This window comes from Gouania willdenowi, chromosome 15 (genome assembly GCF_900634775.1).
Source record: "Gouania willdenowi chromosome 15, fGouWil2.1, whole genome shotgun sequence".
Lineage (NCBI taxonomy): Eukaryota > Metazoa > Chordata > Actinopteri > Blenniiformes > Gobiesocidae > Gouania > Gouania willdenowi.
The window spans coordinates 11651324-11795502 of record NC_041058.1 but is presented as its reverse complement, the minus strand read 5'-3'; the positions used below and the strand labels follow the sequence as shown (position 1 = coordinate 11795502).

At 37.5% G+C, this 144179-nt stretch overlaps 1 protein-coding gene across 3 annotated transcripts; it reads left to right on the top strand.

The window, feature by feature from the left end:
• The first annotated feature begins 29179 nt into the window (after window positions 1–29179).
• Window positions 29180–142438, top strand: sorcs3b (sortilin related VPS10 domain containing receptor 3b). Of its 3 annotated transcripts, none has more exons than XM_028468419.1 (27): window positions 29180–29247; window positions 99438–99505; window positions 104006–104105; window positions 104275–104433; window positions 105954–106027; window positions 106883–106947; window positions 108536–108654; window positions 111044–111133; window positions 111307–111486; window positions 113425–113571; window positions 115658–115760; window positions 116267–116343; window positions 118031–118122; window positions 120065–120172; window positions 120368–120485; window positions 120585–120718; window positions 121909–122022; window positions 122715–122886; window positions 124437–124623; window positions 125500–125633; window positions 126017–126140; window positions 126441–126553; window positions 126819–126953; window positions 128380–128488; window positions 130327–130432; window positions 131715–131875; window positions 141580–142438. In XM_028468419.1, the coding sequence occupies exons 4-27, from the start codon at window positions 104278–104280 to the stop codon at window positions 141642–141644; spliced, it is 2883 nt and encodes a 960-aa protein (XP_028324220.1). In that variant the 5' UTR covers window positions 29180–29247; window positions 99438–99505; window positions 104006–104105; window positions 104275–104277; the 3' UTR covers window positions 141645–142438. The 3 variants fall into 3 exon arrangements, with proteins under 3 accessions (XP_028324220.1, XP_028324219.1, XP_028324218.1); XM_028468418.1 differs by lacking the exon at window positions 29180–29247 and adding an exon at window positions 68012–68801 and having other exon boundaries at window positions 128389–128488; XM_028468417.1 differs by lacking the exon at window positions 29180–29247 and adding an exon at window positions 68012–68801.
• The last annotated feature ends 1741 nt before the right edge of the window (window positions 142439–144179 follow it).

The window sequence follows — 144179 nt, the reverse complement described above, 5'->3', positions numbered from 1 at the left end:
AGAAACCTCTTTTCCTAAGAGAACATTAGCCATAACAAGTTTGGATGAATTATGGCCAGGCCCGCGGAATGTCTCCACGCCGAATAGCACGTACCACATTTCAGAACATTCAGTCAAATGACTCGGTTCCACTAAGTAAAAAGCCCCTTGGTGCCCCCGTGGCACATACAGAGTTGGTGATTCGGTACCACCAACTGTTGCATTATTTGACTCACAAATAAATGAGAAAACGACTTCAATGGAAACTGCCGAAAAATAGGGGGAGGGTCCCCGGGCCCCCAATCAAATTGTGCAATGCATAATCCACGTTGAATTACCTTTGAAACGATATATCACACAACTATGTTCCCATAACTTTGGAAATTACCGGAAATAGGGGGTGGGCCCCCGGACTCCATTTTTTTTTTTTAAAAAAAAAAAAAAGGACTCCGAGCGTCACATCATATTAATTCATAGCTAACGGAGGAGAAGTCATTTGAAAAATGGGGCCCATGATGCCCCCCCTGGCGCCCCTGTGACATGTACGGGGTAATGGTCCCCATTCATATATTGGTATGTGTCAATGATTCGGTACCACCAACCATCAAAATATTATTGAAAAATCAACCGTTTTTTTCCTCTTCATTTTTTGGGGCCCCCATGGGCCCCAAATCAAAAATTGGGCTGCGAGCGTTGATGCGTACACATCCATAGATCATACCTCCCAAATTACAGCCCGATCCGTTCACAAATAACAGAAGTAGCGATTTTATCTAGTGTACACAACAACAAGAACAAAGTGGGTGGCGTTTGGAGTCCAGTAGCACGGCCTAAAAAAGCCTGAACTAGTTACAGGAGAAAAAAAAGCGAGTGAAATGTACATTATTTGTCTTTCAAATGCACTGTACATTTTTATTTATTTATTGTACATTACATTTACTTCTATACATTTACTGTCCACTATTTTATAACTACAAGTCAATGGATGTTATTAGTGAATGCCTATAGAATTGAATTCTTATTTTATCTAATAATTTTGTTGCATAAATATGTACTGTACATATACCATATACGTTACCACGTAAGACTGATAATACCTGTTGCACCTATTCACACATTTCTAAGACGTGAAGAAATGTTCTCACAATAAAAACTGCAGCGGCTGTAATAATTCATGATTTAAACAGCCACTTCTGGAGTAAAATATTGCTGAAAGTTGAGCTATAGAATAGTGTGTGTGTGTGTGTGTGTGTTCACAGCAGTGTCACATCTGTGAAAGAAGCTGACACACAATAATAATGTGTCTATGATGGCCAGTCATAATGGACTGGAGTTTTTGCGATAAATCTGTTGGTTGAAATATACATTCAGGATTTGAGTATTGTCAAAAATTTCACATACTGGAATTTAAAAGTAGATTTTACCGTGCGTTAGTGGAAAAATGTATTTTGTTCCCAATGGAAGGCAATTAGATTGTGTGTGTTCCTGTATTCTGTTCAATATTCAGCCTGTCCTTTTTATCAACACACAACTATCTTCCAGCAAATGAGTTTCTGCCTTTTCAAATGCATGCAAATTAAAGTTGCTGCAAATTAACTGGCATCCCAGCTTATCCTGGTCACTGAAGTGTATAGACCCACTGTCCTATGTCTTTTATTTTTTCATTAATTTACCCTCCCTGTTGATGGGGAATTCAGTCTCAGTGGTAATATGATGAAAGGGGGATTAAACCTGACATAGTTTGTGATATCAGATTCAACTGACACTTGTGTAGGTGTTTATCTGCTTTGTGTGACCACAAAAAGAAATTGCATGAGGGAGTGAGGTGCAGAAAATAAAAGTGTAGATCACCAGTGTCAAACTTAAGACTTGGGGGCCAAATACGGCCCTTTAGTGTTTGTAATTTGGCCCGCAGAAAAAAGTAAAAATTACAATTTTTCTTTTTAATTTATTGTCTAAATTACAAAATATTTCAGTTGTAGATATATCAGCCCCTCCAAATACACATTTACAAATTTCCCATGCTTATATCACATGATGGAAGTCATTTTTTTAACCTCATATTGATGAAAAATCTCACATTTTTCAAAATCCTGCAAATTATTCTACTAAATTAAATAACAATTGTTCACAATATCAAGGAAATGTTAGTGAATTTAAGTTGAAGGTCACATAATGCTTGGATAATTTTGGTATCATATACTTTATATGAAATATACAAACTCGGGCACATAGATGTTGAAATTGATCTTTTTCCAGCCTAAAATCCGTGGCCCACTTGAGATCATACTGGTCTGTATTTGGCCCCTGAGCTGTTGTGAGTTTGACACCCCTGGTGTAGATAGTTTGCTTTAGATTCAAGAAGAAATGAGACAATAAAAGAGCCCATTCTTAATGTATCTTGCTCCCAATGATCTAGCCCCCTCTAGTGTGTAAAGCAATGATGACGTAGGCGCCTCCTGGCTTAATGTCCCTCTTTATACACACTCCTCATTCATCATACATGTCACACACTTACAGGGTTCCAGGGTTTTATCCAAAAATGTCAGCATGTGCATCATGTTTTAAAAAGGACAGAGGATGAAATGGAATAATATATATATATATAAAAAAAAAAAAACCCTCCATTGGATAATAGGTTTTGACTGCTTCCTAATTAGATTCTGGCTACAGCAGCTATTAGCCTCAGTTGGGCTTCCTTTGCTGGTAAATATATTTGAACGTGTGATCAAACACACACTGTTTGAACCACTAGGGGGCAGTCTGAAACAACCCAGCCATTAGCAAATTAGCAGGGGACTCGTAATGACTTGTTATTTCTGTTTATGGCTGTTTTAGTGAAGATGGAATCTAAAACAAACAGGTTTGTTTCATCATTCTGGCAGTTATTCTGTCACTTTCTTTCTTTCTTTTTTCATTCATTCTTTTCTTTCTAATATGTAAATGTGCCATGCATTGGTAACCCCCCTCCTGGGCAAGGATCACTTATTAAAAGCAGAGTTAGGAGTTTTTTTTTTTTTTTTTTTTTTAATGCAAATCAGAGCAAGAGCTTCCCTGATTGGTTAACGTATGGATTGTGAATTTCCACCCACTAATAAATTACATTAAGATAATCTATGAGTTTTCATCTTAGTTTTTTTTTGTTCTCGCTCCATCTTCATTGATTTTTTAATGCAAAGGCATTGCTGCAGACTGGTGTCTGCACAAAAAAAGGGAGAAGTTTCATTTCCCATTGAGTGGATTGACAGATTTGTTAGAAGCAAAAGATGGATAATATCCGCTGTGGCCAATGGCTGCTCTGAAGGAGTCCGACACAAGACACTGATTAAGCCTCTTGAGATCCAAAGGGATTGTGGGTCTTAGTTGTGAACAAAATGGGGGGAAAGAAGCAAGAATGGATAAAGCGAGCTCAAGAACATACTGCAAATTGGATGAGATGCCCATACTGTGTTTTTTTTTTTTTTTTTTTGCAGGTTGGTCCAACAATCAGTCTTGCTTCCTTAACTCTAGACTATTAAGTCAAAGAGTGGAGGGATAAGCAGATCTGAGATCAACAAGGGGAACCAGCATTAGGGATAATGTGCTGCTTTGTTCTCTGTAAGCATTAATGTCTGATATTTGAATAATGCTCAGGGAAAAGTCACACTCGCTAAATCTGCTGGGACCAGTTTTGCATAGAGCCCCATGCAGTAATAAAAAGCCTAATTGGACCTCTTGGCATGCACGTAGCATTGCCAAGCTAATGTTTATAACTCGGCAATGCAAACAGATCTGACTTTTCAAATAACCCCTGACCTTCAGTTTCCCAGATTACCGCGCTCATTTAGAGAGTAAAGGTGAGTCCACTATGTTCCATATTTATCATTTGTCAGTAAATTAGGAAAAAGGAGCAGAGGTCGACGCCAGCCCTCAGGGTAAATATGCACCCTCTGCGCTCTATTGGCTACCAACTATATCAGCAGGTGTCTCCATTACAGCTTAACATGCACACTGGAAATTTATTTCAGGATTAGATAAACACAACATTTATAAATTGTGTCGTTAATCACTGAACTGTTCACTGTAGTAACATTGGTTAATCAATGGAACTTCAGACTTTCAGAGGCATTCATGCACAATCTGTCTTTGCTTTACTTAGTTGAAGGCAAATGTTAGAGAGCGAGTCTGGGAGTCTATGTTCACTGTTATCTTCAATATATCATATTTGATGAGAGCAATTGTGGAAAGCACATGTGGCCTAAAACCAACAACCGTAAATTGTTCCTGAGTTGTATTCTCAAATACTGATTTACCGTGGGAATGAGCCCCAAATCGATAGTTCAAGAAACACAACATTTTAAAACTTTTAACCCTTTTGCAAAGTAAAACTAAAGTCGTTTTTTAATATTTTGTTTTTGAATTGGTGAAGGTCATTATTAATGGCGTTAGAGAGTGATCATCTTGGTCCTCCACTAATAAATACTCAGACACCGTGTAGACGAGAAATAACATTTGATTCAAAAGACTGATTCGAAGATGTGCTTTTCAGATTAAAATGAGGTATTATGTGGGACCCACAGTAATATTAAGACTGTTATGGACATATTTTCTTATTGTTTTCTTTGATTGTTTTTCTTTAGATTGATTTATTAGACAATGATTATGGCCAAAAAAAGAAGACCCGAGCCAGACAAAATACAACCCAAACCCGTCGACCAGAATGAAGCCGATTTCAACGTTTCAACTGACCGTATTCGCATCTGTGCGCGCATGTAGAATGATCCATTGTGAATTATGAACACGACGAGCCTCTACACACTACGTCCAGTTGAAGCACACTGTTTATATTGGACGGTAATTATGGTTACCAAGTGGATGATACACACGGGCAACATTAGGGGCAGCTAAGTGGCTGTAGGGGTCCTCAGTTGAAGCAATTCGAGTAAATCGCCTGTATTAAATAGATGGTGCGGTTGATATACAGTATGTGTTTCTGAGTTATACAGATTAAAAAGAGTTTAAACAACACTATCACTTCTGGAAGTCTCTTTTATGTCCAAGTGTGCAACAATTATTACGGTACCAATTAAAAAAGGGGGAAAAAAAACAGAAAAGCCCCCTATATTGATTGAATGGTAAATGGACTTGATTTTATATAGCACTTTATCCCCACACTGAAGCAGTCTCAGCTTTACATATCAGCGCATTCACCCAATCGCTCTCACATTCACACACCAGTGGGACAGAACTGCCATGCAAGGCGCTAGTCGACCACTGGGAGCAACTTAGGGTTCAGTGTCTTGCCCAAGGACACTTCGACACATAGTCAGGTACTGGGATCGAACCCCCAACCTCTCGATCAGAAGACTACCCACTACCACCTGAGCCACGGTCGCCCTGAAAACACAGCGTAGGGGGCGACATCATAGCGTAGGTAGGGCAATGGTTCCCAAACTTTCCACAGTCCCTGAACCCATTTACTCCCTACTCTGCACACTTAAAAACATGATAATGTAATGTCATATATAGCGTAGCCCTACAGCACAAATCCAGCCCTTTAGACCCTCAAATTCAGCCTGCAGGAGAAAGTTAAAAAGACTGAAAAAATATAAATTATTGTCCAGATTACCAAATAATTCAGTTGTCGATAAATCTGCTCAAATATCTAGATACTCAAATTCAATGTATATTGCACAACATTTGGAAAATCACAATTTTTCCATGACTGCGGTCATTTTAAATTTAAAATTGTTCAAAGAAGTCAATTTTCCTGCAATTATTTAACATAATTTCCACAAATTCAATAAAAATTGGTCTCAAAAATAATGAAATTTGAAAGAGAAAATCCTGCAGGGACATATGTCACTTATTGCTTGGATATTGTTGGAGCTCTATACTTTATCTATGATTTACACGTTGTGTAAAGTACAAACTTGAATACATTTATCATTGTTTTTTTCATTTCTATTCATGTCCTCTCTGTGACAATTTGTGTACCCCTGGGGGTACCCGTACCCCACTTTGGGAACCTAGTGGGGTACGGGTATCAAATCAGTGTCGAGGAGGCCGCCATGCTCAACAGCGCTGGCAAAAACCCTGTATATAGTCAGAATATCTAATATCAAAACAAAATTTTAAAAAAATCTCTTAAGTCTTCTGTCGCAGTACAAATAATATTTACTGCATTTTTAAGCATTAGAATTTGTGTTTTTTTATTTTTAAGGTCAGTTTTCTAATAGTAGGACAACGAGGTGAAGCATGAGAGCCAATTTCATCGTTTCAAACGAGCATAAATCCTGTCAGCGTTGCACAGGCAGTTGCAGATGATTCTCTAATCCAACCAGCCACGGGTAGAGAGAGAGACTCATAAAGACAGAAAGGCTTCCAACAGCATCCTCCCTACAGCTCACCAGCAGGGAGGAATTCCCTAATGTGAGTGCTGACTGCAAAGTCTAATTGCAATATTAATCAATTATAGAGAATAAAAAGCTCATTTTTATGCCCACTATGGGAGCCTTACATGCTGACTTCTTGTGTTCTTCATTCAGAGACATGTAAGAGGTTTCCGGCCCCATTATACAGACATTAAATTCACACCACTTTGATATTTGCATAACTCACTCGAAGAAAGCTTGCTTATACCATAGTCGCCTTGGTGTATGGTAAAAGCATGATGAATGTTTGCCAGACTCCTGTTGATATAGTTGCACAGAGTCAGCCCTGCATTAACGGTGAGCGCAGTTCAATAATGTCTCAGTCTGGATGAAAGCTGCCCCCCATAAAAACCATCAGAGGGCAATCGATGTGCTTTCATCCCCAGGACGGAAATTGCACTCATATGGCTCAGACTCTATGAAGGTCCCCCATCCAAAGCCAAATCATTAACATCAAACTTGCAGGGAAGAAATCAAAATGTCAGTCTGCTCTGCAATCTCCAGGCAGATGAGTATTGCCTCCATTACTGATACAATATCTCCCCCCACCCCTCTACTCCTTGTGCAGCCTACTGTAGGCCTATTTCCTTCAGCAAGATTTGAATGTGTTGAATATTAAAGAGTTGGAGAACTTTTTCTGAAGAATTATTGAACACACGCCACCACAAATAAAACACCGCACCTCCAGACAGATTTCATGAATAACGGGGTCGCTATTACCTCAGTAACATGGGTAATTTACAATAAATGAGCTGCTCCAGCCCAATTCCCCATCCTTATTTGTCACAATCTTTACCTATACAAAACCTGTAATGTTTTAAATACACTTTCCTGTATCGATAAACATTATTTTTGCCACATAGAATGAAAGACAGCATGAGAAGAAAAAGCATTTCAGACAAAAACACAGTGTTTGAGTGCACAGTGATTTTTTCTGATACCCTTTGGCTGCTTCATATTAAAATGTGCATTTTTTAAAATACATTTACAAGGTGCATTAAGTTACACACTGAATGAAGTTGTAACCTGTAATCTTGCCATCATGTTGATCTGATGATCGGTCATTTCCTACAAAAGTTTTTTTTTTGAAGCGATACACTTCAAAGTGTCATTTTAGGTAAAGTAGTCCTCAGTGTTAAATATACAAAATGTGTGGGCAGTGAGAATATCTTAGTGGAGTGATTTTTTTTTTTTTTTTGGACAAGATGAATGTAAAGTAATTTCTTGTGAAATGGGTGTTGACTTTAAAAACGTGTCTTTTCTCAAAAACATCTATGAATATAGCTGTCAAAGCTCTGCTACAAATATGACATTTTACACCGTAGAGATAGAGATTATCTCTGATTGACAAACTGACATTATTTCATTTTTCCAGCTCTCCTTATCTGATGTGCCGATACAAATTTATCTCCACACAAAAATATCTAGAAATTGTTTCTCTGGGTTATGTGTGAAATGACTTTTAATTATTTACATCAGGGGTGTCAAACTCATTTTAGTTCAGGTGCCAAATATGGGCAAGTTTAATGTGAAGTGCATGTGTGAGTAATAAGTACATAAGGCACCGACGATATCCGATCAATAGGTGAATATATATATATATATATATATTGTTTCAATTTGGGGAAATTTTGTCAAATAATTTAAGGATTGAGCATAGTTTTTGGGAAAAACTAGGTTTCTTCCAACAATTCAAGAGTAAACATGACTGTGAAGAGAGACTTTCAAGCTCATTGAAATTATTGAGAGTTCCTGATTCTGATTGCTAAGTGGGGAATCTGTGTTCCTTTAATAAACAAATCCGATTGGGGAATATTTCAGTTCTCCTCCTTGTTTTGTTTGGGGCCCGTTTATTCAATCTGTTAGATATTTCAATTTCTTCCTACTCCTTCCTGCGTTGCATTTGAGTTCTTCTGTATACCTGTGATAATGGGAAAACTAGAAACCCCTGCAAATATTGAGTTTCATTGAATTTGTGACAAATTTAATGAATAATTGTAAAGTTTTACTTCCAAATAAATCTGTTGAAATGTTATATATATTTATTAAAGTGTATCATTTTGCATGGATGCCAATATTTACATTTGGATATAATACTGTAAAATTACTCCCAATTTTTGGTTAATTTCAATAATTAATTACAATGAAAAGTTTCAATTTTTTTTTAATATTGTCAAAATTCCAGAACTTAAAAGTTCCCATGGAAATTTGCAATCCTACTGAGACATCCACAACTATAATATTTAGTAATATACAAAATGATTCATGTTTTCTCAGTCATTTTTACTTTATCCTGCGGGCCGGATTGGACGTTTAAAAAGACAGAATTTGGCCCCCTGGCCTTGAATTTGACCCATAGTTTACATATTCTGATAATCTTGCAAAAAAAAAGTAAGAAAAAAGTTGATTCGTCCTTAAAGTTTCTCTTTGGACTCATAAAAAATGTTTCCGGGAAAGTAATTTACCAGATAACATTTTCAGTGTTGACTCTCATCTTTAACATGGAGGTCACACTGGAGGTTTTTCTCACACCCGGGTCATTATTTGTGCCAGGTCTAGTTTGTAACAAACTATTCATCGCACCACAATATATTTTTCAGGTCAACGTCTGCTGATTTGAGCAGCACGAAAAGAAATATGCTAATTTCCTGGAAATGCTGTGAATGTTGAATTGGTGCGATGATCTAGAAATCTTATCAAGTTCGATGAGTGCCAAGAACTTTATTCACCCCTACAAACACAAACATGTTCTCCTATTTTGTATTTTATCCTTTTGTCTGCATAATTTGCAAAGGCACTGAAACTGAGCCTTTGCAACCAATGCTTCACGTAGGTTTCAAAGACAATTACGTGAATTATAATTTTTTTAAAAATCAATTATTAGACATTTCAAGAGACCCTAATTTAAATTCCAGGCGACACACAAAACTCTGTTTTATGGGGTTATTATTAAAAGCTCAGTAATTGTAATTATTTGTAATGGAACTTTAGTAATTGAGAACGAAATTGTCTTTCAGGGGGATAATAATACATTTAATTTCAATTGTAATTGGATAAAAATGCCAGTCACTGTCATGGAGTTATAATTGAAAAATGTAATTGAACCCAACCCTGGTTACTAGTAGTACTAGTAAAAACTCAAAGTTTTAGTAGTTTAACGATGGTTAATATGACTAATGTCAGTGCGGTGCTGCCCCCTGCAGGACAATTTAAAACTACACAAATTACTTCAAAACAGACACATGAAGTTTATTATTCATCTTGGTAAATTACAATAATTTAAAAAGACACTCTACTGCTCATAAACGTGGGATAGAGTGAGTAGGGGTACTAAAAATCAGATGTCCCATCATGCACCAATGAATGTTTCCGTCGTTACTCCAGGAAGGAGTCCAGAGTCAAGGCTGTGGCGACCATGGGTGGAGGCCTGATCATCTTTTCCGTTTTCCTTTGATGAGCGGGCCAATCTCTGCTAACAGAGACTGGAGGGGGAGGGGCTTAGTTAAGGAACGACTCGTGGTTTGTGATTGAAAGATGTTTTTGTGTTTGTTGGAATCAGTTAAAGATGATGTACAGACACTGAAAAACATTTGCTGGTGTATACGGATTATTATGATAGTGATAACCGCTGCAGTAGGTCGGGTTAGAACCTAATGTCGTCCGTGTGAAAAATAAGCAGGCCAATATGTTGCTTTGAATGTTTAAATGTGTGTAGTTTTTTTTTCTAATGCACGCACAAAACATTGATTTCCTGGCTTTTTTGATGGAGAATTTGAACATGTCCCGTTTTCCTTAGCAAAGTGGGGGCCTAAAAGCTTTAGTTGGCCAAAAACGTGCCTAATTCAAAATGAAATAATATTAATAAAGCTGGCCACTAGGGTGTGCCAAAACAGCATAAACGGAAGCAACCTGGCCTTTTTACCAGCTGCCCCTGAATCTGAGCAGCAGATTTGTGTCCATTTTAGGCCAGCTGGGAGCCGTCTTCTTGAGGGAAGGCAGGTAACCTAATGAGGCGAGATACAGGTCTGACGAAGGTTTTGCCCTTTACTTGAACTTCTGTGGCCTGGACCTTGTCATCACTTCCGTGCAGGATTGCCTTGACTGTTCCGACAGGCCAGAAGGCTCTGGGAGATTGGCCAGCATGACCACAGTTTCAACCTTGAGATTGTCCTTATCTGTCCATTTGTTACGAGTTTGCAGAGCAGGTAAGTAGTTCTGTGTGAAGCATCTCCAAAACTGGTCACTGAGAATTTGACTGTCTCCACCGTTCTCTGCTCAAAAGGTCAGATTCAGGGTACACAACCTGCAGTAAAGCAGAATCATGCCGCCCCATCAAGAGAGTTTTTGGTGTAATGGGATCTGGGTCAGCGATATCTGATGATGCATAACCCAGAGGTTTGGAATTTAGTATTCCTTCGATCTCTACTAGCACCGATCTCAGCACTTCTTCAGGGACAACTTGCATTCCCAAGGTGGTTCTGAGGGTAGATTTCACGAATCTTATCTCTCTCTTTGGTGGGTTGAAGTGAAATTCAATTTGTTGTGAAGCCAACTGGGTTTTGAGAAAGGGGGCTAGTTCATTAAAGGCCTGCTCTAACTCTGCATTACCTCTCTTGAAATATGTGCCTTGGTCAAAGTAAACTTCATGGGGTTTACTTCTCCTGGCAATTAATCTGCACAAGGACATCAGGGAGGCATCACTGTCAAGGCTGCAAAGGAGATCGACGTACACAGCTCTGGTTGTTAAACATTTATACAGTATGCCCCAGAGCTTCTCAACTCTTCTTCCTACTTTGACCTCTCGGGGGCCAAAACAATCCATCCCCGTGAAGTAGAATGCTGGATGGTAGAGTCTGAGGCGGGCTGGAGGCAAATCGGTTAAAGATTTCTTAGTTCAGCCTGGCGGAAATCTTCTGCTGAAGGGCTATAATCTTTGATGGCCACCCCGTTCAAAGCTACTTTGACGGGTGCTGCCTCGGGAACTCCGGACCTTGGCTCCAGTGGTTCTTCTCTTTGAGGTAGGCAAGAGTCTTTCAATGCATGATGTAATTTGCGGGATTGTTTTGTGAGTCCACATAACGCCATGACTGTGGCTTGCTTAACTCTTGTATTTCAGCTACCTGGTCTCGACAAACACTTTGTACTTACAGGACTCTGACTGCAGCCAAGTAAGGACTGTTGTGGAGTCGGCCCAGTAGATGTAGTTGTGTATTTCCAGAGTGAGCTCCCTTTTCAACACTGCCACAAGTTGAGTTCCACCTTAGAGCAGCACAAAGTTCTAGTCTGGGCATTGAAAGCTGTTTTTTGGGTGCCACGTGTGATGTAACCTCTAGAAATGATAATTGTATGCCTCCTTCTTCAGAACTGGTGCAGAGGTAGCTCACTGACCCATATGCTTGCTCGGATGCATCACTGAAAATGTTAATTGTCCTGTTGCAGGTGGAAGGGTTGGGGTGGTCAGCGTAGCACCTTGGTAAGGAGATCCCAGTGAGCTGGGAAAGTTCATCTTCCCAGAATGTCTATGCTTTGAGCAAGTCCTCGGGCAAGTCGGGGTCATCCCATTCTCGGCTTTTCATCCAAAGTTTCTGTACTAGGATCTTGGCTCTTGTGATATACAGAGTGATGTATCCCAATGAATCAAATTGACTGGCGAGAACTTTGTAGATGACTCTCATGGTGGGCTGCTCTTTGACTGAAGGGGCTGGCTTGTAGCTCAAAGTATCTGAACAGCAATGCCACATGAGTCCTAGAGCAAACTCTTGTGGGTCAAGACTGTTTTGGGTGAGCCAGAGTTTTGTGCTCTCTGATGTGCACTCGGCCAGTAAGTGATCACTTCTGAGTGGCTAGGGTTAGTGACAGAGTTCAAATCCACCATCTGCGAGTAGACTCTGTAGCTTGTTGGCTATTGACTTGGCCTGTTTGACTGAAGGTAGACTTTGCAGCCAGTTGTCTACATAAAAGGGCCAGGGAGCAAATGCTTGTTCAATGACAGTCCTTTGTACTTGAATGAACAGTTAAATACAATTCGGTTCTTGGCATTGTGATTTACCATGTGGTGGGGAATGTACCACCCTGGATTGGAGTCAGTTTCAGCAGTGTGATTTTCTTGACATATCCTGAAGTGAGAAGTTTATTGATTTCATCTTTGTAGGCTACAATCTTGCTTGTGTTTTTTCTAGCCTTTTCTCTGTACTGCGTAGATGGGGAAATACAGCTTCTTTGGGGGCTTCAAGCTGAGGTTGGTTATTTCTCCACAGCATAGGTGTAGCATATCTTTGGACACCATCTACTTCAACCCTGACAGTTCTCTCCGCTAATGTCGTAAGTGCTTCTGAGTCCTCCCTTGACCTTGTAACAACTTTTTCACTTCGATGCAATAAAATGTCCAGCTGCCGTAAGCGTTTGACGTGAGTGAAGAGGTCAGCCTCAGGCAAGAGAGTGGTAGTGAATAAGCATTGTGCAGAGGGGGAAGAATGCTTTAAATACCTTGAGGGGCCTTGTAGAGTCCATCACATAGCAGTTTTGACTGCAGCCGGATCATCTGGAGGCCCGCATCGGACTGGCTCTGTTGGAAGGATGAGGTGAGGATGATCGGACCCTATTAGCAGGAGAGGCTGTGCATGATCAAAGACAGGGATTGGCAAATTCTTGAGGTGATGATATTTTCTCTTGAGGGCGGCTACTGGGTAGGAGCGGCTTCCCAGTGATAGCTCTTTAGCTGTAAAGGCCTGCTGTATTTTTCCTTTGGACTGGTAGCAGAGGACACTGTGAATGACACGGAGGCACCATGGACGGTACAGACGTCTTGTCACACAGTGGGCAGGTGTAAATACTCTGGACTCCCGCAGAGGCCTAAAGCCTGATCTCCTTCATGAAGTAGAATAGTACGCTCCGATCCGTTGTCAAGCACAGCGTGAGTATCAACTGATGAATCTCCATTTCTCAGGATAACTCGAATGACTTTGAGCAGCACTTTGTTGTTGGTAGTTGGTCTGTCCACATACAACATTTCAACTGTAGAGCTCACTGCAGGGATGCTGCATGTGGCAACTGGACTGCTGGATGTGGAGGTGGTATTCTGACTCGCGTTAACCTCATGCAGCACCTCCAAGTGTTTTCCTTTGCATTTCTTGCATCTTGCCTTTAGAGTGCATTGTGATGAGCAGTGTTTGTGTCCACATCTCCAGCCTCTCTTATTTGAACAAATCCAGTTGTCTATCTGCTCCCTTGTGAGGATTTTGAATTTTGTGCATTGTTTCAAGAAATGCTGAGTTGTGTTGCAGGAAGGGCAGAATTTAATTGGTTCCCTTACATTTTCCTTGGGTTCACGGTTAACCAGTTTTCCTTTCTGTCTGTTTCTGCTCACTGCCATGGAGCACAAAGGTACTTCTCGGCCGGGCATCTCGTGCTTGCTCTTTTCTAGAAGTAGGGCGATCTCTGCTGGCGCTATTGTTTAACTGAGGGCTATCCTCCTGCACCCTGACTTCATACTCCAGCCAATCTAACAAGTGCACTAGAGTGGGAATGGGGGTTCTGAGAGGATTAATGTGTCTCTTGAAATCTGCTCTGAGGTGGGTTAGGTGAAATGTGACCCGCATTTTAACTCTGTCTGACTAATCTCACCCAATTGATCCAGCATTCCCACCAGGGCACGTACCTTTAAACCAAATTTCCGAAATGACTTTGTATCCCCACTCTTGATGTTTGGTTCGTCAATGAGCTGGGCAATACGCTTCAGTGCCAATTGGTGGGGCTGACCGTATTGTTCATGAAGTGCATCCACAGTGTTACTATAGTGGTAAAGGCTGCTGCTGTATGAATTGGCTATCAGTAGGGCCTCCTCCAGCTGGAGATGATCTAGTAGAATCTGGTATATAAACTGTTGTGTAGCATCACATGACAGAAGATTATTGAGTGCAACCTTGAGACGAGTGAACTCTCGTGGATCTTCATTCATGAAATTGGGAATGGTCGGAGTTCGCCCTCGATAAATCTGTTCACAACGGGATGGTGAATACATACGGTGATGTGAGCTGTATCTGGGGGATTCATATCTGCTGGCAGGCCTATCAAATTGTTAATAGTAACTTGAATGTCTGTTATTAGGGTAAGCAGACATGCATCTCCTATGGTCCCCTGACTGGTAGTCATTGTAGTCAGGAGAATAGTTACGTCTGTTATTATGCGGTCAATCACACAGACGTCACTTCCTCTTCCTTCCGACACACACAGATAACCCGTTTAGCCCGCTTAGTTGATCGTTTTCTCTCACCATCGCGACACTCAATAGTCCACTAAGTTCCACACATGCTCTGGTCGAGTGTGCGCTGCTGTGGAGCTGATGGGAACTTCAGCATCAACTCTCGTAGCGCCATTTTCTGTCTCGTAGACTCCTTACTTCTCCCTCTGAGCTCTGCCCATCACGGGTGATCTCTCATCCAAAGGTGCGCTGCTACCACCTACATGTCATCTATTATTTTGCTATATGGCTCACACAGATGTAACTTCCTCTTCCTCCTGACATGCAAGAGGACCCGTTTGGCCCGGTGAGTTGATGGTTTTATCTCATGATTGCAGCATTATCAATAATCCACTCAGGTCCACACATGTTCTGTGTTAGTATGTGGTGCTGTTGGATATTTACAAAAGCAGTCACTTCTAATCACTTCTAATTAGTCACACATTTTCAATGTAGTGCAAAGTGGAAATAATGCATGGCAACTGGTGTGTAATTGGTATAATTACATTTCAGTGATGTGGACAAGTTTAATCACATTGCTTTTTTCTTTCAATCTTTTCACATCCAGATTGACACATCACATTATTCCGAACTAAACGTAATCCTAGCCAAGTTTATTGTAAAGCTTGTTGAAGAGAAATTTCACCAATGTTTCATAAGCTGTGTAAGCCTTGGAGAGATGTAACTGTTTTATTTTATTTTATTCTCAGAGAGAGAAAAGTGAGTCCTATGGGTGAATGAGTGATTTTGGGCCCGTTTTTGACACTAGATCCCGCAAATGTCAAAGCAGAAAAATCCAGATGATACTTTATCTCCAAAAGCGCACCTACCCAGCTTTGCTCTCCTGACAATCACATGGAACTGTTCCATTGGCACAGGCCATGTTTTTTCCTGATTTGTTTTAGGTAAATTTGGTGATAAATCAGGAAAAAAAAAAGATTAAAAAAACTTATCTTCGTAAAGCATTGAAGACGGTATGTAAAGTAGTTTATTACAAAATATAAATTCTATTAGTTGTATATTGTTAAATCATATTATCTGATGTATGAGCACCATATTTGAAAAATTTACTGAAGTATGGATTCTAATCTGGTTACGTAGGCAGAAATGTTATTAAATAATTGCATTCTTTAATTCCTATTTTTTTATTTTGAAGTTCTCTAGACTTAATAATAATAATAGCTTGGATTTACATAGCACTTTTTTTCGAGGAGGCTCAAAGCACGAACAGAAACCATTGATCATTCACACCAGTCACTCACACAGTCATGCCAGTGGTGGTGAGCTACAATGTGGCCATTGTATGCCCTGGGGTATACTGACAGAGGCGTGGCTGCCATTTCGCACCTACGGCCCTTCTGACCACCACCAACATTCATGCACAATTCATACCCATTTATACATGGCAACGTGGGTAGAGTGCCTTGCCCAAGGACACAACAACAATGACTTGGATAGGGATTCGAACCCCCAACCTTTCTGGACGACCCACTCTACCACTGATCCCCTGTATTTTTATTGTGAAAAGCCACTGTTATCAATAAAGGAGTTATGGCAACGGAATAACATGGTTATTTTCTTGTTTAAATAAATAAATAAATAAATAAATAAACTTAAAGTTGTTTTGGAATCAAGTAAATGATGTATATGAAGTAGAATACTTATTTAGAATACATCAGATAGCCACTACAGTGAGTGGAAAACCAATGCCAAGCTTTAAGGGGTAAGTTAGAAGTAACATTAGAAGTCAGTGTTAAGGATTTTTTTAGGCTTCAGGCAAGAGTCAGTGTACCATGCATTGTGCAACCCCAGAATCACTGCACTTATAACATGCTCTTAAATCATCTTCTGTCAGGTCCAAAGCATGCTTGTCATTATTTCACTTTTTCAAAATGTGCATACCCATACTCCCTTAAAATCACCTTAAAAATACCAAACATGAGTAATTTTATCAGCATTAGCACTTTAGCCCCCACACCAGAACCTGGCAAGTTTCTTAGTTTGATGAGCTGTGCTCATTTCGAAATTTGTGAAAGTAAACTTGTAAATGACACTTCTGGTAAAGCGATACACAACCCATCACATGAATGCACTTTAGTTTTGTTATTAATTTGTGTCAGAATTTTTATTTGCATCAACTTTTAGCCTTTAAATACATATAATATCTCTTTGAAGCCTTATCAGACGTTTTAGCACCAGTTTCGTGTCATCCAGTCCATTGGAAAGTTATGACGTTATTCCCAAAACCCAAATTTCTTACCATTAGCACCAATCTTACTACAACAAGGAAGTCACTTTATGTCAAGTTATGGCTGCGTCTGAATAGTCCCCCCTATCTCCTTTCCTGTCCACTGTTCTTTAACCCCCGGAAGTGTTTAAGTGGTGGCCATGATATAAGAGCGTTCAAATGTTTTGACGTGATCACCTTTTCCTAACTCCTCTCCTAACACCTTTCCTAACCCCCATGGCGTAAATAGGAAAGAACATAAGAGGGACTATTCGGACACAGCCTATGTTTACAAGTAACCGCACTTCCTAGTGGTGAGGGACAGAGCTGCAGCTAAAGTTGGGTTCTTTGTTATTGGTTGGTGAAATCACATGGTTGTGTTGGTTTGCTCAAGAGGCTCAGGGGCCATTTTGGTGTAAGAATTCAATGGGTGAGGACTGAGCATGCTGAGCTCTTTCCTTTCCAACCACCTGTGTTCAGCTGCTGAGAAGCTTTTTTCGTAAGTTTCATTTCTTTCATATATCTGTTCATGTTTATGAATATGCTATGTTTTGTTTAGATATTTACTTATCTTTCTCTGTGCACTCATGTTTAGTTTCAAGGAGCTTCTGGGTCACATTGTCAGAAAACTGAAAGACAAAGATAAGCAGTCAAAAGTTAAAACTTCAACGTCTGAGTCTTTAGTCAACTATTTCAAGTACCTGGAAATCTGTTTAGCTATCTGTCACAAAGTTCATCTTTATGGATGGAGGGGACAGAATAATGAGGTTAAAGGCATCTGATCTGATTTTTCCAGTTTGTCTTACATGAATAGCGTTCTTCCTTGGGTAATCACAGATCAAAGGTGCAATTTTAAATAATTTCTATTGCATATGCAGCTTCTAAATCTCCTCTCATTCATACTCAAAATGTTTACATTTAATATTTTTTTCAGTTGAGCTCTCTTTGTCATTTGGGTCTTTGTCTTTAAACATTACCACTCACTTAATGGCCTGGAGGGCACATTAGAAAAAAAGGTAAAGGCTTTTGTGAAACTAAATTTAATGTTTCATGTATTAATCATTGATTGAATGATTTGGGCACTGTGCAAGGTGCAACTTTTATTAAGTGGCCCAAAGCTGCAGATAGGAGAGAGTGGTAAACACTCATGGGACGTAAGCTCAGGCTTGATCACCCTGTAGCTGGCCACCTTTGATGAGGGTGTCCAGTGTTAAAAGGCTGAAACACCCCCTGATTATACTGTTAAGGGTCCCAAGATGAGGAATTCTAACTAACACACAATTGATACAAAGTATCCTGAAATACATGATTTTGATCTGTCGGAGAAAAGAGAATCTAGAAACATTTAGAGATGTTATGATGTTATTTTGGCTTCAAATTCCGGGTCGATCATCAAGGCTGTTGGTCCTCCGACTTGTCAATCAATCTGGTGATATATTTACGTAAGGCCGTTGTATGTGCTCGTCCCTAGCTAGTTTTTGCTTGCTGCGCATGTGCACTTTTCACTTACCGGTGGCGAGTCTGACATAGTGGGAAAAGTGCAAATCTTCTTTTGGAAAGTAAGCTTGTATGATCGATGCCCACTTGTAAACAAAGCTGTGATGGAGGAAAACTGAGCTAGTGCATGCTGTCTCGCACACGTTTAATAGGCGTTCCCTCTTAGAGTGTTGCACATGTGCGTTTCTTTTCTGAACATCAGGAAAATCCTTTTAAGTAGTGTACACACAGATCTGAAAAGTGTCATTTCCCTTAATTTTGATAAAGAAAGTTTCCCTAAACAGAAGACTATCAAAGTCATGTTTAACTGTATTCAAACACGTCTCACTCAATCACCAAGCAATTTGTCCGCTGTGTAAGTTATTTCCCGAGTGCTTTCATCATGAGGTGATTCGTGTAATTTGTATTTTTCCCCATTAAACAGCAGGACAAATTAAACTGGTAATAAAAAACAACTGATATTTTCTGTCTAAATCTTTCCCTAAACTGTGACTGCAGATGCAGATTACAAACAGCTACTAACAGATCTATCTGTAGAAATGACCCGAGTGTCCAAAAGTAGAACCTAGGTTTTTGATAGCAATTGTAATTATTTTTTAGTCTTTAAACTAAAAGCACAAGAGGACATCTATTCATCCTCCATTTAGTGTTGGAGTTAAAATGGATGTTAAAAGTAGCTGTTACTTTTTCTTAATAAGAAAAAACAAAGCCATAATAATGTAACTAAACGACATTGATAAAGCCTATAAAATAATAACATAAAACAATGACACCAAACCCCTCGTGTCCCACTCTGATTGGACTGTACCTGCTGTCTGGGGCGATGAGGGAGTTTTGTTATGTTAATACTGATTTCCATATAATCTGAGTTTGAGAAGTGCCTTATTCATTTTGTATTTATAATTCATTTTATGTAACTTGTTTACAGTTTGTGGATGTAGTTCAGACTATTTTGTAGCTATTCTATTCATATATTTAAGTAATGTTAGGGTCATTATATTTTATTTATTTTCACGTGCATTTTTAGGTAAGTATTTTGACTTGGTGCTTGTTCTGTAAAAATTAGAGTAATGGTCAAAGACATAGATATTCAGGTTCTTGTGTGAGGATATTGAATTTGGCAGTGGAAGTTATTCTGAAGCAAAGGGTTGCCACCTAGAATCTTGCCCAGGGCACCAAATTGCTTTGGGCTGGCACTGCTTGTTAATGTTATAGGAATCACACTTTCTTGAGAAATTTTTGACAACTAATTGAAACTGGCAGAAATTACATTTATTTGTTGTCCCTAAACAGAAATTATGGCAACATGGAGGCTGCTGAGTTGTGGATTAAAATGTTCAGACCATCTTTTAGGTCCAACAACTGACACAAAATGGACCCCCACACACATACACACACGGATGCACACACACTGGGCTATTTTGACATGAATCAGAGTTGACGTGTTCCTATTTCCAGAGCCGAAGCTTTCGCCCAAACTCTAAGATGAAGTGAATGGAAACGGCACGGCATCGGCGGGTGTGGGCAACACACCTGCCTCGGTCAATAGGCCGAGTTCAGCTCAGCCTCAGACGGCAGAACCGGTGGAGCCGAATCAAACAGCTTGGTTGTAAAGGCCTTGACTGGTGACACAAATTGACTCAGCTGAGCTCTTACCTAGTCAGATAACTTCCACAGTTCACAGACACAGAAATGTACTGCTACACATTTTTGGAAGTGTGCCACGGCCATTAAACTGGGGCCATGGTTTTGTATCCTGCTCACGCATCTGTTGAAGATCCGTCATTTGTGCTTCTGATAACAAAGGCGGTAGAATCACCTTTGGCCCTGATTCTCTCGTGTGTTACTGATGGAGGGACTTATGCTACTTGACACCTCAGGGAAAGATTTCACTCTTGTAACAGTGCTGATAGAGCGCCCCAATACCATGTGCTACAAGGAGAGTGGTCTGCTGCCAGCGGCACTTCTTGTACTCATACATTATGTGCACTCATGGAGATATACGTACTTTACATGACATTTAAACAGTATCAATGTAAGACACTTGCTACAAGCCCATACAGCAGACATAGGCAACTGGCAGCCCGGGGACCACATGTGGCACTCCATCTAATTTTAGGCGGCCCCCAAAGTAAACCTACAAAATGACAGAAAAATACACAAAACAAAAGCAAGAATACATTAAAAAAATACAAAGAATAGAGAAAAGCACTGAAAATACTCCCAAAACACACAAAACTACTCCAAAAATGACAAAACGACAACAGTAATACACAAAATGACGAAAAATATACAAAATTACAGAAAATGACAACAAAATTACAGAAAACAAGTTTTGAGACTGTAAATCAAAGTGAATGCGGAACTGTGCATGGAATCAAGGCCGCGCGTCACAACAGCAAACAGGTAAATATGATTTTGGCTCTTAGCTGACCCATAGACCTATATCAATGTGACCAGATGCAACCCTGTAATGTTCCACGATGCGTGTGCAGAAAAGTAGAGGCGTGGCTTCTGGTAGTTTTGCAGAGGCAGTGGGAAGAAGTGGAGCTGTTTAGGGCGGTACATCGAGATGTTTCTCAGAAACTCCAGATAGCAGCTTTAAGTACAGTAACAAAGTATTTGTACTTCGTTACTTGTCACCTCTGACAGTCTTTTACCATCTTTCTTTTCTATAGACATCACATCATCCTTTAATCATTAAGTTGGATTTTAAGGAGATGGAATCCAGAGTTATTGGAAGCACAAACAAAGGTTGTTTACACATGCTTCCAATTGGCAATCATGTGATTTTAAATGAAAATTGGCCCCATTTACTGATCTGGCAGCTTGAGTGTTTGTAATTTATTTTAGAGGGACTAAATAAAGAGCTAAATGTGATCGTTGCAAATATCTATATAACACTTGTCAAGAGAACATAATCCTCTTCTTGTGATTCATTCTATATTGTGACACCTCTCTTTGTTTGTTTTGCACTTAAAGCACTCAAACCAAACGACTTCCTTTCTGGAAACCTTAAAAGTCTAAAGCAGTTACGCACTGTGCATTTAGATGAGCTTTAGGGCTAGAATAGGTTTATTTACAACATAGTTATTGAATGGTTAAGTCCATCATAGAAAAGCAGATGCTGTGACCTTTGACATCGTTGTGCTTCAAAATAACCTTTGCCTATGGTATAAAACAAAAACAGCTCAAACTAAGAAAGAAAAATCAAAGGTTTAGTCATCCATGAGGCACTATATATATATATATATATATATATATATATATATATATATATATATATATATATATATATATTTGTAATTGTATATTTTATTTTACAAAGGAACATTTTTACTTTTAAGTACTTAAAACCAACCAAAGCATTTAGAATAGAGTAAAAATGGTAAATGGACTAGATTTATATAGCGCCTTATCACCACACTGATGCAGTCCCAAAGCGCTTTACATATCAGCTCATTCACCCATTCATTCTCACATTCACACACCAATGGGACAGGACTGCCATGCAAGGCGCTAGTCGACCATTGGGAGCAACTTAGGGTTCAGTGTCTTGCCCAAGGACACATCAACACATAGTCAGGTACTGGGATCGAACCCCCAACCTCTCGATCAGAAGACTACCCTCCACCACCTGAGCCACCGTCGCCCGTAAAAAAAAATAAATGAAAAAAATGATTTTCAGTCAGCAAAGAAAAGCCTTGAAATACACTCAGGGGCGGATTCACTAATATTTGAAATAAAGGGCGGTAAACCAGTTGCTTCCCTAAATCCTTTGGGGATGCAGTTTCCTCATCTGAAAAACCTAGCAATAAAATTAACCCAACATTAGCTCTAACCTGACGTTAGTATTAGCCTAGTGTGAGCATTAGCTTAGTGTTAGCATTAGCCTAGCATTAACACTAACCTAGCATTAGCATCAACCTAACGTTAGCCTAACAATAGCATTAACCAAGCATTAGGACAAACCTGGCGTTAGCTTTATGTTAGCATTAACCTGGAATTAGCTTAACATTAGCATTAGCATAGCTTTGGCATTAACCTATCATTAGCATTAACCTAGCATTGGCTGAAAATTAGCAATAAGGTTGAAAAAGGTTGACATGGTTGAAGGCACTAGCTCAACATGTTGGGGGGGGGGGGTATTGTGTAAAAATCACTTTTTCAAGCTTTATACCATGTTAGTGTGTCGTTCCCACATACCTCCAGTGTTGCTCAGTGATTCACGTATTTTTGAGAAATCTCCTGCAAGCAACCATTTTCATAATGTTTTGCTCGAGGGGACGAGGCTCCGCCTGGGAACGAGGCCCCTCCCATCATCTCTTCTTCAGTTCAGCCCACAGCACCCGCCTGTGCAGATTTAGCTTTTAATTTACTTATTTGAAATACTTTTGTAAGAAACACATGGCTTATATTGTCTGTACTCATTTTTGTGCGCATTAAAAAATAAATAAAAATAAAAAAACTCGCTCCCCGCCCCCCTCTTCCAGGACGCACCTCCATCAAAACAGCTGCAGTCGCAATTAGCAAACTCATCTCTGCTCATCGAGGTTGATACCTGCCTTTACTTTTTAAAAATGTCTTCAGCGAGAAAATGCATTTTTCGATGCGAAGAAAACAGCCGTCTTTTAAAACTCCCAAGGATGAAACAATTTGTCAACAATGGTTGGAGTTCATCTTTGGAAGCGGCCCTCATCCCAAAAACATCTGCTATAATTGTTCTAGGCACTTTTCAGATGACTGCTTTCAAAACAAGAGCTTATTAAAAGTGGATTAATTAGTACAATGACACTGAAAAATGAGGCGATCCCTACTCTAAAGAGGACTACTACTTCAGAGCCAGCAGCACGGGTAAGCGATACTGTAACTCAACGTTGTTGTGATGGTAATATTGTTAGTTACTATTTCAATGGAGCTTGGTTGTCACAGTGAAAAGTCTGAAAACTTGTGCAGACTGGAGACAGAGACGATGCAAACAGTGTAATGATGGACAACACATAAATTCCTGATTGTTTGCTTTTTGTAAGGTTGAACGACAGTATTTTGGCGAGCCATAGTGATACATTTACCGTAAACATTAGCGCATGCTACCGGCGAGGGGCGTGTATAGACACACCCACTCATGAATATGCATAAGTAGGCCCCTAAACAGCCCAGTTTTACAACTGCTCAGAAAGTCACTTTTTAGAGGGCTAAAACTCTGGAAAATAGGCGAGTTTGGGAAAATAAACCTCAAATACTATGTTTTTGGTTTTCTTAGAACAAATGGAGATGGGTGAAAAATACCATAATATGGGACCTTTAAAGGTTGAATGGTCAGTCGGTTGAAGAATAGCTGGGGATGAAGGACTAGAAATTTCCAAAAGAAATGAAAGGGAAAGAAAAATGCAATAAGTCAAAAACTTTATAAGTTACAAATTATGAAAATACAAGCATAAATCTCGGTAACTTTCTGAATTTGTTTTGATAGCTTATTCCGTCAAAATCTGACAAATGGTGTCGGAGTACACGCAGACGAAATAAAAAATAACAATAGTGAGGATGCCTCATGCATCCTCACGAAATATCAAACTATTCTAACACAAAAGAGATGATCAAATTAAAAGATATTACTTTAGTTTGGAGAAATTAACTTCTTCTTATTCCTGGACTATTCTAAATGGCTGCAGTTACAATATTTATTCTGCCTGCAGTCCTGCAGCTCCTCCTGAGGGAAATAAGCATCTCTTCAGCCACTAACAGCTTTACCATTGAGAGCTAAACTATGTCAGTCATCTGTGCAGAGGTAGTACACACTGTGTTTATCAGAGCTTTAACTGAAAGATGTTTGGCAGCTTCAGCAAACAGGAAACAACGGATGGAGAAAGTAATGAGACAAAGCTGTGAGTCACAAACCAGCAAACAGATGCCTCCAAAAAGCACATGAGTAGGTATTTCATATTGTGAACAGATTTGATCAATAAACAACTAATTTAATCGACAACTTTGAGAAGCCTTTTAACCAAGCAGTGAAGAAGAGCAACAATTTTACCAAGGACAGCAATGACATATGTATATAATGGTATCAAATATATTAATACTTATATATAGCCACACTAAAGTGAATTGATGAAATTTGTGTCATAGATATGAAATAGTATCATATTAATATTATGTACATGTCATGTACATTCATGCATATACAGTATATGTTTGTGCATGTATAAACTGTATTTATAAAACTTGTGCAGAATATATATTGAATGTATATTGTAAAAATAGTAAAACAATTGTGATGGAGTAGGTACTGTATGTATAAGCTTTGCTTCAACCTACACCCTTTTGGCTGAAGAATTAGATAATTGAGTGGTGTTTGTTCTGTTTTAGTTTTTCTGAAGACTGCCGAAAAAATAAATAAAAAAATTCAAAATGTACACAATTGCTCTTTATCTGTAGTGGTACCTCCAGTGTTGGTTGTTCTTGTTAATACGTTTTAATTGATGTGTATCATACTCTTTTGTAGCTTTGCACACATTGGTACATTACGACAGGTATGGTTGTTGATGAACCACCGTTTACCATCTTCACCTATTCCAAATTCTATTTTTGTGTAATTATTATTTTTTGTAATTATATAATTTTAATTTTGTCTACTTATTTTTATTTTAAGTATGTTTATGTTGTGTGTTTAATTTTTATTCTATGTATTTTATTTTTAATTTATATACGTACATATACAGTGTCTATGGGTATGTGCGTGTGTTTAAATACATGTTTATGCGTTCATTCTAATATTGTGTGACCCCTTTTTTTCTCTTTTTAATTTGAATGAATATCCAATATCTATTGCTTTGCATGACTATTTGGTTAACACTATTATTGCTATTATTCCTACTTTTACTATAATTGCTGCTGTTATTTTTGACGTTTTTGTTTAATCCTTGATCCTGTTGTTTTTTGCTTGTTTCATGCACATCATCACTATACCTAATGTGGAAATCTTTGTTAATTGAGTGTTAAAATTGAGGAATACAAAGAGTTTTGAAAAAAAAACATTTATACAACTGCATGCATATTTATCGTTTTCTGGGGTGTTCCATGTGTCCAAAGTACCTGCAGAGTCTATAGAGCACAGTGGCTGTCAAGTGTTTTCTGAGAAGACTTTGTTGTGTCTGAAGCTCTGTCTTATAAGAAACGGGAGGCATGACTGACAGCTCCCCACTTTACTGTAAGAGCCTTTATTCGAACCAAAGTCACACACTATACATAAATAGTCTTGCTTCAATCTTCAAGACATCTTTTTTAGTAGAATTGTTTCAAATGCATGTAAATAAATTGATATTAGTTTAAAAAAAAAAAAGCCTTCCTTATGTGAAAAATCATATTGTAGAGAAGAAAATATGCAGATATCATTGATTAATGCGTTATTTAGAGATTAGTAAAAGTTTCATCACACACATCGGAAACTAGAACACCCCAATTTGTCTTCTGTACCAGTGATCCCAACCAGAGGGACTTGCACCCTTGTTGTACATAAGCACATTGCATTTGCAGTATTTGGATGCATTTATCATTTTATTTCCAAAATAACAAAACCCAATTCCCCCTGTTGATTTATAAGCCTATTTCGAATACATGCACAGAACAATTGTACCTCCCTGCTTTTATTGAATTTTAGCACAACGCTCAGAAAACACAAAAATAAACACATAGATGTCCTAATCTCTTTGTTGGTGGTGTTGTGTTGGATTTGCAAGATTTGCAATATTCTTATCTATTATAGAATTTCGACATTTTTCAATGACAGTGAGTCCTTGCGTCAATTGATTGGATTAAGTTTGAAATCTGTAAACTTTGACATGCACATTTTTGCAGACGCAAGCAGTTATTACAATATTAACCTTTAGGGTGACATACGGAGAGCTAAAAACAGCAGAGCATGCCAACGTCTGCTATCTGCCTGTTCTTTTATTTAATTTTCTTGTTTTTGAATAAGGTTGAAACAGATGATTTTCATGGAATAAAATGAAATGTTTGTGTGTTTTTGAGACACTAAAGCAGTTTGTGGGAACATATCTAATAACTTAAAGATAGCCGAGCGGTTTTTATCTTATGAGCGGTCAAATAAACCCACTGCTTTCATATCCTGTAGAGATGTTCGAGGTTAACTTATAGTCTCTTAGGTTATTGTTGACCTCAGCAGTTATTAGCAGTACATTAGCAAATTTAAAAACCAATCGCACCTCATCCTCCTCCCTATACAAGATCATTTTTAAAAAATGGTCAAATGTCGAGCCAACCTGTGTAGCAAATCTGGCTTTTACTGTGATATGAAAAGAATCTCCTTCACAATTTTGAAAAGCAGCCATGTTTATTATTTTGGATGAGAAAATATAATTATAATCATTTCCAATGGCTGCATCGGTGACAAAAAAGCAGACGACTAAAAAATGAAGTCAAAGAGCATACAACATTTAATAACCTTTTTTTTTTCACACATTTTCACATTTTTAGTCAAATAAAAGACAATTTGCCTGAATTGAACCTTTGATAATTCAAATGTAGACTTTCATTACATTTAAGAATGGTTTTAAACACTATTTCTGGTTTCTACTTAGTATTTCGAAGTTTTTCACCAATAAAATGATATTTTCCATTGATGCACACGGATAGAATCTCTATCAGTGTCCAACAGCTCATAAAAACAAGCTTTCATGCTGAAGCAGTGATTAGGATTACCTGAAATTCCTAGAAATGATTGTTTGACTATATAAATTAAAGGACTGGGTGTGGAAAAAAAAAGAAAAATAACAATTTTTTGCTAAAGCTATTATAAAACGCGAGTGTATCTGCGTGCTGAAATTCTACCATTGTCTTCACTGCTGGTTTTAGCATTGAGGTTTTAATTGGTGATTTTCAGCGCTCATTCTCCACCGAAAATAAATAAATAAATAAATCACTGACGGCAGAGAAAGTTTCTAGGACATTTCAGAATAAATGTTGGCTTCTAAGCCGGCCACACATGCCTACAGACATAACACACAGTCGCACACTCATAGCGGAGTCATTGAAAATGAGTAGTCTGCCTGCGTGTTGAGTGGGCTCAGTGACAGTGTTGATTAAACATTAAGGAAGAGATATAATGCCATTTTACTATTGTGCATTATACAACCCCTTTGTACTATCACTTCATCTTTGCCCTTGAACTCAAACACATTGCCGACTGACAGGAAGAAAGAATAATGATTATGAATTATGCATAAATGAGAACTTGAATTTATCTTACTCAACTTCCAACTTTGCAAAGTTGGTGCATTTGAGGACCCGTGAGCATTATTTGTCATGTGGCTGACAGGAAAAGCTGTGCTTGTAAAAAAGAATCAGTGTTTGCCAGAATGAAAGGCCACGATCAGCGTTGTGGTACGGTGACCAGTGACCACTGACAAATGACCAGTGACCTATCTTTGGTGGAGCACTGGAAGGTGTAAGATTTTTGGATTAGTCAGTTTGTGTTTTTCTTTCTTTTTTCTGGTCGAGTTACAGTATTTTCTATACTAGTGTTGAAATGGCCTCCTTTCCTCACATTTAGGATTTTCTTTTCTTTTATTTGAGACATAAGTTCATGTAAAACATGTTCTACATCATTGTTAAAAATGTGTACACGAAAAATAAATCTAAATGTTAAATGTATATCTAAATGGTAAATCTAAATCTTAATGTTAAAATGGTCAAGCTAAATGTTGAGAAATGTAGCAAAGTGGCCAGGTCAGTTCCTGTCAATCAAAAGGATCCCGCCCACACCACAAGACCCTGAGCAGCTGACTTTGTGTAATTTCTAAACTTTTCACTTTGGCGACTGATTTAACAATTAGATTTAGAGTTAACGTTTGCATTTAGATTTAACATTTACATTTAGATTTAATTTTCATGTGTACACGTTTTTAACAATAACATAACATGCTGTTTTACATTAATTTGTCTCAAACTAAATAAAATTGAGCTAAATGTGAGGAAAGTGAGCTAAATGTTCAAAATATATGTCGGCTATGAAACATCGACCGCGTTTTTACATTCAGTACCACATATCCCTGATGGCTATTGTTTTTCAGCTTCACTTACTTTAAAAAATATGTTAAAGCATCCTTTTCTTTTCTTTTTAACCCGCTAAATGCCTCCACTGTAATACTCATGTCTGCGGCAGAGATTGAATATCCTTTTCCTGCAAACCAATAAAGTGAAAACGGTGCATGTGGTTCCAGATGAAGTGTCGACGGAGATACCCAGGAGCTGTAGAAATGTTCAGAGTGGATAGGTTTTCCACCCACTGCAGCATTTTACTGATTGTTTTTTGTTTTAAGCTTGTCTGATTCATCACAGTGCAGTTGCAGTGGGTAAATAGAGGTCGTGGATGTCTTTTTCTATACATATCAATATCGCCGAGAGCGTGAGCGTCGGATCTGCTCGGACAATCAGATAAATATCAACCTAATACGTTGATATATTCATAGCTTTGGTCCCACCTTGGTTACATACTTATCACCTTCATTTTGGCCAATATATTGCTGTTGGGATATGTGTAATTTTCTCAGCAGGCCTTCACATTTCCTGGATATCTCAACATCAGCTGTGCCCTTATAATAGTGAACTTTTCAACCTGATATGAAAGGTGCTTTTGGTTTAGGTGCACTGTGTAATTTCAGCAGCTTGCGCTATGTATGTTGCTCTAAATTACTTCTGAAAAACATTGCAGGATGAAGCACGTACAGTATGCAAGGCTGAGATGAAGAGGTGTGATTCAGAGGTTGAACTTGTTATTACATGTGCTGCCCACCACAGTGTAACAGATTACCTTAGGCATCAGTGGGCTGACCTGCTAAACCTTCACACTAAAAAAAGCTGTAGAAAATAAGGTAAGTAGGTACATTTTTCAGCTGTACACTCAGCTTTGAAATCGATCCATTATCTGTTGCTTTCTCAACTTTAAATGCACTATTTTATTTTTTTGGGGTAGATACTGTGCACTCGGCTTCTTTGAACACACTAGTAAGCCACGTCGTAGTGAGTCATTCTAAAAAACAGCTCAAAGCCATCAATGTTGTGATAAAAGCTTTTTGTTTAAAAAAAAAAAAAAAAAAAAAAAAAAAAGTTATAACTTTATAAAATGACCTGAATCTCTGGTATTCACTCCTGTTTTCTCATATATGATGTATAAATGAACAAACATACTGTACATGTGCCTTGCAAGAAATCCTCAAGTTAAATGCGGATGGTATTTAAAGGCTTTCTCACACATCATTAGATCAATTTATGTTTCCTTGGATGGATGGTGGTTGTCTGACAGAGGGGCATGTTCGTTAATTTATAGATATGAAGATTATGTTTGATGGGCTCTGGTAGCATTTATAAATAAATCTAATATGTCTTGTTTCCATCCACAATAATTGGCAATACTGTTTATATACAAGTTAGATTGTTCAAATTCTATGGTGATTGAAAATAAATTCAAAAGATACAGTATGTATGCCAGAAAGACGAATTGCACACAAAACCTGCCAAAATATTTAAAATGTTTAACGTTGGTGCAATAAAATCAAAATTAGCTTACAAAAAAATCACAGAAAAGTTTAAAATTTACTGCGTAAATAAAATATATAGTGATTGACTATAATAGATGAATACTATTGCACCTGTCGATCGTATCAATTTTGATGAGGGGCATTTGTCTGCATACATTTCATTTGTGTCCAGAATAAAAGGGGACAAATGGCTTCAGTATAGATCTATACTATAATTCAAGGGAGGTGTGTGCGTGTGTGGGTGGGTGTGTGTGGAGCAAATACCTCCCCGACGCGGGGCCAGTTGGACCTGAAACTCGCTCGACGGGTTCCAAATACCCCGAGTGTGTGCATCTGTTATTTTGGAGTAATTTGGTTATTTCAAAATGTTTATTTTAATTTTATTTCACTTCTGGACGGCCCCGAAATGAAACCTATTCAACTTTTGACCTCAGGGTGTGAGGAGGCGCTAGCCCGGAAGTTGTATAACGGACCACCATTTAGTCCGGTTACAGTCTGTGTCACGACACACGTCCGTAGCGTGGTAGTGAGCTCCCGTGGACTTCTCTTTTGAGGAAACATACTTTTTACTGTTCCTTATTTGGTGATAATGTTTCAAAAACGTTTATTTTCATGTTAGTTTGACCTTTCGCTATTTAGACCGGACAGAGCTCACCCGGAAGTTATTGACGGCAATGGCTGCTGTGTTGTAAGCTGCACATTTTTTCGCGGTGCGTGTATGTGAGAACCAACGGAGGAGATTAGAGTCTCTCACACACACGTCGATCAGGTGGGCTTCACTATCGATCACCGTCTACGTGACATGCGTGCAGGTATGTGAGTGTTGAGTGAATAACGGACCACCATTTAGTCCGGTTACAGTCCATAGGGTGGTATTGATTGTAGTGTTACGCTACAGTCAGATCTAAGTGTTTACATGTTGTTACATAGTGAAGGTCACCTGATTACTGCAGCGTCTCTCACGACACACCTGCCACTATATCTAACTACTGACAATAGAGAAGTTTAGTGAAAGTTAGGCAGGTACACGTGGATGGACTGGTGCGCATGAATTTAGAATGGATTCCCACGCCCCCCCCCCCCCAAAACACACGCCAAACAACAAAAATATGAAAATGACTCAAAATACACAAAACTAAATATTTAAACAAAAAATAAAAATACACAAAACACAACAGAAATGCAAAAAACTACACTAAAAAAAAGATACAAAATGACTCCAGAATCACACTACATATGCAACAAAAAACAATAATTATACAAAAAAATGCACAAATGACGTAAAACAAAAAACTAAACAATATTTATACAGGAAGTACACAAAACGACAACAGAAATGCACAAAAATATACAAAAGGCTCCAAAAATACACAAAATGACTCCAAAAACCATATTACAGAAAAATCCACCAAACAACAACAAAAATATGAAAATGACTCAATATACACAAAACTAAATATTTATACTAAAAATACACTAAAATGACAACAGAAATGCACAAAACTACATATAAAAAAAATACACAAAATGACTCCAGAATAACACTACAATGGCAACAACAAACAATAATTAAAACAAAAAATGTAAAAATGAGTAAAAAAAACCAACACATTCATCATGCGCATGTCTCATAGAATGAAACCAGGGAAATTGCACGTTATTTTACTTTGCACCTGCAAATATACCCCTAAATAATGCTACAGAATATATTATTATGCCCGTAATTGACAACTCTCCTTAAGCGCCCACTATATGAATGCATACTTTCGACGGGCACTGTACTAGTTGACATAAATGACAAACGCCCAAGTCAGAATGTATATAATTCAATATGAAAGCACTCCATATTGCAGCAGTGACAACTATACTAGTAATCGTTATCCTGTTTTTCAATCATGTTAATAAAAATAATAAGGACAATAATGTAAAGTTTTCAACCTTTTTCCCTGATCTTTTAATTGAAAAGCTCTGAGAAAAGATGACAAGAGTCATTCTATGTCAGTGTAGTTTATTTTAAGTTTGTTAGGCGAGGGTGTCCAGAGAATTGGGAGTCAACATTTTATCTTCTTGGGCTGGGCGTACCCCGTATAAGTTGGATATCAGTCACACCACAGGCCAACCCTGGCAACTTTGATTTCTGGGCTTTTAAGTGGTGTCAACGAAATGTGGGTGCGTTGGTGTTGAGTCATTGTGATGTGCTAAAATGCAACAGGTCTTCAGAGATAAGAACTGCTAGTTATAGAAAAGCTACATATATAATATATTTAGATAAATATCAAGATTTTTCTCCATATAGTGTCATTCCTTTCCAATGGTGGTAGACCAACATTTATTGCACCTTTCATTAATTCCACTCACAGAATTATACCAATAAGGAAAGGATGAATAGGTCACATGAACTGAATCAACCCATAAAGCTGATGTAGTTACACATACCGTACTGTGTTTTTCATAGCCTCAAGGTTTGGACTTTAGAATAATTTCACAAACCAAAAGGTCAACTTGATCTTTAAATAGAAAAGTAACACTTCCTCCTTAACTCTACTTGAAGAGTTTCTTGCACGCAGCAGTGCACATCGATGTTGTATATGTCCCTATCCTAATTTACTCATGTCCTCTGGAGCCTGGCTGAGCTTGATGAAGGTGCTATCACCTTTAGTGAGAGAAATAATTACCACAACAACGCACACATAAGTCTTACATTGGATTAGGATTCATTTAAAGAGACTCGCAGGAAGAGTGCGAATGGTTGGCTTAATGTAATTGGTTACAAGACGACATGGTGCTGTGAGCTTCACAAAGAATGAGGCTGATTTATACCATGGCTCGTCCCCACCAGCTCCTGCTCAAGCTTTATTTGACCACCCTAATCGCTCCTGTCCTGTGATCTCACAAGTGTGTCATATAAATGGCTTGCTCATTCTGTTTATTTTTCCCATCCATAATACATGGGGTATCTAAATCCTGCTGGCGTGTGCAGGAAACAGGGAGTGGGTGAGAAAAAAAGAAAGAGACAAAGAGAGAGAGGTGGCTTGGTGCTGGTGTGAGGCATAAAGGCTTAGAACAAAGTAGCAGAAATACATACTAACAAGCCAAGAAGGGACCGAGGGGGCCACACACTGTGGTCTACCAGCTAAGTGACGGTGATCGTAAGGTTTTGAGCTTAGAAAAGTTCATCCGAGCTAGTATGTGAAATCCAATTCCCCATGTTAATTCCACTTGCATGGTTTTCCACCTGCACACCTCCTGTTGGTTGAATGGAAAGCACAAATTACACTCTGGTTAAAAGTTAATCCTTCACGCAGCAGCAGCAGCAGCAGCATATCTCTCCACAATTCAGCACAAGCTGGGAACCTTCGTCCATCCCCTCACTGGTTCATTTGCACTGCAGAGTTTTCTGCCAGATTCATTTATAGGCACACAGCCACCATGTATCAGATGAAATATACAACGGGAAGAATATGTTGTCCCAGCGTACAATCAGCAGTCACAGCGTTCTGCCATTTTTATTTAACATGGATTTATAGATGGTTGTCAGGGAACGCAACCAGTGGTGCTGCACATAAATTTTCTCCCTGCGTACAGCCCTGCCTTGCCTACAAATAACAGGAACACAAGCACATATACCGTACATGCTCTGTGTTGATTACTGTACAACTGTATCTACATTCTAATGACATGTTTGATTTTAGTTCTTGAATGTTTGCTTATATGTAACCTGCTTAGTTTAGGATCACTTTTGAGGGGACATTGTTTTTTTAGTACAGATAAACAGGGCTGTGCAGAGATCTTTGGAGGGCCAGGTGCTCAGAGTTAAAAGAGGGCACAATAGGCACGAATTTGAAACACAATACAGAAACATACCTTACAATATAACCGGTTGAATAAAGGAGGGATGAAGATACGGCCTGTATCCACAAAGCCATAATTCAAGCTGTGCGTTAATTTAGGACATATGAAGTAGATCATGTATTAAGTTGAATTTAGATCACTATTAGACACTGGACTGTTTAGCTGTGGCTACTTTTCCTGGAATCATTTCTTTTCAGTTTTAATCAAAACTCTTTAATTTAATTTCAAAGCTTTATTTTTGTTAAAACCAAATATAGAAAGTGGAACATTAATAATGGGAGGAAGAGAATGGACGAGGTGTGTCTGTGTCTCTGTTTTTTAGACATCACAGTGGCATTTTCCTTTGTTGCAGTTATAACAGCAACTTTCTGTTACCCATGTGCTAAAAAATGTCATTGACTTCACTGAGGTTGATTGGAATATCCTTCTCAATTTCCAGTAAAAGAACCTCCTCTCCTTATGAGGCATCTCTGCAGAATGAAATATAATCGTTAAACTACAATCTGATGCACACACACACACACACACACACACACACACACACTGACACTGCATACCTTTTCAAACATTATACTGTATGGCCACGAATTGAATCCATTCATAATTCGCCCTTTATCATTCCTAGTGCTAAATCAATAAAGTAAAAAATAATTATATAAGAATCATGTATTTAAATATTTTTGTGCTTTTATTCAGTTTGATTATCGACGTCGCGCAAGACAGCAAGTTTCTAAAAGTTATATCATTTGTATTCATATTATATTCAATTTGTGTGTAAAACAACAAGTACTGATATGTTTAAATGAGAGGTTGAGAAAATCAATATTCAAATTCTTCTATTATTGTTGTATTTGTATTGTAATAGTAAAAAATTATGTGTATATGCATATTGCATAGTGTTAGTGAAATAACAGTCTATACCTCATTGCCTCTAGAAACATAGGAAAAAATAGCTTGACAGTAAAATAACACGATATCTCTCGAATGCATTTTGCCCATGACAAGAGACGGATACAAAAACAAACCCAGCACCCTGTGCGTGGTTAACCAACGGCTATAGTTTGTTAGAGGTTTGTGTGCAGAGTTGGACGACATAGAGGATGCTCATTGCTCACTTCACTTTGTCAGTCATCTTGCAAGAATACACCGTGCACAAACGTATACCGCTGCAAAACCTTAACCCAACCTTAACTAGTGAGTTGTTTACTTCCTTGAGTCTTCTTCTGTTTCACGAGACTAGCAGTGGCCATCTCCAGCAGTTTAGCAATGAGCAGCAGGGCGTGTCTGGGCAAATTGTTATTTAGTTTTATTTGTTATTATTTTGGGCCACACACACACACAAAAAGGGGGCTCCAGCACCCTCCGCCCCCCTGAAATTAAATATTGAGAATTACATATAGTTCCAAAGGTGTTTTACAACCTGTTCTTTTTTAATATTTCAAACAAGGAAATACAATTGCTTCTGGCACATATAGTGCATCTGTGTCCCCCTCAGCCTTGGTACAACACCGAGGGATTGTCCTATGATCCTCCAGCTTCTTGTTTGTGAGGGTAAGCTCTGGTGTGCTCACCACCACCTGTTAGACAGACGCTCTTCCTATGGAGAGTGATACACCTTTTCTCCTCTGCTTCTATGTCTGACCATTTCTTTTTCACCTCAGTCACAGTTTTACGCTCTGAGGCAACGCAATGCGATCTGCCTTTCTGGATGCGCAATGTGTCACCAAATTACGCTCTCCTGCGTGTGTCCACCTCAACAATTAATACCTGAGTGAGATTTGTTTTATTTGCTCGTTTTCCCTCTCGGTCCACCGTGAAATTCGTATTAGTGAATATTCATTAAGGGCGTTCACCGGCCCTTTTATAGGCACCATATGGGTGGAGCAAGGTGTTTCCTCATGTGTGACAACTTTTGAGTTGATTGTCATTCATAAGCGGTACAGGTGTGGGAAGAGCGTTTAGAAGTCTGACAGTTTTTTTTGCGAATGCACTACCTGGTTTTTAGCGTACGCCAGCTGAAGTGATCTTAGCTAGGCGCAGTTTTATAAATGAGGCTCCAGAAGAAGAGGCTCTCAACTATGGGTCAAAGTGAGTGCTTAAGAGTGTGTTTGTTCTTTCACAACATTCAACAATGGAGCAGCAACAAGTTGATGTGCTTTTGGTGGTTTTAAAGCCCTGTTTTGCTCTCCAAGATCGATTCTGTTCACGACGCTCCTAATGGCTCTAGACATTGATTGGAAACGCTCCAAGGCCGACAGAAATAATCGCTCTATTCGCCTGTTTGAGCCGCTCTAGACTACGTTTGCGTGTTCACACCACCCAAAGGAGGCGGACTATCCGAGCAAACGATTCCTAGAGCGTTTTAACCACTCTAGAATCTGTCAGTGTGAATGCACCGTCAGGAGTCGATGAGAGGACACTGGCGATTACGACCCTTGGAGTCTGAAGACAGTTGAGAAAACTTAGGACCCTGGAAGTCACCCCCATCACGCTGCTGTTATCAGAAGAAGATCAGCCAAATGGTGACAATACTGCGTGGTAGGCTATATCCTCATTAAACCTTGAAAAATATTCAATCATTTGTAAGAGTTGAGTATATGGAAACTCAACTCTGTTGAATAAAAACAGACGAAAAAGACTTTTAAATAAAATAAATGCAAAATAAAAAAACTTTTTAACTGTTTAATGCACTTTTTATTTTACATACATTTTACAGGAATGATTAAACTTAACTGCATGCCATGCTAACGCTTCAATTTTATGTTATTTTTGAATTGGTAATGGTGGTTCACTTTGTTTTGTGAGCTGACCCCTAATCATCCAGTTGCTGCAGTAGCACACCTGGGCTCATTAGGGCAATGACCTGCAGTATAAAGGAGGCTCCAGCGGTGCACAATCAAGGAAGACAGAATATAACTTTATGATCTTCTGTGGTGCTGGACTTAATGCTGACTTTTTGTGTTCAGCTTGAATTTTGGAGTTTTCTCTTTAATTTGTTCTGTATTTGCATGATGGAACTGCGTCAATCAGACGAGTGCCAGATAAAGACTTGTTTTTGAAGGAGAATCTATAAAGACAGTTATTAAATGTGTTATCAAGCAATCAAAAAATGCAGCCATTGTGAGTTTAGATTCAATAAATTGGAAGAGTTTTTGAGAAACACGATAAAAGAACGCCCAAATTCTGCAACATTCATGTCAATGTTTTTAACCCTCTTATTATCCTTACCCAGATCGCACGCATACGTCTCGCCGATGTCGGCCTCAGATCGTGCGTCGGTATTCTACTCCTAATGAATAAAATTGAATAAATAAAATTGTAGAACTGTCATTTGTTGCTACCTATGGTGCAGTTCTTGCACACAGGGGCATAACAATTGGGGGCTTGTCTGGGACATTCTTAATTGTGTTTGGCACAACAGACAAATATTGCTTCACAGATAAGCTTTGATGTGCAGCGTTTTGTTGCTTTTGTTGCAAGTAGCTTTTTAGCAATACTCTGAAGTGAACTTTTAAACTACAGGCTGTCTGGAGCTTCCCCCATATTAGAGACCTCCGTAATTCACTGTGCTGAATGTAATCATTATTTGACCAAAAGATCAAACATGCATTTCTAGCAGAGCTGCAATACCAAACTGAGTCAAGTGTACCCCGCAAAAATCCCTTCTCCTTGGCTCAGCAGCCTGCCTAACTAACTGCCTGTGGTTGGCTTTTTAGCTGCCTACTGCTCCACTCCCGTGCACTCTTATGTGAACGTAGCAGCACATGAATATTTCAGCCTTTAACCCACAGCTAGGCAGAACATCAGTCGAGCATGAGTGTCATCTGTTTCAGAGAGATTATTGAAATAAAAATTTGCCTTTCACCCTCAGAACAAACGCAAACTAAATCCTCCTCTTTTGTTTTCTGGGCATATTTTCCGTGGATGTTTTTTTTTTTTTTTCTTTTTCTTTGTGTCCTGCAACTAAGGTTTATGCAAAAGCTACTATTCAAACAAACGTTAGTTGTTGGTATTGCAAAACTAGGCAAACAGGTGTTTATTTTAAGTTTATTTGGTAAAAGAGAATCATTTAGATCAAGCTAAGCTGTGTTAAATGCAAATTGCGTATTTATAGTCAGTTTATCGAATAAATACTGGGAAAAAAAACTAAGTGAAAAGCAGAGGTTAAAGTAATGGATTACAAATACTCAAATGAGTTGCTTTTATGGGTACTTTTATTTATTTATTTTTTTTGTATATTCCTAAATCTGTAATTTTACTTGTACTTAAGTATGTTTTAAAAGAAGTAAAGTAAAAGCTACTATGTAAAAAAAATTTTTTTAAAAAATGATACCTTTAAACCACAGTACTGTGGCACATAATCCATATGTTCTTAGTTGTTCCATTTCTGATCAAAGTCACTTTCTATGGTTCAGTTCAGGGTTTCTACCTATTATGTTGTTTCCCACATGGCACTGTTTTACAGTTCATAAATGCCATATTTGTTACTAATTATAAAATATGCCATTACAATTATTCAAAATAAAATTGACCCCAACCTTGTTTGTTTTAGCTTTCTAATTCCAACTTCGTCCCAGATCATTATTTCTGATAGAACAAAGCCATCAAACATGCCATGAAACAATGACAACATAAGATGAAAGCCACTCTTTCTATTAAAAAAAAGTGCAAGTGCAAGCATTCAGAAAAAAAAGTAATTACACCTTTCAAGTGTTATTCAAAAAAAGTTACGGATTTCCACCACTTACTCCCAAATCCCAATCTATGCTGCTTGAATGACAGTATTGCAAAAAAAAAAAAATGTCGGAAGAGGAAAAAAAGGAGTGACTGAACTGGAATAGATGTATCTTGGTGAGAAGATGGATTCCTGTGCCTTTAGTGGAAAGCTGTCATAACAGTCCTCAGCAGCTGTTCTGGGAGCCGCCCGAGTTGCTGGAAACATGTCACGTGCATTGCACACACCCATGAACACACACACACACACATTCTCTACACAGGCCCAGGCAGCAGTCCCACCTAACTGTGCCACATTTCCATCTCATTGTGGTGGTAAGCCACCCAATGGAGAGGGAGTGGAGCGCAGAGGAGCCCGGCCACAGGGGGAGGATCCTTTAATTTAGTCTCAGAAGAAAGATTTAAGCCTCTAAACCTCAAGAAAAGGGAGCACATAGTGTTGAGAACTACTGCTGTACACTTTCCTCTGTCTGCATCGGATCAGCTGGAAAAAAAGAGTGATTTTTTGATTTATTTGAATGAACATATGTCCTTGTATCTAAAACCCTGTTTCTCCTTTCTAACTGTGCACTCAGATTAAATAGATGTAAAGCATTAGACATAACACTGGGAAAACGTTGGGTGTTCCAGACAGTCACGTCATCCCTGATTAGACTCACTTCTGGCCCTACAGGAGACAGTTTAAACATATGGATTCTCTGCTGTATATTTGAAAGTTAGAAAATCTTCCCCACACATTCTTTCTGTTACTTGTGAAACAATAATACTGAATGCTATCTTTTTGTGCGCTCATTGTTAATGTTTATTAGTTCAGCTTTACAGTATATAAAATTATAGGGTATATCCAGGACAATTGACAGTCCATGTTGACTTTTTAAAGATTATTCAGAGAATAACCAGGGGTGAACGTAATGGATTACAAGTACTCATGTTACTGTAATTGAGTTGCTTTTATGGGTACTTGTACTTTTACGAGTATATTTCTAAATCAGTATATTTACTTGTACTTCAGTACGTTTTAAAATAAGTAAAGTCATTTGTTACATTTCTACACCCAACCGTCACGATTATTTTTTGTTTTAAAATGATCAACGGACATTGTGAAACTACAAAAAAATTTAATGACAGACAACAATCAAATGCATCACGTCATAGCTGACTATCCAGATTAAACGTAATGTACGGTGCCAAAACAGCATATTCTGTTCTATTCTAAATGTAGCTATACTTGGAGCCTGATAATTGTTTTTATTTTGAATTAAATTAATTGGTGTTATTTTTATTTTTTATTAAATTGTATGTTTTGACAAACCTTTTATTTTATACAGATGCATTTGTGGAAAATAAATGAAGTTCCAATTGTGCATGATTTAGTTTCTTCCTCTTTAAGTTTATACATGAGTTGTTTAGTGTATGCAAGGGAACCGTGTCAAGATTTATTACCAAAAATAAACATATGTGGTGAAAGTAACTATTATCTCAATTAAATCGTACTTAAAATAAAAGTTATGTTTTACTCTTACTTGAGTATTTCATGTATGACGTACTTGTATTTGAGTACAATCCCAATCAAGTAACAGTATTCTACTTGAATAGTATGTATTCGTACTCTTTACACCTCTGCAAATAAACAACAATTATTACATTTACAGTATTATGATCCCTGGCAGTTTATTACCATCTTTTCTGTTAGAATTTTATTTTGTCTGAAAAAGTGATGTGAAGAACTAAAGAAAATGGAAAAGAAGAAAGATTTCCGCAAGTTTGACAAGAGCCAAATGGGGAAAACTGCATGAGGCTGCAGGCGTTTGTGAAATAGCAGCTTTTTTTGGGGGGGATGTTTCCGGTCTGGAGAGATCAATATCGATCAAATGTGGTCAAAGAAAAAGAAAACTAGACAACCACACCATCTTTGAAGACCGAGGCTCAGTGATGCAATCAGTGAGCAAAGTGTGGCCCTTATACTCAGATTTTTTTTTTTTTTAAAAGAAGACAATGGCTGCTGCAGAAGTTAGCTCTGTCTGCGGAAAGGGTACGCAGAGCGTCAAAGGCTACTGTGAGTCAGGATGAAAAATGGAAATGGGAACAATAATATACAAGAGGTCCTGAGGTACTTTTCCTAGAATGAAATGTGAAAAAGACTGAAAATGTAAACAAAAAATAAAATAAATAATGAATTTCCATCTGAAATATTATATAAAAATCATAGTTTGATAACACACATTAAATGTAACAAATGATAAACAAACAAAACAAGAAAATAAATAATGAGTGAAACTAAGGGCCTATACTACAAAGCTAGATTACCTCTTATCACGCAAACTTCCCGGATTTAATCAGTATGTGCTGTGCTACGAAACGGCTAAATCACCATTGTAACTTAGGCTGAACGACTAACCTGGTCAGGACAGGTTTTGTTTTGGCTAGGGTCTGAGGGGGGGCCGCCAAAGAAAATCTCGCCTAGGGCTCCACAATGGGTAGAGCCAGGTCTGCATTAATACATACTGTATGCCAGTGTTTCCCAACCAGGGGTACGCGTACCCCTAGGGGTATGTGAGCACATTGCAGGGGGTATGTGGAAAAATTAGGAATTTATTTCAAGAAAGATTGGGAACCACTGCTGTATGCTATAGTGAGGCTGACAGCATCAGCAGTAACATACTACAGTGAAACAATGTGCTCTCATCCCAGTGTGTGTGTGATGAATGGAGGTCTACCTGAATAGAAACACGTGTGTGCTGTGATAAAGTGAAACTGATCAGAGAGCTGTTTATCATCCAATGGATTAATATTATAAATAATCTCACGCTTTTATGCATTAACAGTGTCAGCAGCTTCCTGCCTGTGCTCTTTCATTGCTGCCTTTTCTGTAACAACCGTGTTGTTTCTGGTCTGAATTATTCATCAATACTTCCTGGTGCGCGCTACACTAATACTGTTGCTCTTCGCTGTCATCGTGGTTTTGAATTAATTATATTTGTTCAAGTACATAAACTGTGATATGTGATTACAGAATCTCTCCTGGTTCTGGTCACACTGCACTAAGCAGGCCAGATACCATCGTACACTGATAACATTTGCCAAGGTCTCTTCTTCATTGTTATGCTTAGCACTATCGGCAACATACAAAACCCTGAGAGCACAGAACAACTACAGATTCATTAGGACACACACACACATGGAAACCTCTGAATCCCAGACCGGTCTGCCTCAAAAACCCTTTGACCAAAAAAACCCTGTGTCAGCAGCTGACCAGCAACCCTACAGCTCGCCTCCGTCTCATTCCATTCGAAACTGCCACAACAAGCTGTTCCTCCATTGTAAATAAAGGTTGCTTTGCCAGGTTTCTCCATTGTAGTGATCCATCAGACGCTGCAATCTCCACCCCTTTTTATGGGAGCGTGCACGTAGCCAGGCTGGAATCAACACGCTTAACCTAGCAGGTCGTTATCAAGATTCGTAGGACAGCTTCTGTCTGAGAGACAATGTTTGGTTAGGTGAAGCCCGCCAACTGAGATAAATCTAGGATATAATTATCTCGGTTTGTAGTATAGGCCCTAAATGTGCATCAGGATTTGTTTTGCCAACTGCTCAGAGTTAATTAGGTGTGACTCAATGAACCATTAGTGCCTTATTTTTAAAAATCCTCTAATTGAATTTTTTGGCCCCCATGGTGACAGAACATGACACCACACAGTGTTAGGTGTCATGGACAGGTAACCAGACATTTTTGCATTTAGCATGAATGCTTGTAGCCTCAGTTCAGGTAAACATAACATTTTGAAGTAGGTCCCTTAACATCTGTGTTGTCCCACAGCCTGTGAAAGCAGCTTTTACACAGGGATCATTTGAATTGTGTCCATTAATATTCAACAAGAAAATAATCAATATTAAAAATAAGCACATATATGATAAACTCCAGATATTTGTTCTACCAATAAAATCTACAAAAGTATCTAATTTTGTATGGCCCCCAGTTTAAATGCACAAAATAAATCCAAAAACACCACAGAATGAAAGAACGATACACAAGATTACAACAAAAAGGCACATAATGACTACAAAACACATGAAACAACAAAACAATAATAAAATGACTCAAAAAACAAACAAAATTGGAACAAAAACACACAATTACTGCAATAACGCACAAAACTAGAATAAAAATACACAGTGACTGCAAAGAAAACCCCATACATTTCAGAAAAATACAATACAAATAAAATTACACAAACTGACAAAAAAAAGCACATATAAGAACATGCAAAAATGAAAGGAAAAAATACATACATACCACAAAACCCTTTGTTTCTTCTGTGTTAATGCTCAGATTGTTCATTATTTTAAATGCTGATATTTATGTGGCCCTCGGATCAGACAATCGCTTTTTTTGCGGCCCCCACTGTCACAAAAGTAGCTCATCTATGCCCTACACCCACTGCTATTTCATAACAACAAATAATCTTTAAATGTTTACCTTTCAAGTTTTTGGCATTGTTTTCATTTATTATTACATCTTGTTACTTTGTTTCAGCCTTTTTTTTTCCCTAACTTGAAAACTGAGCCGTCCTTAATAGAAAAGTGACTTTGAGTGTTCACTTTGCTACCTTGAGGTAATATTTTAATCCGGTGCTTCAGTCGATAAAGCTTTCAATTGTAACAGTTTTTAGGTAGCTTTAATGCTCTTTAGTGTCTTACAAATTCTTTCTGCCTGATATATTCGTCTGTGTCCATTTTTTTTTTTTTTTTTTTTTCTTCCGCTGCGGGGGAAAGCTGCATTAGTGTCCATGGTAATAACAGGATCAATAAGATGATCATAAGAGCTGACTAAGGGGTTGTAATCACCTCAGGCGTGCTGCCGGTCACTGTGGAGAAGAGAACAAGGGCCAAACTCAAATGGGTCCTGTATTATGAAGGTCATTCATTGTACTGAGTTTTTAGCGCGCTCGCTTGTCGTCTAATGAATTCTCACTGTTTCAAAGGATCTTTTGTTTCAGCAGTAATGAGATGTTCTAGAATAAAAAAAAATAAGTGTGCTATTGCAGGTATTTGGAGGTATTCTTGTTCATGTTTTTCTCTGCACATTTTGTTGTTGATTCTGTACTTCTGAAGTGCCGATTGTTTGATTCGTATTTGTGCAAAAGGTCACATACATAATGTTTACAGAAAGTGAATGTTTTATATAATACAATGGAACCTAGTGTAAGGGTTTAAAATAGATAGCATTGTATGACTGGACTGTAGTTTGAGGCAGTTCTGATAGAAATTAAACTTTAGATTTGTAGTTTGGTAAAATGGGCTCCTCCATCCATCCATCCATCCAATATTATGATGGGGTCTTACAGCAATAATAATATTGATTAGTTAGGACAAGTGGCAACACTTTACCAAAGGTTTTATACATAAGGCTGACATTATGCTGTCATTATTTATCTGTCTGGCTGTCAATAAGTGTCATTCGCAAAATTTTGACACCTTTCGCTAAATTATGACACCTTTGGAGCTATGTTGGCTAAGGCAGCACGATATTAGCTCAAAACAAATTTCCGCCTTTTAACTTTGAAAGCTATTTATTGCAAGTAATTTTTTTTTATTGAAAAAGTTAAAATAAATTTCCATATTGGGAATAAAGTGCAACTGTAAACACATGTGGAGCTATGTTGGCATTTTTTGGGTTAGGTTAAAGGTCCCATGTCATGCTATTTTTCACCCATCTCCATTTGTTCTAAGAACCCCAAAAACATAGTATTTGAGGTTTGTTTTCCCAAAGTCCATTTCTGAGCAACTCTACACAAACAAGCTGATTTGCGGCTCATTTATGCATAGTCATGAGTGGGCGTGACTTCCTCCTCATGGCACGGTGACGTAGGGCCAGAGGATGGCCCGCCCTCCCCCCACCCACTCTGTAGCCGAGCTCATGCTGCTTTATTAACACGAGACAGATCGTGGGGGCTAGGGTTAAAAATTTGTCATCAAAGTGGGAACGTGTCATCAAATTGGAGCAGGGTGTTTGGGCTCGCCCTGCAGTAAGAAAGGAGTAAATCACCCTCTAACTAATGATTGAGGGAATCAATGAAAAAACACTTTGGGCATGTGTATGAAGCCCAAATAGCACTTTATGATGTTTAAAGCACAGAAAAGTCGATTTATCATAACATGGACCCTTTAAGGCCTCTAGTGGGGTTCAGTAAGGCTAAGGTTAAAGGAAATATATCATGCTATTTTAAACCTTCCAAAGTCAACTACAGCCACATAAGGTTAATATTTAACATTTTGCAAAAATAAAATACTAATTCATAAGAAATATGACTTATTTTCTTTCAATCCAGAAGTTGAGACGCACGGTTCCTCTTGAGCACCGCCTCTCCCCGTGTGAATGTCGCCCATTTCATGTCGTAGCCCTAGAGCACCATGGGCAACAGGCAAAAACAAAGACCAATTGTTTACCCTGTGCAGACTGGATAAGACTAGCTCCGAGAGAGTGGGCGTGTATGTTCACTGTGGAGGCGCGGCGCCGGCAGCAGGCACTTCCTGTAGGGAATCGCTTGTTTTTCAGAAGAGGGCAGAGCAGGAATAGTGAGGGTTGTTCAGAGATGCAGGAAGGAATCCCAATAATACTTTGGTGGTGTTTTTGATAACAAGGTTAAAAGCTAAAAAAAAAGTTGATTTAGCATGATAAAGGACCTTTAAGAATCCGTGTATCATTCGTTCTTTTGTTTTTATTATGTAACAAAAACATGAAAAACAAAAAAAAAACACTCATTATTTGATATTTGTTTCCAAAAGCAAAATGAAAAAACGGAAAACGCCTTGTTTTTCAAATGCAAGCTCTTTTGCTTCGGTACAGAAAACGAAAAACAAACACCTTTGTTTGTTTTCTCCATTACCGATTTGCCAAAGTACGTGACCCGGAAGTGAAGCGTTACACATTTTACGATATCGTTAGCTTTGCAACAGTCTCTAAATCTTCCGAAATGTCTGTAAGGAGGTTCTGTGCCCAACACCAGCTAAAGCAACCTTTCGGATGCACAGTTGGAAGCAGCGATCTTGTCATGCCGAACTGCCGTTAGCATTGCCGTTAGCGTTTAATGAGAGTACACTTCTGGGTCACTTACTTTGGCCAATCGGTAATAGAGAAAACAAATAAAGGTGTTCGTTTTTTGTTTTTCGTTTTCTGTAACAAATGATACATGGATTTTTAAGGTTAGGGGTGAGGGTTAGAGTAACGTAGGGTTAGGTTAATAAATGACACTTCGTGACAGCCTTCATGACACCTTATTCATGTTAATGACGAGTGTCATGTCACAATAATGAGTTTGACAGCGTAACGTCAGCCTTTATGTATAAAATTTCGAGTAAAGTCTTACCGGACAAGTTTATCGATTAAGAACTTGCGTTAATGTGAAAAAAAAAGTAATACACGTAAAGAAATGTAAAGCTTTTAATTGTGTTTTTATGTAGCAGTAGAGAATGAAAACTTTGTTTTGAGTCAAAGTAAAAGATGGTACGGAAGCGTAGAGCTGCCACAGGTGAAAATATATTTTGGAACAAAAATATATATCATCCACTGAAAGAAGCATCATGAGGATTTCTCCATGCCTCAGCCCAAGCATGAAGTAGAATTTGATCAAATCCTTCCACCATCGTCTTATCAAAATCCGTAGGTTAGATCATGACACCTTTGAACAATGTCATTATGTTGTTTGTACAATATAGTTACATTGTACAAACAATATAATATCACGTTTGTACAATATGAGTGTATTGTTTGTACAATATAATATCACGTTTGTACAATATAAGTGTATTGTTCGTACAATATATCACATTTGTACAATATACTGTAAGTGTATTGTTTGTACAATATAACTGTATTGTTTGTACAATTTAAGTGTATTGTTTGTACAATATAAGTGTATTGTTCATACAATATAATATCACGTTTGTACAATGTAAGTATATTGTTCATACAATATAATATCATGTTTGTACAATATAAGTATATTGTTCATACAATAGTGATCCAAAATATATTTTCACCTGTAGCAGCTCTACGCTTCCGTAAGATAGAGTTGCGATTTTAATATAATCGAAATAGGTAATGGTGGTGTTTTTTTTCAGTAAAGATCAAGACACCATTTGTGGTAGATTATTCTGTTATCCTATACATACACAGCTTTTTTAGAGGAAATGTTAATATTTTGGACAAAAAGCAATAGTCTGTATTTTAGGTAGATGTTGGTTTTTATTTTTTATTTTCTTACATAAAAGTTTTTTTTTTTTTTTAAATATTATTACGTTGAGAGCTGTTTTCTGGTTGTATTTTAACTTTCCTGACTCGGTTGAAGGACACAATCATTGTCTCCTGTCTATTGTCTCGTTTTTGTTCGGTGCTTGCATTCACTGAAGGACAAAGACCACAGAGCTGCATCCTTCCCAAGGCCTGAAGGCTATTCCAAACCTGTGCTATTTTTCTCAACAAGAAGGGAACTAAATGTGTGTAAGTTAAAAGGTATCTTTCTATATTACAGTGGCACTAAGGTTGAGGTACATAAGAAAATTGCAAGGGCAACATGGAAAACAATAGATTATTTTGACATTTTAAAAAAATTTAATTTCTACGGTTGGCTAGCACTCTACGACATATTTTAGAAAAAAAAAAAAGATTTTTAGAGTGACAATAACACTCAGTTACAGATTAAAGTTGACATATTAGTCACATATGAATTATTATTTTAGGTCGGAAAACGGATGGACAGATATGTTATTAAAGGGAGGATCTGTAAAAATCCCTCAAATGTGTGAAAATACAAATTAAACTAAAAATATTATTTTTAACAAGAAGATGCATTAAAACGCAAAGGGGTTCATTTTGATAAAAAACAAAAAAAAGACAATAAAATAGATTTTGCTTTAATCCTATTGTCAAATTTGTCACCAGGACTGCACTGCAAATTAAAATCAAAATTAAAACACAAAGCTGATTTCAGGCACATTTCAAACTTTCTAAACAACCCGGGAGACGTTGTGTTAAAGGGAGCTCAGCGCTATGATGGCTTTGCTGCTTCACTTGATTAATTCCGGCAGAGGTAAACATGTTGAGTTGCTAAGTGTAATCCCAAAATAATGGTGAAGCCAAAATAAACTAAACAGCTAAATGGAAAAAAGAACCTGAATTGCACCAAAAAGGTTTCTAAGATGGAAACAATAAATGCACTCAGCTGGTTCTCTTCATTCGGTCTACTCGCACCCCCTTGTTATTATTGCTTCAAACAAAGCAACCCACTTACTCACAACTTCACTGCACGACTATTTATGAAATGTTTTACTTTTTCATCCTCAAGAAAATCTTTCTATTGACATTAGTGGTGGGCAGATCGTTCCAAAATATTGTTAATATCAATACCAGCGTTGGTATTGGATGATACCAGTGTAAATAGTTGAATTTTTTTCTCCTGCATGCAAGTAGAAAGTGATTAAGTACATAACAATTTGACCCTGAGAAATATGCACATAAACACACAAGTATAATATGTGTGTGTGTATATATATATATATATATATATATTTACTGATATTGAATTTAATATGGTTCAGACGTGACTGAATATAATCACCCTTTTGTGTTAAAAGAAAATATTGAATGTTACATACAAGTTATCTTAGCAGATTTCCCAAGAGCAGTGGGAATATCGTATTGTTTTTTAAAGGAAATACTAGTTTTAATTTGCTCTTAAATTATTATTATTATTATTATTTATTTTTTTGCATTTTATTGAGACAAAAATATAACAATGTTTGGGGTGAATGTGTTTTGTTATTGATCTATTTGGTTTATTATGAAAATGTCACACCCACGGTTTGTTTTGTGCACTTCCTGTTTTATTTTGTTGCTTCAAGTTTTGGTTCCTGTTTTTCCGCTCCTCATTTCAGCTCACTTTATTCCTCATTAATCTCACCTGTTCACCCAGCTGTTACCATCTCCCTACTCCAGTGCCAGATTATCCGTGTTCATTCTTGACCAGTATCCTGTGTTCTTCTTAGTCCCTTTTTTTTTTTTTAAACCCTGTTTTTATTCGTGGATTTTGCCTCAGCCTTCTCCCTGTGTACCTCAGCCTAATTCTTACTGCCTGTCTGTGTTCTTAACCCGATTTAAAATAAACTTTCGAACTTTAATTCTGGGTCTCGCATTTGAGTCCTTTCCTGTTTATGTTTTAAACAAAATAATCACAAAACCAGCTAAAGTTCAGCAGTTTCATGATGCATCCACCACAGATATCAAAAAGTTTCACCATCAGCGATATTGGCCTTGTATTTACATCGTATCCATACCAAATACTACAGTATCGCCCACCACTAATCCAGCTGATGAGTTCTATATGACAAACAGTTCAAGTGTCAAAAAATGCACAAGTTGGTTTCAATCAATTTAAACTAGAGCAGTATTTCCCAAACTTTATTGCCCCATGTACCCCTTAGCCTTTATTTCTTACCGCAAGTACCCCTTAGCTCATGTTATACCTTATTCATTTGTGTCTGCATTCTAATCTAAACTCTTCCCTGTGTCTCATCCAACATTAACCTTGAATTTAGGCCTTTTTATTGATTTATTTCTAATATTTTGCAATTTTAATTTCACCTTTTGGTGTATATTAAAGAGTTGTGCCACCAATTATTATTGATGGATGAGGGAAAAAGTGTGTGCATGTAAAACAAAAGAAATAAACCGTAATAAACTGAAAAATGTTTCTATTTACCTCCTGAGAGCTGTTCAAGTACCACGAGGGGTGCACGCATACGCAAAGTCTGCGGGGGGTTGGGGGGGAGGTAAGGTGATTGTTTTCGTGATATCCCAAACTAATTCGAAAAATTTAAATTCTTAATATACAGTACATAATATACACATATGTTAATGCCAAAAACACAGTGACTAGCAAATGATAAAAATGGTGACATAAAATTCAAAGGTTTACAAAATAAAACCAAGTAAGGACCAGCAGCCAATGACATTTGACCCTCCTGCTTCCCGTAGCAGCTCAGAACTTTGTTTGTTTACAATATGGCGGACACCGCGGGTGATCTGTAGACCCATAAGTCTGTTGTTTGGAGTGATGCCCCGAGAAAACAAGCGGCTGGAACAGAAAACAAACAAACCCCTGTGCTCAGTGCGTACTTGTCTGGATATAAAGCGATGGATTGAGCGGTGTTGTGATCATCTACTCGGCAGCAAGCGGCGATAAACGGCCTTTGTGGCGCCGCCTACGGAAATCTAATACAAAATACAACGTGAGCGAAAATAGCAATTTTTCAATTTTCAATTTTCAATTCAAGATTCTGAACTTCCTGTATGTTTTTTGGCATGATCATAATCATATTTGTTACTTGTCTTGTCATGGTCTATACTTCTATGTCAATTTTCATGATTCTACGATGAATTAATTTTTTTGGCAATTCCAATCTTGTAGTGCATTTTTGGCATACTTAAATGCGCTGGCGCGTCAAATTTTTGCATTTTTAAAATCGGAAATACCCAGACATTAGAAAAGCGCGCGATTGAATTTTGCTAGAAACAAAGAAAAAAGAAAGAGAATAATATTCAAGCGCAATAACAATGTTTCCCCCTTTTTGAATACTATCAACTATACATTTTCGGAAAGGGTTGGCGTTCGGGCCTAAAAACAGTTAGATTGGTACATTTCTTTTCATTCCTTTTTTGTGAAGCAAAACTCGAGACGTTCAAACTCCGCCTATGGGTACCCCAGCTTGGGAACCACTGAACGAGAGAAAATCATCATGAGTAAATATAAATTTGATGATTTTGACTATAGTAGATCATGCAGGCGGCCTAAATTAGACCTATATGACCTTTCTACGTGGAGTTTGCATGTTATCCCTGAGCTGTTGTGATAGGCTCAAACAAGCTTTGCTATCCTTTACAAGAAAAGCTGGAGTACGTAGAATAGGAGGATCCTTGCCAGATAAATTGTACCATCAGATCATGAGTTGAGAAGCTTGTAGCTGTTTATTTAGCTCTTGTGAAACTTTGCTTTTCTATTCCCAGTTGCTCCCAGCAAAGATTTGTGCAATCAGCAGTGATTGCTGTGCACTTCCTTCCAGAAAGCCATATTCTGTCTGAATTAGTTTTTTGATATTGCTTTTGTAATTTCACCCTCACATTATACTAATGAGTTCATGGTTTTCAAATGTAATTGGAGGTTTATTCAAACTTTATGCAAAATAGGGGAAAAAAGGGTACTGTCGGTTAACAGACTGGGAGATTTGAACAAAAAACTGTTTGTGTGATCATACTAGAACGTAAAAAACCAAAGATAATGTTTGCTTTTCCTCTTAATAATATGCTAATATTTAGAGTTGTAGTTGAATAAAACTGCAATATGAATACTTAAGTAAGGGTTAATAAAGGGATTGGATTTGCCAAGTTAAATATACGTAGTTCTTTCCAGTTAATGTAACATTACAACACAGGGGTCTGTTTTGAGTATTTTTAAACATTGAAGTGGAATATAGAAAAAATAAAGCGCTGTGGTTCAGTCAATATCATGAAGTGTAATGGCTTTTCTAATGAGACATTTCATGGAGGACATTCAACGGTAAAAAAAAGATGAGCAGGTGTTAAAATCACGACTAAAACATAAACTGTTCCTGCAAAAATAAGTAATCATACAAAAATGATAAGTGGTAACCCACACTATATGCTATCAAGAATGTGTAATCTAACACGAACAAATGACATTGGAGAGCTATACCCCAAACACTGAGGGAGAGGAATGTTCAATAACACAAAGAAAATAATCCGCGGATTGCAGAATCACATTTTATCAGGAAGGAGAATGAAATGCATCGAGCCCCAAACGACACAGTGGCACGAGCAGCTGCATTTTAGCTGGGTTTATTTATTAGTTCAATACTCGTTTCATTTGTCCCTTCTTGCATAGCGTCATGTGTGTCGTTTACAGTCCTGGCATGTTTTCTTTTCTTTCTTTTTTTTGTTTTTTTTCTTTCTTCTTGTTTTTGCTGGTATCGATGCACAATACATCTTCATATTGGGCCCAAATGTGGAACACACAGCAGCTTTTGACAGATCGCAAACCAAAATCATTTCTCACATCACGCCACGCTGGGCAGTGTAGATTTTTGATTAACAGCTGTAATCGAACTTGAGCCCTTCTCTCTGAGCCATTTCCCCTCGGCTGTCCAAAAAAGAAACGCAATGGATTTTGAGCTGTCTCAGACTTCAAAAGGGGGTGAGATGGGAAAGAAGTGCAAGTGGAGACACAGAGACATACAGGGGATGGGGTGGGGTGGAAAGGGTGGTGGTAACACATTTGAAAAGAAAGACGGGGAGACAAAGTAAGGGTAAGAGAATGGTTGTTGATGTTAGCAAGCAATTGGACTCCTTAAATGAAACAAGGAGTGGGCTGAGCTATGGCTTTATTATTTTATTCTATGTTGTATTTCATCATAATAATCATGCGATTATTTATAAAGAATGCTAATCATTGTCTAATAATGAGGATATATGGGGTTCCCAAAGTGGCTGCTTCCACATTACTCAAACTGTATGAATTTCAAAAGATTTTGGCCAAAATGATTCCCTCACATTTACCCTAATGAATGAACTGAATGTTCTCCAACGTAATGTAGTTAAATCAAGTTTTTCAGACAATGTACCTGGAATTGGGCTGCACAGTGGTTTAGGAGTTACAACGTCTCACTCCTCACAGTAAGAAGCTATTGTTTTCACAAAAACAAATGGAGCATGGTTCCAGTTCATGCCCTGCAAGGCATTACAGGGACAAAATCATGCCTGTGCTGGTGCCAAAAGATTCAAGCCTTCAGTCATTAATTGATGAGCTTAAATTTTAAACTCACATTTTTCTACTTCTCTAAATGTATAATGTTGACTTGTTAGATATGTTCACCATCTTTAAATTATGGAGCATTTATTGACTTGATCTAAAAGAACTCTACAATAAATAATTTTCTCCACCAAGGAGGTTATTTGTTTTTGTCTGTAGTAGGATGTCAAAAGTACTCAACGTATTTTGATAATGTTTTAAACAAAGATAGACCTTACGCCATGGAAGGTTACATTAAATGTTGTAGGGGATCTGGATCAATATACTGATTATGGATCAGTTTGAAAAATAAAAAATCCCTATCGCTCATCATTGGTGAAATTAAAAAAATAATCATATTTTGGTTCATAGTTGAATGATTTTTACGAAATTTTTTCCCCGCATTTTGTCATGATTTTTTTTTTAAATGGGGGTGCCCATACATTTGGACCTACTGTATCGTTATTAAGGATTACTGTAGGTAGGGTTAGGGTTAGATAGGATTAGGGTTTAGGGATTCGGGTATCGAAGGGTTAGGGTTAGGGTAAGGAACTATATACATTATTCATGCTAGAGACAGGTGTCATGTCATAATAATGACAGCGTAATGTCAGTCCTATGTTTAAAACTTCAAGTAAAGTGTTACAGAAAAGTCTTACAGGCCTTTAAAGTGTGAATGATCAGATAACTGCCAATATTTGGCAGAGTATATTTTGCGCTTGGCGGAAGTTTGCGCTTTCTGAGTGCTTTTGTTTTGTCTTTTTACTAAGTTTAAGTCTGTTTACTAACTTTACTCCTTTGGAACGAAAAACATTGCTCCCAGTCACGTGAACCCGAGCTGCGTGTCGGCCATTTTGACGGAAGACGTCTGTCAGCGACTCAGTGTCACGTCATATCATCGCACTTATTAGCATCAGAAAAAGAGATATACTGTACAAAAAGAAGATAAAGGAATTAGGAATCATAGATCCATATGAAGCATGACAGGCCCCGCCGCTCCCACCAAGGGAGGGGGGGAAGGGGCAACGGGTGCCGTCAGCTCATTGTGGCAGATTTTGTTTTCCTCGACCTTCGGCCTGGGTGCATTATCAGGGCACACCTCACTTTTATTAGAACGTGTGTGTGTGCGTGTTTGTGGACATGGGGGGGGCAACAGCCGAACTTCCCGTAAAACATGTCCGTCTCTCCCGCCCGTCACCGGACCGTGCCGTGGTAGCGGGAAAACTGGGGTGTGGAGGGCCCTCTGGTGCATGCATGAAAACAGAACAAGTGGAGCTGGGGAACAGGGAACATCCAGCTGCTTCACCGGAGGAGAGGAGAGCGACCAGGCCATCCTCTTCTTCTTAGCCTGTGTGCACTGAGGGGGCTGTGCCGGCACCGCTGCAGCAGAGGCCAATCGCTTTCCGGGCCAGCTGGACAAACCACGTTGAGGCGGCGGGGCGAGCCGAGGAGCGGACGATCTCTGCATTTTGAACTGTGGGCCCTCAGGAGCAGTTTGCGTGAACGCCTTCCGTCACACGGGTGGAGATGGGGCCGGGGATTTCCGAGGAAGACGGAGGCGGAGGGCCTCGTCGTCCTTCTTTTTAGCCTCACATCAACGCTGTATGGAGGCCAGCGCGGAGCCAATAATCTCCTCGGGACTATGGGTATGTCCAGGATGTCGCTTCTTTCCCCATCAGAATGATTAGCAAGGCGCCCTTTCCTGGAGCAGCGGCATGATGGGAATATCTCGCAACAAGCTGTATCACAGGTGGTTTAGCATTTTCTATTCCGTCAAGATGGCTGCTCCAGATGGCATGACGTCACGGGGGACATCCCTATACACTCATGATACTGTATATCCTTTGATTTATACCTTAGTGGAAATTTTCCTTTTTTGGTCATTTCTAAGTATCATTTTAAGGTGGAAATGTTCATTTCAATGGGTGCCTAATATAGAATGAAGCCCTTATCGACTTTCCTCTCAGCCGGTGAACAGAGTCTAAAGGAAAACCAGTGAAAGTTGGAGTTTTAAGACCTTGCAGCTGATGTGAAAATGTGCATCAAAATTCTGTAAAGACATTTTTCTTCTAGCTTCTCACTTGTCAGCATAAAATATAACAGGACAGTAAACTGATACAACCATTACTTGTTTATGATGCTGAAGCGGAGATGATGGCAGGGATCCCCTTTTTTTTTTTACTTCGTTGTTATTCCAGACGTGTACTGGGTCCTTTTTATTGTGATGTTACCCCACGATAAATCTGCCCTAAAGCCCATACTAATGCTGAAAAAGGGAAGAAGGATTTAGACAAACTTAATGTCAACTGCTCTTAGTTCACTTTTCACATCTAAATTTAGCCTCTCATTATTGTTCTTTGCGACTGCTGCAACAGACTTAAACAAGTGTCACTTGATTTTCTAATTCTTTCAGACATACAGTTTATTACAGCAAAAGCCTAGTCTGACATAAAGAGGCCCTAAAGCAGGAGAAGCTGCAGAAATCAAGCTTCTGTCTGGATAACTAAGACATTTTTCTTTAACTTAATGAAACGAAATGCTACGATGCAAAACGGCGGTAAAAATATCCTCATACATTATTGAGATGCAATGGATGAGAATTTCTTCTCATATCTCCTTAATTTAAGTCTTCTATACACTGTTGTGCAACGAGGTTTGACTTTAGACTTCACAGTCAATGGAAGGCTTCATTATAAGTAACCATGCATATGTATATGTGCTGTTGTTTTTATTTATATATATATATATCTGTCACGGTATAAATAACCTTTTCTCTTTTGATGACGTGTAAACATTTGTGGCTCATGCTAACAAGAAGCGTATAGAAAATAGGAAGAAAGAAAAAAAAAAACTCCAGATGTTCATATACAGTACGCCACACTGTTTAAAACTGTTGACATTTTTATTTTTTAAAGACATTTCAGGTATTTTTGGTCAAGAATTTTCAACTGAAGAACAGATGGTGCTTGCTCTCCAGTGGTTATACACAAACATGTTCATTAGGAACGAACAGGCTTGCTTTATCGTTATGTGATTACAGTTGATGGGCATAATTGCTGGAGCGAATGTGATGACATATTTAAACTGAATGGATAAAAGCCATTAATTGGAAGCGCATATAGTGCAATGCACTGTCAAACATGTTCTCATTAAGGGAGTGTTTGGAAAGACAGGGTTTACGTTCAAATGTGCTCAGCATATCAGCGTCAAACATACGCATTTTTCCAGAGAAAAAGTAGAAAAAAAAGTCTTTTCTTTTTTTAATTGATCCTATCCGGAGGTGATAACATTGTGTTCAGGGATGTTATTACTGAGGAGTTGAAAAGTAGTGATAGTTGTAGGGAAAAAGAACAAGGGTGCACGTGTTAAAGTGGGGACACAGACTGCTTTTTAATCATTAATAGTGTCACTAGATTCAGCGCTGCTCTTTTCACAGGTGAGAATGTTTCCCAGTTAGGGTTCTAATCTGCACTCAAACCAATAATTCAAATTACACAGCCTGATCTATAAACCAGCTCAGTAATCTGATCGTGTGAGGAGGATTTTGAATTGACCAAATGTGTCAAACTCAAGGCCCGGGGGCCAAATCTGGCCCTTTTAGTCAGTGTTTCTCAAATAGGGGTATGCGATGGCACAGAGGGTACTTGACAGAGAGAGGAAAGTTAACAAATGAAAGCATTAAATATATGGGGTTTTATAATGTTTATTTTTAGTAAAAAAATCATAACCATACTAAATATTACCAGCAAACAATGACAAAAACACACACTAGAACTAGAATGTAAGCAGTTATAAAAGGGGGCCAAGCCTTCCCGTGCGACTCGGCCCCCAGGTTTTGCGGAGCCTATGGAAATACTTCACGAAGGATGACGGGCTTGGGCCCAGCGTCAGGACACAGGTCAACGTGCCATTTGCAGTGTTGTAATATTAATGGGCGTGGCCCAGCCCAGGTAATTCTGTGCTATTCAGGGAATCTGTGGATATGAGGAAAGTCTGGAGATTGTATGGGCAAAGTTTGATGCAGATGGAGCTTAAACACTAGAAGTTCCAAAAAGTAGGATTTTACCCATTGTAGCACCACCGAGTGGCACACTTTTTGGTATGAGTGGTCTGTGTGCTCTTGTACACTTCACAGCCGTCAACATAATACTTCAGCTGAAATAAATGTTTGTTGTTTATGCTGTAATAAGCTATGCCCACTTTGACTATTCGAGATTAACTTTGAGATATGTCCTCAGAAGCGCCTCAAGGTCATACCCACCAAATTTGGTAAAAATCGGTCTACATTTCCCATATTTGCAGCGCCCCCTAGTGGCCAACATTATCCAAATTTGCCTCATACCCCTACAGTCACGTGCCAACCAAGAATCTCAGATTTGGTGTTGTTAGCATTTATTTTGACTGAGATGTGCAACAGTTTGCGTTTTTATAGCTAGCTGGAAAACTTTATTCGTTAATAATTTGCGCATATTTTGACCAGCCACAATTCTTTACTCAAGACACACTGAAGACTCTACGTTCCAAATTTCACGCTGGACAAAAACCCCAAGGAGGAGTTAAAAAAGTAGGTTTTCCAGTTTTCACACAATTATAGGCGAAAATGGGCGTGGCCAAGCCCAGGCGATTCATTGCTATTGAGGGAATTTGTGGATATGAGGTTTTTGAATGTGCGGCACGCGGTGTGGGAGTCATAGGCCAAAACGTGTTGACCTTGGTTATAGCGCCACCTGCTGGTAGACAGATGTGTGTTTTTGTGTCTGAGGTAAACTGAGGGGGTATGGACAAATCCTCCAAATTGCACGGTTTAGTCCTGCAGCACCACTTTTACCAACGGAAAAATAAATGGTAACTATAATAGTAAAAATCAGAACAAAAACAATATGTTTCCCAGCACCACTGGTCCTGGGAATTATGTATGTAATTGGCCCCCTAATTAAAAGAAAAAATCATTCAGGGACTGGTATCTATCACTTATTTCCTGGATATTGTCGGCGACTTACATTTTACATTTATGTATCATTCATTTATACAATGTGATAAGTGCAAACTTGGGGACATTAATGTTGAAATTGCTAATTTTCACACCTAAAATCTACAACCTACCTAAGATCAAATTACTTTGTATTTGGCACCTGAGCTAACATGAGTTTGACATCCCTGATTTAGATGTAAACTTGCACTCTTCTACCTAGTTTTTTTGTTTTTTGTTTTGTAGCTTATACTATTGAAGGCATAATTAAGTAAGTGCTTCCAAGCCCCCAAAAGAACATTCTTTATTTCCTTTTGAAGCTATAGAGATCTGATGTTGCGTGGGTGAATAAAATGTGTGTCAAACTGTAGGAGGTGTGTTAGATGAAGGTAGTATTCTGTTTGAAAATGTCCAGGTTTGTGCTTTTGAAATAACTTTGCATTAAAATGAAGCTCGATGCAAGTTTGCTGCGTGGTGTTTGTATCAGTCTCTGCTATAGTAAGAACATATTAAGCTGTAGAATAGTCAAATAAACCAACAAACAGTCAGTGAGATACACCTGGAAATTTTAAGTATGCCACAACATCACTTTCTAAGAACGAATGATACTTTTGTTTTGTTGACGGGTGAAGATTTTTCCACTAAATGCTGCAATACTTACTGTACTTATGGACTGAAAATTTGAGCACTGTCTAAAAAAGCTAAATAGAATAAGTTTGCATATTTTTCATTTGAAGTTTATTTGTTCAAAGTGTGCAAAAAAAAAAAAAATCAATGAAATATGTTGATATTGCTTGATTGCGACACTAACTGCAGAATAATGAAGCAACGGATGAAACGCCTTCACCTAGATATACTTTAAAATCATTATGTTCAATTACATCTGTTTCCCATAAAGGCAACTTAAAACGATGCAATAGTTTCTGAATTTACTTATCTATGACAAATGTGTTGCCCGTAAATGAGAGTAGGAGAAAAAGTGGAATTACAGCAAATAATCACCAATGTTGATTTGTATAATAAAGCTGTAATAGCCTGTGAAAATCGGATTGCTTTTGTTTTGTTTATTTTTACCCTTGCGATATCCTGTTTCTTAAATCAAAAATCAAATAGGTAAAACAACGGGATAGAACTTTGAAGTATAATTATTTTATCAGTACAAAACTGGTGACGACTGCGCCCTAAACCAGGGGTTCTCAACATTGGGGTCAGGACCTTATTTGGGGTCGTAACACACTGGGAAGGGGTCACCAGATGCCTTCAAGAAACCAACAATATTTTTTTGAACAATTTCAACCCATTTTTGCTTATTTTTACTTTTTTTCTGCAACTACACCAAACGCCATATTTTAACCTTTTTTTATCACTTTTTCTTGCCATATTTTTGCTCCTTTGCTACTTCTCAGTCAAATTTCAATGCCTTTTCTGCACATTTATTCCACTTTCAAGACATTTTTGGCACTTTTAAACCCATTCCACCACTTTTCCACCTAATGTTACATATATTTCATATATTGACCAGTAAGTGTCACTTTTAACCTCTTTTCCCCATATTTCATGCTTATTTTTGCCAATTTAATTGAATTCACAATTTTTCATGCCTATTATTTACCAGTTTAAACAAATTGTTCCTACTTTTTAAATTACATTTCCCCAATCCCCCCTCCCCACATTTCTGCCATGCACTTTTAAGCCAATATTGACACTTTGAACTCTTTTTACCACTTTTTCTGTGGTTTTTAAAATCCAATTTCACCACCTTTTCCACCATTTTTGGTCACTTTGAACCCATTTTATTTCTGGTTGAAACGACATCTTTAAGATGACAATATAATATGTCGCAAATAAAAAAAAAACATCCTGGATAACAGTGGATATTGTTCAGATAAATAAATCTGGTTATCACAGATTCATAGAACAATGGACTGTCATTTTGCTGACTTTATGGATGGGCCCCAAAAAGTTCTCCCCTTTATTCCCCCAGTTTAGTTATTTTTTATGTAAGGTCTAAGCTTAAATGAACACTAATTAAATCCTATGGTGTGTGAAAGATACAATTTAGTACAAGTAAATCTTGACAATCCCCAAAAGAATCCAGGAACAAAGATCAAAAAGTGATATTATTAATGCAATGAGGGGATTTGTGTTACCAGTGGCAGGGCAGTTTGTTGCTTTGGCAAACTGTCCTAAACTGTTCCTCCCACTGTGATTTTAAAATGCCTTTCTTTCATCTCGCTGGAAAATAAGTGTTTTGCCATCTGCAATAAAAAGGAAGTTCCTCATTTTAATGGCATGGGAATAGGCGGGCAGGGAGTGCACCTTGCTGTTCATCCTCTGCATGCGAATGTGAGCTGTCTGGGTGATGGCCATTATGGTTTCTGCTACTGCCGGTACGTCCGCTCCGTCGGGATCACTGAAGTGTTGGAACTAACAAGCTTGGGATGCAGACAGCAGATGCACAAATGGGATTTTGTCGTAAAAGCTTCAGCGTGCCTTGCCTGTCTTAGGTGGAAACAAGAGAGAAGGTTGAAATGTTTGGGGGGTGGGGATGTGTGAGTTATGCACCCAAAGAATTGAGACGATTACACCTGATAATCTAGCTAATGATCCACACTGGGGAGGAGATGCACATAAAACTCAATGAGCTACAGTTTTCCATCTTGTCCTTGCAACTCTCGTGATTCGTCATCTCTTTCACTTCTCGATTTATGAGGAATTGTGTTTTTTTTTTCTCTAACGGGGGAATATAAAACAACATTTATTTACCTGTCATAGTTTTTAGCAGTCATGGGCAACTGGCGGCCCGGGGGCCACATGAGGCCCTCAGTCTAATTTTTTGCGGTCCACAAAGCAAATCCCCAAATATTGTATTTCAAGAAGTTGGAAGGAATGTGAAGGACAACATAATACACAAAGGACACAAAAACACAAAAAAAAATAATTGGAAAAATACACAAAAATAATGTCAGACAGACACAACAACCACTTAAACAAACAAAATTACTACAAAAACACACAAAACAACAACACATTAGAGAATTGCACCAAAGACACACAAACTAACAGGAAAATACAGAAAATGACAAGAAAAATACAGAAAGTGACACCAAAAATGCACAAATTGACAACAAAAAAATGCAGAAATGACAGAAAAATACACAAAATATAACAAAACACACATGGAGAACAAAAACACACAATATGACTAAAAACTGACAAAGCATCAAAACCACAGACAAAGACAAAACCCTTTTTGCCCCCTGTGCCAATACTCGGATCAGACACAATCACATGTTTGTGGCCCCCGCTGTGATAGAGTTGCCCATCCCTGGTTTATAGGGGTGCAGACCACACAGTACTAATTAACACACAGGAACTCTTCCCCCCACATATATCTTCAGGTGTTGTTCCAATCCCATGGTTTCTTTTCTATCATCTTTTCTCACATACAGTTATGAAGTCTATCCACACAATGCTCCCGGCCCCAAGGTTAACACAGATTAAAAGACGTGTCATTGATGGAAGAGGCTCCTCCTCCCCTCACTGGCCTGTCACACTTTGTTTAGGATCAAGCCACTTCATTTTAGCAGCATAATGGGTAAACAGAGTGTGATCAGTCCAATTACCCCCTCATTGCAGAGGCGTTCTGGTGGGAATGGCCTAGCAGAGTTTCAACAGTAACACCTGCTGCCCGGAGGTCTCACTTGTATGAATCTCAATTTGTTTGTACAGCCGTGCCAAAATACAGTGACCAAGCAGCAGTGAGGTTTGTGCGGATGATGCCACTGCTGGCCCAGCCTCCTGATTGCTATATGGTTCTTTTCTTTTTTTCCCACTGTTTACAAAGTAGCGTTGATCTTCTCATGGATTGTTTTGTTCGTTTTGTTGCTTTCAAGGGCTGTGGATTTTCTCATTGCCGTAATTTGCCAGGTTTTAGGACTGAATAGAAGCCAAAAATGTTGCCCTGGAGAGTTGAGGCGCTGAACAGTAAAACGCTGGAGCGCTCAGTATGAGTACATTGGAAGTCAGCGATATTTTACGTGTTTTACTAGCACAGTATAGCAACTGAGGACTAGTTGAGCCATTCTATACGATGCATGCTACATGGGTGTTATCACATTGTAGTGATTATACTACAGCCATGCATTGCAATATTTGTCTTAAAGATGAAAAAATGAATATCTGCAACACTTTCAAGTGCAGATTTTGACAGGCGTTTGTTTGTTTGTTTGTCTGTTAGCATGATTACATCAATGTAATGGATTTTGACAAAATTTAAACCAAAGATAGACTATATGCCATGGAACATTACATTCAATTTGGAAGGGATCCAGATCAATATACTGATTCTGGATCAGTTGCAGAAAACCCAAAACCATCATTGGCAAAATTTCAAATTAAAACCCATGTGTCGTTTTTGGTAATACATTATTTGAAGTTTTATACATAAGGCTGATATTACGCTTTCATTATCTGTCATCAGCATAAATAAGGTGTCATGAGGCTGTTATTAAGTGTTGTTAGCTAAATAATGACACCTTTGGAGAAATGTTGGTATTTTTTGGGTAAGGTGGAGGGATCTAGTTGGGTTAGGTAGGATTAGGGTTAGGTAGGGTTAAGGGTTAGGGTACCAAAGGATTACGGCTCAAACATATGCGGGTGGACACCCGCAAAGCGGAGTCTGCGCAATCTCCTCGCGGAGTCCGCAGGGCCAATTAAATGCAAATCTCAGATTTTACTACTGCGCGGACATCTCCGCGTAGTTATTGTCACACAAAACACTGCTCGGCATTGTATCGACCCGCAGTACAAGGACTACAGAGACGCGCTAAGAATCATGGGACATGTAGGATTTAAATGAAAACTACTACTCGGCAGTGCAACCAAGTATGCAAGCTCTAAAGGAGAGCGGACAGTCCGCGCTGAGTCCGTTGTAAGCGGGGTCAGCCCAATTATATTTGTGCCTTTAGGGTTAGGGTAACGAACGACACTTAATGACACCTTATTCATGCTAATGACAGGTGTCATGTCATAATAATGACAGCGTAATGTCAGCCTTATCCAGAAAACTTTAAGTAAACATTTTTTTTTTTTTACAAGCCTTGAAAGTGTGAATGATCATTGGACCATGATCAAAATCACTGATCTAGATAACTGCCAATATCTGGCATTGAGGATATTTGGTGCTTGGTGGAGGTTTGTGCTCTCTGCGTGCTCCTATTTACTGTGATTTTGTGTGAGTTTCACAGTATTTAACACAGAGATGAAACACTGCACAAAAAAGTACATAAAACCAAAGTTTAGTGCCCTTTAAAAGTCAGACAAACCAGCAGGGCCTTCTCATTTATCTAATCAAATAAATTGTCCTGTCCTCCCGGACCCTTTACCCTTTTACTTCTCCCTCCCTTAGATGTAACACTGCCCTCTTTTTTTTCCCCTGATAAAGTTAGGCAGACCCTTCTTGGGAAAGGCTTTTGACAGTCACATTTATGCAAGATATAAAATGTAATATATACTTTTTGTAAGGGAAAGCTTGCAGAGTTGTCGGGAAAAGATTGCACGACACGTAGTGTTTTATTATCCTATCGTGTGTGGAAGAAAGATGATATAAAGTGCCTAAAAAGCTGTCAATACACTTTGTTTTCAGATATTTGTACAATAAGTTAATTTCATTATAAAGCTTCATAATCTATAAGGTTTTAAGGAGCAGACATGTTGTTTATTTTCAGGTTACGATAAAGTAAAAAATTTTAAATGTTATATTATTTATGAATCACATTATTCTGTTCATCTTTTCAGAAACCTTTTTTTCATTAATACTGGTGGACAATTTCAGTAACCGACAAGCTCTTTTAGTAATAAATGCCTTTCTGGATTCACTCACCACTATTTGAAACTAATTCCATTCAAATTGTACATTGATCCATCATTTTATTTTTAGCTTTAACTGTAAGAATAAATGAATAATAAACACAAATGTCCCTCCATAGAGGATTTTTTAGCCTCTGTGGACCCATAACGCCATGAAAATGAAGCTAAACATTTCATAATGTGACTTCAAAGCCTCTGACTTAATTTGCTTATGCACTGAAACGCCTTGGGCACATTATAGTGACCTAATTATGGGGGGAAAAATGCCTTTAGTCCTTATATAGTGTCAATATGAATACCAGCTCCTGCAAACCTTTTAATGTTGTAGCTTTTCTGGATTTTGGTCATGTTTATACACCTTAAAAACCTTTTGATGTTGTTCAAACACACAGGGTTGGGGTCAATTATAATTGATTGATTATGACAATTAGGGCCCGAGCAACAACGGTACATAGGACCCCATTGTAATGCACCTCGTTTTTGTTATTTTTCCTACAAAAAAGCGATTGCATTTTTGAGGGCCTAAACACTCATTAAAATTAGAACGCATATTAGGACTGGCGAAAAATGGGATATTTGGGGGGAATTGCACATGTGAATGGCAAAATCACTCAATACTACAAGATTCTGTAGAAATCTGACATCATCACTGTAGAGGTAGAAGTGATGACATCATCGTAGAGGTAGAACTGATGACATCATCACTGTAGAGATGTAACTAATGACATCATCACTGTAGAGGTAGGACTATAACAAAATTTGTAAAGCATTTATTACCTCCGCCAAACATACTGTGATGTCATCAGTTAGAACATTGGAACATTGGTCCTACTTGGCTAATCACTGCACTCCGTAGCCAAGTGCGCGCCAGAGCCAATCACTGGAGAGCTTACCTCCACGCCCCACACATTTTGGAACATATAGTGATGATGTCATCAGTTACAAATAATTTATTAACGGTATATCATTGCAGTACAAACATAATTCTACAAATCGTCAGGCCACTCCTTAAATTGTTTAAAAACCATGGTTTTTCTCTCATCATCCTGGGCACGCCTTTTGCTCTAGAAACATGAAACAATATTATCTAATATTCCAAAGTTCCAATTTTCCAAAATGGGTGGGGCATGGGGGTGGGCTCTCCAGTGATTGGATTACAATATTAAAACACACTAATCATCCAAAATAGCCGCATCTACAGATGGCGGAGACGCTACTCCTCAGCTGCCGTCAGAGAAAGACATCTTACTACGAGACGCCAACACAGAAATGACCAAACTACGGGAAGAGATTCGTCGCCGTTCTAACAAGTTAAAAAAGAAAGATGAACTACTCACCAAGTATACAAACACGGTCGTACAACAGTCAATAGCGGTGTCGTCCTTCCTCTATAGTACTCTGTAACAACGACACAATTCCATGGGAGAATCCGGGTACATGATTGTCCTGGTCAACGCCGCGCCAGCCATCATGGGCTGAGGTTGTCGTTTGTTGACAGGAGAGAAACACGGAAAATCGCGTCGCTTTGAAGCCCTTACATTCAAAAATGGAGACAAACTCAGTCCAATTAAGCTGACCGAGCATAACCAGACATTCCCACACAGCCACTCCAATGCGAGCGATCCACGGAAACTCCACTACACCCAGCTGTGAAGCTGGTTCTGCTGGAGATTTATTCCTCTTATAAGGGAGTTTTTTTCTTCCCACTGTCGCTAAATGATTGTTCATGTGGATCGTGTTGGGTTCTTTCTTTCTTACTATGAACTTTATATTTTGTTAAGCGCATTGAGATGACTTTGTTGTAATTTTTGCCTTATAAAAAAAGTTTAATTGAAGAGAATTGAACTATGCCAAATCAGACATCACAATTATTGGCCCCAAATCCCTCACAAATTCCTTTTACAACTTTTCCTTCACAATAGACCACTCCACTCTCTCTCCCTCCCCTCATATCAGCTCTCCTTTGACCACCACGTCACCTCGCTCACTAGAACCGCCTTGTTTCACCTCAAAAACACATCCCGCCTCCGTCCACTACTCTCATTTTCTGCTGCTGAAATCCTTATCCATGCATTCATCACATCCAGACTCGACTATTGCAATAGCATCCTGTTTGGCACATTATCCAAAGTCCTTCATAAACTTCAATACATCCAAAACTCTGCTGCACCCCTGTCCTTCAAAATCTCCACTGGCTCTATGTCCCTTACCGTATCCAATTCAAAATCCTTCTCCTCACACATAAAGCCCTTAACCACCAGGCCCCCTCCTACCTCACAGCTCTCTTACACCCTCATACCCCTTCACGCAGCTTTCGTTCTTCTAAAGCCAACCTCCTATCTCCCCCTCTCAACCAAAGCACCAAACTTGGGGGACAGAACCTTCTCCATAGCTGCCCCCTCCCTATGAAACACACTCCCTGCAGACATTAAACACTGTACTGACCCTCCAACCTTCAAATCACTCATCAAAACTTTAGGTTATGTATATAACCCCGGTTTTATTAGTAATATGAGTGCGATGTCTCACTATGGGATACACACTCCCTGCAGTCCTCAGAAGCACTTTTCACAGTCTGCCAAGCCCTGATTGGAACTGCCTATTCGCCAGGGACACTCTCACCTTCTATAAGATAAGATAAAATAAGCACCTCTTCTCACGCGTTCAACCAAGAAGGGTTGTCTGTTGAGACATCTCACTCATATTACTCATAGAACCGGGGTTATATGTATAACCTAAGGTTCTATTTCATAATATTTTGTGAGATGTCTAACTATGGGATATGGCAGCTATGGCAGAGTCCGTAGTACAACGGGACAGTAGAAAAGTATAGCGTGTAAAACCGGACAAATGTGAGGGGCGAGGTATAACTCGCCACTACACAAACGTCCAAAACAGACACTCTCCTGAACAAGGTCCAGGACATGGCAAGACCTCAAGTCGAGTGTGCGTGCAGATCCTCAGGCGGCCGCAGACCCTGACTCTTGTAAGCCAAAGTAACGGCCTCCACAACCGAGTGAGACAGGCGTTGCTTAGTAACGGGCTTCCCCCTTGGAGATTAGCCCAGGAGACAAACATCTGATCGCTCCTCTTCATATCCACGTATGTGTGTAATGCACGGCGGACTGGACACCACTATCCTGTGAGGCAGGAAGGCCAACAGGTCAATGGGAGATGAAGAGTCCACCTCTGTCGGCACAAAGGCCGGGTTGGGCTCCAAAATCATCCTCGCATCGAGCAGAAAAAGCTGAGCGCACGACGGGTGAACCGAGAGCGCATTAGCTGAAGCCAGCGCTAGTAACAACATAGCTTTCAGGGTAGCGACCTCAAGGCTCGCTTCCCCCAGTGGTTCAAAGGGAAGACGCTTTAGTTCTTCCAATTAATAACAATTATTATTAATTAATAATAAATAATTATTACAAAGCCTTAATGAGAACCACCGTCAGATCCCAAGGGGAGGAGCCTGCGTACTCCCTTCATAAAACGGCCGATCAGCAGGTGCTGACTCACCGGTTCTTCCTCAAAGCCTACATGACAGGCTGCGATGTCCGCCAAATACACTCTCACAGTGGAAAAGGCTTTGCGCTTGTCAATCAGGCCCTGCAGGAATGATAAGATCACCCCCACCGGGCACTGAAAAGGGACGTGACACCAGTTTTTAAGCTATTATTTAAATTTAATTTACAAATTTGAAGGAAGTGCACAAGATGGACACTAAACAGGTTGATAAGTGAAACCGCACTGATTAGTCACTGTTTAAAATGCCAGGAAAACCTTGAATTTTCAGCTCGTGTGCAGCATTAGCTTTAGCAGCTAACTCTGCATTTCTGCCTTGGAGACCGATACTACATTCCGCAGACAATCTTTCAAGGAATCAATGTTCCAATGGGAAAAATAATCTAAATCTCTGTCAGACTCGTTGTCAGTTAAGGCGAGTTTATCCCTGACCATTGAAAACATGTGCGGGAACTGAACGAGAGCAAGATTTCCGAGTGTGAAAAAGGCTTTTTGTAATTGGAAAAAATTCTGGTCATAAGTGAGTTGTAATTGAACATTCCAAATTAAAGGCAAGATTGTAATGGAAAAATGTAATTGACCCCAACGCTTAAGGGTATTGTGACTTTCTTTTTGCTAGAATACAGCAGTTTGATTCCCTAACATGGAGTTTTCACATTATTGCAAAAAAAAAAAGTGAATGTAACCATGTCGGAAATAAACTGAATAAATAAAATAAATAAATTAAAAAAAAAATTTCTTCTGTTTGGAAAATCTAGATTTTAAATAGATCAATTGTGCATTTGGCTTGGATCATGTTTGCTTGTCTTGTGTGACAAACTGCAGACCTGTGCTGCTCCCTGCCTTGCACCCTGTGACACACTCCTGCACCTCGATCAGCATCAATGATGAATGTTTGAAGAGATAAAAGATGGTCTTGCTAAACACTTAACTGTACCCAAGGTTTGTACCCATGCACAGCTGACAGGTGAATATGTTTTGATTCATGGAAGGGAAAGTTTCTTGCTTTTTTTCTCTTTTCTTCCCAGAATGAAAAATATTGCCACTATAATTCCTCGTCACACTGTAATTCCTCGTCATGCACAACACGAATTAAAACTTATTTCTCTGCTGCTGACTCAATTCTTATTTTTGAAGTCTTTAATTGGTTTTCATGTTACTCAATAAAAGTAACTGATAAAACGGAAATATAAGGAATAATAGAAAGTGTTTTTTCTAGGTTTGTATTGCGTCTCCATGCTTGAACAATGAGCTCTGGGCGCTCCTGCAGTCACTCTCGGCGCGTCAGCCTGATGCGCAGCGCCTCCCCAACTGACTCCTCACTTTGACAAATTCCTGGACGTGAGCGGGTCTGCTGAGTGGCGCCCCTGCACGTAAAGATGATCCTGTGAACATTTAGCATGTTTAACAGCTTTGCCACATTTCAACCCCACTGGTAGAACCATCAATTTTCGAAGAACACCATGGGACATTTGTCATTTTGGAGATTTTCTTTCTATTTTGCCTTTTTGTGGCTATTTTCTTTTAACCCCAAGTTTGAGGCTCAAGCGGAAATAACTTTTACAAGGATAAACGAGAGATTTTATCTTCTGAATATGAATGGAGCAACCACAGAATCATCGCAGGTCAAAGTCCACAGCAGCGCTGAAGTTTTGCGCGCCTCAGAATCGGGAGCAGATGCTGCTTGGACACGGGACACCGGACAACAAGGGGGAGAAATATCACAGAGTGAGAATGAAGCACCGATAAAGACGCCAGCTACAACCTACGACGACAACAAGGAGCCCACGACAGAAAGCAATCCTTCCGACAGGGGAAAGAAATCAAAAAGGAGCGCAACATACGGCGATAAAAACCTGGATAGGAGCACAAGTGGAGATGCGCGCAGCAGAGAGGGCTTTGTGGAGCCTTTCCAGGGGGGCTCCTCCAGCTCCAGCTCTAGAGCCGAATATCGCCGCTCCGGGGAGGAGGTCAGAGGGTCGAACCCGAGGCAAAGTGAGCCTCACCTGGACACGTCCACTTTTGCGCTTTCGGGTGACTCTGCACACAACCAGGCGATGGTTCACTGGTCCGGGCACAACAGCAGCGTAAGTTTCACTTCAATTAAAACTTAAATAATAATCACACAATAATGCATAACTTCAAAAAAGTCACAAATATATACCAGCATTTGGACATTTGGGGGAAATGTGCAGCATTTGGGGACGCTTTTACGCACTGCTGCTGCGTCAATGCGCCCATAAAACACATTCTAATCAATATTACAAATATGGCTAAGATAAACCCTGCACCCGCTTACAAAATCCATCATTAAATTCTCTGATGATGCCAATATAGAGGTTGTATAGTGTAGGTGTTGCGCAATGCGCGTCTGACTGCATGGAGCTGCCTGATAGATGTGTCTGTGCACCAGCAGGATTTCCTCACGCCTTTTCCCCATTAACACTTAGGGATCCACTGATTTCAACTGTTTCACTACAGAACTTAAAATTGACAGCCAGCCTCTTATGTGGCACTTTGAGGGTGAAAGTGTTTTTTCAGTAATCACACAGCACTTTTTTTTTTTAAATGCAGTTATCAATAGGTGCCACTTGGGAAAGTCTTTCAGTTTTCACTTAAAGGACATCTTGATGTGATGCTTTAACTTTACTCGAATCAAACTGCATATATTAGTATTCATCTTGACTTTGGAGTTTTCTAAAATTGTTCCAACCCTTGCCTTTCCTTGCCCCCACCCCTTCATTACCCCCATGTGCCCCATAGTTGAACCACTGGGATATGCCAATCACATTCAGCCCACAGTTAGTATTTCCTGGTTGAATACAGTGTTTACTTATTGTCACAGTTATTCAAAGCTTTACACTCATTACAAGGACTGAGCACAACATAAATGGATGACTAGACATTGTAGTATCTGCTCACACATACACACATGCACACACGGAGGCAAAGCACAATGGTGTTGATTTTATCTCTATCATGTAGCTAAAGCGAGCAGTGTTTACATTTACAAGCATTTATCAATTGCAAGAATCTTTAAACGGCCTTGTAGCATTTTCTGCATTTCTACTTTGGATAATTTAGATTGCCCAAGGGCAAAAGGATGGGTGGCAGAAACATTTATCTCTGGCCCATCCACATATTTTAATGTCCCCAAAAAACCAGCAGTTCACAAATGCACGAATGCATATTTTTCATCAGGAGGGTTTTAAAAATCACCTGTCATCACATTTTCTAAGCAGGCACACATTCTTCATTTTCTTTTTAATGTTGCGTGCAATAATGATTGAGGTTGATGAATCGGTGAAGACAGTCCACATATGCACCCTAATAAAATCATCTACGTGGGTCTTATTTTTGAAGTCTGTTGTTGTTCGGACTTGTTCAAACCTAAATGGCCCTTTGTGCTGCAGTACACTGTTCAGTGAATCATCACTGATGGGCTTGTCACTGCAGCTGGTCAACATTTGAGATTGATACAGTCTGAGCTTCTGTCTGTGCGAAACTGCAGAGCATAAATTGATGCATTTTATGACTAGATGTTAGAGCTCGGGCTATATTAGATGTAAATGACTGATAGTAAATCCAATCTTAAAGGGTGTGTTTGAGAGAAAATTACTTCATTTCTGTGGTCTGGTTGTTTTATTAAATATTCACTTCAAGGATTTGCCTGTGATGAGGCCAAGATGTGAAAATCAAAGAGGGATTGAAGTGAGAATGTTGTTGTCGGCGATGGTGAACGCACCTGTGAGATTCTCACTCTGTGAAACATGGCCATGAATTTGTCTCCCGACTATTATTTAAATTTATGGGACTGTTTGAGACATATCAATCTGTCTGGAGGGTATAGGATAATCTAAAGCAGTGATTCCCAAACAGGAATACACATACCACTAAAGGTACAGAAGCACATTGCAGCGTGTACTCGGAAACATTCATCAATTAATCTTAAAATTATAGGAAAATGTTGCTACTTGATTTTTTAGTAACAAACTAACAATAATAAGGCTCAATCAAATACTGTCTTTTCTTGTGATTTATTGAAACAGGATGAATTTATGCTATAGAGCGATTTAATCACACTTCTGACAATAGGAGACAAACAAGAAAAAAGTATTTAAGTAATCACATAAAAGTTGCTTTCGTATTTTTTTGAATTTTATTTGCTTAAAAAACACATATTATTCTACAGTGCCCGCGACCCCCAAAATAAAGGTGCCAGAGACCAGGGACCCCCACTGTACCTGAAGATGGTTTAACATTAAAGAATAGTCATATGCTGACAGGGTTATCTATAAGGGGGGATAAAGGGGAGAACTTTTTGGGGTTCATCCATAAAGTCAGTAAAATGATGGTCCATTGTTCTATGAATCTGTGATAACCACATTTGTTTATATATCTGATTAATATCCACTGTTATCTAAGAAGTGTATTTTTATTTGTGCCATAGTATATAGTCATCTTAATGATGTAAATCCTTATGGGTTAAAAGTGGAAAAAAAAAATGCTCAAAATGGTGGTGAAATGGTGTTTAAAAAACCACAGAAATTGGTTAAAATTAGCAAATTAGAGAGACCAAAAACGGACAGAAAAAGAAGCACAAAGGGTTGTAACAATTAGTAAGAACATTTATTTTAAACTGGCAAATAATGGGCTTGACAAATCGTGAATGTGGTTAATTTGGCAAAAAATAAGCATGAAATATGGTGAAAAGAGGTAAAAAGTGATAATAATGGGTCAATATATGCAACATTAGGTGAAGAAATGGTTTATAAGTGCCTAAAATGACTTGAAAGTGGAAGAAATGTGCAGAAAAGGCATTGAAATTTGATGGAAAACTGGCAGAAATGGGAGTAATGTAGAAAAAATGTTTTAAAAGGAGCAAAAATATTGCAAGAGAAAGTGATGAAAAAAGGTTAAAATATGGCAAGTTTGTTGTAGTTGCAAAAAATGGTTAAAAAACAAAAAAAAAAGCAAAAAAATGGGCTCAAATTGTTAAAAAAAATAATGTTTTTTTAGTTTCTTGATGGCATCTGGTGACCCCCCTCCCAATGTCTTGCGACCCCAAATGGGGTGCTGACCCAAAAGGTTGAGAACCCCTGCCTTAGGGAACCAATTTTCAAGATCCAGGAAGGTCTTTAGGAGAACCACTGATCTAAAAAACTATCATTTAAAAAAGAAAAATCTTCCACAACTTTTGTCCAAAAGCAAAACTGAAAAAAATATTTTCTAGAACTTTTTGTTATACCTTGGTGGGACATTCTTTAATCATTTGTTACGTAGGTGTTTTATATTGTGCTGGTGATCTTTTTGATCAGGAATTGTCGAATTGGTTGTCCGCCTTGTGCTCCGAGTGATACATCTTATTCTCATCCCATGGAGGCAAAAAAAAAAAAAAAAACCTTAGTAAGCCAGGTGGTGTAGAGGGGAGCTATTGGCAGCCAAAGGATTTGACTCTCCTGATTGACCATTTTTGCAAGCTCCTCTGAGAGGCTGATTAAACTGGGTCAGTAAGTTAAGGGGAAGCCAGTAATGGGAGCCTTTATTGACTACACATCCTCTGAGTTTCATCTAGACTGCACACTACTACACAAACAAACCAATTGCTATCTTACAGCAGACACCGGCAACTGGCCCTTGGTTTAATTCTGTTTGGCCCCCAAGACAAATCCACCAAAAAATGTAATTCAAGAAATTGGAAGTAATATGAAGCCTAACATAATCCACAAAATAACTCCAAAAACACACAAAACAATAGCAAAAGGCACAGAATGTCTACAAAAATACGAAAAAGATTACAAAAATACACAATACACTCATATTACACACAAAAGGACATCAGACAACCACCTAAACTCACAAAATAATGATACTAAAGTAACATGCAATGCCAACACAATTGCATACAACACAATACATACTGAAAAACTCCAAAAAGGCACAAATTGACAATAAACGAAATGCAAACTTAACACTCAAGAAAAATAATAACAAAAACACATATAGGGCCTGTACTACGAAGCTAGATTTTCTCTCATTGCGCTAATTTCCGGGATTTAATCAGTGTACTACGGAGCTGACTAACGTTTTACAGGGCTTAATCACCATGGTAACTTAGGCTGAATGACTAGCCTAGCCAGGCTGAAATCAACTCGCTTAACTTAATTTAAGTTGTAATCTACGCTTCTATCTGACAGAGGTTGTTTGGTTTGGTCGCTAACGGAGATAAATCCAGTATATATTTATCTAGCTTCGTAGCATAGGCCCCTAATGACTCATGAAATAAATAAATAAAAAAATACACAAAATGTCAGCAGGAATTCCCAAAAAGACTCCAAAAACACACAAAATGACTAGAAAATTTACACAAAAATACAACAAACGACAAAACCCTTTGTTCTTTATTGTCAATGCTTGTTATTCTTAATACTGGCATGAACGTTGATAATGTGGCCCTCGGATCAATCACATTGTTGTGGCCCAGCTGTGATAACAGTTGTCCGTCTTACAGTGTAATCTTACTTCTTTTCTGTGACTGACAGATCAAGACTGTCCTCTTGGACTGTGTTGATTGAGTGCTTAATAATCAGGACTTAATTCTGTTACAGATAATCTTGCTGGTATTGACATCGACAGGCAATAAAAGATAATGAATTTAGAAGCTCAGTCTGAAGTTAAAAACGGTCCATTACTTAGACATTTAGTTTAGCAGGGCAGAGCGGGTTTCACAAACTCCATAAAATCAAACAGAATAAGATCCCAATTCACAGAGGTCTTTGACCAGTTTGTCAGGGGACAAAATCACATTACAATGCCGTTACTACTCCTGCATGTGTTTATACTGAAAAGGGGAAAATGTTCTCATGTGATTAACTTTCTAATGTTGCCGATTTTTCCCGTTTCAAATATTTGATCGTAGCAAAAGTCTGGTCTGCAGGGAAACGGAGCCACAGGGCCAGCTTTTACATCGTGCTTGCCTTTTTGTGTTGTTCTGAGGTTGCCAGGACAAAGCGCCACATTCAGCATTTACTTTTTCTGTTTGACTCGTGCTGACAGCAGTGAAACAGACGTCTGTCAATTAGGCCATACCGCAGCCCTTTGGTTTATGATGCAGTGGGAGTCTAGGTTGGGAAAGTTTTTTAACACAGTGGGGTGGGGGTTCTGCAGTAGTACATCGCTGATCAAAATTGCATTTGTAAAGTCTGTCGGCATTACATGGCAAGCACATAAGGATACAGTAGTAGCTTTTTATTAATTTGTCCGCGTCAATGCTGTTGTTTTTTCACTCAAACTGAAAAGAAAAGCAGGCCTGATTTTAGATTGTTCAGGGAATGGACTGAAAAAATACACTTTGAGGTCAAACATGCTACTACAAGGGATATTTCATCAGAATGGGACATTTGGGGGGGAAAGTGTATTGACTTCAGATCATTGACTGGCCCTTGTATCAAATAAAACATCATCACTGCAAACACAACTGTGGCCATTTTCATTGCTGAACATATTTATCAAAGCCTTTGTTATAGGAAAAATACCAAAACATATTTTCCTAGGCCGCGTGCTAATGTTTTCTCAGCTCGTAAAACCTAAAGAACTGGAGCATTATAATCAGCTCTTAGGAGAAAACTGGGAGCCAGATCAAAAAAGTTGATTGTTTTTCATCCCAAGCTGCACACTTACTAATATTGTGTATTGTGTTGGTGGTGAAATGAACATGGATCATGAAATCCTCAAAAAATTAACAATAGAACGCGAACTAAAGGTTTGCTGCACCTGTTGAAATGAAACAGTAAGGTTAATTTAGGGTGACCTATTCTCTTTTACGTCCCATTACGAAACATCCTTTCTGCAGCAGGTAATTTATAAGTGTGAAATCGACAGTACAGAGAGGTCCTTTGTTGGTACTTTGCCTGTGCCGAACTCCCCAAAGGAGCCTCATTTCTGTGTTTTTTTTCGGCTCTCGGTGTTTTGTATATGTGTGGTGTTTATTTGGACATTCGTTAAGAAGAAAAAGTGACATTCTGGTTCATTAATTAATAATTTTGTGGAAAATATTCCAAATTGACTCAAGTCGTAAAGCCAACAGAATTGCTTGCAACACAATTTATTGGTGATTTATGTACATTTTTATGTAACACACACTGAACCTGCTTGTGTGACTGTTTGCTGTGTACTGTCACATAACCTGTCCCTTCTTTGAAAAAGTTGCATGAGGTCTAAATTGTGGTAAAATTCTCTAATCCAGGGGTGTAAAACTCATTTTAGTTCAGGGGCCTATTTGTAGCAGTGGGTAACAGGTTATAGGTTGGAAAACAAGCAATTTCGATATTAATGTGCCTTAAGCCCTATTCGCACGGGATTAGTTTTACCTAGGGACCACATGCGATTTGTAATAATTGCGGAGAATGTCTGTGACGTTAATCTAGTGCGAATCGTCAATGTCAGTAATTTGTGAAGTAAAAATTCCCCTGTAAATGACTTACTATATTTTGCTGAACTCCGAGGTCCTGTGATAATACGAATCCAATGCAAATAAGCATCTCTGTGATTTGGACAGAAATGGGCGGGATCTGATGCGTGATTACACGTTGTTTTGTTTCCCGTGTCACGGTCTGAGTTTATATCGTACTGAGAAAGATTATGAGTAGGGATGTAACGATTAATCGTGAGGTCGTTAAAAATCGATTCATAGGTATCACGGTTGATATCGATTTTCTGAAAATTGAATCGCAGTACTTTTTTTAACCACAAGTGTAGGCGGCGGGAGGAGTCTGCTAGTACTTTATTTCTGGCCGCCTTCTACTCTTAAATATGTTAATAAATGATTCATTACCCCTTTAGCACCGAAAGAATATCTGTAATATTACTTGAATATATGTAAAAGTCACATTTTTCTATTAGCTCTGTCTGTTAGCATAGCATCTCTGCATGCCAACCGACCACTGTGTTACCAGCGCCCTCTGCTGGTCCAAATAAATATGACGTAAATCATTGCGATCACGTTTTTTTTTTTTTTTAAAGTCCAATTGTTAAGGCACAAAATACATTTTCAGTTGCACTTTTAAAAAGAAAAAGAACTATTATGCAGTTTTGCATTGTTTATTATAGAACCAGAATTTAAATGAATAGGCTTCATTTTCATTTGTATTATTCCTTTATTTATTTCATTCAAGATTTATTTTTAGTTAAATTGCATTGTTTTGAATAGTTTATCAAGGAATTCTTTTGACAATGAAAAATAAAAGGAAAATAATACAGTATTTTCTAGTTTTTTTCCCAAAAAAAAAAATTTGTCTACAGTCCCATTTTGTAAATGAAAAAATCGTGCGAGAATCGTATTGTGAACCCAGTATTGTGAATCGAATCGTATCGGGAGTTGAGTGAATCGTTACATCCCTAAAAATAAACAAAATACATTTTGCGGTTGTGCGCATGCGCATATATGCTCATAATCGGACACCATGACGCGTGTTTATTTACTTTTGGCGAAGAATAGAGGCTGCATTCGATTTTTTAGAAAACCTTTTGGGTTCCGGGCCAGCAAAACCTTATTGGCCCATAAAGTACAGCAACAAAAAGAGAAGGAGCAATATCAGAAGCAAATTGTAGGTCGCGTCCTGCTTTGCACTGTGCGGTGAGGATCTTTTTCTTCTTTTTTTCTTCTTTTTCTGTTTATAGCCTTCTATGTAATACAGCTGGCTAGCGCTAGCAGTAACACAGCATTGAGCATGTGGTCAAAAGCCGTCGAAGTTGTTTTAACATCATCTCACACACTGTTTCACTTTTTCTGATGTCCGTAAATTTCAGCAAAATCTCAAGGCTTCGGTTATCCCCTGCAAATGCGCCACATAAAAAGCAGACGTTGGGGCCTCGTTTATTTATTACATGTGGTCTCTAGATAAAATGAATCCCATGTGAGTAGTGCCTTAGTTTGCACTTTAACGTATAAATTATATGTAAATTATGTGATGAACCAATATCCAAGTAATAAGTAACAGATATCAGTCCCTGCAGGTTCTTCACTTTTAAATAATATGCGGACATTTTTTTTTGATAACAAGTGTAAAATTGCAATATTTTCTTCTTTGTTGAACTTCAAATGAAAAATGACTGTCATCTTATGTGATATAAGCACGAAAAAGAACTGTGAGCCCTGAAAATATTGTGGAATTTTTTTTAATTAGTTTATTTTGTCGGGCTGTCTGGTGATTAAGGCATTTTCGCTTTCTCCTGCGGGCCGAATTGGATGCTCCGAAGGGCTGGATTTGGCCCGCCAGCCTTGACTTTGACACGTGTGCTCTATTCAAAGAGTTACTTTAACGCCAATCCTGATTCGTGACCTTGTGAAGAGTTTTACTTATTCTACGTATACAGTTTTGATCATCTCGCACAAAGCTAACAAGTGATGATGATTTGTTGTGTGTTTGCTGAAAAAAATAAAAGGAGCTCATAATCCCTTATTTAATGATTAATTATATTTTGATAGTGAAAGAACAGGAGGTCTTTATCGCTTTTTGGCACCTTGAGTTTCTCCCTTATTTAAACAGTTAATTGAGATTAAAAAAATCCCATTGTTGTCTGCATGTTCCTACAGGGATATCAGCACCACTCGCCTCTTCATTAATCCTGCCTCAGACCTTTAGGGGTCTAATGTCTAATGATTTGCTGATTGAATTTAAGCAATCCTTTGCAATGCATTGGAGGATCTAAGCTGAGTAACAGACTCAATCTGACCACAACACGAGAGCACATGTGGTGCAGTGGACCAGTGTTGACCAACTGGTTTGTTATCACAGCTGGTTCTGGTTCACTGGAGAGCGCTACAGCCAACTCCAGCCTATTAATGTTGCTACATTTCCTGTGTGACAAAAATGGTGGAAATCACTGCTTTTTTTTTCTCTTTGTGAAAGTCAACAGACATACAACAAAAATACATTCAATGAGTATAGTATTGTTAATACATTATTTTTCCTTGAGTTTATCTCCACATTTTGTGAATTAGATATAAACTTCATCAATAAGGTTTGAGGTCAGGAGTGAATCAGCATCCCTTGCTGTGAGATGACAGTGATGGGTAACGTTTGATCCACCCTGTCCCCCACATTAGTGTGTCTACACTCAACATACTGAAAAACGCTTTTTCTGCTGAGACGCTCAGTTTGCAGTGTCTTAATATGGCTTAAAAACAGGAATTCATTTTAACTTAATCTTATTTACTGGCTAGTATGGTGTATGCAGGGTTCTCACCAGGAATTTCTCACAGCATAGTGGGTGTGGCACGCGAGCGAGCGCTGCCGGCGCAGAAGATTTTGGAATTTACAACTCTTTGAGGGCCAAAATTAGTGAAGTAAAGCAAATTGTTATTGCCTTACTTTTAGGGGTGTGATATCTAAGGGACCGTTCCATTCAATTCAGGGTTCTATGATTCGATTAATCAACGATTATTACGATATTGATGATTATCACAATTTGTTATGCATCTTTTTTTCACAAGGTATATATGTCGGTATTCATTCATTAAAGTAACCAAACAAACGTATCACTATTATCTTTATTTACATCAAATCAACAAATCCAACAATGGTCATACTGCAAAAGAAATAAATAAATATAAAAATAGCTAAAATATTAGCTTGTTCTGCTAATTCAATCTGAACTAACACAAAAGCTTATTCAGTCAAAAGAAAAACTTAAATGAGAAGCATAAATCCCTGCGACACTAAACATTTTGCTGTACACAATCAAAGCAGCTTTAATAAAACCTACAACATCAGCTCTCATAACACTTGTGGAATTGATGTTTTTAAATGAAAAGAAGGATGGATAAACGAACACTATTAATTATTAATGCCAGGGACTGTAAGTGCTGAGACAAATGTGCAGCTACTTATCATCGTTGCTGTCTTCACTTTCAAATGATTGTGTAAGAAAAGGAGCTGATCACCATGCTTGAATTGCGCACAGGCAGCATCGAACGTAGCTAAAGGGCTGCAGGGGTCCTTAGGTAAAGACAGGAGGGTCCGCGCAGATTGCCTGATGAATGTGTTTCTCGGTTATTCAGATTAAAAAGAGTTTAAATAACCTGTGCACACCTGGGAGTCCGTTTGCACCGATTAAAAAAAGGAAAAAACAGAAAATCCTACCTACGTTGCTGAAAACTGAACGTAGGAGGCACCATTGCTCAACAGCGTTGGAGAGAATTTCAGCTTATTTTTTTTTTTACCAAACTGCCACTTTTCAACTTGTTTTCATCACTTTTTGGCCATATTTTTGCTCCTTTTAATGCATTTTTGCTACATTACTCTCATTTCTGCCACTTCTCCATCAAATTTCTATGACTTTTCTGCAAAATTTTTGTGACTTTCAAGACATTTTCAGCACCGATAAACCCTTTCCATTTCCATTACTTTTCCCACCTAATGTTTCATATATTGACCCCTTATTGTCACTTTTCACCATATTTCATGCTTATTTTTTCCAATTAAACCACATTCATCAGAATCAGAATCAGAATTCCTTTATTGATCCCAGGGGGAAATTGCTTTTGTTACAGCCACAGAACACATCACAAATAAAAGAATAAAAATGTTAACAAAGGCAAAAGAAAGAATAAACAATAAATAAATGTATAATTAAGTAAAAGACTGTTAAAAATAGAGATCAGAAACACACACACATTACAGTAGTAGAAAAAAAGTAGGATAGATAACAGTAATAATAGTAATAATAATAATATACAAATATATACCAATTCATGATTTATCATGCACGTTATTTGCCAGTTAAACTAATCGTTCTGACTTTTTTCTGCCACTTTTAAGTCTACCCCTTTTATTCCCACTTTTTCTGTTTGTTTTTGCCCACTCTAATTTGCAACTTTTAACCAATTTCTGTGGTTTTGAAAAATTCCTCACCTTCTCCACCATTTTTGGTCACTTTTAACCCATTTTATTTCTGATTGAAACAAATATTTACATCTTTAAGATGACTTTATACTAGAGTCCAAATAATAATAAACTTCCTGGATAACAGTGGATATTATTCAGATGAATAAATAAATGTGGTTATCACAGATTCATAGAAAAATGGACCATTATTTTGCTAACTTTATGGATGGTCCCTTTATTCTCCCTTATAAATGGCCCTGTCTCCACATGACTGTTCTTCGATGTCTGTGTTCAACCACCTTCAGGTACAGTCCCCCACTGTTCCCCGGTCTCTGGCAACTTTATTTTGGTGATTGCGTGCTGAAAAGGTTGATAACCATGGTTTAATTCATCACATAACAAAGCTCAACTAATATCAAACAGTTTTTTTTTTTTTTTTACTACAACAATGCGTTTGCTGCACTCTGAAGGCCTCAGCAGTCTCCAGTTGGCACATAGTGAAACATGTCATTTGCATGGATAGATAAGGCAGACAACTCTGCAGTTATTGGATGATGCTATCATACCAATATGAAGCAAAGTCTCAGTGGAAGCTTTCCACAGCACCTACTTCAATGAATGATGGATGGATGTAATCCAGCACTGGGGCCAGTCAAGCTCCAGTCCATGTTAGACATTAAGTGGAGAGTGTGTTGAAGGCATAAGAAACAGGCACAAAGTTAAAGAACATTTAAACAACAGTTATTACAGTCGAGTAATTCAGAGCAAGGCTTTCTGCAGTGAGATACTGCTCAGTAAAAAAAAAAAAAAAACAATGGTTGATTGGTTTAACCATCATATTCTCCTCAATCTGACCCCAAAGGAACACCTATGCATGCAATATGTGTTCAACACATTGAAAAGACATAATCCTGATAATTGCATGCTTAATCAATAGTAACCAACAAATTTGAAAAGTCATGAAATATGAAGCAAAAGAAAAAAAGTCAACTACTATTTTTTGAAAGATAAACATTAAATGGGGTCAAATAGCAGGGTTAATGAGCTGCTAAACTACAGTTTCAAGCTAAAAACGGTTTAAAAGCAGACAAACATTTTTTAATCCAAAATATTGCTCTGAGCCAACGTCCCTTATTTCTATTTAAAGAATCCTAGCCATGTAATTCAGACTCCACTTAGTAAAACAACAGTTAACATTAGTTTGTAACTTTTTTAACATTTTTTGTAAAGTCCCTTCTTTGGGACTCAAGAGTTGAGATCTGTGACCTTTTAGTTTTGAGTTTGCCTGTTCTCTTTTTGGTTACTTGGATTTGAGGTCAATTCAGAACTAGTCTGTGTATAGTTACAAGATAGTATTTTTTTTAACTTTTTGTTTTTTTCTTTAATTTTTTACAATTTTTTAAAAAAAGTTAAGTTGTGTATTGTTAGAAAGTTTCACTTTCTCTTTTACCTTGTCTGTGTCTCTGATGCTGCATTCATGCAGATCAGCCTAAATCACATTGTGGAATATAATTATATTTTATATTATCTTACAGGACTGAGGCTCTCTGCATCACCCCAGAATACATGAATGAATGAATTAATTTATCGGTCTGGAAGTGCCCGATGTATGCAGGCCTCATCGGCTGACTTATTTTACTTATTTGACTTCATCAGTTCATAAAAGAAAAATCTTATTCTAACTCTCCTGTCATCGTCACATCAGATCCGCACAGAGACGCGTTCACACATCACCTTTTATTGGGCAGGTTGTTTTCTAATAGAACTGATTAGTCAGGAGGTGGGGCTTTAGTACTCGCTCACATCCTAGCCAGAACAAAACCTGGTCCCGACCAGGTTAGTCATTCAGCCTAAGTTACCATGGTGATTTAGCTCCGTAAGACGTTAGCCAGCTTTGTAGTCCAGGTGATTAAATTCTGGAAGTTAACGCGATAAGAGGAAATCTCGCTTCGTAGTATAGGCCCGAAGAGTTCTTATGGTATCAAACCAAAATTATTATCAGGTGATAGTGTTTTTATTTTTTTTTTTTTTTGTATCCTTGTGTCATCACTACAAGTGCAACCCTTAATTGCATAAATTATTGGTAATTTTTTTTCTTTGTTTACAATAATAAATGCTTTGTGGTAGCTGAATTCTTCAACTATACCATAGCAGATACTATTATATTAGTCCACAATATTGCATGTTCTTGAGCTAATGTAGCCCCCATTTATTACCAACACTGCTACATGAAGTTATTTCCAGTATGAAACCTGTGGCTATCCTCACAGCAAGGTTGCATCAGGTTGGCATGAGCTGTGTTAGATGTTAGCTGCTAGAAAGAGGCCTGGATGAGCAATATTTTTTCCTGGAAAAAAAAAAAAACCACAGCATTCTTCATTATTATAAATTTATTTTTTTCTCCCAAGTTATATTTCATAGCAGACAGGATACAAGTCTCCCCCTCTCTCTGCTGTAATAATTCAGTGAAATCCCAGTTTTTACTTCTCAAACGACATACGTGCGGACCCTTTTTTCATGAATCATTTGTGCTAGGGGACCATAATTCATCACATCAAGGCATCCTCGCTGCACTTCCTCAGCTCTTACCATTTGGTTTTGCTAAACTAAATGCATTTTAAGCAGCGGATAATACACACTCTGTGCTTGATTTCGCTTAATCTCACTTTTTGTTTTGCACGCACACACGCACGCACGCACACACCAATTTTAATCAACATGGAACAGCGGGTGAATCACATGTGACAGGTTTTGCATGTGATTAATTAGCCTAATAAGAGTCACAGTGAGGTAGACACATGTAGTAATTGTGATTGGGTTATGAAAACAAATTTATGCATTTTCTGATTGAGAAAAATAATAAAATTCAAATCAGGATGCAACTTCTTTTTATTAATCAAAGAGAGATGAGCGGCAAAGCAAATTGTGCCACTTTGGATTCCTAAAGGTCACTTTTACTTTGTCTTTGTCGCTAGTTTCATTACTCTTGAGAATAGATAAAGCAAACTAAATGGCACCAGTTTGATCAATTGGAATGCTGTGATTTCCCAGGCCTAGAAACAGCCACTGGAATAATGCCCAGGATCTCCTAGTTATCACTCAGTGTATATAATTATGTGACTTAGAGGTGAACAGTGGCTACGGTTACTTGATATTTTTTGATTCGGAATTAGTTATTCCGAATTAAATCATTCGGAATTAAAGTGTTCTGATTTGTGTTTACATGGAAATAGTAATTCCCGAACTGAGGTTTACATGGAAAAACAGTTAATTCGGCTTTAGATAATTCCGCTTTAGGTCTGGGGGTTAGGGAGTAAACACACAAACCTTTTATTGTCTGCTGTAACACAGACGACCACATATGAGAACTGTTTTCACTTTTATTTTGATTGTAGTTTTGAAGCAGCAGCTCGAAAATAACACATGGTTTCAGTTCGGAACGGAGAGCTGAAGGGAGATAGGAACTAATCACCGGTAAAAAGCTCAGTAAAACTCCGGAAAACAGTCACCAGGAATAAATATTTGCTCCATGGTAAAGATAGTAGCTCTAACAAGAGGTAAAATGATAAGCTGGTGATATTACAGCTTGTACGTGCAGCACGGGGATGCATTTACTACGCCTCCGTGTCCTAGTACCAGCCGTCCGGTGAAGCCTGTTCCGTTTGCTGATCTCCACGTGTGTAATAAGTCTATGTCAAAGTCCGCATGTTTATGCCTCCGTCCATCCACTTCTTTCATTATATCCATGTCTTTGAAGGCTCTTATTAAATAGTCTCGGCTGGAGTTCGGGCCGCCGCCATCTTGGATTATGTCGTCACCAGCGCGTCATCGCCACAAGTCGCGCAAGCGCAAAACAATCCGAATGAACTTAAAGCGGCTTTAACCAAGTCAAGTGTTTACAAGAAATAGGAATTATCTAATTCGGAATTAAAATTTTATAAACCAGCCACAATGATGTGGGAGTAATATGGAAGGGAGTGTGGAAATGTGTGTGATGTGTTTTTGTGCTGACAAAGTGGCTCTGAAAATGGATGGATGAATGGATATTTGTGTGTGTGCTGCCTGATGGAGCTCTGGGTTGCGACTGTGTGTGTGTGCTTTCTGTGTGCCGCTGCTGAACTTTCACTGCATGGCGTTGCTTCGTTCCTCATACAAAGGTCTTCTCCTCCTTTTTTTGCTGAAAAATGAATTTGTAGACAACCGTGTGCATAATCTAGCATTATTTAGTATTGGGCTGCCGGAAAGCAAGTGCTGGCCAGAGACAGCAGGGAGAGATGAAAGACCCCCCAATCACCACACAAACACTTGTATTACCCTCACAGGGACTACGAGAAGGATTTATTAAGGTGAAAAAGTTACTTAGTTCTGCTTTAACGTATTTATTTACTTATTTTTATCTCCTTTTTGGGGTTATTCACTATAAAGTTTCAGACACATTCTCCTCTACATCACTTTCACTTTCAACTCAAAAGTATCAACTCTGCACCTGTAGGTGTGCTGATGTAAGGTCAACTCTTACACCACTAAAACAGCTTAGGGTGAAATTGACTCCAGAGGAACACCAATAATGCGTGCAATATGCGTTTAGCACATTAAAAAAATATCATCATGATGGTTTTATATTTAATCAAATGTACCCATCAAATAAGGAAAAGTCATGAAATATGAAGCCAAAAAAGTCAACTCTTATTTTATGAATGATAAATATTGAATGTGGTCAATTGACCCCAAGGATAATAGGAGTGTTAAATGTGAAAATATCCAATATCTTACATCATCTTTACTTTGTGCTGTTTTACTGTTTTTTAGGCTTGACGTTTGTCCTTGTCATTAGCTCTTCAGATTTCTGCTATTAGTGCCATTAGTCATACCTGCAGATATTATATCTGCCTATTGTTTTAATACCCACCATCTTGCAGAGTGGCCACTGCAGCTGCATCGTGCATCCTACAGCGGTCTGCCTCAGCAGGTCCTTCTCATTATTATTTTCATTTTTTTTTGATAAGTGGATGTAAACACTGATGATTAAAAACAATTACATGCAGCTTCTTTTTTATTTTTATTTTTTAAAGAAGCCGATAATAAAAGACCAAGCCAAAGAACATAATAGCTCAGAATGTCACGTATTTGGAGTTGTGGACATCTGTGCAGCTGCCGTTGGTGAATCAACATGTAGGCAAACTACATTTACATGGTAATTATTTTTGGGTAATGGCTTCGGCTGCTTTGTCAACCGTGTCTACTGAGAATGTTTATCGAGGAATAAATTGCAACAGCAAGCATGTTAGGATGGAGTCATGCTATTAATGGAACTAATATGAAGTTATCTAAATGATTACTCCCAGATTATATAATCTGGGAGTAACAATAGCAGATTTACATCTGCTATTGTTATTATACTTACAAAACATGACATAACGTTCAAATCCTAAAGATTACAGAAGGTTCTTTCACCTAGATAAACATTGAATGTTAAGTTACACATTAGGTTAATCAAGGTTTGTGTATATTTAGGTACAGGAGGTATAGTTATTTTATTTGGAGGCCACATTATTATAAAGCAAAGCACAGACTTTTGCTTTATAAGTCTTTTAGTTTGTGTTTATTAACTGTGGCCAGACTTGTTTTTGCCTTCTTGAGTTTTCAAGTGGAAAATATTTTCCCTATTGCACTGCCTGTCTAATTTCCTAATGAGTTTCTAGGTGTAGCATGTCCAAATTATATATAATCATAACCCATCTTTTATATATTTTCATTAAATAGTAAAAGTTAGTCACATAGTTAGAATACAGTTGTGTTAAAAAAGATTACAAAGCTCCCTACATCAGAGCTAATGAAAGGATAAATGTTTTTCATGGGTGGTTATACTGTTCTCATTGAGTAAATGAGGCTGTGCTTAATCACCTTTCCCACCTCAATAATACAACAGTGTTTGTTACAATGTCATAAAACTCGGTTGATTACTATTCGCTAAGCTGAGGTTGCCTGCTCACATTTCCTCTCATTCTGTGAGGGTTAATGAAACTGTCTTTATTTATTTTTGTGCAATGACCCAATGGAGGACTGTAACCAGCCAAAAAAAAAAAAAATCAAAAACATCTCAACAGGATAGGTTTTGACACAAAATAACCACAGAACAAAGGGTACACAGATTAATATAATATGTTGCCATTGTTTTTTTTATTTAAAAACCCATTTCATTCATTTGTATTTGGTTTTTCCTTTTTCCTGATACTGGTTTTAAATTAATGAAACAAAAAACTATCAGTTTTTTCTATTTTTTAAATTGCTTTTGAAACAAAATAACCAAAGAACAAACGGTACATGAATTATGACTAGGGATGTAACTATTCACTCAACTAGCGATACGATTCGCTTCACAATACTGGGTTCACGATACGATTCTCTCACGATTTATTTTACAAAATGGGACTGTAGAAAAATGATGAGTGAAAAATATTCCTTTATTTTTTGGGGGAAAAAAACTATACTGTTTTCCTTTTATTTTTCATTGTCAAAAGAATCCCTTGATAAACTATTCAAAACAATGCAATTTAACTAAAAAAAATCTTGAATGAAATAAATAAAGAAATAATTCAAATGAAGAAGAAGCCTATTAATTTAATTTCTGGTTCTATAGTAAACAATGCAAAACTGCATAATAGTTCTTTTTAAAAGTGCAACTGAAAATGTATTTTGTGCCTTAACAATTGGACTTAAAAAAACCCCCAGTAATTTCACTGTATTCTCAGAAGAGATGCTATGCGCTAGCAGACAGAGCTAATTGAAAAACGTGACTTTTACAGATATTCACGTAATATTACAGATATTTTTTCGGTGCTAAAGGGGTAAGGAATCATTTATGAACATGTTTAAAAGTAGAAGGTGGCCAGAAAGAAAGTATTAGCAGATTCCGCCTGCCACCAGCACTTCTGGATAGTGCCCTCTGCTGGTTGAAAAAGTACTGCGATTCAATTTTCACAGTATCGATGTGAATCGTGATGCTTATGAATCGATTTTTAACTGCCTTACGATTAATCATTACACCCCTAATTATGACTATATATAGTCGATCTATAGATGGATATAACACTTCTGTGTAATACTTGTGCACAATAGTAAGAGAGAATAAACCGTTTTAACATTTTATTTGTTGATTATTGTCAAGATATATAAAAAGTTTTGGTTAAACTAGGAAAAAAGGTATGTAAATATAATCAAGTCTATTTATTTTGTTAAAATATGGCTCATAAGCAGTTGTTTGTATTACAGTATTAGATCGATAGATAGATAGATATTGCAGACTCGGGGTCCTTAAAAACCCTACAAACAAACAAAAAAACACCTATAAAAAGGTCTCACAGACAATTTTTAAAAGGCACTTATACCAGTGCAATTAGAATTAGATTTTTCTCTAAAAATGGTTAAATCTGTAAAAAAAAATTTTTTACAATTCCTAAATTTTATGAACCAGGCCAACGGTTTTCATTTGATTCCTTCATAAGAAGCACTTTTTTAGTATATTATTGATATTGAAAATTACTCAAACAATTACACATTTTAGTCAACAGGAAAATGTTCTCATTTTAATTCAAACTGTTTTCATTCAAGGTTTTGATAAACTAAAATGGAACGCATAATTAAACATTTCAATTTTTTTAAAGGAAAATGATTTTTGCATTGGTGTCCTGTATTTTCAGATGTTTACAGGAAAGATCAAGCTTTGAACTGTATTCATCAATTTGCAAGTCTTATTAAACGCAGTAATCAAATTTGACTTTCTGTATTTAAATAATGCCTTTATAAACCTCTGATAGCCCTCTCCAAACACCTTTCTATTAATTAAGTTTATTGCAAGAAGGTAAACTGTTTGGATTCCTGTCAAAACCTTTCTGCCAAAGCAGGAAAGAGGTGTATAAATAAATAGATTTTCTTGTCAAACCTTGACAGGTTTCAAGGGTCTACAGTTTAAGAAAGAAATATAAAAAAACATGTTAAAGGTGAAGAGAGACCCGACACAGCAATCCAGGACACATCTATTACATAGAGTCTCACAGCACTTTTAGCAGTAAATGGAGGTCATTTTAGATAGACGGTTCCTCTTCCAAAATCTCCATTTGGACTCACTAACGCCTCTGGCTGTGAAGGAATAGACGAAACATGGGAGACCTCAACACCAGCCTGTGTTCAAGGTTGTCAACAGCGCTTCTCCTTTTACTTAGAATTACGTAAGCACCGAGGGGAACAACATATCTCGGTTGTACTTTGTAGCATCATAGGTAATGAATATGTTTAGGCTGCTGGGCTTTTAACCTTTTTACCATAAATGAGCAAATGAGAAAAGCGCAACACATAAAAACAAGCCTGCGAGAGAAATAAATGGTAATGTTTTACCTCTGGCTTTCTACACTACTTACAATGGACCAAATTAACATTGAGGGCCTATACTACGAAACTAGATAATTATATACTGGATTTATCTCCGTTAGCGGGTGTGGCGGGGTTAGATTTTCGTTCAAAAAGAAGAACCACGACCATCCATATGCCAAGTCGACTTCGGTACCTTCATCTAACCCAGGGGTCTGCAACCTGCGGCTCTGGAGCCTCATGTGGCTCTTTGACTCTTTTGCAATGGCTCCCTATAGCTTTAAAAAAAAAAATATTGAAATAAATAATTTTTCTTACAGAGGCTAATATTGACAAATAAAACAAAAACACTATTCTGGAAGAAAATATAGATTTTAATTGTGTGGGGACCGATTCATTTAACCGCCAATATTCCGGTTAAATAAGAAATTAGCAATTAGCATGTGTTGACCGACATGATCATACGTTATCAAATTCAAGTTACTTTTTGTAGCCCTTCAAATACATTAAATAAATAATGTTTTCTTTATCTAACATTGTGTTCATGTAAACTGAGATGTGTAAGAATTTGAAGATGCAATATACTGTTTTGTTATTTTTCCTTGATGTTCATTTATTTTATTTTATTTTATTTTAAACTGTTTTTAAGTTGCCATTTACATGATCAATTTAAATCAAATTAAATCAAACATTATTCTACATAAATTTAACTGTATAGAATTAAATACTGTATTGTCTTCAACCTTGTCTGTCAGACAGAAGCTGTCCTACAAATCTAGATTACAACTCGCTAAATTAAGCTCTTGAGACAGAGGAGGAGATTACAGCGTCAGATCAATCACAATCACAGAGAAACTGTGGAGAGCAATTTACGTCACAATTGAAGAATAATTCTTTAAAAAAATTAAGAATTGAAATCCATAATTCAGACCAAAAACAACACTGTTGCTGCACTAAAAACATCAAGTAATTAATGCAGGAATTGATGAGTGTTAATTCTTAAATTAGTGAGATTATAAACGGACACTTTGATCACTTTACCTTGTCCGTGGCTCTGATGCTGCGTTCATGCAGATCAGTCTAAATCATAAGGTGGAATATATTTACATTTTATATTATATTACAGGACTGGGGCTCTTTGCATCACCCCAGAATACATGAATGAATGAATTAATTTATCGGTCTGAAAGTGCCCGGTGCACGTAGGCTTTATCAGCTGACTTTATTTTACTTTATCAGTCCATCAGATAAAATTCTCTGTTTCCTAAATGTCATAAGGAATGAAATGAAAATGAAATGAAATGAAAGGATTGCATCGATTGTAAAGCGACTTTGAGTACCCAGAAAAGCGCTATATAAAATTGATGTATAATAATAATAATAATAATAATAATAATAATAATAATAATAATAATAATAATGTCTAAATATCCTCAAAATAGAGACGTGTTCATAAAATGTTCCTCCTTTTATTGGACAGGTCTTTTTCTAAGAGAACTGATTGGTCAGGAGGCAGGACTTTAGTACTCGCTCAGATCCTAGCCAGAACAAAACCTGGTACTGACCAGGTTAGTCGTTCAGCCTAAGTTACCATGGCGATTTAGCTCCGTAAAACGTTAGCCAGCACACACTGATTAAATCCCGGAAGTTAGCGCGATAAAAGGAAATCTAGCTTTGATGTATAGGTCCTAAAATTCCAGGAGTTGTGAGGAAAACTTTGTCAAATGTATCAAAACATCCCGGTGACTTTGTTTTCCACATTCTTTAGTGCAAATTACAAATATATATATTTATATATTGCCCCAGACATGACTCGGTGAAGAAAAAAATTAAGAAATACTAATTTGTGCCCACAAAATACTAGTTTGTGGCTCGAAATACTAGTTTGTGGCCACAAAATACAAATTTGTGGCCTTAAAATACTAATTTGTTGCCACAAAGCACTAATTTCTCGCCACACATTATTAATTTGTGGCCACGAAATACTAATTTAATATACTAAATATTTTTTACCATGTCATGTCTGGGACTCCGTGGTTCCCCAATAATGGCCAACAGTAAAGATTATTTTGAATTCTGAGCAGAAAAGAAAACACATTATGGCCAACAGGATGTCCACACAAAAGAAATGCCACTGAAGTGAAACCCATTTCATTAATTTCAGCCCTGTAATGGCCTGAATTGATTGGTGAAATCTCTCAAGCTTGAAGCATTAGGGTTATATGACCAAAGCTCAGGAGTCCGGCGGATACGCAAACATACAGACGAAACATTGATGCACAGGGGACATTTTGCTGGGGACTAAGTTGATGAAAGCAGCATCTCACAGAGTGATTCCCCCCCCCACCAACAAAAGTACACACAATCAATTTGGTTCACTGATAAAATGAAGACGGCATAAGGCCTTTGTTCGACCGCCCCATTGCTCTTAAAAGACATTTGTCTCCGAGAGACGTCCTTGTTGTGCCACAATCAAGATTTTTTTTCCTTCCTCTCCACCCACTTGCAGTGCATCTTGATTTTTACCTTGCTGCTGTCAAGCCTTGAAGAAATGTATGCAAATTTGCACCCAATACTGTGTTTCTTTTCTCCGCAGGTGTTTGCATCAGATAATTTGTAATGGATGCATGAATATATTAATCTTTAATCTTTGAGGGAAAAACAGGGAACAATTCTTTCACTCTTGTAGGTAGGAGATGATGTGGCACTCAAGTGTTGAGCTCATTTTGAAATACTGATTACTTACTCCATGCACAATGGATGGTAGTACGGTACTTCCTATAGGCATGTTTTCAGGAATCCCGTTTGTCTCTACAACAGACACGATGCAATAATTTTTTCCCCCCCTTATGGCAAAGTAGATAACAATTAAATGATTGCGTCGACAGGGTTTGAAAAATATGCAGTGCGGATAGGAGATCTTAGACATTAATTAGATAGTTGACTTAAGAAAGCACAGCGCTTGTCAAATTACTTAAATGACTCTTTTTTTGCCGTTGGCTTCTTGTCTTCCTTAATGGAGTTTAGAGAATTTGATGGGTTTAACAGCAAATCAAACAGGTTTTATTTTTCTGTCCTCAGGGTGGCATCTTTGTTAACAGGCCAGTGAGTTGAAAATGCAGGGAAGTAAACAATAGAGTGCCAGCTTGCTATGCTAGCGCCCATGTGCCAGATGCATTAGCAGGATCGCCATGAACCAGGAATATTTGGCACTTCCTCCTCAACTAGTTTTCAAGCCCACCTTATATCAGCGTTTTTCAACTTTGGGATCACGACCCCATGTGGGGTCGTCTGGAATTAAAATGGGGTCACCTGAAATGTCTAGTAATTGGTTAAAAAAAAAAAAAAACTTAGTTAAAAAAAAATCTAATAATATTCAATATTTTCATTTTTTAATTTTTATTATTTTTCAAATCAAAACATCACACAATAAATATCAAACAACTGTGTTCTATAGTAGAGTAGAAATAGCTTCATTGATGTTGGTATATTTACTGTCATTACAGCTCAGATAAAGTGCAAGAAATAAGGACAACAAAAGGCAACACGCAGAATACCCAAAAGACACCCGAAAAACAGTGCAATGAAGGATATAAATATGACAATACAATAAGTCTATGTATTAATATAAATAGAACAAATAATAGAAAAAGTATGAAGAATATACAGGTAGATATATATTATTATCCTGTCCTATTCTTAATCTCTCTCAAATAAAAATACGACTTGGTACATCTTGTCACTAATTCTAGAAAAAAATGTTTCTGGGGTTGCCTGACATTTGTGATATCAAAATGGGATCACGACCCAAAAAAAGGTTGGGAACCTCTGCCTTATATGCTTGAATTTTTCTGTGCATTTTGCTTAACATTTTATTTATTTCTTCTTATTATTATTAGTAGTAGTAGTAGTAATAGTAGTAGTAGTTTTATATATCATATTTTATTGCTGAAACTCAGGTTAGGGAAGGAAATGTGATTGAACTGATTTGAAGCTGTAGAATTGTTAGTGCCAGAAAGTCTGTGTATTTTATAAATGTTTGATATAACATGGCATTTGATAAGATAATACTTTATTAATCCCACAGTGGAGAAATATGGCAGTAACGTCTGGTTGGCTTTGGAGATCCAAAACTCGTTTCCAAGCAAAACTATTACTATTTTATAGAAAAACGTTGCACAGAAATTGATAAATTATTCACTTAGTGGCAAATAGGTGACGTTAGCAGATGAAGTGGGGGTTGGAGAAATGCTGATCAGTCTGCAAACTGACAGGAGGTCAAGGAACTGGGGATGTGGTGGAAGGACCGCAATTTAATGAAGAAAAACAACAACAAATGAACAAAACAAAGGAAATCCTAGTTTTAGTTTCATGCACTGCACCACATCCACTCTTTTAATTCTAATCATGTGGTGCCCAAACACCATAAGGATAACCAAAACAGCTCACCAGCATTATCTGTATTTCCCTAAGGAAACAGAGAGAGTTCATGGGGTGGAAAGCATGGGGACTATGTGATATTTGCACTATTGTGGAAAGTGGGGCACTGCAGGGGGGTGGGAGAGGATGCTGAAAGGACCATTAGAGTAATTGAACCCCCCCATCTCACTTTTGCGCCGGCCCAGCCTCTAAGAAAATAAAAAATAAAACTAAATATATAGATTGTCTCAAGATTCACGCCAACCAAAATGTGTGTAACATATACTGTACAATAATGCTAAAATGATTAGTGACATAATTGATAATGTTGACTACAAAAATTGTCGCTAACGCGTTGCTTCATGTCCACCGTCCCGAATACGGGTCAAAATGCGTGTTCTCAATCATTATTGGTCTTAATGGATTAAATGCATCTCTAATAAAAATAAATTGAATTAAAATAATAGCTTAATAAAAATAATCGGGGTCTGTCTGTGCTGCACATTCATAGCTAATGCTTGTTGCTAATTTAACACACAAACTGCATCTCATTCTTTTCATTTCCACTTGGTCATACAATAAACTTGAATCTGAATATGTTGTTGATGACAGGAGGACTGTAATTAGACATAAATGCTTGAATAACCACTTTCTAAAAAAAGATAAAAGAAAAAAAAAGTGTGCATCCGATCGTCCCTGACCACACATGGGCAGAAGCAGCAGATTACATAGAAACGAAAGTACGTAAGTTGTTGCTATAGTAGCTAATTCACCTTAAAACATCACAGACATCAGATTTGCATCATTTAGCTAAAATCAATCATCTCAAATTGCTTTCTTAAATGTGAATTCACTGAAGTCCAGAGGTGGTGGAGGAGGAAAAAATAAATGCTCCAGTTACTATGATAATGACTCCTGTTTTAAGATTTGTTTGAGATTATACAAATTGCGATGAGTCTAAAAAACACAAATTCTGTCATATTTACAATCTGGTTTTAACATAGGTAGTATACCAAATAAATATGTTGTGAATTTTAAAACAGGATAATGATTAAGTTGCAATGCCAGAAATTCAGCTAAATATTGAGAATGATGAAAACAAATTTACATAAATCAATTCGTTTATACACATCAAAATATCTGAGGATGCGGGGCCAAAAACATTTCACCAAAAAGCAGTGATGCTTGAAGGATAGGTTATTAAATATAAGACTTTCTTTGGCCTTACAAAAGTTCAAAATAACATCTAAAAATCCAAACTTCTCTTTTTATGCTTTTTGGCTCATCAAAAAGGTCATTCAGCCTAATGCGGATAACTGAATACATTATAGATATTATAATATAACTATTTTGGTTAAATGTTACAAGCTAGCATTCATCAAAGTAGTTTAGCCGAACCTTTTAGCCAACAGTGAATAACCGTCTATCCCAGCCTTTCAAACTGTGCTTTAATGTAAGTTCCCAAGGAATTTAAATCACACGTTTACACTCTCTTAATTTAGGTAAAGTCACAACACTGACCTTAAAATAAAATCTGCTCACTTTAGCTGTGAGGCGTTCATTTGGAAGGTCACATTTCGGTGAGTTGTCAAAGATTTAGTGTGTGGAGAAAAACAGGGGATTAGTCTCTGGAGTGTTCTCTGTCGTATATGAATGTGTTTACCCTACAGTACAATATAAACACGCTTGTGCATTCATGTGTATTCATGAGAATGGAAATGCACATCGTTTTAGTGGTAAACTTTTCCAGGGCGAAAGTTGAGCAAATCAGAGACATTGCTTCGCCATCATCTGCCGTTGATCACGTTATTACATATTTATTCACATATTTCACTCCTATCAACCTTGGGGGGGTCCCTGGGTAATTAATTTAGCTCTTTCAGTTGTCCCCTCCGGTTTGGCAAAGCGGTGGCATATCTGCATGACAGTGGCAGCATTTTTTTCAGTTCAAACGATTACTCCAACTACCCATGACGCGTGAGCCCCGAGCTGAAGAAGAACCAGAGTCCTGAAGGTGTTTAGATGTTTACAGCAGGAGCTCTTTTTCCTCCTTCCACTGTGAAAATACACAGAAGTAAAGCTGTTATAATGATGCCGTACTAGTGAATAAGCAACAAGTTGGAAAGCACAATGTTATTTAGGATTTGGTGCCAATTATAGGGTTGGATTTAACAATATTCAAATTTCAGTGGTCGGGGCCAGGTAATTTCAGTCGGAAGCTGCTTTTAAAGGCAGATTTCAAACGACTGTTGAAAATACTGTTATTAAGCTAAAAAGATCTGAAAATACACATATTGCATTTAGACTGCATGGAGTCGTTGGTAATTTATTTTTAACAATGATTTATTTGCTCCTTGGGCGAAAAAACTCACTTTTAAAAGTGTCATTTTTGCATTGACCCCAATTGTTCACATGAGAGCGAAATTCAAAATGCTGTAAAATATTCAGTTTTTTGGTAAAATTCACATATTTTCTAGACATCATCTACCATGACTCCAAAATGTCGTAATTTTTTTAAATGAACATTTAAATTGTTTTTAGTAAGAATTTGCAAGGGCGTTTTTACACTACAGTTAAATATTTTGATGCGCTATAGGTAAAATTTTTGATGAATCTTTTGTGCACAGTCTAAACATGTGCTGTAACTGTTTGGTGTCAACTGAGCAAAGAAGTTGTTGTTTTTGGAAAACAAAATAAAGAGAGTGATTGACTTCATAACCTGCGATAAGTAGGGATGTACCGAATATTCAGCCACCGAATATATTCGGCCGAATATTGCAAAAAAAGCAACATTCGGCCTTCGGTTTTGTGAGTTAAAAGCAAGGCCAAATAGTAGCGTGTGACGCAATGACGCAATCAAACAACGTGCAGTGATTTTGAGTCGGAAAAGTTTGTGCACGTTGCTGCAGAACCAGCAGCAGCTCCTCCGTTCCGCACACAAACACAGCCACTCTGTCCTTTCCGCTTATCGCTCTCCATCGTCTGTCACCGCGTAAAATTTGGAAGCCGTCCAATTCCACAACCGAGTTTGTTGTTAGCGCTGTGAGCCACAAATCTGTAAACATCCCCGTCGTTTCCTCCTTACACTACACTGGGTCTCGCTGCGTAGGCTGGTGTCGTATTAGCATGGAGTGCTAACAGCTGATGTGTGTAAACAATGGCTCCTTGGCTCCAAGCAGTGACTCCCAACACGATCGGCAGCAGAAAAAGTCGTGTAGTTTGGGCGTCCAGTAATGTAGTTTGTATTTACATATATGGCAATAAAGTATAATATATATTCTATATTAAACAGCAGTGTTTGTTTTAGCTGTTAGAAAATTGGAGAGGGAGGAGCTCACAATCTAGGAGGCGTGTTAGGTGACGTCACCTGCCAACATGGGCAAAATCCATTTGTCCCGTTTGGAGCTGACGTTTTGAGAAATGTGGAATAACAAGGGAGGGAGGAAACAGAACTTTTTCAACTTTGGCGCTTTGAATAAGGCTAAAGGGATGTACAGTATATGACTCTAGCAAAACCATTATAAAGTGATTCTTTCATCATACCTCCCCTTTAATACACTTCAGTTTTTTTTAAATGCATGTTTTGTTTTATTTGAAGGCTTAATATAAATGAAAAACTTTGTTGTTCTTTTTCCAAAAGCAAAGGCAACTGGAATATTTAATAAATGTCACAATATTCAATAGACATTTACTTTCTTAAAAAAAAACATGTCTAAAAATGTATTCTAGGCTATTTATGCACTATTTAAAAACTTCACTGCATTCGATATTCGGTATTCGGCCAAGCGTTTATATTTTATTCGGCTTCGGCCTCAAATTTTCATTTTGGTGCATCCCTAGCAATAACTTTAAAAAAGTACAAAAGTTTCTTCATTATTGGGTCTAAATTTTGGTGAAAGTTGGAAGTCTGTAGCACATATGCTTGATTTGTTGTGAATTTTCGATTTTTTTCACTTTATAGGCTCGCTGTACCGCCATCTTTAGGACTAATTGGTTTTTTTTACAGTGTAGGCAATCTTGCATGAGACTGGACTTTTATCCTAAATTTGGTGATTGTTTGCGCATTGGAAGTAGGATTTCCTCAGAAGGAGAACAGGTTCCTGGTAGCTTAGGTTGCCTGGCCCTTAATAAATCAGAGCTAAAATGCATGTTATGTTGCAACAGTATATCACCTTCAACATTGCAGCATTGAAATGGTTCTCACATCTATGTGTCTTGATATCTGATCTTTTTTTCCTATCTTTGAAAATACATTAATATTTGCAGTGACATGATTTTGCCAAGTTGCGTGTGGAACTATATATGCTCCACACATGTTTGAATGTTTGTGAGAGCAGATGGAGTGCTCAGATCCGTGCACTGATAGGACATTTACGTTGCGCTTAGACACCACATCGCAATTACATTACACATCACCTGTGTTGCCATGGGAGCAGGTTAGTCATGTTTGGTAGGAAAATCAGATCTTCGCAAGTCAGCACCTGGCTGCAACAGGCTTTTTAGGTTTTTGAATTTATTCTTGATAGAATAAAACATGTTGCAAAGTGTAAAAAAAAAGGAAGAGTAGAGAAGAAATACAGGTTACCCGAGAGTCATTTTAAATAAAAGAAAATGAATGAGGAAAGAAAGCAAATGGGGGTAAAAGGAAGAAAAAGAAAGCAACAGGAATAGAAGGTTGGGATAAAAGGATGACTAAACCCCGGCTCCTTGGAGAGAGAGACCCAATCTGAAAAATGATTGGTTGACTTTCTCCGGGCAAAGCTCTCTTTGCTCACATCAATAAAACATAAACATGAATAAATGCACTTCTTTTGGCCTTCCAGGGCCCTTACTTAATTTCATGTATGCAAGTGAGCAATGATATGCATGAAGAATTGTATTTACCTCGAAGGATCAAAACAATTCTGCAAGCCATTTTGTGTTTGTTCCCTGTATTTACATAAATTTGAGGCTGTGCCATAAACTTCTCGACTCCTGCGTCAAACTCAGCTGTGATTGTCGGGGTCTCACGATAGTAGTCATACGTCGGTGTGCATGCCATGTGCTCTCCTCTCCCATATTGGTCCATGCATTTGCATGTATGATGGCTGTTCTTCTCTGACTCCACCTGCAGATGCACAGCCTATCAATAATGCTATATATGTGGTAACAGGCAGTCTTCACTTCACTCTTGATGTATCCACTTAGGGACAAATCATCCAAGAAGTCATTTGCCTCACTAGTTTGTTGGTCCCCGAGGTGAATCTCTACTGACCTAATTTATTGGGTCGTACTTTGTTAATGAGCCAACCACATAAACACACTTTCAACACTTAAGATGAGAGAGAGAGAGCTCTCGATGACAATTGCAAACATTGTGCCAACATTTAGCGTTTGGGGCTATTTTTGCGACTGTTTTAACTTCCCCGTTAAAATCCTGAGCTCTTGATTAAATTTGATTAGCACGAGTGATTGAAACCGATAAAACAGTTTGCTGTTGATTCAATTAATGCTGAATGTTTAAATCCCTGTGGTAACGAATGAACTGCCTCCAGTTTGACGCTGATAAAAGCCATTCCCTATTCAATTTACCTTGTAGTATTTATAACGTCCCACCACCGAGAGTCATTGTTTTCTTCTGGAAGAGAACTGAGAAGACAAACGATCAACAGTTTGTCTGAGTTTTTCCACTCTCCTATCTGTTTTTCAAAGAAGGTAATTAGGCCTAACATCACAGCCATTTAAGTAGTCTGTACTCCAAATTGATTCAGACGCCAGCGTTAGACCTCGCAGACATGGCACATTTAGTTATGCAAATGCTTATCTCTCTGTGTGATTGGTTAATTAACCTGTATTGCAGATAGTCCCAGCTATGCGCAGGGGCTGTTTGATGGCTAAATTGTGGGTCAATTGGGTTTTTAACATTTTCAAAGCCGACGAGCAGGCACATCTTTGTTCTTTCCAGTCTTGTGTGGCGTTTCACGCTTTAATGACTCACTCTACGGGTTCCAAAAGGTTAATGCATTTAAACCTACTGTAATTGAGCTTCTGACCCGCCTTTCATACTTTTCTTTATCAGAAATTGTCATATTATGTCATGCTTCCAGTTCTTGATTATTCATGCCTACGGTTGCTTCTCATTCTACCACACTTTTGCCTATACGCCTCTTTTCATGGTGAGTAATGAGCATTCCCATCGGAAGTCATTTATAATTCCATTGGAGTGACAATAATGCATTTGCACACCATTTCACTCTACCCTCTGTTCTTTGCCAGGCTTTTGTAAACCACATTTTTGTTTCCTTAGAAAAGCAAGACATAACCTTACTCCAGAGAATAAGCAAAAACCCCTGGAACAGAATCAGGAGGCTTCCAAAATAGTTTTTTGCAAATAACTAAAGTTGGTAGCTCCTTTGTTTGTCAAGTGACAGGTTAATATAATTATTGGAGGTGTGAAAAATTCAGCTGCGTGCCTCCTCACTGATTCAAACCCCATGTGAGTACTCCAACTCCACGAGCAGAAGCAAAAAGTCAGTATTTTTACCCTTAGACCAAATATAATCAATGAAATGGCCAAATAACTCATAAACCCACCTCTTATTTTGTGCCAGCTTGATGTTTGTATAAGCATGATATCATGTCCTCTTCCAAACATTATTAAATGAAATGGCTTTAGTCTTGAGTATACAATGACTAAGAATCCAAATAGAGAAGAAAGAAAGGAAATTATCTTGTTGCGTGGTGCAGTGAGGCTGTTTGCTGTTCTTTTCATTGTTCACTGACTGATTATGGTCAGATTTGGCTGTCATGTAGGTATTGTTCCACTTGAGATACAGACATAACCCTTGACAGCCAGCAAAGCTACTTTTGCTCTTACTACACTGACATCCCCTGACAGCAAGATACTCACTATCCCACACTATATAAGCCTGACATTTATTCGTCCAAAAAAGTTCTCGACGTATTCATTATAAGTCATTAGGTCTAGTCAGGTAATATCTATAGCTGTAGCACTAATGCACAGGCACCGGCACTGGCATGCAGTAAATTCTGTCTGTTTCTGTGTCGCAGGTGATTCTGATCTTGACCAAGCTGTACGACTTCAACCTGGGTGCTGTCACGGAGAGCTCACTCTGGAGGTGAGTTGTTTTCACCTTTAATGTTTATTAAAATGGACAGCTTGGTGGTATAGCACATCTGCCTCACAGCAAGCAACTCTGGGGTTTAAACCTCTGGGGAGAACTCTTGGGTCTTTTCTGCGTGGTGGTTGCATCTCCTCCCTTGTGTGGGTTTCCTCCAGGTTCTATAGTCTCCTACCACCATCCAAAAACGTGAATGTCAAAGGTAGAAATTGCCACTTGAAAAGTTGTTATTGACTCAAAAAATGGCAATGGGTTTGTTGTCAAATGGCCATTTGACTTGAACTTCAGAAAAGTTCTGCACATTGCATTGGAGTCACGTAAAAATGCCGCCAAATTACTTCAAGAAGTGTTTTTACTTCATTCTTACAATTAAGATTTGCTTGCCCTCGTTGTTATCCTGCTTTCTTTATCGTGTTCACCGTGGCATAACATCCCTCCTATTTCGGCAGTATCCGGCCACAATATCAACATCTGCCACTGCTTTGTCAACAAATTTCAATCCTTGACAACACCAGAAAAGTAACTTTGACAGTGTTTTCAGGGGCACATTGGCATTAGCGGTTAAGAACAACGGCTTTCTTAAGTTTTAGTTCCAGTTGTTGTTCCAAATATTTCCAGATTAAATTCCCACATCCCGTATGAGTGAATTAAAGTGGTTGTGTGTCTGTCCATGTTCACCCTGTGATGGACTGGCGCCCTTTGAGGCACCCGTAGATCCTGCGATCCAGAACAGGAACAAGCAGGTCAGATGATACATTAATGAATGAATTTACATTGAAAGGTTACGACATCAGTGTGAATTTATGAAAATGGAAGAGCAAAGCTCTACAGACAACTCGCATGATATATTCATAGAGATGGCTGAATACTATATGTGTGATTTATAGCGTTCTTCCTCTCACGAAAATAAACAGTCCAGGTTTCAGAGCAAGTCAATGTGATAGTCAATATATTTTAATGAAGCCATGTGGAAGTTGTTGGCAATTAACTCTCTTTTATTATTACTGTCTTATATCTAAAGCACCTCCACCTTAACAACCTTATAGGGGGAAAAACCCTGTTTCTTGTCCTGAACTTTTTGCGTTTTTTTTTAATTCTTTAAAAGCTGAGCAGAAAACCCGTTTCGAGTTTGGGATCTGTCTGAGAAACTTTTTGATTGAGTTTTTGATTGATTGCCGTCTGTAACCTTTTACTTCCAAAGCAATTGACATGCAATTGCCATTGTATAGCTGTACAGCTGCAGTAATTTTATTCAGTATGTGTCGAGGGAAGAGTTACAGAGTCATCAGGTCATAAATAAGAATCACATTTTGTTAAGGATTATACAGTAGGGCCACATCCAGCCACTGATATGCATTTTCTCTCACCACCTCCATTGCAGGCAGAAAACCCATTCCATTCTGAAATGCAAGTGAGCAAAAGACTATCATTCTACCAAGCATGAAGCTTCAAATTAATATCAGTTTCACCACAGGCAACGTTAAGATTTACATCTGACTTGACAGGTTTTGAAATGGTATGTTGTGTACTCGGGCTCCTCCGTCATCAAGGTGTTTGATCAACAATAGCAGCACCAGTAGCTCAGGGGTGTGCGAAGGCTCTTAGTAATACTAGAAAAACATAGATTTGAAAGTTATGAAAAGGAAAAGAAACTAATGATTTCTGTGATAACACAATAAATGATTTATGGCTACAGCTGCAGGGATCTGTTGGTGGCAAAACGCAGTCGTCAGATCAATGGCTGATTTGCAGATGCCATCTACACACACTAAAAGGCAGTCATTTCCAAAATGACTGCCTTTTTTTCTGCCAAAAGAAGATCACAATGTAATCACTTAAGAGCCTCTCAGTCCACCGTCCTAATCGGAGACATTCTGGCAAATGAAAAGAGCAATTAAGCGCGAACACAAATGTGTTTAAAGGTAAGTCCTCGAAAACAATGTCAACTGCAAATGGGACAATTCAAGCTGATGCACAGACAATGATCGCAGACACTGGATGTCCATCCAATTATACAACAAAATCACATTTGCAGGCACTCAGGTAGAGCTGAGAGGGCAAGCTGGATGTTCACAATAAGATGAAAACAAAAACATCTACCTGTGTCATTGTAGAAACGTGTCACTACCTCTGTATGTCTGAAGATGCATCATACGTGTCGTTTACTGAGAAACATCAAGGGTAAAACTTTACCTGAAGTTTTATACATAAGGCTGACATTGCACTGTTTTGGTCAATTTGGAGCTGTTGGCATTTTTTGGGATAGGTGGAGGGATCTTGTGGGGTTAAGGTTAGGTAGTGTTAGGGTTTGGGTTAGGTGTTTGGGTTTAGGGTTAGGTGTTAGGTTTGGGTAGTGTTAGGGTTCAGTGTTTGGGGTTAGGGTTGGATAGTGTTAGGGTTAGGTGTTTGGGGTTAGGGTTGGATAGTGTTAGGGTTAGGTGTTTGGGGTTAGGGTTGGATAGTGTTAGGGTTAGGTAGTGTTAGGGTTAGGGTTCGGTAGGGCTAGGGTTAGGTAGAGTTAGGGGTTAGGGTAATGAAGGGATAGGGTAACAAACTACATTTAATGACAGCGTAATGTGGGGTTAGCACATCAAGCAATGGGTTGGCTAATTCATGATTTATTTCATTTGTAATTTGGCTAATTTGTTTCTGTACAACTAAAGAAGACACACTTCCCTCTTGTAGTCTTTTATATAACATGAATTTATCATGCAAATATATGTCAAGGTCATTTAAATAAAGAAATCTCTTCAATGTGCAGACATTCAGTTGTAGTTCAATGAAGAGATCTGTCACATGTTGCTACGTGATGGCGTGTTTGAGACGGTTTTTAAAGGCAATGGACTGAGCGGATGTTTCTTCATCCTTTGACAACAAATGCTTTACTAATTCAATTCCTTCCTAGGTATTAGGTTTCATACATGCAACATAATAAAATTAGCTCACCAATTCTCTTGAACGAGATTAGTTAACATGTTTAAAGTTAATGAGAACTCTGCAGGGTGTGTTTCAAATGTGCACTAATAACCCAATGGTAAACATTGAAACACAAAGTCTGCGTTTTACTTAACAGCTTGTGTAAGGCTGTAAACAAAGTTATATTGTTATCAATTAACTTTAGCGCTTCACACTATATATACTACATAAAGACAAGTCATTACATTTCTGGGAAGTCTCTCTTTATAGATTCAATTTAAAAGACTGCATATTAAATAGATTATTTACTCTTGTGTTTACATTAATAAGCAGTCTCATTGCTCATCTCTTTATCCATCATTTCTATTTTATTTATGGGTTTGAGTCACTACCTGTTCATCAATCCAACAAAACTTGTATAGTGTTTTGCTCTTATGGTTTAGAGGGGTACTTATCAAGAAGGAAATTGTATTATTTTATTTATTTTTTTACCAAGTGGCTTTTCATTTCCTATGACAGGCAACTCCAGTATATTATAATCAGTTGAACAGACGTCAGCATGTAGGAGAAGAAGAGGTAGATTAGAAGGAATATACTTTTTTTGCTTTGGTAAATAAAGAAAGGGTAAAGTACCAAAGTAAAGCAACATTATTTTGAACATGCAACCCTCTAACTGTGAGGCTGCATTTCCAACTAAACCTCAAACATAGACTTCTTGCTGTTTTAGAGTAAAAACTATTTTACAATGTTGACTGTTTTACCTGTTTATTTCTTAGCATTCACATCCTGTACACTTCAGAGCAGATGTGAGAAACTAGTGGCCCGGGAGCCACCCTAATAGAACCACAAAATTACATACAAAGATTACAAAGTTACAGAAAGATACTCTCGACAAAAACATTATACAAAATGCCTCCAAAAACATATAAAAATGACAAAAAAGTATAATGAAAGAAAGATGTACAAAGTGACAGAGAAATGTACAAAAACGACTACGAAAAAAACAAGAAATGGCAACACAAACTCTCAAATCGACAACATACACTCTGAAATCACAGAATTACATCAAATATATACAAATTGACTCTGAAATAACAAAAGATGCTATAATGCGCCTCAAACAAAGCAACAAAATAACAAGAAAATAGACAAAATGACAAAAAACAACAACAGAAACTCACAAAATGATAGAAAAACACAAAACAATCACACAATGACACCAAAACAACACACAAAAAGACGCAAAATGACCACAAAATAGACAAAACCCTTTATTTCCTGTATGAATGCTCAGATAGGTCATTATTAACATTCAACATTTACCCCATTGTCATACAGTCTGCTTTAGATGAACTAACAAGATCTTTGGTGTGACACATTATCATTAAACCAGTGTAATCTTGTTCTTATATCCCTCATAGCAAAATATTTGAACAGAATGAAATCAGTCTGTTTGATATACTGTGTCCAGGCAGTCTTTTAAAGAACTCGTGATTTGTGGCTAATGTGCTAAAGCGTGCCAAACCACTTCTACGCTGCTCGCAGCTCCGTCTCTAATGGTTTTGTTGTGTTTGCATCTAGATCCACCGATTACGGCAGCACCTACAGCAAACTCAACGACAAAGTGGGTTCAAGGACAGTTTTAAGCTACCTGTATGTCTGCCCCACTAACAAACAGAAGGTCAGTATTTTTATGATTTTACAGTATGTCTGTCTGAGCTCAATTCTGACATCAAACTATACTGTTTCCTGAAAGTGCTGAAATGATGTATGTGGCTCTCCCTCCTTTCCCCCTTTTCCCTCTTTACTAAGGCTATAGTGTATCTCTCATTTTGCTCTCTGTGCTTTAGATAATGATGCTTAGCGACCCAGAGGTAGAGAGTGCTGTTCTAATCAGCTCAGATGAAGGGGCGAGCTTTGAGAAGCATCCCATTAACTTCAACATCCTGAGCCTGCTCTTCCACCCAGCACAGGAGAACTGGATCCTGGCTTACAGTCATGATGGAAAGGTAGCTTCCAATCAATTCTTTAGGTTTAAAAAATGGCATGATCTCACACTGAATCCATTATTGTCTCCTAAATGCCAAATTTATGTTATTCTAGACTCTGATGTTAGATCCAGGGTTGGGGTCAATTACATTTTTTACAATGTACATTACAATGATTACAATTGCGTACTCAATTAGTAAAGTTCAATTACAATTAATCACAAATAATGAGCGTTTAATGAATAAGCCCATAAACCTTAACCTTCCTCTTGTGTTAGCTTTCTGTTAGCATCTCTTATGATAATGGTTCAGTTTTGACCCCTGTCTTACATCTGCTTTTAAATACACAAAGAAATATGATCAATCATCTTATTTGTTTTCCATCTCTTGGTTTCCTTGTTAGACTTCCTTATCCATGAAAATATTGATATTCATATTTTTGGTGTGAGCGTCTGAGCTTTTTTATGTCAGTATACCTCTCGATTTAATTTTTTTTAAAATAATAAAATGATCCTGAAGAGCACTGACAGGTATGTTTGATATCACACATATTTTAATAATTGTTAACTACATATATGCCGGGGCGATTCTAGGTTTCTGAAACATCCAGGGCTTATCCCAGAGGAAAAAGGCAGAAGCACGTCCGGCAACTTTTTTGGTATGCTTTATTGCACATGCAATAATTTTCATAATGTTTTACCTAAATAAACAAAATATGCAGTTTATTATAGCTTTAAATAGCTACCCGACTGCTTTACTTCTTATCCCCAGACATCTAAAGTTTCATTCAAGTTATTTCAGAGTAAAGTGAATACAAGTGAGACAAATTAGTGTTTTTCATCGTTCATTTATCTTGTATGTTGTTTAGGGTGACCAGAAGGGTCTTTTTCAAATAAACACCCCAGTATTTTATCTCTTTTAATTTTCCTTTTTCTTGGACTTTGGTCCTCTTTCTCTTTTCCTCATGTGTGATGATTATATCAAAGCAAAGTGGCATCTTTAATGATTCCGTCACGTGTGAATACAATTACCGTAATGACATGATGCTGGCTGTAAAGAGCCCCTCCTTGGCTTTCAGAAACTGGTGGAATTTCTCAGATAAAGCAAGTATTAGCGGGGTTACTGTGTTTGAAACTGACGTGTTCCCCGCAATGTTTTCAAGGTCCCTGGGAAACTTGGTCAAATTGATTGATTTATAATATCTCCGAATATATCCGGACGTATAGTCAATGTTGTTGGCATCAGAGATGGTGGAGAATACAGAGTTTTTGTGCTCAGTTGTGCAGTAAACAAGGGGCATTCAAGGATCGTCGGGAAGTAGATTTTTTTTCCCCAAAAAATTATATTCGGGGGTGATTAAATAATGTCTGGGGCTTTACCCCAAATAAAACAGCCTAGTGATGCCACTGCATATGTGTAAGCCATAAAAACTGTAACATGGTTTCCCAGTTTGGCGTTTAATTACATTGTAAATGACAGTTTTCATAGAATTTTCATGCCAATTACACTTACAAAGCCAACTTGACTTTTTCCCGCTGCAGGTGTACAGTTCAATGGACTTTGGGAAAAGGTGGATTCTGGTTCATGATAACGTGATGCCGGGAAGATTCTACTGGTATGATTGCATGCATTTTAGGTTGTACATTTTACAGCAGGGATTGACTGCACAATAATAATAGCGTGTGTGACCCTATGCTGTTAACGACCGTCTCCTGACCACTTCTTGTCACAAACAATCTTCATAAATAGGATTCAAGAAACACAAATGATTACATCCACATCTTGTAGATGGTGATTTGTTCCCTTTTCCGTCCTATGACATGCTGGGTTTTTTTATGTCACTGTCATTTAGTCATCTTTCACCACACAGGCAGACGGCAGTGAATATTTATGCATGTGCGTTTATCCCTGTTTGTCATGGTACGTGTCAAACCCAGAGTGTTTTTCTGCCACTAAACAAAAGACAAGGATTGGAGGACATTCTCTCGACATGCATGTATACCGTGCAATGTTTAATCAATCAGAAGAGTGCAGCAGTGAAAGCCACACACACTATACAATGCATTATTATTATCTGTGCTCTTGAAAACGATTCCTTTGTGCACATTATGCCAGACAGATATATTCTAAGCTATAGCAACGCGGTCACCTGCAATTTTGTAGCAACGCAACATTTGTCAGGGTGGATATTTGTGTGACGGGAGATGTTTTTTGTCACTCTCTCTCCCTTGTTACTTCCTTTGTTCATGCTTTGGTGAATTGAGATTAATAGCAGCTGTTGGTGGAGACTCCACAAGAAATGATTAACTGGAGACTTTGTGTTTTTCAAAGAGGATGTGTTCATTTCCAAACCTGCTAAACTCAACCAAATCTCCCCTTCTCCTCTTTTTCCTCCTATTCACTCTTCTTTTTTTGTTACTTACCGCCTCTTTTCTCTTGCTCCACTCTAACCTTCTCCTTTTCTGTTAAGGGCGGTAATGGGGCTGGACAGAGAATCTGATGTGGTCCACATTGAAACACGCATCGCTAAAGGCCGTGAGTGCTGCACTCCTCTCTGCTGCAGTAGCAGGACCCACAGGAGCCTTTGGCTCTCATTTAGAGCGAGGTCATGGGCAAGATGAGACTTGCTCTGCTGTTGAAATTGGTCCCTTATGTCTAGTAAAGCAGCATAGGTGTCTTCTAGCAAAATCTTAGAGTTTAAGCGAGCTGATGGATGTTTTCTTTTTTTAATCTATCCCTTGTTGTACATCGACAAAACCTCCGCTCTTCCTTCTCTAAACAGTTTGCTACATTCTGACAAGAAACTAATTATAGGATTTTTTTTTTTTTTGTGATGGAAAATATATTCATTATCGTTCTATGGGGAGAAAATATATATGACAGAAGTTGCACACTCACTTTTTCAGGCTCCACAATAACATTCAAAACTTTTCTGCCGCAACAGCTTTGACTGCATTAGTCTGATGTGAAAGTTTGGTCAAACTTTACTTGAAGTTACATAAGGCTGACATTATGTTGTCATTATTTGTCATTATCATGAATAAGGTGTCATGAAGGCTGTCATTAAGTGTTGATTGCTAAATTATTACATCTTTGGAGCTATGTTGGCTAAGGTTGCACAAAAATAAAATCCAGATTTTTCCCTTTTAAAACTACATTTTTGATTTTTATTCCCCCTTTAACACTGAATATAATTAATATTAGTATTTTTTTTTTTTATTGAAAAAATGAAAACAAATTTCCATATTAGGAATAAAGTGCAACTGCAAAGCTTTTACAAAGAATGTCAAACACCCTGTAGGATTTATAAAATATCAACCTGTCCAACCAAAAAAGAGAACTTTGTATTAGAACAAAAAAATCATCACACAAATTTCCCTTTTAAGAAAGAAGCGGTTGTAGCAGGGGGTCTGTCACCTTAAACATGTGTTTGAAACTTGTTTTTTTTTAACATTTTGTAAAGGGAGACAGGCTCCTGCTGTGATTATTACACACGATTAAACGAGAAAATCGATTTTCCAATTTTGACTTTTTAAAAATCCCCCTCAGTAAATAATCCTATTTCGATTTTATATTGATTAATCATGCAGCCTTAACGTTGGTATTTTTTGGGTTAGGTGGAGGGGTCAAGTCGGGTTAGGTAGGGTTTGTGTTAAGGCTAGGTAGGGTTAGGATAAGAGTTAGGGATTAGGGTTAGGGCTAAGTAGGGTTAGGGTTAGCGGATGGTAGGGTAAGGGTTAGGGTTAGAGATTGGTAGGGTTAGGGTTAAGGCTAAGTGGGGTTTGAGTTAGGGTTAGGGTTAGGTAGGGTTAGGGCTAGGAGTTTGGGGTTAGGTTAACAAAGGGTTAGGGCTAGTTAGGGTTAGGGGTTTGGTTCACAAAGCCTCCATAACACCTTTTTCATGCTAATAATAGGTGTCATGTCATAATAATGACACCATAATGTCAGCCTTTATGTATAATTCTTCAAGTAAAGTGTTACCGAAAGTTCTCTCCAGTTTGCATGAGTGTTTGAATATGATTTACCAAAAAAAATTTTTACCCAAACTCTATGTAAGTTATTTGGTTAGCTAGAGTTAATTTGTTTGGATCTTATCTATTTCCACGTTTCTGCTTCTTTTCAGATGCTCAGTATGTGAAGTGCAGAGCTCAGCGTTGCACGGAGGGCAACAGACAGTTCCTGTTTCCTGGATATGTAGACACCAACTCCCTAGTTGTGCAGGATGAATATGTTTTCACGCAGGTTTGCAACATGAAAATATGACTTTTTATGATTACACAGAGCGACTTCTCTTCACGCTTTCACATAAAAAAGGCTACCATCTCTGTGAACTTTGGTATTCTACTTTTTATTTCTATATTTCCTTCTTTGCGCTTATATCACTGTCCTGTGCATCCGATACGTGCTTTTCCATCAGAATCCATATTATGGCGCTTCCCCATCCACCTGTTACCCGCTCACCCAATGTGTGTTTTGATTATTCTTCTTTTTTTTTTTGTCTCGTTCATGTCAAGGCACGCTCAGTGTTTGAGTTTCAGCACAGACATACTTCATGCCTGAAAATGTGTTTGCTTGCTAAGACCACACTCCAAAGGGAACTGTGAATAGACAGGTTGGTGTCCCTTTTCCGATTTACTATGACTTTGACTCCAATTAGACGGAAGCAGTCACGGTCGTGATTATACATTTAATTTTCAAACGCCCTCCACTATCATTGATTTCCATCCAATGTGGCGTTATTTTCTCTGATTTGGTCAAGACTAATGTATTAATGGATGGGTTTGATTGACCAGAGCTTGGGAGCAAATTAGCTGGACAGAGGTGACAAGACTCAAGTAGTTTTTTTTCTGGTATCTGTATTTTACTTGAGTATTTACTTCTTTTTGGTGACGTTTTACTTTTACCCCTTACATTTTAAAATTGAGCTTGTTACTTTTCAGAACTTTGAAGATGACGACACGACGTAAAAAGACAAAAACCAACAACCGCGAAGCCGGAGGAAAAGCTAGTGCTACATTTTTTTTCATTAGTTTGAGCTATTTTTTGGCACGTCCCTTAGTTTTATGGTTAACAATTTCAAGGTTTTAAAAATGTTCTGGGTTTTTTTGAGAATTTATTATTTTTATTTATTATGAGTGCTATATACTGAAGGTGTTCAAAGGTAACAGATTTAACTTGTTCCCCTGTACCAGTTTTCTACAAGTTGTTAAATAAATAAAATATATGGAATTTTCTGGTTTAAAAACCCTGTTTTATTATTGAAGGAACATTTGTTTTACTTTTTAGTTGCATGTAAGACTTCAATATTTTTTACTTTTACCAGTTATTTTTTGTTTAATATACTTTTCCTTGAGTACTTAAGACTAGTACTTTGCCACCTATGTTTGTGGATAATCTTTTCTCAGGTTTTTATGTATTAATACAGGCTGATGTTGTAGGAGTAGTTGTTTAACTACGACCCACAATTAATTTGAAAACACCCAATCCAGCGATTTTATTGGAAACACCGCAGTATTAGGTTTTTAAACATGTGATTCAGAAATGGTGATTCAATCTGATTTTCTTTAGCAGAGGTGAGATTGACCACGGAGGCTTGAGTAGATCTGTGTAGGGTTGAAATCACTACTGGACACACGCAGCAGTGGTAGCATCGATGACTTTCTCATGACTTTCATTGGCTTGGGGGGAAGTTGGATTTAACTTGACAAAGAGTAATGAGTTTATCGATTGGGTTACAACGAAATAAGCAGTCTTCTACACCTCCAAAAGTCTCTTGGGAAAGAAGGAACAGCCAAGTGCAACATCCTCAAAATTGTGGCCTGGGAAAATGCAGGCGATTGATTTTCGATAGATTATTCCATTAGAACACTAATGTAGTGCGTTGGGGGGACAAACACCAACCTTCTAGTTGATTAGAAAATAAGCAATCAAGTGTTAGTGCGCTTGCCCGTAAGTGGATGGAAAAGAGATCTTCAAGAAGAACAGTAGACAAAGCCCACATACATAATTTTCACATCCTGTTAAGTATACTGTAAGTGAGACAATGATAACAGTTCTTTTGTAGCGCATGTGATTTTTTTTTTTTTTGTCTGGTTTTGACGCTGTGAAGAGGAGAGTAAAATTGCAAGCATTCTATCAACTCATTCATGCATTTTGAATTAATGTGTCTCCTTCAGATAATGCTTCAGCTCCTCATTTCAAAAGCGAGTCACATCTGGATGCTGGCTAATTTTCATGCATTACTGTGCATAATATTATAAGAGGTTTAGCTTTTCTTCCATCGCAAAACAAAATCGGAAATTCTTCCGACTGGTCTCATTTTTTAGTCTAGAGCACATTGACAACCTCCAATAATATTGTTACCTTTTGTTCAGTTTGCAGTAATATTTTTGTTTACAAAAAAGGTGACATTCTGATATATGGACACCTTCAATGCTTATTATATTTTGCACAGTGCTGTATGTCTGGTCATATTTTACTTTATTTTTGTATGCTCATTTTCTCCAAAAGTCCACATTGGGCTGTGAAAATGACTCGCATCACATTTTTTACATTTGAATTTTTTGTGCACAAAACAAATACTCTTTGTCACCTGATTGAAAAGTGCTTATCATTTGATTTCACTGAAAAGGTTACAAAGTCAGGACGAGCAAGTTACTTTGTCTCATATATGAGGGAATCGTTCAAGAAGATGAAATTGCCCAAATACTGTCTGCCAAAGGTAAGAATAAATGAATAAATGGATGAATGACAGCATGACGAGCACAAAACAATATCAGCCTTTTTGGTGTTTCATATGTTTTATTCTCATTGTTGGTGGAATGTGACAGTAGATTACTTATTTTCTCTCGTACCTGTCTCCCACCTCGTCTTCTTTCTTCCTGGCTCTAACAGGACATGCATATTATCAGTACAGATGAGAAACAGGTCTTTGCCGCCGTCCAGGAGTGGAATCAGAACAACACCTACAGCCTGTACATCTCCGACTCCCCCGGGGTCTACTTTATTCTTTCATTAGAAAACCTGAGAACCAGCAGAGGACCTGCTGGTAACCTCTTGGTCGACTTTTATAAGGTGCGTCGTTAGCCGCCGCCTTCTTCACAGACTCGTGCACAGTCTCTTTTTTTCTTCACTTCTACACAATCACAGAAAGCCAAGCTGTGATTTTATTCATGCTGCATTTCTTTCACTGATTATTATGGTTTTTTTAATGGCTGGACTTTGATTAAATAGAGTTTTTATTTCTCTGATTTCAGAAAGTGGCATTTATTCATTCCTTAAAATCAGTCAGCATGGGCACTCTGGGCGAATGTCGGATCTTAATTGCAAGACAAAAGTTGCATCTCTGTCAGCCTAAATTGTAAAATTGATAGGGAAAAAAAAACTTGCATATTTTTATTAATCAGGTTTTCAGTTTTATCATATTTATTCATGCAAAAACTCATATCCTAACAGTGGAGAATTCACACGTGTAAAACTCAAGACCCAGGGGGGAAATCAGGCCCTTTAAAACATCCAAATCAGCCCACAGAGGAAAGTAAAAAACATGAATCACTGTGTAAATGACCTAATAATTGAGTTGTAGATATCTCAGTAGGGTTGCACAGGCGCACAAAATATTTGGCAAATTTTGATGGGAACTGGAGCTCGGGTATTTTGGCAATATTAAATAAATAGAAACTTTTCATGGGATACATTTATTTCATTTAACAAGAATTTAGGGAGAATTAATTAAGTCACTGTATCATATAATATAAATATTGGCTTGCATGCAAAAATAATACTTTTTTTTTTTTTTTTAAACCCTCAATATTTCAACAGATTTATTTGGAAATAAAACTTTACAATTATTCAAGTGGTGTTTCATTGAATTTGTGACAAATTCAATGAAACTTTACAATATTTGCAGGAGGTTTCCATGCTTGTATAACATTTTTACTCTCAAATTGTTGAAAGAAATCCTAATTTTGCTCAATCCTTGAATTATTTGACAAGATTCCCCCAAATTTAATAAATATTCTCACTACCTGTCACGTATTGATTGGATACTGTCGTCGCCTTCTATACCATATACTTTTGATTGATTGATTGATTGTTTATTCACTATTCAATGTACATTACATATACACATGACTCTTTTTGAATTAACATAATTAATCAAAGTCTAAACACACAAAAACCCTCAAATTTCTTGGCGGAAAACAGCCCAATCTGGCAACAATGTTGCAACGTCATTTCTTCAGCCTGTCGATTCTAACAGACGCAGTAGTTTTTGTTCCGTTCTTCACCAGCCAAAATGGCTCGTAACGCTACAATGTTACCTACCAAAGTAATTTTTACCCACAGTTGGTGGGTTGGTGGGTGTTAATTTAAAGCCCTGTATACATATAAATATACCAAAAATATGTTACCAACAATGAAAAGTACTTTAAGTTGATCTATTGAGCTCTTATATGTAACAGTATTATTTATTTTTATTTTTTTATATATATTCCAGTCATTCTTGTCCTAAGAACACCTCCTACATTGTTCACCAAGATAGACCCTTTACCTTTATAATCTCGCTCTCTCTCTCTCTCTCTCTCTCTCTCTCTCTCTCTCTCTCTCTCTCTCTCTCTCTCTCTATCTATATATATATATATATATATATATATATATATGTGTGTATATGGATATACATTTTTTTAACTTTTATATTATTAATACATGGAAATGCAAAGTAGCACGAATGTTGAAACCGTTCGATTCCCTACCTCTGAGGTCAAACTTGTCCGTATTTGTCCCCTGAAATAAAATGAGTTTGACACCCCTGGTTTAACTGTACTTATTATATACATTACTGTACTTATTATATACATTACTGTCTACACACTACATCCACTGTCACAATGTTGCTGGAAAAGCCGACATTGGGGTGGTAAATGTTAATCATCAATATCCTGGTAATGAAATGGTTAATCAATATGTGAAAAACTCCAAAAATAAACTACTTTCTTTTGTTTTCTTTCTCAGGTTGAAGGCATTAATGGCATGTACCTTGCCAACAAACTGGTAGATAATCACATCAAGACTTTTATCACCTACAACAAGGGACAGACGTGGGCTCTGCTGCCAGCTCCTGCTACTGATGTGGCGGGAAATAACCTTCACTGCATTCTGGTGAGTTTGAGCCTTTTGGGGAAGGAATGAATAAATGCCCTAATTCATGCAAAATTAAGCTTGTGACATATATCATTCATCAAATGTTTCAAGCTCATCAGCTGCGCTTTGGTTCTTGTCTGAGCGATCCTTCGCATCCACAGCGTCAGCTCGTCTTTTTAGCTCTCTAAATGACACGGGAGATGCTGGCTCGAAGATTCCCATTATCATTGTGAGGCAGAGGGTATCGTCATGTTTAGTTTCAGGGGTCCAGACTTTCCATTAACCTTAGTGATTTCAATTTACTACCTGTAGTCGAGATGGACTAATGAATGTTAGATTACACTGAATTACATTAGTCGGCTCTGTTGTAATTCAGCAGATATAATGTCCATCTAATCTAGTCAGTACGTTCCGTAGAGACTGTTTGGGAATACCTACGGTCAAGGTTGGAGTCAATTACACTTTTGAATTACAATTACGTCGTCAATTGTCTATGTTCAAATACAACTCGGTTACGATTATGTTGACCGACATTTTTTCCAATTACAATTCAAATTACAATTATTGTTTTACCCCTTGAGCAAATTACAATTGCATTTTTAATTACTGAGCCTTCATTAAATAACCACATAAAACGTAAGCTTTCTCTTGTGTTAGCTTTCTGTTAGCATCTCTTATGATAACGGGTCGTTTTGACCCATGTCCTAAATCAGCTGTAAAATACAATAAAAAAATATTATCTATCTCTTGGTTACCTTGTTAGGCTTCCTAATCAATGAAAATATTGGTATTAATATTTTTGGTGTGGGCGTCTGAGCCTTTTTTCTGTCAGTATAGCCCTGGATTTAAATTATTTAAAAAAAAAAAAAACAAAAAAAATGGAGAACTGAGAGCAAAAGGAAAAGTTAATATGAAACACATTTTAAGAATTGTTAACTATGTAACGTTATTTATTAACTTATGTTTTTGTTTTTGTTTTTTCAAATGTATTTATTTACAGAATAAAATAACAAAACAGGCTTCCATTCATATCACAATCACAGCCACAATCAACCACCCATTCATAGTGTTGTGACAGGAAAGTGAAATATAAATGGAAAAGGAGCGCAAAGCAAATCAAAATGAATAACAACAGAATGAAAAAGAATCAATAAAAATACAACAACACAATTAGCAAAACATTTATAAAATAACACGTGGCACACCTTTAGGAAAGTACACCTAATAACTATATATCTCACTCAAGTAAGCAGACATTCCATTTCTTTTCATGTTCAGTTATTCAGTTGTTATTTGTTGCTATCATTGTTTCTTGCATATACTGATGATAAACTCTATTCCTAAAGTGTTTTATGCATACGTTTGATGTAGTTTTAGCTTCAAAAATGCACATTTTACCCAGCAGAAAAATCATATTCCAAAAGTATGTATATTTACCCTCAAAAACACATAAAGTATTCTGTGGTGTTATTTGTAAAACAATATTTATAGACCTTAACCATGACTGTAACTTATGTATTAGGCTAAGCCATAGAACTGTAACATGGTTTCCTAGATTTCCGTTCAATTATTAAATTGTAAATTACAGTTTTTATATACTTTCAAATTTGCCATTTACAAATACATTGTTGTCATAATTGTAATTAATTATCAATAACAATTGACTCCAACCCTGGCTACGGTATATTCTTCAGGTTATGGCAGGGTGTCTGTCAGTTTTACGCACGTGGCACATGCTGAGCCCACTCCATCCTAACCTGTTTAAAAAACCTTATTGATGTTTTTCTGTGTGCTTTCATTTGAGAGATGAGTGAAATGATTTGAATCAATTTTCCCAGTATTATCAGTGCATCTTGGAGAATTTTAATTACATGCCTTGTTTGCTTCAGAATGAAACAATTGGAGTGCCCTCTATGTCCCCTCAACCGTTTTTCTAGAAGAGAAGACGAGAGGAAGAAAGTCTCTTTGTTTTTTATAAATGTGGACGATTTTCCTCTCATTTGAAACAAGCGAAAGCAAAGATAATTACAAATCCTTTCTGTTGAGACCCGTGAGGTACATGTTGTCTCAGCCGGTGCTGTTGTGGAATCTGTTTGGTTGACAGCCATTTTGCTCGCTGCATCTTCATCTGGAAATGTCAGAGAATCCCTACACATCTGGACCCATCACCAGCAAAAAGGCCGTACCAGGAATCATCGTGGCTACAGGTACTGGTAACAATAACAGAGAATATTCATATGCATTTGCAGTTTTCTTGAGGAAGGCCTTTTACACTGAAGAGCTCATGCAAAGCCCTTTTTCTGCCTTTGATATATTAAAAAGAAAAAAGAAACTTTATTTCCTGAATGTCATATGTTAGGGAAGTTGATTAGGTTTTCTGTGGTTCTCCGACCTTTTCCCTAAATGAACACTGCACTCCTATTTCATTTTTGCAAAAGGTTCAGGGTTTCATTTTTTTCTTATTCTTTTAATTCAAACGTCTTTGAACCAAAACTTTAATCTTTAGTCTCTTGTATTGTGCCTGTTTGCAGTCATTGAAGTCATTATAATGTCTATCTAAATCCAACATCTTTTAATCGTTCTCACAGTTCAGTAGACGATCCATCATAGAATACACTTTCATCAGTAGATTTTGCATTGGTATGTTGTGGAGTCTTTCATTGTGGGTAAATAAATGCACTCTGTCTGAAATTATTTGTGTTTTTCTGCTCAGGAAATATTGGACCAGAGCTCTCCTCCACCAACCTTGGAATGTTTATAACTTCAGACGCAGGAAACAGCTGGAGACAGGTGAGACCCATACTGTAATTTCACTTTTGTTATATTTCCACCTTTAGCAGCTATTATTATCTAGAACAGGGGTTCTTAACCTTGGGGTCGCGAGATGCTGGGAGGGGGTCACCAGATGCCTTTTAACAATTTCAGCCCATTTTAGCTTATTTTGATCATTTTTCTGCAACTACATCAAACTTGTCATATTTTAACCTATTTTTTCTTGTCCTATTTTTGCTCCTTTTAATGCATTGTTGTTACTTTTTTCCCATTTCTGCCACTTCTCCATCAAATTTCAATGCCTTTTCACTGTCAAGACATTTTCGGCACTTATAAAACCTTTCCGCCACTTTTCCCACCTCATGTTCAATTCAATTCAACTTTATTTGTATAACGCAATTTGCAACAAAGTCATCTCACTGCGCTTATTAAAATATAAAATTCATAATAACAAAGAAACAACCCAACAAGATCCACATGAACAAGCATTTAGCGACAGTGGGAAGAAACAACTCCCTTTTAACAGGAAGAAATCTTCAGCAGAACCAGGTTCAGAGGTGGCAGCCATCTGCGTTGACTGGTTGGGGTTAGTGGACAGAAGGACCAACAGAACAGGATAGAGAGATAGAACATCAGAGTGTCCCAGACTGGTTGAGCCGTGAACCGCAGATCAGGAACTGCCATCATCAGCTTCACGACACATTAAACAGAGCAGAGAGAGAAGGAGGAGGAGAAGGCACTGACTGCAGAAAAACATGATACAGTAATATCAAGTCAGCCTGCCTTGGGCCTCACTCCTAGTGGCCTCGTCAATACTTATTATAAAGGTGACGAATCTCTTCCCGTTTATTGGTAAGCTAACAGCGACTCCAAGGTCTGTAAATGTGACCGTTCACAGCCCATGTCCGCTCTCGCGGTTAGATTATGTTATGATTCAGTCCTGTTTATGCGGACTGTAAATCATGACTAGCTACATCAGAATGTGAATCTCTTCCCGTTTATTGAACCAGTAAATGCGACCGTTTACAGATGAGCCCATGTCCGCTCTAGCGATTAGATTATGTTACTGTATAATTCAGTCCTTCAGTGTTGCATATATTGACCCATTATTGTCACTTTTAACCTCTTTTCACCATATGTCATACTTATTTTGGCCAATTTAACCACCTAATTCATGATTTGTCATGCCCATTCTTTGCCACTTTAATCTAATTGTTCCAATATTGACACTTTGAACCCTTTTTATTACCTTTTGTGTCCATTTTTTGGCCGCTCTAATTTGCAACTTTAAACCAATTTCCGTGGTTTTTAAAACCTCATTTCACCACCTTTTTATTTCGGCGTAAAACAAAAATTTACATCTTATTTACTAGTGCGCGAATAATAATAAACTTTCTGGGTAACAGTGGATATTACAGATAGATGAATGGATTAATGTGGTTATCACAGATTCATATCGCAGGAGGACTGAGAAAATAAAAACTCATTAAGCGCATTAGTCTTTTGAACTGATGTTGCGCTGAATCAATGACTAGATTGTGACTTCTGTTCAGATAACATTGCCTTACCTCTATTATAAATTAAAAAATGGGATGAATTAGGAAGCTATATGTTGTCTTTTTCCAGTTTGTTTTGCAGATATGTGCCTCGATTTTTATTTTCGTCTGTGTAAGCAAACCCAGCGTTTTTGTGTGTGTTGCTGCAGATTTTTGACGAGGAACACAACATTTGGTTTCTTGATAATGGGGGGGCTTTGCTCGCCGTTCTACATGCAACAACGCCAATCCGACACCTATGGTAGGTGTGACTCCACTTCCACAATACCATAATTACACACCACCGAGTCTGTAGGTGTTGACATTCAAGTGGGAAATAGCCTTGGTGTAATTTAGTTTTCCAAATGTAATTGGTTTCAGTGTATGGATTTATGTCTCTAAATGCTAATGAGCAACTTTCTCCTGCTATCGTATCTGAATATGTGGCTTTTGAGTTGTCATTTCCACCAGTGGAGAGAGTTGCAGCTTTTTATTTTTGGTTGGTTGAAGAGTTTAAGTGCATTAGTAAATTATATGTGAAGCAAGGTTTAAAAATGAGATGCCCCCATATTGTAGGAGCATTGTAACATCATTTATTACTCACTAAATCCCTGTCAACAGTGATTATTCACAGAGAAAGGTGAAATTAAACCCAAACATCTATTTCTGGTGTCACTATCAGAACGAAAATAAAATGTGTTGTGCTGTTGCCTTTAAATGTTACTTATTTCCTGAGGGCGTTTGTTTTAATTGGCAAATGTGTTGAAGTGATGTTTCTCTTCAAAGATAATTAAAGAAGCAACATTTCTCAACTGCAACATATGACCCAAATTATTTTTTTATGTTTCTTTTTGACTAGTTTTGTTTTGAATGTGTTATATATTAAAGTTAAATGCTTTAAACCAGGGGTGTCAAACTCATTTTAGTTCAAATATATTATATTATCTAAAGTGGGTTGCAGATTTTAGGCAGAAAAATTGGTAATTGAATCATTATTGTCTTGAGTTTAGTTTTCTACGTATAAATAATTAATAAAATATGTACGGCACTGATTATATCAAAGCAATAAGTGACAGATATCAGTCCCTGCAGGATCTTTACTTTTAATTTTTTCAATTTTGCAACCCATTTTTATGTAATTTGTGGAAATTTTGTTGAATAATTTGAAGGAATTTAGGGTAATTTAGAAGTTCTTTTAATAATACGAGATTAAAAATGGCTGCCATCATGTGTTATAAACATGGGTAACATTTGAGCAATGCTAATATTATGGAGTTTTATTGAATTTGTGTATTATTTGGAAATGTTTAAAACTGAATTAGCTGGTAATTTACATCATGTCTTCTGACTTTTTTGCTTACTGCTGCGGGCCGAATTGGATGCCACAAAGCCTAGGTTCGCAAAGTGGGGTACGGGTACCCCCAGGGGTTGTCATAGGTGGTACGTGAATGAAAATTGAAAACATTATGACAACATTGGAAACTAGAATATAAATAGAATATAAATAGTTAATGCTAGTAATGTTATTGCAAGGATAATGCTAGGTTAAAGCTGATGTTAAGTGAATGCTAATTAGGCTAATGCTATTTCTAGGCTAATGCTTGGTTAATGCTAATGCTAGGTTGATGCTATTGCTAGGCTAATGTTAATGCTAGGTTAAAGTTAATGCTAGGTCAATAATTTCTAAGCTAATACTAGGTTATTGCTAGGTTAATACTCGGTTAATATTTATGCTAGGTTAAAGCTATTGCTAGGCTAATGCTAATGCTAGGTTAAAGTTAATGCTAGGTCAATGTTAATGTTAGGCTAATGCTATTGCTAGGCTAATGTTAATGCTAGATGAATGCTAGCTAATGCTACGCTAAGGCAGGACGACGCGGACAGAACCGACATCCTCACTTGCATTTTCTTTAGGAAATGTTATTATTATGTATTATTCCTAGTATAATTCAGGGACAAATTTCACTGCAGTTCTACATTGTATATGACATTATGTTTATTAAGTGTGCAGGAATAGCTGGGGGTACATGGCTTCAGGTTAAAGGTGTGAAGGGGTACTGGACTGTGAAAGCTTTGTTAACCACTGCCATAATTGTCGGATTTGAGTTTGACACATCTGCTTTAAACACTTAAAATCAAATGTTTTTTCACCCACCACAAGAATAACTTAAAAGCCATGTAATGATCTTTGTCCTTTCCTGTAGGATCAGTCTTGACGAAGGAAAAAAATGGGACCGCCACAGTTTTTCTTTGGCACCACTGTATGTGGACGGCGTTTTAATGGAGCCGGAATCTGACAATCACATCATCACGTAAGCAGTTACTGTTCAGGAAAAGCATGAGAAAATTTCATGTTTCTCTGCAAATTTGCAAGAATATTTCAAGATGACTCAAACGTTTCATCATTGAAAATGATATCCCACTCTGTCAACATTAATAACACACATCAGATGTGGAAGTGTTGCATGATTTAATCCCTGAGTAAGTTCCTTTTTCAAATTAAAAAGGTTTTTTGGACACTTCAGTCATCGGTCGGAGTGGCAGCTAATCAAAATTGACTACAAAGGCCTTTTTACCAGGAGATGCATGGATGGAGATTATCAAACATGGTATCTGCACAACAAGGTGATGGAAATATTAAGCATTTCGGCTTTGTTTGGGTTTTTTGGTTGCGTTTTTCAGAATTTTTGTGCCATTTTTTTTTTTTTTTAAATCTTCCAACAGGGAGAACTGTGTGTGATGGGTGAGAAGCAGATCTATATGAAACGAAGGCCAGGAAACCGTTGTATGCTCACCCAGGACTATTCCAGGATCTATTCATCAGAACCTTGTCCCTGCACAGCCTATGATTTTGAATGGTAAGAAACTGGGTTGGAGTCAATTATAATTGTAATTGCGTAAATTGATCATTAATTACAATTATGTCATAATTATTATGTTAAAAATCTGTCGTAATCCTAATTAAATTGTAATTTAGTTTAGGGAATTGTAATTGCCATTATGAATAATTAAAAAAAATGATAATTGAATGCAGAACTGGGGAACCATGTGTGTGTACAGTTCTACACATATGTAGTTAACAATAATTAAAATGTGTTTCATATCAAGCTTTCCCACATTTTACCATTTTTTAAAAAATGACATCGAGGGGTATACTGACAGAAAAGGCTCAGACACCAACACCAAAAATATTAAAATCTTATTTTTTTTTTATTGATTAGGAAGCCTAACAATGTAACCAATAGATAGAAAAGAAATGAGATGATAGATATTTGTTTTTAGTTTATTTCACAGCTGATTTATGACCCGTTATCTTAAGAGATGCTAACACAACAGGAGGAAGGGTAACTTTTATTCGATTATTTATTTCAGGCTCAGTAATTTTCTGAGGGTGAAAAATAATTGCAATTTAATTGTAATTGGAAAAAATGCTGGTAAACTGTAATAGCATCTATATTTTAATAGAACATGGATAATTTAAATGTAATTGTAGCTGAAAAATAGTAAAATAGTTGTCTTACTTTGCATCTCAAAATTGAATTTACCCCATGTTTATGAATAGAACACCCTCTTTAAATATCCATATCTGTTGTGGGTAGATGGAGCTATCTGTTGACAAAGAATCAATTTTGCATCTTGCATATTAAAACGATAGATCTCAATCATAATCACACATGAGAAATTTACAGTATAACCAATGTGACTGCATTCATCACATCTAATTATAGTTGGAAACATACAAGCCTTTCATCGTGCGATACTGTAATCTGCATAATGTCAAGTGACTTATTAGAATTCAATTAATAATAAATTCTTAAATGAATTTTGAATATCATTTATCCATCTGCTTGAAATTCTGTTTGATCTTGCTTGTCCCTGCTTATGGTTCTTAAAATATTCTCTAAAGCTACAACTGCAAAGTGTTTTCCTGCTCTACAAAAGCCTGTCAAAGCTAGATTACTCTGAGTAGCCGTGTTTATCATTTCATGAAGTGGTGTCTTTTGTTGTGTGTGTGTGTCTCTGTGTGTGCGCTTTTTATTCTTGGCAGTGATTATGGATGGGAACGCCAGACGAATGGAAAGTGTTCCCGTGCTTTTTGGTTTCATCCAAATAGCGTTGCTAAAAGCTGCAGCATCGGCCAAAGCTTCCTCAACAGCACCGGGTAAGTGGCCCCCGATGTTCAGTCCACCTCTAAACAGTATAATTTTGTTCCCTTCATGTTGTCACAAAGAGGAAAATGGCAGTTTGCTGCCTCTTGGCTCAGAAAGCCGCGTCTGAGAGCTGATACGTGTCTCTAACAGTTAAAGCGCAGCACTTTTCAGGCTTTAATAGTTAAACATGACAAGATTAGGAACACTTGACGCTACTGTCTGTATGCTAATGCTGTGTGCTGTTGATGGACGCTGCGTAGATGCGGATGAAAAAAAAAAATGACACCTTTTGGAACACGTTTAATGTTAGGCCAGTAAAAAATACTTCATCTTGTGTACAAAAGACAAAAACTGTATGTTTTCAAGCATGAAAAAGGGCTTTTTTTAATTAGATCTGCAAACAAATCTATTTTTGTGTTGACAATATACCTAATTATTTCTGCACAAACATATTAGAGCTGTTGGCAACAGTGTTTGTTGTGTGTTTCGGGCCAAACGTGGCCGCACGGCTGCGGATTTAAAGGCCTCAAGGCATATTTATTTGATCCCTGCGACAGTGTGACAAAGCTAGTGTTAAATATTAGAAAACTTCAGAAGTTTGTTTGGTTTTTTTTAATTTGTTAAGTGAAAAACATTGCAAAACAGTATGTTAATTGATTTAGAGCTTTAGAGAGTTTGTTTTTAACCTTTTCTTTTATTTAAGGTATCGAAAAGTTTTGTCCAACAACTGCAAAGATGGAGGAAAGAACATGTACTCCCCAAAGAGAGAGGCTTGTCGTCCCAGAGCACCTCAAGGCCTCAGGCTGACCACCAGTCAAGGAGAGCTGAGCGCTGCACTGGGAAGCAATGTTACATTCATGGTCTACCTAGATGATGTGAGTGGGTTTTGTATGTATTGTTTTATAAATCATCTAATTAAAGAATACAGGAAGACACGTAAACAACCAAGTCACCAGCACATAGAAAAACACAAGTGAGCCTACCCGGACATGTCCTCCGAGGATATTTTACAAATTAATGAAATTCCCAGGGACCTTGAATGCATCTTGGGGAACTCGTTAATTTTAAAGACAGTGGCTTTGCTAATATTTGCTCTATAGGAGAAAATCCACCAGTTTCCGAAAGCTAAGGAGTTGCTCTTTACAGCCAATACGGTCCAATTTTACTCCCACGTGACAGAATCATTAATGATGCTGGTTTGTTTTGAAGAAATTGTGGTAACACTTTACTTGTAGTTTTATACATGAAAGCTGACATCACGATGTCATTAATATGACATGACACCTGTCGTTAGCATGAAAAAGGTGTTATGAAGGCTGTCAGTAAGTGTCGTTTGTTACACAAACCCTAACGCTTCATTACCCCAATCCTAACCTTAATCCTAACCTTAACCCCACTAGATCCCTCCACCTAACCCAAAAAATGCCAACATAGCTCCAAAGATGTCATAATTTAGTGAAAGGTGTCATTATTTAGCAAACGACACTTAATGACAGGCTTCATGACACCTTATTAATGCTAATGACAGCGTAATGTCAGCCTTACGTATAAAACTTCAAGTAAATCATCATACACGAGGAAAAGAGAAAGACTAGAGAAAGATTAAAAGTTAAAAAGTTTTGGTATTTAAACCCTATGGACAATAACAGCTTATTTATTTACTGTAGTGTTTGTTGCCGTTGACAAAGTATTCTACGTTTTCTTGAATCTACATTGAGTATGACAAGGCCGGCCGTTTTTGGTAGTCAATATAAGGTCACCCTAACCCACATGTGACAAACTCAAGGCCAGGGGGCCAAATTTCGGCCCTTTAGAACTTTTCCTCAAATTATGCCATGAAATTATCCCAAATCACGGAAATATAAGTGAAGATCCCGTAGAGACTGATATACTCACATACTTTGTCATTTATATATCATTTATACATGAAAATGCAAACCAGGGCACAATATTGATGAATTTGCTCTTTTCCCACCTAAAATCTATGGCCCACCAAATCTCAACTGGTCCATATTTGGCCCCTAAACTAAAATGAGTGACACCCATACCCTTAACCTAACCTTCAGAGTAGATATAATACAGTGTGACTGAAAGTAATTGACAATTCTTGTTTGGATTGATTCCTGAAAAGGATAAAAAAAAAAAAAAACTTCAGTTGAAAACTTTGTGAAAGGCAGCCGATTAAAAACTTAAATCCCTTTTGTTTTCAGTCTGTCAGAACATCATTCCCCCTGTAGCTTCTATAACCTTTCTTCTCTCTAATGTTTGTCTCTTTTCATCCACATTCACCCACAAAATGCTTGTGACAAAGCTTATAGGACATCTCCCTTTCCAGTCTGAGCTCCCTTGTCTTGGTCGTGGACTAACTGAAGCCTCCTGACCTAAGCCGTAGTGACAGCTACTATGTCATACTTTGTGTCCACAGGGAGACTCGCTGAGGACGAGCATCCAGCTCGACTTTGGGGACGGCATCAAGATCACGTACTCCAACCTGAGTCGGACTGATGATGGCATCAGGCACATCTACAGAACGACTGGGATTTACCAAGTGACAGCCGTGGCTGAAAACAACCAGGGATCTGACAGCAGCATTCTGTTTTTACACATCACCAGTACGTGGATAAGAAACGTCATTACCATTTCCTGACGGCGCATATAGTATGAACATATTCTCTTTCATGGAAGCTCACGTTCCTGCACTTCTGAATTACATGCCAGCCATGTGATACTTTTTTTAACAGTGGTCACGTTTACATGGGAGCATTAATTCCCCTTAAATGCAGAATAAAATTGAAATCCTCTTTAAACTGACCTTGTAAACACTTAATTCCGAATGCAAATGTAATTAAACTTAAATCTAAATTGAGTTGCTGGTTTATTTCATTTTTATTTCCAAATTAAATAATTCCTCTTTCTTGTAAACACACTAATTCCGCTTTAAGTTAATTCCGGACTTATTGCACACATGGACATTGGCAAATGGAACAGGCTTTATTGGGGCATAAAGCAACAGACCCACAGAGCTTCATTAATGATGCGCGGATCATTATAAATTTCATTTTTCACTCAACGTCCTGTATAGTGGAGGTAGAGCAGCCAACCAACTGTTGGCTTTGATTGACCAAACTACGGTCTTCTATCTCTTTTCTCCTGCTCCGCGGACTAAAGTGAAACCGTATGTTATTGTTGAGCTGCTGCTTCAAAAGTACAATCAAAATAAAAGTGAAAACAGTTCTTATTATCATGTTCGCCCCCTGTCCAATCAGAACCCTTCCCAACCCTTAGACCTAAAGCGGAATTGAATAAATTTAGAATAAACCTGTTTTCCATGTAAAACTCAGTTTGAATTGCAGAATAATTTCAATTGAAATAATTAAAAAACATCATGTAATTGTGGCCAATTTAGCCTTGAAAAATGCAAAAACACACACTCTGTAGGTCCAGTATTCTATTTTTGAAGCCTGTATGGATATGTGTTGCCCCCCCAGGTCCAGTGGAACGTATATATCTTTCTACTCCTGTTGTAGCCGTCAGGGGGAAGGAGGCTAATCTGACTATAGTGGTTTGGCCAAGTCACACCAGAACGTTGACCTTCTTCTGGTGGTTTGACAACAGCTCCGAGGTGAGTTGTTTCTCATTCTCTTTAACCACCCACTATATTTCCACACGTACCCTTTTTTTGACCTGCATTTCTCAATTTTTTCAATTATTTTACTCTCTTTCTTGATTTAGTCGTGTTGTTGTCTACATTATGAAAGTAAACCTGCCAAGGATCGACACAAACCATGCAATTAGTAAATATGAGTGTTTACCCTGTGACTTTCTTGAAGCTCAGCCTGTCATATTTATTTATCGAGTGTGTCAACGGTGTTTATTGCAGCAACCTTATCTTCATTATGCAGCACATTTAGGCCTGCATTAATATTGGTATACAACAGGAACTTCAAGTCAAAACACGCTGGTTTTCCCTTTGCAATTCTGAGTGTTTTTCTTGCCGTGTTTCAGCCTATCATTACCTTAGAAGGAAGCATCACACACACGTTCCAGAAAGAGGGGAAAAACAAGGTCACGGTTCAGGTGGCTTCTGGGAGCACCGTGATGCAGGATTCAAAAGTTATAAATGTTAAAGGTGAGTGTCGAAGCATGTCTTCAAAGCACTTTAATTGGAAGTGTACACGGCAGCATGAATATGCAAGATGATATCTCGTTGCCTCTCGGTCAGCAGCTGAAAGATGCTCATGTCAACGCGGACTTGTCTAATGAATAAAAATGTCACAGTATCCAAACACAATCTTGATGAGCAATTAACTTCAAGTCATATGCTGGCAAATGAGTAAAGACAAAACTGCGTGTCGGTTTAATTAAAGGACCAAAGCAGAAGCAGTAGTGTTCATCTTCTATAACAGGCCTCACTCTCACTCTTTAACAGAGTTCTTCAGGTCGCTGCTGTTGTCTTTTTCACCTGCACTTGATGAACACAATCCTGACATCCCTGAGTGGAGGGAGGACATAGGCCGTGTGGTGCGGACAGCTCTATCACAGGTACACCATGTCCTGGGGGATCTTTCCTGGGAACTAGTCTAGTCTGAACGTCATGGAAACCATTGTTGTATTCAGAAAAGACACAGCAGTCTTGATTCAAGCGTATTTTTCTCTTTACATGCAATGACTGCAGACTAAACCAAACCATATTGATGTTTTTTGTCATATGTCTTTCAAATAAGCTTGAGTTCCAATTAATGGTAAAAAAAAATGTGAACTCTAAAATTTGTTCTATCTGCTTGTGGCGCTGTCTCATTGGCCGCAGGTGTCTGGGGTCCCAGAAGAACAGCTACTAGTATCTCTTTACTCAGGGCTGCCAACTACAGCAGAGCTCTTCATTCTCCCTAATGAGCAGACATCCAGTGAGCACAAGAAAAATAATGGGGATGCTCTTCAGACGGTACGCATGTTCCCTACTGACATTTAGAGCTGTTACTGTAGTATTTAATTTCTTATTGGTTATGGTTTTAGCAGCTTACTATATATAGTAGCTACTAGTAGGGTATGAGTGATTCATTATGGTGCATTATTATTACTACTATTTTATTTGCTGATCAAATATATATTTTTTTTATGTATATTATATTAGAGCCTCAGATTTTCCATTTCATACCATAACTATTTCTGTGTCATTTGTGTTTCAGTTTACCCAATTGCATTTTGCTTCCGTTTCATCAGTTTCACCTAATTAGTTATTACTAATGACTATTAATCATGCTAAACATGCTCAATAGGGTTACTTGTGTTAACTATTGTTATCAATGTTATTTTTCTAGACAATTTTGTAAGGTTGCGCAGTGCAAGATTCTGCGTGTCCCTTCATTTGCTAAACTTGCTAGACATATAAGGAATAATATCATGTAAATGCGTAATATTTTCCCAAATATTGTCGGTGAAGATTCAGTCCCTATAGTGCCATGTAGACATTTCCATTTCAGGAGGTGTGCCTTTCTGCTACATTTTGTATTACAAGATTTTGTTGCAAATTTTGACATTTCGGTCTCTGCTGTGCATTGTGGGGAAAAAATAGCATATAAATGTGTGATACTGTCCCAAAACCTATGAGTGAGGGTAATACTTGTTTCATATTGCCATTTCTGCCTAAATGTTGGTTAAAAAAGTCCTGATATATTCCATCACGAGGCAGTTTTAAATATTAATGGCAACTCACTTGTCCCTTTTTGGCCACTGATTACAAACTATCACCGCATCATGTAACACATCTGAGCACATCTAATATTTTGATTCCCATCCATGATGCATGATGCAGGTGCATCTGCTGAATCACGAGCGCACACAAAGGAAAGCGCCATCCATTCTCTTCAGTTGATGCAGTTCCCTGGTGTGTCTGTTTATCCCAAAGCAATTTGGCCAATGCTTCCCAGCCTAAAAAAATGATCATTGGTTCTGGCAAATGAAAAAAAAAAACTTCCTTTATGTGTTCATGCTTTCATGTACTATATGAAAAACCTTCAAACAACAGAAGTGAGAGCAAAGCGTTACAAATGAGACAAGCCAACAGGTCATTGGTTAAACAGCGTTAGTACATTTAAATTATTTGGATTGGAAAAACTTTGTAAAGTATGCAATGTTCTTAACTCTTAATCTTAACTTTGACTCCTGGCTCAAACTCCAGGAAGACGGAGAAAAAAAAAGAAGAAGTGATAATCACTCCACTCCTACAACTTTTGTACAAAAGAAAAAAGTTGCTCAGCCCAAACTCTAAACTTGTTTGCAGAATAAAACTTACTGGTTCATGAAATAATGATGCCATTATAAATCTTTAATGTTTCTCTAACTTCTTTTGTCTTTCACTTTTTAATTAGATACAACAGATATCAGATATTTTTGTCACTGCCCTCAACCAAGGCCTAATCCAGTTTGAACTGAAAAATAATATCCGCATTATTGTCTACATGACTCAACAAACCCTTGGTAAGTTTAATAATTCCTTTTTACTTTTACCGATGCAGTTGCGACATTTAAATGTTCTTTTTTTTTTTGGGGAGTTACAGTGAACAAGATGTTCACATAAATCATGTAATTGTTTAGTTTTGTTCTCTGATCAAAAATGCATTTCTTATTCTTATTCTTACTTATGTGCAAAAGATAAAGTGGTTTTTATTCAAATTGTTTGACATTCATTTTAAACACAGTAAAAAAAAAAAAGAAGAGAGAAAGATTTGTATGATTCTGTCAGGTTTGGGTTACATTTATGTTTTCAATTACGGTACGGTTCAATTGCAATTCAATTACAGTGACCTGCATTTTTTCCCCAATTAAAATACAATTATTTTCTATCCTCAAAGTGAATTACAATTACGTTCTCAATTACTAAAGTTCAATTACAAGGGCGCTAAACTCTGGAACTCATTGTCTCCTGAGCTGAAACAGGACTTAGATCTGGGGGCTTTTAAAAATGAACTAAAGCATGTTTTAAAAATAGACCAAGTGTGTAATCATTTTTAGATTGCACTCAAATGCACTTCTTTTGTATAATGCACTTCCTTTGTATTAATGTCACTGTAAATGTATTTTCTGTATTCTGTATTTTGTATGTGCATTTGAAAAGCCCTTCTAGGGATTGTTCACACTTGTCCCTATCAAATGAATACATTTTTTTTTTTAAATGATATACTGTGTATACAATTAATTACAATTAATCTTGTGTTAGCTTTCTGTTAGTATCAGGTCCTAAATCAGCTGTAAAATACACTAAAAACAAATATCTAATTTCTTTCCTATCTATTGGCTACCTTATTAGGCTTCCTAATCAATGAAAATATAGTTTTTAATATTTTTGTTGTGGGCGTCTGAGCATTTTTTGTGTCAATATACCCCTTGATTTATTATTTTTAAATGTGTAGAACTGTACATAGAACTGTAATATTTAAGATTATTCTTCTTTCTGCTCCCTTTCATTCAGAAGTTGTAAACTTTTATGTTATTAAATTATTTTTTTTTCTTTTTTAATGAATGGAATAAATAATAATACAAATACAAATATGCGTTATATATTGACAATTTTTCGCAAATTTTCATGGCAATTACAATTACAAAGTTAATTATCTAAACTCAATTACAATCTGATTACAATTATGACAGATTTTTTTAATTACAGTTACAATTATAATTAATTATCAATTATGTGATCACAATTATAATTGACCCCAACCGTGGATTCTGTACATCATAAGATTTGGATATCTTCACTATGAACCCGGTCTCTTTTGTACCTGGAGCTGTGAAACAGTGGCTTACTTCGAAATGAGTCGATCAATGATGTGATTGACAATAAAGACACTTGGTATGCAGTGAGGAAATTGGCAGGGCCACAGGATTATTAGCATATCGCAAAAACGTGTCGATCAACCTTGTGTGGCTTTACCCTTTTCATCCACCAATGGATCAGTCTTCATTTGTGTCTGCGTACAAAGGTCTGAGTTGCCTTTAAAATGATCCGGAAAGGTCACAGACTTCATGGGCTCCTCTTTGAAGGAGCGACAGATGGAGGATGAGGGAGAAATACTTTGAATATTGCATCTCAGCGTTTAAAAAGCCATGACTATGCATAAGTTGCTACCTGAATGATGAACCCCCCGAGGGAACTCAGCTGACCTCCTAAAGGTTCCTTTACTGCTCCGAGGGGAGTTCCATGTAGAGAGTGAATCTCTGTAGCGATACAGTGTGTGAGGTAAAGATCGCTGATCTTGTTCTGATTAAAGCATCCAGAGAAGATTTGTTTCATTTGTCTTATTGTGTTTGTGTTTCAGCTCCACTGGTTGATTCAAACGCTATCCACAGTGGCTCAGCCATGCTGATGCTACTCAGTGTAGTGATTGTGGGTTTGGCGGCATTTTTCATCTACAAATTCAAAAGGTTTGTACACCCTGATGAGATCGTACTATAAATACATTTAATTCAAGCAAGTTTAAAAAAATAAATAAATATTTCCTTGATTTGATATGCACATCACAATTACATTGGTTACCCATATGTATTGTTTTGAGTGTGTTGGCACATGTGCTATTGTACAACACCTGTCCACAGTAGGCTTTTAAAAAAAGTTAAAAGTAACAGAGCTAATAAGAAAGTAAGGTAATGGAAATATGCACTGCACAAAACAATGCAAAAAAAAAAGCAATATTAAAATTTAAATACAGTCATTAGTTATAGTGCAGAGGCAACACGGGCAAGCAAGAAATCAGATAGAACTATTAATGTGAACAGTTGTTTTGAGTTCATTGTTAACAGCATTGTCACTAGTGTCTCATTTTAGATGCGTGGGTAGAGAGTGCCACAGTTTTGCTCCTTTGACAGAGAGAGCAGACTGACCAAAAGAAGTCCCAGTTCATTCCTTCTTTTTTGAAATAATATGTTAAGGTTTCATTTATTCTGACAACTTTTTTCAGGAAATTTACTTTGATCTCCTGACATGTTTTTGACTGCCAACTGTCAGTCTTCCTCAGAGGCACCTGTCGTGACTCCCCCAGGTGATGATGTAGATGGTAAAAAAGTGTAGTGTGGAAAAAAGGACTTCGTTGAAACTGACTTGCAAAGTAATACAAAGTTTATTAAAACAAGTAGAATAAAAAAACAGGACAACCAGAGACAGAGGCCCTGTGAGAGCAACGGGGTTCAAATCATAATCTGAGGAAAAACAGGAGAGAAGCGCATATACCTTTCACAGGGTTTTCAGACACCATATGTTAACTAAATTAGCCTTAGCTTGGACACAAAGAGAGAAAGCAACAAATGTTTATTGTGGTCTAAAGGTGGTAAACTCCTATATGTCAGAGAACTGGAGCTGGAGTCAGACACTTTTATGACATACAGCTGTGGTTGCAGAAAGGACTAGTCTGAGTCCAAGGATCTTTCAAGGCTCCCTGGTCAATATGACACTCCAACAACTGTGCTTCTGTGGTGGTTAGGATTAATTGTGAAAATGTGTTCAAGCATGAAAAAGGCCAACGCTCAAATTTAGGTGAAAAACTATAGGTCAATACACCTCACACCTGCTTATGGCTTTGACGTGTCCTCATGAGTGCTTTCTGAGTGCAGCCTACTTGACAGTGGCCTGATAAAACATATTATAATACATTTGCTTGTAAAATTGAAACCTAATTATCTTCAATTATGTTTTTCTTTTGCCCCCGTGTAGGAAAATCCCTTGGATCCATGTCCAGACTGAGGACAGCCAAGAGAAGGAATCAGAAATGATAAGTACAGTCGGTCAGAACGACACAATGTCCAAGGTCAAACTCAGCGAGTTTCCCTCACCAAAAGAACTAATGGAAAAAGAGATGGAGGCCAGGAGCCGAGGTACAAAGGTTTTTCCATACACCGTCACCTAAATTAGTGTCCAGGATATACTTACATTAAGGAATAAAAAAGCACAGATTTCATTTTCTTCGGTATGAAAAAGTGATTGAATGTTAAAACAGCGCTGCATGAGAATCATAAGGCCAGTGTTCAATCACAGTCTGTTGGTGCTGGTCTCACAGTGTGATTGGAAATCTTTGTGAGGTGAAACGGCACACAGGATTGTTTTCTGCAGCCAACAAATATAGATGTCCCCCTAAATAGGGGCGACCGTGGCTCAGGTGGTAGTGGGTCGTCTTCTGATCGAGAGGTTGGGGGTTCGATCCCAGTACCTGACTATGTGTCGAAGTGTCCTTGGGCAAGACACTGAACCCTAAGTTGCTCCCAGTGGTCGACTAGTGCCTTGCATGGCAGTCCTATCCCACTGGTGTATGAATGTGAGAGTGATTGGGTGAATGAGCTGATATGTAAAGTGCTTTGAGACTGCTTCAGTGTGGTGATAAAGCGCTATATAAAATCAAGTCCATTTACCATTACCATTTAAATGCCTGCTCTATATCTGTTGCTATCAGATTGGTTCTCATCTCTATAAACCTCTCACACACCTTAGAGTTAAAAAATATTAGAAGATGTATTGATTTCAATTTACAGATGACCGATAAATGCCACATAATGTAGCGCTAATCATTAGCTCTGAATCAGCCAAAACCCCATTTGTACAGGATTAGTTTTATCTAGGGAGCACAAGTTTACGGACTGAAATTTACGGACATCTGAAAACGTGAAACAGTGTGTGAGATGATGTTAAAACAACTTTGCAAGCTTTTGACCACAACTCGGTGCTGTGTTACTGCTAGCGCAGGCTAGCTGTAATAAATAGAAGGCTACAAACAGAAAAAAGAAAAGATTCTTACCGCACAGTGCAAAGCAGGACGTGATATACAATTTGCTTCTGATATTGCTCCTTCTCTTCAGCCTTATCTTTTTGTTGCCGTACGTCACGGGCCGATAAGGTTTTGCTGGCCCGGGACCCAAAAGGTTTTCTAAACACTCCAATGCAGCCTCCATTCTTTGCCAAAAGAAAATAAACATAATAAAAATAAACATGCATTTATTTTTTTTTCCTGGTGTCATGGTCTGTGTTTACCTAGTACTGAAATCGATTATGAGCATATATGCGCACTACCGGAAAATACATTTTTGCTAAAAAATAATAATAATTCAGTTTTGTTTATTTTTGTTTTCAAATTGAACGGACACATGTTTTATTAGTTTATTGGATTAGGTTAGGCTTAGGGTTGCATGCACGCATATATGCTCATAATCGATCTCAGTACGAGGTAAACTCAGACCGTGACACCGGAAACAAAACAAGGTGTAATCACTCATTAGATCCCACCCATTTCTGTCCAAATCACAGAGATTCCTATTCGCATTGGATTAGTATTATCACAGGACCTCGGAGTTCAGCAAAATATAGTAAGTCATTTACAGGGGAATTTTTACTTCATAAATTACTGACATGGTCGATTCGCATGGGATTAACGTCACTGACATTCTTTGCAATTATAACAAATTGCATGTGGTCCCTAGGTAAAACTACTCCCATGCGAATAGGGCTTTGGATACCATTTAGATTCCTCACACACCATTTTGGGTTATAATTGTGAAAGTGGGAGAAATAAACCATCCAGGTTTGAAGATGATGGACATTAAAACAGCACGAAGTGAACTAAAAGTTGACCAGTACAGACACTCATGAAGCATTTCAAAAAGCCATCAATAAGCCACTAGTTACCATTAGGTGTGTTGGAGGACATAGATACTCCTAAAATAATACAATACCTCATCCATACAGGATTGACTTTGAACACTCTTGGTTTAGAGCACTTATGTCAAACTCAAGGCCGGCGGCCCACGTTCGGCTCGCCAGATCGTCTAGTCCGGCCCACAGGAAGATTTTGTTAAAGTAGAAATTACAGAAAAATGTTTTGTAAATCACTATAGAAGTTGTAGATAAATTATGATGGGGGTTGCAATACTACATTATTTACAGTGATATTAAATTGCAATTATTTTTCAAAAGCTGGAAAATCCTTGCAAATTATCTCACAGAATCCTGGCAAATGACATTGTAAATTTTGAGAAAATGTGTTACAAAGTCAATGAATTTTGACCAATTGCTTAACATTCTGGATTTTTTTTGAATTTGTGCTTTTTTTCCTTGACAAAAACATAGATTTTGGTGGTCCGGCCCACTTGAGGTCAAACTGGGTCATATGTGGTCCTTAACTAGAATGATTTTGACAACCCTGGTTTAGAGGAAACAATACTACTATTTATTCTGGTTCTGTCAATGCATGCTAATGATTGTTTACAGTTTTTATTCTTCACTTTATAATGATTGGCCACAATTTGAATAGTGTTTCAAATAGGATTTGCAAAAAAATATTGAAAATTGATTCATTATTCAGTTAAATGCAATATTGGATTGTAACCCTCACAATAAGAAAAAGTACAAAATTCCTGATATATTAAAAGTATTATAAGTGCATTGGTACAGCAATGCACTAACAACAACATTAAAGCATTTAAGCTCAGAGAACAGCTATCCCCCCCTTTGCAGACTTTTATAAATAATATATGAGTTTAAAAATGGGTCAAAAACACAAGTATGACAGCAATGTTACAAAGTTCAACGCTGAGAAACACTTGCACACAGAAATCTCCTTCTGATTCATTATTACAGGATTTAAGGATGACTGACAATGATTAACATTTCATTGCCCTAAAAATCACACCGCAAAGCCTCCGAGTACTGAGCATATTAACCGTGTTCGGGCTACACGGAAATTATAACGACGTAGTTTTAGAGTTTTATCAGAGCCCACTAAGCAACACAATAAAGTGCAGTCCATAAACACGGTGCAGAGCGACATTTTTTATAGTTTTTTTTTTTTACATATTTGGTATCAGAAGAGCTGCTGCATTCCTATATCAGACAATGACATCCAGTGTGATGTATTTCTGATGAGAATTGTTCAGTCCCAGTGGCCAGCATTGACTGTTTGATAAAAGAAGTGTTGCAGTGTTTCTGACACAAACAGGTGGACTGCAGCCATTTTTCTTCTTTTTTTTCTGACCACTCAGCACTTTGGGGTCGTTCCTCATTTCTCAGCTTTTTCTCCCGTTCCAAGTCGTTGCTCATCCAAAGCAAATTAACTCACTTTTGGTCGCTTTTCAAAGTGGTTATTTACCCCAAAAAAAAAAAAAAAAAAAAAGAAAGAAATAGTGCAGGACCTCAAAGCTCAAGGCTTGCTAGATCAAACAAATTTACAGCACGCCATTAAAGGTTTTACTCACACCCATCTGCTGCGTGTACATTTCAATGATCCTTAATTTGTCATGGATACTAATATTTCTATTACATTTATAACAGCCACAGGGAGTCTGCAGCATGGTGGTTGCAACATATGTTTTTTTTCTTCATTTTTATCTTGAACATAAGACTTTTCAATGATTTGAACTAGTGGATGTTAGACTATGAGTCAGAAATGTTCACAGTTGGTAAAAGAAGCACTTGAATCCTTTATGTAATGTGATTTTTCTTTTTTTTTTGTTAAATGAAAAGTTATATTCTCCTCGTATACTCATGCTGACATTAGAAGTTAGACTGTACATTATCTATTTGCATATTTCTGACTAATATCACTGTCTGATCATCTTCATACATCCACTGATAGATAAGATAGACGCTTCAGGCTCTGACATCTCCATAATGTGATAGTGGGCTGATAAGTGTTATACACAGATCGCTTGAAAGTTCACTGTCCCCATGCACATTATGTTAATAAGAAGAAGGATTTGTCTATTGTTAAAAGAGCTCAGTAATGTACAACAGATGGGTTTAGTCTCAGGGTGTCAACCGTGTGGACACTTTTAAGAAACTGAAAGACTTTGCTTTTCAGAAAAGCTTTTAGTTAACTGGATTTTACATTTGTTTTTAAGCTGCTTTTATGATGTATATGATCCCATGTTTTATTATTCTATTATGATGTTGCACTTGTATTTTCACCACAGTGATTTTATCTGCAAACAGTGCTTTATGAACAATTGACTTATACTTATACGTATGCATGATAATGAAACTAATAAGCCACCAGTTAGTGTATGTTTTGGTAATTAAAAAATTCAGTTTGAAATTTGAAGCATTTTAATGAATAATATGTTGACGTAAATTTCAAACTTAATTTTTCAGTTTTAGAAAATGAACTTGCTGGAATTATTAAAGTATTTTGTCTTTATAAAGGTTAAGAAGGGATAAACAAAACTTAAAAAAAAAAAAAAATCCGGTTGATTTCAGTTTTTGGTTTAAAAAAAAATGAAAATGAAATGTTAGAAGACAGAAACAAACAATTTTTTATTTTAATTTTTTTCACATTGTGCATCTGGAAGTTGCTGAAATGAATTGGGTATCTTTTTTTACTTTTATTAAAGAAATATACCTTAAATTTCAATCATAATCCAATGTCCAAAGCATACTCTGACAATCATAAGTTATTATTTTTTGTTTTTATTTATTTATTTTTAAATAGCTCATAGTGTTGATATATAATATCAGGTGCCAAAATGATTTACTTGAATATAATTGTCAGTTTACGTATGACACAAAAACGTGAAAGTAGTTCCTTTGTTATCGTAAAGTATGAGACATAAAGTTTTACATTCCAAAGAATTGGAATCCCAGCGTGCAAAGTGCTCCACTCTCTCTGGCATTTCATCCTTCAGCCTGTGGGAAGCTTGTCCTCACTGGAGGGAAGAAACATTTACTAGTTCTAATTTAATTAATGTGTGGGTTCAGTGACTTTATTCGTCCTCATTTTAGTCCAAATGGCCTTACGAGCTCGAAAATAAAAGAGGAAGAATGGCCTAGTTGTGGCTCAGCTGCTCGGAGCACATTGAGTAAAATCTTAGTCACGCTTTACAGCGCTCTAAATAACGATTTAAACATTTGACAAACTGGGATGACATATCGCATATGTAGCTTTGGTGAAGGTTTCCATTTACATTATGTTAATGGTGAGTGACTAAAAATGATAATAATACTAAATATTACCAGCAACTCAAAAAATGACAACAAATATGCACAAATTAAGAGAAAAATATAGTGAATAAAAAAAAGAACAGACAAACACCAACAAAATATATTCAAAATGACACCAAAAACACATGCGCTAAGAGAGAAAAATTCTTACATTAACAAGAACACACAAAAACAACAACAAAGACACAAAATGAGAGGAAAAACACACAAGATCACTACAAAATACACACAAAAAAACAGAGAATCATACAAAACGACATAAGAAACGGCACCAAAAACACACACACTGAGAGAGAAGGATTTAAATAAGGCAGTGGCTATCCGTACGGTTGCCATATCAATATACCGACTTTCTATCCGTACGCAGCGCCCCTATTTGGCCAGTTTAGATCACGTGACGGGTCAGTCATTGGTCAGTTTAGGTTGTGTGACTAAGACTAAACCTAACCCTAAACCTACAAATTGTTGCGATATTGGGTTATAACCTAACCCTAAAACGCTACGTACTTGTACTTCGGTAACCGTACCAATATCATCAGGGGTTGTCCGTGCGGAAACCATACAAATAGATACCAACAACACACCAAAACAACAACAAAAACACACAAAATAAGAGACAAATATACTGCATAATATAAAGAACAGACAAACAACAACAAAATACACAAAATTACACCAAAAAACACAAAATGATGATAGAAATGATTTTGATTAGAACATGAACTGAAAATAAAAGAGTCAATCGTGGTCCCACACCAGGTGATCTAGATGACCGGAATTCATAAAAACTATAGAAATAAATCTATTCTGGCACTAAATACTGTTTCATTCCACTTGTTTACAAAATGAGATTCTTTAAAATGAGTGTTATCACTCATTCATTCCATCATTGTGCTCTATATAGTGGCTTTTTCTACAGAATTCTGAGCGAAATGTTCTAGTTGGACAAAGGAGGTACTTACATTCACATGTTAGAGAAAGGTTATACTTGAGCAAAAAAAGTTTGAGAACCACTGATCTATAGAACTAGGAGATCTGGTTCTAAACTGATGATCAAGAGAAAAAAGACGTTAATTCTCTCATTTGTATTACCATCACTCACAGTAACATAGTAATGAGAAGGTGAACTTTTAGGTAATTTAGGTTTGTTAATGAAACCTTTGTGTAAAAACATATTATTTAATAAATATAAGCTTTACCGGCCATAGAAAACACTTCAAAGATGTTCACAATTACAGTAGCATGGTTTTTCAGGTACATTTCTTTGAGTGACTATAATTGTTTTTTTTTTTTAAATGGCATTGGCATTAATTGTGTTTACCCTTTAAATTATCCCCGCGGCTTCATGTTGCCTTACAGTTGTCTCCGGTTCTTCTTTAGCTGTCCTGTCCTCAATGTGCATGTTTTCATTCATTCTTCATGCTCCCGTTGCTTTGCTTTGGGCTCAACATACATCTAAAAGTTTCAGCAAAACTGAAACCTGTACAGCACATGACCTTACACCAAAATGAATTGTGGCAGACTCAGTTAAACTGGGTTGATGAATACAGCAGGAAGTAGTAGTGGGAGCTATAAAAAGAGTCGCAAGACAAAAAGCAGAGCTTAAAAGTGAGTTGGACTCAAATTATTCACGTGTGGCTTCCTTCAAAATAAAACAACACCAAACAATGTCATTTTTGGAGTTTGCTCGATTGGTTGATAATACTGTATGATAGTATTCACAAGATTTTTCAGTTTCAAATTAGGCTGAAACCGAAGTAAAGAGTACTGATATATTCTACTCAAGTAGAAGTAGTGTTAGTTGATTGAAATTGTACTCAAGTACAAGTAAGTCATACATAAAATACTGAAGTACAATTAAAAACTAGCTCAATTAAATAATACTCAAAGCAAAAGTTACTAGTTACTTTCGTGATACACGTTTATTATTGGTAATAAATCTTGCCTCCCTTGCATACAGTAAACATCTCATGTATAAACTTAAAAACACAATTGGAAGTTATTATTTTCCACAAAGGCATCTTTATAAAATAAAAGGTTTGACAAAAATGTACATTTAAAAAATTAAATAAAAATAACATCAATGGATTCAATTCAAAATAATAAAAAAAATTCTCAGGCTCTAAGTATAGCTAAATTTATTAACTTATTTACGTTTAATCTGATTGGTCGGCAATGATGTGAAGCATTTAATTGTTGTCTGGCCATTTCATTTTTTGTAGTTTCACAATGTCCGTTGATCATTTTAAAACAAAAAATAATAATTTACTCAGTAACGGTTGGGTGTAGAAATTGAATGAATCACTTTTCTTCTTTTAAAACGTACTTAAGTACAAGTGAAATTACTGATTTAGAAATGTACTGAAAAAAATTACAAGTACCCATAAAAGCAACTCACTTACAGTATCTTGAGTACTTCTAATCCATTACTTTCACCTCTGGCTGAAACAAACTATTGTGTGACCAGAATAATCTAATAAACTAAATAAATTAAGTTGCTTAAACTTAACTTAACATAAAGTAAACGGAACAAATTGGTTGTTTCTTCACTTCACTGCATTAACTAGAGCAGTGGTTCTCAACCTTTTCAGCCCACGATTTTTTGATTGAAAAAATTGATCGTTGTTACACAGTTCATCATCAGAAACTAAAGGAGAGATGCATGTTTAAGTGGCCGTAGCTTGTGGTAGAGGGCTCGTCCCCTGATGGAGAGGTTGGGAGTTGGATTTAAAGGCTATAAATGTCCATATGTCCATGTGTCCCTGAGGAGCAGGACGCTGAGCCCTAAGTGGATCCCAATGGTGGACTATAGAGCCTTGCTTTGCACCTCTGCCCCCTTTGGTGTGTGAGTGGGATTGTGAAAATGTGAATATGGCTGACAGAAGCTGGGCTTCCATCACAGATTTCTGCAACATAAAAGCGATATTTCTAAATGTCGACAAAGTATTATTGCGCTTTGAACGTGTTTACATTGACGCCCGTTAAATCTCATCCTGCAAGACTTCGCTGCAGGAAGACGGACGCTCCAAACTTCTTTATAACACATAGCATTCCTTTGTTGTTTCACATCTAATGTGGCAGTAGTAATTTTTAATTATAATGCTAAGAAATGTCCGGGTCTTCTCTTCTGTTTACACATGTGTTTTCTCTAAGAGAAGTGGTCATGTGACCAGGTACGTCACGTCATGTGATCAGGTGTGTCACGTCATGTGACCAGGTACGTCACGTGTATTTACGGAAAAAGTGTTTTCATTGCGCTTTTGCAACACATTCCAAATATCAAAACGCCTGAAATTCCTCTTCATGGAAGTGTAAAAACTTTTGAGCGATATTTGAGTGTTTTATCGAAATTCAGGTGATTCCATTACCAGTTTTTATTGCGCTATTTAGATTTCGCTCATTTCCATGGGTAATGGAAATGCAGCTAATGTAAAGCACTGTGGGAATACTTTAGTGGTGATAAAAGTGATTAATGAATTAGAACCCAACCAATCAATGAGACTTATTTTAATTATTTACCGATTAATCGGCATTGGTTGATAGCCAGGCTGATTAATCGATCCGGCTAAAATATGTAACTTTTTCATTGGATGGAGATTCTGTGCCTCTGGCTGTGCTTTCAGCTTTATAAGCCGCTACTTTTGAATCTGCATTAAATATGACAAAATTACAACACTGGTAGTGGTGCACTCGTTTATTGTCTACAGTTACATTTTGTCTTTTTTTGATATATCTTATTATTTAATCATTTTTACTTGTATTCCAGAAATACAGTTTGCACAAGTTTGCCTTTTGTTATTTATTTGTGGCTTTACAGTCCTTAACTACATTTTCTTATTTAAATGTAGTAATGTTTTACTTCTTTGTTGATAATAATATTTTAGGCATTATACAAATGTTTTGTTCATGTACAGTATTTATCCTGTGAATATAATAGTTGTCATTATGAGTTTGTAATGGTGCACATGCACTGGTCTGATGAAATATAAACTAAACAAACCCATGTCCGAAAGTTGTTTTATTTTTCCAAAGAGGTCTCTTTATCTGAATAAAAAATACCACTTTTGCCACTGATTAGCCTAATTTGATTGATAATATGAGCTATTTAAATGGCATTAATATGATTATTTTATTTCTTTTCAAATCCAAACTGACAGCCAGATCAGTTGGATGATGGATTTACTGCCGAAGTATTAGCGTGCGTATTAAACGGGTGAACAATAAATTAACATACAAATGACTGTCTGTGTAAGTAAAAACAGTGAATTCCAGCGACCCCTCTTGTCACAGCAATCTGATCTTATCATTCTTCCATCATTACTTTCCACCGTTCAACGAGCAGAGTTCAACTAAAATGCGGAGGTGACGACTGTAATTCACAGAAAAAGCCCTGCTATGCTTTTTGATCTCCAAGAAAAGCAAAATATCAAAGCGCCATGCACACGTTTCAGCTCTTTGACGATGACGATGACAATGATAAAAAGATCTCGCATCTATCCGGAAGGTCATGAAGATGAAGCAAAAAGATAAGATTGTCATGTGATTAGCTGTATAATCAGATACGTTTCAGCATATATTTCCCGTTTGTGTGTGTTCTCAGGAGGAATTGGAGTAAGCATGGAGAGAATTGTAACGAGAGAATTTCCCAACTGTACAAATGTGTAAGACATGATCTCTGTGACTAAGTAAGTACACACTGTTGTGTTTTGATTGTACTGAAACACCGTAGTTTGCTTTGATAGCATTTTTTCTTTTCTTACTCCAATAGCAGCTGTGGTTCACAGTCATGTTTTTGATACACATTGATAGGGTAGAGATTTAGTTTACAATACTTGATAAGGATCAATAATATGCTGATGAGCCTGAGGCCCAGACCTCTAGTTCAGGGGTTCTCAACCTTGGGGTCAGGACCCCATTTGTGGTCATGAGACACTGGGAGGGGGTCGCCAGATGCCTTCAAGAAACTAAGAATATTTTCTGAACAATTTGAGCCCATTTTTGCTTATTTTACCATTTTTCTGCAACTACACCAAATAAGCCATATTTTAACCTATTTACATCACTTTTTTGCCTTATTTTTGCTACATTACTCCCATTTCTTCCACTTCTCAAATTTCAATTAATTCTCTGCCCTTTCTTTCCACTTTCAAGACATTTTCAGCACGTATAAACCCCTTTTCACTACTTTTCCCACTTAATATTGCATTTGTTGACCCATTATTGTCACTTTTAACCTATTTTCACCATATTTCATACTTAATTCAACCACATTCATGATTTGCCAGTTTAAACTAATTGTTCCTACCTTTTAAATTACATAACCCAAACCCCTCTCCCCTCATTTCTGCCACTTTTAAGCCAATATTGACACTTTGAACCCTTTTTACCACTTTTTCTGTCCATTTTTGGCCATTCTAATTTGCGACTTTTAACCAATTTTTGTGGTTCTTATCCCAATTTGCCACATTTTCCACCATTTTTGTCACTTTTAACCAATAACTGTGGATATTATTCAGATTAATAAATAAATATGTTTATCACAGATTCATAGAACAATGGACCATCATTTTGCTGACTTTATGGATGGGTCCCAAAAACCCCTCCCCTTTATCCCTCCTTATAGATGGCCCTGTCTCCACATGACTGTTCTTCAATGTTCATGTCAGTGTTCAACCACCTTCAGAGTCTTGGGCTGAAAAGGTTGAGAACCACTGCTCTAGTTGATAGCAGTGATGTGAAAGAAAATAAGTGATAACAGCACAAACATTTTAATAGCATCAAGATTAATAAGCTCTTTTTTACTGCCATGATATCATTAATGTCAGTATTTTATGAATATTCAGATACGTGTTTTGTTCCTTTTTTTGTTGTTATGAAGAAAGAAAACTTCAAGACATAAAAATAAACAGGCTGTTATAAAAATTGTCCTTTGACACTATTGATATATTGATGAGTTATTATTTGCTGCCTTCACATTATTATGAAATTTATGGTAATGGTTAAAAAAATAGATCCTCCAGGAATTTGTAGAACAATTGAAGTTGCAAACCTAATGGTGTATATAAGTCAAACAGTGCTTGTCGTAAATGTTTGACTTTATCCCATGAATTGATCAAATCAAATTGGTTTAACTTTTTATTTGGCGATCACTTTTCCTTTAGTCTATTTAAACAGCCACACAAGCAAAAATAAAGGATAAAACAACCTATTGATGGAACCAGAGTTTGTTTTTAGAAAGTTATTTTGTAAACTAGATATCTGGATTCATTGTAAATAATATATTTATGAATCAAAATATCATGAATTTATGCCGTTGTGGCTTTGCTTTGATTGTCTGGACGAGGATTGAAACAGTGTGTTAAATTGTACATAGAATAAGAAGGAATTTAAATCTGTACACATGTTTGTCTCATTCTATTGTGAGTCTAGCCCACTGTGCAGGAAACTGTGTATTCTAATGAATTTTAGGCCCCACAACAAGCAGTGTCCTCTTTTATTACATTTTATCTTTATTTATTTTTTACAGTAGCATGCCCATATGTTATCTGTGATGGTTCACTATTAAAGATTATATTGGGGTAAGCTGGTTCTGTATCTGTATTATTGTGACTTTCAAGCTTACTTGACATATTGTAAAAAAAAATTAAAAAAAAGATTAAAAACTGTCTATTATAGTCTAGCTGTGCCAAAAATCTGTGCATGATGTAAAACCAATTGCTTCTTCTTCTCCTTCTGCCGATTCAATACAAATAATCTTGTGTTGAATTACATTTCTTACTGTTGACAATTTGACATTTTAAAATTGTTCAAAATAAATGTATTTTTATATGAATTTATGTTTTTTTTTCCTGTTGCAAACTTGACTTAATGTCCATGTTAGTGTGTATATGAATCATAATATAATATTGTTCACGCTCATCAGTTCTCGAAAGAAAAAAAAAAGAATCATAAAGTAAAACATGAAGATGCGTCATCGTCACTAATCCTGAAAACAACACGTTTAACTTACTGTACATTTGTTGTTCCAGTTTTAATTAAAGATTAAGATTAAAGATTAAATCGGGGCTTTCGCCTTTAATTGGCCATGTAATGTTACTAATATGAGATACATTCTCAGCCTACAACCTTTCCTATTGTTACATCTTATTATTAACCTTGGGGTCGGGGCCCCATTTGGGGTTGCAAGACATTTGGAGGAGT

Excerpts from the sequence above, each read along its gene's own strand:
- sorcs3b (XM_028468417.1), top strand. The coding sequence starts at position 68,178 with ATGGGACATTTGTCATTTTGGAGATTTTCTTTCTATTTTGCCTTTTTG. Across the intron at positions 104,434-105,953 it reads CTTACAGTCATGATGGAAAG|GTGTACAGTTCAATGGACTT; the intron begins GTAGCTTCCAAT and ends TTCCCGCTGCAG. Across the intron at positions 131,876-141,579 it reads GATGGAGGCCAGGAGCCGAG|GAGGAATTGGAGTAAGCATG; the intron begins GTACAAAGGTTT and ends GTGTGTTCTCAG.